The sequence below is a fragment of the Anarhichas minor genome, unplaced genomic scaffold, assembly GCF_050575085.1.
Source record: "Anarhichas minor isolate MPS153535 unplaced genomic scaffold, ASM5057508v1 ptg000074l, whole genome shotgun sequence".
Lineage (NCBI taxonomy): Eukaryota > Metazoa > Chordata > Actinopteri > Perciformes > Anarhichadidae > Anarhichas > Anarhichas minor.
In genome coordinates, this window is record NW_027466520.1 from 9,113,445 (window position 1) to 9,223,762 (window position 110,318).

At 42.4% G+C, this 110,318-nt stretch overlaps 1 protein-coding gene across 2 annotated transcripts; it reads left to right on the forward strand.

Moving 5' to 3' along the window:
- Positions 1-22,310: 22,310 nt before the first annotated feature.
- sema5a (sema domain, seven thrombospondin repeats (type 1 and type 1-like), transmembrane domain (TM) and short cytoplasmic domain, (semaphorin) 5A) lies at positions 22,311-100,918 on the forward strand. 2 transcript variants are annotated; one of them, XM_076080743.1, is made up of 22 exons: positions 22,311-22,458; positions 30,976-31,075; positions 31,384-31,437; positions 33,133-33,178; positions 41,299-41,361; positions 44,092-44,190; positions 49,039-49,252; positions 50,517-50,802; positions 52,097-52,232; positions 56,806-57,010; positions 60,146-60,353; positions 61,999-62,116; positions 65,050-65,231; positions 65,936-66,079; positions 69,621-69,768; positions 78,641-78,866; positions 89,462-89,671; positions 91,770-91,940; positions 92,155-92,310; positions 94,358-94,402; positions 94,841-95,052; positions 99,464-100,918. In XM_076080743.1, exons 1-22 carry the CDS (start codon positions 22,311-22,313, stop codon positions 99,581-99,583), a joined length of 3,291 nt encoding a protein of 1,096 aa, XP_075936858.1. In that variant the 3' UTR covers positions 99,584-100,918. The 2 variants fall into 2 exon arrangements, with proteins under 2 accessions (XP_075936858.1, XP_075936859.1); XM_076080744.1 differs by lacking the exon at positions 31,384-31,437.
- Positions 100,919-110,318: the final 9,400 nt, after the last annotated feature.

Here is a 110,318-nt window from a genome sequence, read left to right on the forward strand (position 1 = left end):
AGTGAGGAAACACATTCGCGTGGTTTCTCCTCCACGCACACCTACTGTATCGTTTCCAAAAAAACACTCCACACACTCCAGACATGAGACCCTCATGAGTCACGATGTGATGAGTGTGAATGTGTAGTCGACCCTGTTTCGTAGACACAATGCTGCCTCAGTTCTGACGCCGAAGCCGCACAGAGGACGTGTGGTCGGATCTAAACCACCAGCTGTGAATAGCAGACCACGCATTATTCCTCCCGAATAACATCTCGTTCTTTCTTGAATAAACTGTCAGGGAGAATGAGCCCTCAGTTAAAAAAAAACCTGCCTGGCGGTCTTCCAAGCGGTGCACACCTTATTTTTGTTTATTGCACACTGACAGTAGCACTCTAAGCTGACTTGACTTTGACTTTATTTAAGCTCTTTGCACAAGAGGAAGTGGTCATTTGGAGTTGAATACTATTACACACAAGTGGGAGTTTGGTTTCAAGGGATATTTTGTTGTGGAATATTAAGTCTGTTAAAAGTCTAGCAAGGTACTGGGTCTCAGTGATAAGGATATTAGTTGCTGTAAAAGACAATGGGGTAATTCTAGCTGTATTGCCAGGAGTGTACTTTTCTTGAGTCGGTTGGCTCGTACAGTGGTCTGATTATGCGTTTCATGAAACAAGAGATTGTTTCTTTTCTCCCGCTCTGCCTATTGTGTTCCCCCCCCCCCGAAAAGTGAGTTACGTTCATGAGTTGTGCTGACTCTCTTCTTCTGCGCTGTTGGGACTCAAGTGGATTGTTTAAAGATTCTCTGGGATGAGATGTTGTTGTTGTTTTTTTACCGCGTCCTTTGTCTGGCATAGAAAACAGGAAAATAGGAGAATCAAATACAAACAGACACCAAAGTGTCTGAAAACACACATCCCAGTGTACACACACGTTAAGGTATAGTACGCTGTGTGCCGCCGTGTTGCCTTAACAGAAGAGACAAGCTTTAAACCTTGCAGCATCATAGAATGTAGACCGAGACCCCGAGAGAGGAAGAGGTGGTCAGATAGACAAAAAGATGATATCAATAAATAAACCGCCAAGAATAAGCAAACCAGAGCCAAGTCAAGGCAGTAACAGAAATATCCCTGTGTGCAAAGGAATATTAATAGTTCTGCTGCTTATTTCACATGCAGCCCTGCTCTCACGTGCGTGAGGTCAGCGGGGTTGACTGAAAGGAAAAGCCTCCAGTTTCACTTTCTCAGAGATGGGACTGCCTCCCACCGGTTGACCTTTAGCCTGAGCAGACCTGACCTTCCAACTCCACTGATGCCCTTTTCAAAGAGACACACATGCAGGTGTGCGAGAAAGATGCGCAGTTGCATGGAAAAACACTCTCACCGTCGGCAGCAGACTTAAAAAAAGAAAAGAAAAGACAATTGTCTTAATGAGGCTAAGCCGAGATCAGCTCAGTCAAATCAGTATAAATGACGGAGAAAATGGATTTTGTTGCAGGAAAGCTTCACGGTTGTTTTGGACTCAAGCTGTTCCAGAACAGGCGCACTAAGGGAGGACCTCCTACGCAGAGGATACATTTCCTCTGGACTTGCCCGTCCACAACACTTTGTTTGAGTGCAGTTCTTGTCATTAAAATCGGACCTCTGCCCTTCCAAAGCATGAGCCCTGTAGCATCCTGATTTATTTTGTGCACCACGCTGTTCCCCGAAGGCTTTCTTGGTCGAAAAAGCACTCCCTTCTCTGCAGCGGTTCAGGGCAAAAGGGGGATTCTATCCTGCAGGGTCAACGTCTTTTTATTGACTTAAGAAAAGCACACAAAAAGGGAGTTGTGTCTCACACTGCGAAGAGGAAACTGTTGCTTGAGCCCGTCAAGCAGCTGATACTCAGGAGGTAATTGTGCGAGTAAAGATAGTTGATTTATTTTTTTGGGGGTTTCTTTTAATGCCTCTGCTGGTGTTACAAAACCCTGGAATGAGCTCCACAAACCATTCCAAATAGTTTTTAGACAAAAGAAGATGTTTTCCCTCCTTTTCCTCAACCCCATTACAGCTCCCACCCACCTTCTCACTCTGCGCTGAATACCATAATATTAATACAATACTTAATTCATCCCCAGAGGGCAATAGTCCTTTCGCTCGCCCTCCCTCTTGATGTGGGAAGGTCAGAGTTGCCTGGCAGCTGGATCTGTGAGGGAGGCAGTAACTTACCTCAAGGATACTAGAAACCCCCGTGTTCAGTTGTGTGGCCAGTGTTGCTTCTTAGTAGGCATGAAACAACAGCACTTTCTGCTTCCTGGAACTGGTTCAGTCCCACAGGTGCTGGCAGGTCTATCTGAACACGATGAGACGCAATGTAACCCATCATTGTCCTCAGCGGAGCTCCACAGCCACAGCGCCTCCTTCTCTCACCCTTTGGGCCCCGTAGATCATAATTAACACTTTCTCATTGCAAATATATGTCTCGTCTTGGCTTAGTCTCTTGTTTTATAATTGTATGTGAGCACATGTGTGATTTCTCACCCTCTCAGATGCCTAGAGTTAATCGGTTCTAGCTGAAGCAATTATAGTAATTGTCAGGTTACATAAGTCCCTCTGTTTTCAGCTTTGATTTTCACTCTTTAGCGCTTCTTAGTCGTCTTTTTCCTCTCTCTCTCTCTCTCAGTGTGAGTCGATGATAGTCAGACTCCTCCCTGAACTCCTTCGGCGAAATTATGCTTTTCTGAAGCTGCAAAGGACGGTTAGGTCAGGTGTTGGAAAAATGATTTTAAAAGCAGCAAAGGCGGAAATATTTCTAACACAAGTGATCTAGATGAAATTATCATATTTAGCCACAGAGCATGATTACTGTGAAGAAAGGAAAGGATGTTAATTGCAGTGTACAGTCACATGATTTACTGCTATTGTCGTGTAGCAGTGGTAGCAGAACCCACTTAAAGAAACAATTACGCAGATCGCATTGTTATTTCTGCCTCAGCAGCTGGACTGCAATTTAGCCGCACGTCTGACTCTGTCACTCAAAATGACCGATTCCTCTCCTTTATTCTCTCTCTATTCTGCTTCTAACACACAGCTGCCATTTTCGCACACTCTCTGTATACACAAGAATGCAACATGTCGGGTTGATTAACGCAGATCATCCGGCTGTATCACTCCCTTGAGAGCAGAAAGCTTTCACACACATATTCCTACACTTGCAGCAAGATGAATACATTTTTAGATGGATATACAGTGATGGTGGGATACTAAAAGATGGACGAACATAAAAGACGGATGTCCATGGCGAGTTGGGAGGTTAACAAGTAACAGAGATGGAGTCTAGCACACCTGGAAGCCACATGTGGATTACCCCCGCCTGCCCCCACCGGCGTCCCGGCTTGGAAAACGCCATTGTCATCATTACAGCAAAGGGTGGAGGGGATCATTAAGTCATTATTTATGTGCTTTCTGCTGTTTTATCACCTCCAGACACAGTCTCACAATGCAGACACCCACACTCACAGCCCCAGAAGAATAACATAATTGTATGAGGCAGCCAGGGGGTCCCGTCTAATAGAAAAAGTGCAGACATTAATAGTCTGGGCCAGCTGTACAAGCGACCAACCCAACTTTTTTTTATTTCCCTGTTAGGCTCATTTACACCTAGTGTTGTTTATGTACACGCCGCTCACACAATGAACCGCCACTTCCAGATTTCTCCGGTTTGAGGCATGAGGTAGCAGAGTGTAAGTCTTTACAAGCAATTTCCCCTTTTTTTTTTGCAATAGCAGTAGTTTGCTTGATTAAAAAAACACATCACAAACAGAGCGCTTTCAACTGCCTCTCACCCAATTTTGGCTCCTTCGCCTGCAACATTTTCCAGCCTGGAAAAGCAGCGAGGTTGTTATAGGTATTTTTCTGCTAGTTTGAATCAATTTTCACCCGTCCTGTCATCATCTCACACCGTGATGGACGATAACAGTCACAGTTTACATAAAACAAAACCCCCCAAAAAAAGCCTGGTGTGATGGTGGAAACACAGACATATGGGCAAAGATAAAAAAGACATGGGTATTTGTAATAGAATAGGATGTTAAAGAGACCTGTGTTGTGTTGCACCTGGAGCTTTGGCGTCTGTGAGAGGCCATGTAGAGTCAGCTCTCTGGACATCGTCGTCCCAGATACTCCCCCGGTGTTTCCTTTCCCTTTAGTTTAAAAGGGGGGGGGACTGTTGCTTTTCCAGCTGTGCCTGACCACCTCAGCCTGAGTCTGTTCCCCTGTTGTTTTCATGTCCTTATTCAATTACCTCAGTGGGACCACTCTCCTGACACATGGCATACACACACACACACCGGACTGGAGATGTGAGGAATTACAGTTTTGTGGCATGTGTTATTCATGGAGATCCCTTCCACTCTTTCATAGCCAAGCCACACTTTCCAACCTCCTTTCTCTGAAGTGCCTCTAAATTCCTCTCTCCTTTTCCTTCCTTCCATCTAAACTCATCTTCCATTAATCCTATCCATTCTACTCCTCACTCAGCGCTCCTTTTGTTTCCGCCTAACCTCTTTAACGCCCCTCTCCTCTTCCCTCGAACCTCCTCTATCCAAGCCTGTCCCTTAATTTCATCTCATCCAACCTCTTACTCTTCATCCTCGACTGCATCTCCTCCATCCTTTGTTCCTCTATTCCTCTCATTATTACCGGCCTCTCTCCAGTAATCGACCTCAAGTGACCCTAAACGACTTTCTTGACGCCTCTTCCTCTCAAGTCTTTTGCAACTCTCCATGTTTCTGAGGAGCGGGTCAGTGCGAGTCTGAAAGCCATTACCTCGCAGTCTTTCGGTCTTCCCAGACAGCCAAGCAATGCATTTGCTCACATGTATGTTCTCATTTTCTCTTGTTCACACGTACGCACTTGAACAAAAATGATATACATGGCAAATATAATATATGCAGCCATCCAGACGGACTTGCTGGAGCGTACTTCGCAGCACATCTATAATGCGTCGTCACGCACATCTACACTTACATTTCTTCTGACTCTGCCCGCTGACTGCACGCATGCTGAACAATACAAATCAATGTGATAATGCATTTTGGGATTTCTGAAAGCTATAATACTACAGAGCATCCTAATAACACAGGACAGAAAATAAGAAGAGCACAACATTTCTACCATTTTATAAGCTTATATTTTGATATGCAACATTATTTGACCATTTACAGCTTTGCGTATATGGTGCAGATTACAGTATTATATGAGAGTAATCTCAGATAGCAGCATATCTGTCTTTCATGCTTAATTGCTGCTAACCTGCAACACATGTTGACATTGGAAGAGGGATTTTGTTAGATTCAAATGTTTTAAGAAAGAGAAAAAAAGGAATTAGGCGCACAAGATGCAAAAAAAAAAGCTTGATTATAATACCTCCGGTTGGGAAGTTGTCGCCGTATAATCAATTGAGCTTGAAACAAATGTTATTTTGTTTTAGATTAACGGAGAAATGATGCAGTCAAATCCAAATTATCACAAAACCCTACTGAGAAATCTTCAGACTTAAGCTGTTATCCCTCTGTGGGGATATATGTGAAGCCAGAAGGGTGTTATGGGTTGCTGAGGAGATGATGTGCACACACACCTCAAAAACCTCAACATTGTACAGCACAGATTAGTTGGTCCAACATCCTGTCGGGAAGTTATTAAAAAATGCTCACAAAAATGTCCAAGATCCCAAAGTAATGTCTTCCAATACCCTTACTTTATCTATCAGTCCAAAAGATATTTTGTTAACTTTGATATAGAACAGAAAAAGCAGCTATTCGTCACACTTAAGGAGCTGGGTTCAGAGAATGAGACTAATCACAAACACACACACACTTTCCTCAGGGTAAAGATACATTTTTACAAACATAAAAAAATAAGAAATGGCATTCTGTGGCACATACCATGACCACACATGAAAGAAGAGACATGCAAATATCAATAGATAAGATCAGATGAGCAGCTGTTCACACTGTTATATAATGTAAAACTAAATATAAGGAGGCACAGATACAAACACGCACTCACAGAGCAACATGCAAGTAAACACACACTGATACAAGTGGGTCAGGCACACTCACACTAAAGAGGAGGTATTTCAGCAGTAATAGATACATTTTGGTCAGGTAGACAGCTGTGCGCGCACATTCTATACACACATGCTTTAAGGTATAGGAGAGAAAACATGTACACCCACACAAACACACACACATGAGGAACATCTGTTTTTGGCCTACAATCAAGCCCAGATGGACCCCAAGGCTGGTGCGTCAACACCAGCGCAGACCACACGTTATATACGCCCAGTATTCTTTGCGACTGACTCCGGGGGGATTTAGAGCAGTAAAGGGGTATTAACCAGGACCACAACCTGTAATTGTTATCATAATGACACAGGAAGTTATTTCCAAATGCATGCCATAATTTCTAGGAAATGTAGGTCAGTCGACGAGCTTTGGTGTCTTTTGTGACTTGAGACTCTTAACGTGCGGCGTACGCTGCATTAATATGCATTGTGAGGACACGTTTTTTCTTTCTTTTTTTCAAATCTCTGCAGCAATACCAGGCAGAACCTAAACATAGAAAGTGAATTAATATATTGGAGTTAAAACTAGTGATATTCAGCTTTGATGTTGAGCCATCAAAGGCGTCATGAAACTTGGTTCAGAAGGGCAGCCACAGCGTTTGCGCTGTACTGTATTTAGCCGTGAGCTTAAATTAGACCGGTATAGACACATGCCATACCGACTTGTGTTTTCTCTTCATCTCCGGGAGGTTGATGTAGCTGTTCCTGCTGATTAGATGGGATTGTGTTTGCTCCCAGGTGGCATTTTGGGTGGGGTTGTGGCGGCATGTATGTATTAAAAGACAGAAAAGAAAACAACAAAGAAAGATGGTGTCTGTGTATGTGTGTGTGTCCCTTTGAGTAACTAATGTGTGTGTGATTGTGTCAGCTTGCCCTTGTGCGAGCCTTCATTTCAGTGAAGTGAGGGCACAAAGCAGCTGGCCCATACCTGCCTCATCAAGTTAGTAGAGGAGCCTGCAGCAGTGGAGAGTTAATACTGGCCCAAATAGAGACTACAGAGGCTTACTTTTATCCCGGAAACCTTGGAGTTTCCCCCACAAAACTCATTAAACACCAACATGAAGCCCTAAGCAGCTCAGTGCATTTACACACACACACACACACACACACACACACACACACACACACACACACATCTGCTCTCCCACTGTATACCTGCTTTGCTGACACACGCATTATAACAATTATAGAGCATCCACACCAACCTCCCAGCGAGACGGAGGGGTGATTTTTTTATAATTCTATCTTTGTAGTTTTACCCAAACGAAAAAATGTTAAAGACCTACTGCATGTGTGATATGTTGCAATTTGCAGCTTTATAAGTCTGTTTGATATGTGATTTGTCGCGTCGTCAAACACACACTCACACGCTCGCAGACAGACAGGATGTGTTTTCTCACTCTTTGGAGCCTCTAATCCCTGTCGCTCTCTCAGTGTTTCTGAAGGAAGTGATGACACATTATCAGAGTGATTTCTACTTGTTATATGGCTCATTCAGGTCAATTAGAGGAAACGTGTGCTGTGTTGTCTGTGTTTTGGGGGCAACGGTGGCAACGTACCTCAAAGATGTGCAATTAGTTGTCTGACTGTGACGTCTTCAAATATGCACAAATATTTTGTCATGTGGAGTTTTAAAAGGCTGCGTTGTTGCTGCGAGGCAGTTATGACATGAGCTGAAGAGAGACTTGACTGTGTGTGTGTGTGTGTGTGTGTGTGTGTGTGTGTGTGTGTGTAGCTGTGTGTCTGTGCATGCTTGTATGCAAGCTCTTGTACAAATGTGCAAAAGTATTTTATAATATCAGCCACGGTGGCATAATTAAAATTGGCAAGAACACTGCTCGAATATTTGCTTTCAAAGTGAATTTTGCAGTTCTGTTTTTTTTAATTTAGGCAAAAAAAAGGAAGAACATCCTCTGTGTCAAGGTTTGTGAATCGGTGTTACTGACATTCTTCTTGATAACAGCATAATTGGATATAAAGTAATGAATAATGTCAAGTGATAGCGATTTATTTGTTCTACGGTTCTATGTAGCACCTTTCTTTGTTGGTGAAATATGGCAAATTGTGCCACACTTGTGTGTGCGTGCGCGCGCGTGTGTCTTTACTTGTGCACACACCTGTGACTTGTATCTTTACATTCCCTCCGCCCCTCTTTCCATCTAACGTGGCATGTTGATGATTTAGTAGCTGTCGGAGGCGATTAACTGTGCAGGTCACGCTTTCTGTCTGAAGCTTCCTGCTTTTTAAAGGAGGGCAGAGTGTCATTGATCAGAGAAAGAGACAGTGTGGAAACATTACAGTGAGACCTGATTAGTAAGAGTGTAGCGTGACGCGCGGAGGGATCAGCATCAATAATGTCACCAGCGGAAAATCTGCCTGAGCCTCAGTTTTCTATTTCCCTCAGAAGTTTGATGTCTCCCCTCCTGTCCTTGTCTACAAAGTGGGGCCGCACCTCAAATGCAACCCCCCCCCCCCTCACACACACCTCCGTGCTGTTATGAAAGTGTGCCACATCCTGTGTAAATTCTACGAAGAGAAATTTCAATTTTACAGTCTTACGCTGACAATAGTAGTTAACCATTTAATCTGGTCAACATATGATGCCATTTTCTATCACCACGAGCAACTCCTTATATAACACCAAAACCCGTATTTAACTATTGTGTCTTACTTGGCACTCAAACTGTGCTTAAATTTACTGCTTCTTCTGACCTTCCAATTGGCATTTACAGAGGGAATCTACCTGTACAAAAGGCTTTGTCACAGTGGTTAATGAGCAGATAGTGAACGACAACCTGATCATTAAGCCTTTGGACCTAAGCATGAAGATAATGGCTCCCATTGATTGTGTGTGTGTGTGTGTGTGTGTGTGTGTGTGTGTGTGTCGGGTTAAAGAGAGAGAGGCTAGTGATCCTGTTGCAGGGCATAGTTGTTGCGTGGTTGTGTAGTTGTGCGAGCGGCCTCATTGTTAACAATAATTGCGCTGGTGACGTGTTTGCAAAGCCGGTATAGTTGTTGCCTTTGGTTTGCATCCTTTAAAACGTGTATATTGCTTATTGAGTCTGTGTAAGACTTTATCTGGCGTAACACTGGAGCGCTAGACACAGTAGGTGGGACCCCCAGGTTACCTCTGGGTATTTTTTGCACATTGTTTTTACCTGACAGCAGCACAATTGTTTTGGGGGGTAAAATATGGGTTGTTTATGGCATTAAGGTCAATGTGTTATTTTTGAACAAAGAAAATAAAAAAAGAGAAGAGAGCTGAAACCACAAGGCAGTTTGTATTGCATACTGCCGAGGTAGTGATGAATATAATGTGTTGTTTGATTGACGTTTTGTGGGCTATCATCGGGGACATAGTTGAAGTAGACTACAGTTATCATCCTCAAGTGAAAAAAAACCGCTACACCAGACATCATGAAGCAGCTCTGTAATGATGGACGTCTCCTCATCTATTAATATTTGTGATTGTTGCCCCTGCTCTTCCTCGCTTTCGCGGTTTTACCCCTCAGAGAGTGTGTTGCAGGATGTGTACGTTGTTGTGCTTCTTCAAAAACAGCCTGGCCTCTCTCATGGGGAAAATACACGCAGAAAAGGAAATGCAATTACCGCCTCCCAGCAGAATCTTAATCACTGAGCCCTGATGTTAAAAGTTAGCCTCTTTTAATGCATTGAATTTCAAAGACACAGCACAAACCATTTGATTTAGTCGCTCCCATCTTCACAGGATGTAAATAAGCTTATTAACCATTTTTAATGTGAGCATTCCATGACCTCAAGAGGAGCCAATGACTTCATTCAAATAGAATCTCTAAAGATACACCAGTGGAATAATTATATTTACACTGTTTATCTAAAACCTGAAGATTTCTGTTAGTGTAGAAAATCTGGACAAAAATATGAATCATCTTTGAACAAAGCACTTAGAAGTAGTTAACTTTCGGTTCAATGTTGTCACGACACATATTTCTTAATGTGCAGTTGCTTGCAATAAGTCATATCTGTTGCTGTGCACGATGTATGCACAGTGCATTTAACGTACGGTGTATATGAATGCAGAATCAATATGTTTCAAATCCAGTGCATCCTAATTGCACCACTGACTAATTAAGTCTTCTTCTGGACTCCAACTGGGAATCAAATGCCCAATTAAAGCCTTTCCCCTTAGGCCCTGCTCCAGTAGAAGTGAGCAGAAATGAGGAGGTAGAAGAAGAATCACTGAACTAATAAACTCCGTATTTGAAGTTTTGGGCCGTTTCGTGGCCTTAATAGATCCAGAGACACAAGTTGCCTGGGGCTAAGGTGTGTAGGTTAGATCTGAGAGTGACTTCAAGTCTCAGGTGTCTCTATTTTTGAGGACGCTAACCGTCAGAGTGGACTAGTCCATTCAACTCTCGCTGAAACGCAATCCTTCAGACTCCACACTAGCACACGGAAAAAGAAAAGAGAGGCAGAGACAAAGATGGAGGCCAGACAGAGAGAGAGAGATCATCCTACATCTGTTTGCTTGGTCTAGCAGAGACACGATCACATCGGATTGCCTGAGGGCTCCGTCTCCGACGGTGCTCCTCCGTTGTTCCAGTTTACCCTTGGGAGATATGTTCGGGGAGACAGAGACTTCAGGCAGGCACGCACATGCACACAAACACGCAAAGACCTCTTCTGCAGCATCCTTTCTGGTGTTAAAACAGCTGCTGTTAACCAAACCCATTTCTCCCTCTCATTAAAGCTATAGCTTTCTGCTATTGTGCCTGTCTCATGGCGTTAACGGGGCAAATTAACAACTTAGGCCAGGCACTCAACAGACACACACAGACACGCACACATGCCCACACTCGGGTAATTAATTGGTTCCAGTGGAGCCAAGAGCTAATTTACTATCCCTCCTGCCACATTTCTTCAGATACTGTAAGACGACTCATCTCAAGGCAGCTTCCTTATGGCCCCCTCCCCATCTGTAGGTCCTTTATGTGTGTTGAAGTATAAGTGTCGATGTTTTTTTCTTTCTTTTGCCAACGAGGTGGTTGTTGTTGTTTTTAAGGCATATAATTACTGAGCTGTAGGAGTTGGCAGCCTGTTAGGCTTGTTATCTTGGTTATGTTGATTGCAAAGAACATGTGGAAAGATTGATTGAAGTCCACTGTCTCCCTTCGGGTTTGACCAATCGGGACTCATGACAGTGACGGACCAGATTTAAAAGGAAGAAGATGAGGCCCTAAAGTTCACTTGAAGATCTAGCCAAGCAGCTGAAACAGTAAAGTTAAAGATAGATCATATTGCAGCTGACCTAATTTCTCCATAAAGTATAATCCGCTAGTGTTACACACTTAAGAATGGGAAAGAAATAGACACGACGTGTACAAAACACACAAAATTGAAGTTAGCATTAGATAATGCCTCATTTGCAGATATTAGCGTAACATTTCAGAAAACTTGAAGAATTCTCTTCAAATAAGTAATCAGAGAGGGACGTTACATGGTGATATCTCACCCATTTCCCCTGTAGTGTCTTGCAAAATTTTTCTATAAAGGCCGTTTTGTCGAAATGAGGTTACTCCCAGACTCTGAATTAGAAATCTCCACTTCACTAGCACTTACCACACTTTCTAGTTTCATTCCTATCTACAGTATATTGCGAAGTTTCATTGTTATTATAAAATGATAGCTGCATCAAAGTGACATGTCTGTATTACAAACGAGTAACAAGTACAATACCTCTGATATGTGGCGGAGTGCAAATATAAAGCCTCACATTGAGTACATGTACTGTTAAACCCTCCACCTCTGCTATAGAACACCCACCAACAGTACACACAGTTCAATGCTTTGTACATTTACAGCAAATATAACCGAAGAGACTCGACCTCCCTTGCAGCGGAATCTATCCGTATGAGATTTCATCCATCATTCCCTCAGTCATATCCTGTCACCGCTAAAGCTGATATGATTGATTATCATATTAGTAATGGTATGATTCAAAACTGCAGTAGTCTGTGCAGAACCCCCCCCCCCCCCCAAAAGTCTCCCACCACTGATTTCACATTCTCAACTGAATGAGAGCAATTTACCCTTGGATGAGTGTAATATTCTTTTCATTTAGAGTGTGGTTAGCATCAAGGTAGCATTCCGTTGTTGTGTGAGGCGCGTCTGTGCCCTTTTGAAAGGACAGATCTATGAGCTGGTCCTGTAGTTAGTCATCGCCCTTGATATTGGCAGAGCAGCGAGTGCAATCACTTTGCTTCTTCACCTCAGAGGTGCAGAGGGCAGGTGTGTTTGTGTGAATGGCAAGTCTGTGCCCAGCTGTAGACTGTGATAGCGTAATTTTGTGCCCGGTGAGACAGTCGACTACCCGTTAACCAAGCATGTAATTAAAGCTTTAAAAAAATGTCACCATCCCTCAGTGGTGGGCTTTATGCCCCCCCCCCCTTCGCCGCATGAGTTTAATGTTTGTATTTCCTGCATGTGTGGCGAGTTGTTTTTGTTGAACGTCTTCAGGTGTTGTGGCCATTCTCGCACCGCTGCCTTGATCAGGCGGCAGATGACACCGCTCCTCTCATGTGCATCGGCGCTGCTAATGCACCGCACCGAGAACAAAGGCTTTGAAGTGGAGGACATCTTTGATGCCAATGCATTACTCAAGCAGTTAAACATTGAGAAAATGACATGAAATTCTTCAAAACAGCCACGAGAGGGATTGGTTTGATCATCTCCAGGGTGAAAAAAGAACCTGTTATTGTGCTTGCAAATCAGTTGAGGGATTTGGGGGTCTGTGTTAGTCTCCAGTGCGAGCAGTCAAAGTCATCGATGACATTAGCATCGAAGACGTACCCTGAATCTTTGTAAAAGGGAGCTGGCAACCTAACACTTGCTTTCCTGTCAGAGAGGTGCATTTTTAGTACATGAGGTCATGGAAATATCAACTCTCAGTTGAGATGTAGTTTTGGGACAGGGGTGACAAACTCTCGGTTTCGTCTCTGACATTTAATCCTCTCCAGAGCTGCAAGGTTGTTGTGACAATTTGCTCCCTGTGAACAGCGCTTTCTTGACACTGAGAGCGGCTCAGACAGTAGCCGGAGGGTCTGGGCTGTGTGTCAGAGCCGCTGTCTCAACAGTCGATCGGTGCCTGCGTCCGCTCCTGGATTTCTTCACAAGTTGTCACTGTGTTATGCAGAAATCTCTCAGAACAGCAGCGGCGGCAGCAGCCTGGCTGTAGAGGTAGAAAGAGGGCTTGTGCCATGCTGTTCAGGGTGCGTGCCGTCCGCAGATCCCGATGAAGCTGATAGATGCATTCCTCGGTCTATGCTGCATGTGGCCTTATTTCATTTTTCAGCTTCTTCAGGGTCTTTTTCTCGTGAGGAAGGTTTGACATTTTGGAAACTCGAAACAAAGCTACGGCCTGAAGTGGGCTAACTTAGCCCAGCATAAAGACTAACAATGAACAGCAATTAACATGTTGCATTGCGTTTGTTTTATTGCTAAAAACCACAATTCACAGTTTTACAGGGTGTTATGTGTCAGGCTTTTTCTTGGCTCTGAACAGGAACCAGGCAACCAGCCAGGACACCAGAGAGTTACGCGATTTGTTGCTTTCACACTTCCGTTTTTTGTACTAATGAAACAAATGATCTATTATGTGTTGATTGGTGAGCTTTAGCATCCCAGTCTGACAATTTGTAAGACATTCATATTGCGCCATGTATTGACTGCAATGTAAACGCATACGCGTGAATATGCTTCACTCAAAGGAAAGAAAGACTTCGTATGGTGGGCGGGTGTTAGGGGAGGTGGATGGGTCAAACAAACACTTTAAACCAGGAGACTGGTGTTAGAGACCGGTGTTCATGTCACAAAGTGTAGTTGGGTTATGTTTTCTTTTGATGCGTTGTTTACGTTTTACGTGTTTACGAACTTATTTTAAGCCCATCCATGAGGTTTTTTCTAAACCTAGCAGTTTTTTTTCTTACCAGATCCTAGCTGCAGCTATTTCATGTTAACCATGTGGTGTAAAATGACCTGCAAAAAGCCTAAAGCACATAATTATGACACGCGGGATGTCCTTTAAATGTCGTGCTATTTATTTGCTTCCCATCAGGTTAGCTTTAAAAGTGCTGTTGGGTTTTGTTTCCTTTGGACAGAGCCTGGCTCGCTCTTTCTCCCTGTTAATAACTCTCGGCATGTATAGTTTCATGAGTACGTAAATTTCCCAAAATGTCAAACTTTTCCTTGAAGAAGAGCTTGGCACAGTTCCTAAGAAAAATGAATACAAATGAAAACCCAGTTATCTATTTTCATAGTACCCATGTCCGAAGCAGAGAAGAAACCAACTGACCTCAGAAATGATTAATTCTCTGTAATTATGAAGTCGGCCGTGTCGGCCACAAGTCCCGACTCTGCCTTACCTTGACCTAAATTTTAAAGCGAACAGTTTTAAAAGCCATGCTCTCTTTTCAAAGGCCATTCAGCCGAGAGCTCTGCAAAGGTTTTAAGTCACAGGTCAAATTGAACTACAGTACCTCCAGCAATCAAAGAGGCAGCAACGATTGGGCCACGTCATGACGGTAATCTAGTGCCTAGTGGCGCGTGAGAGCTCTTTCACACGGATGTTTGTCTCTTTTCAGGCATGATGTCACTATTCTTGCCACATATTGCATGTTGTTTAAAGCCTTTTCCTCGTCTGGAGATGTGTTGCGTAGAAACGCGCACCACATTCAGGCGAGTGGTAATGCATCAGCATGAGTGCTAGAGGGTTAAGCCAGTTGAGTAAAAATAACAACAGGATTTGGGAAGCTCTGGAGAGTTTGGGTGGGACTCGGGAAGAAATTGCTGGGTGTGTTTTTGAACAAGTCAGAGGATAGTCAGTGTGTGTGTGTGTGTAAATGTCAGTGATATACATCCCAGATTTAGCTGGACCAAAACTATGGTTGTGGTCAGGCCAGTCATCAGGGCTGGTCAAAAAGGCCTTTCACCTCAGTACAGTACACAGACTTGTGTGTTTAAGTTTCATTGTGTTTTTCAGCATGAACCAAAAATAAAAAAACAAAAAAATAGCAGAGAGGTGTGTGCAACCATTAATCAGGAGCAGAGGAGGTGACATTTTTTTAAAGGCTGTTTAGTACTGTGAAAAAGTTTAAGCAGAAGTTTTGCGTAAGACACTTTGAAGTTAGCTGAGTACCTGTGATGTTTCAGTCCAACACCAGAGAAGCTCTCTGCTGTTCTGCCCCAGCGCCTGTGTTTCATCAGCTGTATCACGTCCAAGTCATCGCTCTGTTTTCCAGATCATCTGCAGCAATTAAACTAACAACAGATTTCAATCTCGGAGCATCATTGTGACAGTTATTTGTGGAACATATCTGACTCATATCTGATGATGCCCAATGAGTGAATTTTTCAAAGACTAAGGAAATCTTTCTTGGTCACATAGTGTAGATCCCACTGGGCTTTAAAGTTGAACTGGAGTTTGAAATCTCACTTTGTGTGCAAGAAAATATAAACTGCAATTATTCTGCTGCATTTAAAGCAGATGACATATCTGTGGAAACTCAGCTTCAAGCCTCTTTGTGGGCGTTTCCAAAGCAGCGGCCACAAACAGACGTTCTATCAACTTCTGCTCTGTGGTGCACTACTGAGATATGTACAAAATATGTACTATATATATTCATTTTAACGCAAAAAGGATTCATAACACCTCGAGACCATTTTGCGATCGGAGCGCACCAGCCACGAAGCCAAATCGGGCCTGGGGCGTAAAGTGTGGGGACCACACCCACCTTCGATGGCGTTAACAAAATCTATCCACAAACATACAAACACTTGGCAAAGTACACAAAACTGCTTTTGTGGTAGTTCTCACTACAGTAGGTGTCTCCAGAACCATATTTTGCCATGATGACACACACACACACACTTACAATTGAAAACAATACCAGCTACACACTGTCGCAGCTGGCAATAGCATGCTCTCACACACACACACACACACACACGCAAGCAGAATTACTTATTTGATCCAAATGCAGAGAAATATTGGTTCGAAGTAGGAAGCTGAAGTGTGAAATGCATTCTGAGCTGGAGAGAAAACTGGGAGAGCTTTCTACTCAGGTGTGTGTGTGTGTGTGCGTGTCTGTGTGTGTGTGTGTGTGTGTGTGTGTGTGTGTGTTTTACAGAGAAAGACAATGAATGTGAAAGACTGAAAAGATAAAATGCACATGTGCACATTTGATTTTGCGCATCAAAAGCAATACTGTGCACCACAGATAAGCTTTTGAAACAAACAAGCCATCTGATCCAAGTGAGCTTTTCAATCTCACTCTTGGAGAGACACAAGCATTTCTTCGCACAGAATTAACCTGCCCCCTGATCCGGGGGTCGCGAAGCGGAAAGGGCCCTGCTGTGCGGCAATGAGCCTTTGATGGCGATATCATCACTCCGTCATTCTCTCTGTCATCCTCCGCCGAGCCCGCGAGACACCCGGTGGACTGAGAGCATAAATAGTGAGGGAAAAGGTCAATGACAGGTACAAACAGAAAAGGGGGGGGGGGGGGGGGGGGGGGGTCATGGGATTGATAATGATAGAAGAAATCCGAGAGATGTCAGTGAAAGAAAATCCTCCATGAAAAGAAGAAAAGTCAGTCGTCTACTTGGTCTGTCAATCATGTTGTGTTTTGCGCCTCATCAGTCTCTCCGTCACTTTGTCAGATCGTTTGTCAGTCAGTCCCCCAGCCTGACAATCAGTCAGTCGGTCGGTCATCTAGTTTGTCAGGTTACTCAGTCAGCCAGTTGGTAAGTTGTGGGTAGACTTCATGGCCATCATTTTATTCTTTTATCAATCCATAACGTAGTTCAATCATAAACTAATCAGCTGTCCTTTTCAACCAGACAGACAGCAAAGTAAAGAGCAAACATCGTCGTCATTTCTGTGCGTGCTTTGTGATTTTGGTGTCTTGTGTTTTAGACCAGATACCGATTGGCAGACAAAGACTCAGAACAACAAACAAAAACTGGCAATAACTCGTTTGATAGACAGAGTGATAAACAGACAAACACCCAGTCAATCACATCCAAGCACACACACACACACACACACACACACACACACATATAAGTGCTCTGTCTGACAAACATAGAGCTTTATGAAGCAGCTCTGTGGTGTCTTTGTGTGCTCTGGTCTAAAGCAAAGTCTGGGTTGATTCTTACTGATGTGCCCTGTTTGTGAGAGAGAGAGAGAGAGAGAGAGAGAGAGAGAGAGAGAGAGAGAGAGCGAGAGAGAGATATGCATATATCAGCACTGTGTTGTGACCCCAAACTCACCCTCCTCTGACTGTGTTTGGACAGATGAATCATCACTGCACCACTCACATTTGACAAACATGCTTGTATGTGAGCCTGTGTGTGTGTGTGTGTGTGTGTGTGTGTGTGTGTGTGTGTCAGTGTGATGGATCTATAGCCAGCGTTTATTAGGGAGTGTATTCATTATGTATAGTGTAATTTGACTATCATGAAGTCCCCTTCAGACAAAATCAATAGTGGTGTTAATATGATCCTCTCTCCACTTGTTACCGCAGGAAGACTTCAATTGATTAGTTAGCTGACACTTCAACTTCTATAATGCAAAAATGCAGAGGTATGGCTGTGTGTGCGTGTGTGTGCGTGTGTGTGTGTGTGTGTGTGTGTGCGTGTGCATGTGTGTGTGTAATACTGTCCATACGCAGGTGAACGTGCTATTTTATAACTTTCCAAAACTATGCAGCAAACAGCTATTGATTATCTGAGCCAATCCATTATTCAGCTCAAAAACATTTCACTGCAAGTAGACTTCACATCTGCATTATTCTTCGTCTACTTTTTTGTGAGTTGGACATATACTATGCTGTCTTTAATTGTGAGTTTTGACATTACACCACCATAATTGAACAAGCCACACAATTATTCAGTGGATTTTAATTGCCGTAAAAACAAGAATAATAACAATCGTAATAATTTCATCATTTGTGATAAAAAATGTGTGGATGCTAATATTATGCAAGAATCATTTGTCACTCGTTCGTCAATTATTTTTGAATTACTGAAACTCATAAAAAGATTTCTGCTTGACAGGTTTGGCAGTTGTCTCAAGCAATTTGCACGTGAGGATTTACACAATGAGCATTTTTAATGAACGGGTCTGAGAGTTAGTGTATAGATCATATAGATCATATAGATCATTAGCAGCGCAGTCACCAAAAAGAAAATGCTGCCATTTCGGATGGGTGAGACCGCTATTTGTGTCCCATGTGAAACCAAAAGTGACTGTTGACTGACTTTACATTACATTGACTTTACACTCGTTAAGTGACGCTGCGCAAGAAAGACTGGTAAGGACGGTTGTTATTTATTTGCGCTAGTTACGTCACGGTGTCACATTATTATTTTATCACAAACTATGATCTTCTTTCTAGCCGTAACCAATCGCAGAAATCTGTTGAGGTTGTAGATTTTCTAGGGTTATCATAAAGATTTTATGGATACTGTATTTTGTACTGAAAAATTGAGATTAAACCATTTTGACCTGCTAATTATGACTTTTGATGTTTTGTCAGTCTTCTATTTGTGGCAATGTAGTGTATGGTTCTAAGAGTCAAATGAATAACTAATATCTCGGATGTCACCCCGATGAAGCCAATAAACGAGGGTATTAAAGCATGCACTTTAGATGGTGGACGTGTGTTGCAGCTCACACTGTTTCTGTGTCTTCTCGTCTTCTCTTTACACTATCCTGGCAGGAATACTGTATTGTCTTATTTGTCCTCCACATGCGTTTCAAATGACAACATCGTTTACAACATGTTTCATCTTTTTGTATGGCTAGGAATCTCTCTGCTAAGTGCACCGGTGTGTTATCCATCACCGGGTCCCAGGGTGATTTCAGAGTGTGTGCATGTGTCTAAATGCACTGGCACTGTACGTGTGTTTTTGTGTGTCCTTATTTGTAGAGGTGTGAAAGAGAGAGAAAGAAGTAGGAAAAGGAGGAGGAGGAGGAGGCGATGGTGGAGGCTTGTACTAATGCCCTGGAGACGATTTAGAGTTTAGACCACCGAACAGCACAGAAAGCCCTTCCAGTTTTCTCCCACAGGACCAGTCGGTGGCTTGTGGTGAGTTAAAGACAAAATAGGATCCACCTGAGATCACTTTAGGGGGAATGAAACAATAAAATAGTTTGGTATTAAATCAAGTTACGGCTGTCTGTCTGTGCTCTGGTACTTAAAAGACATGATGCAAATGCACGTGTGGGCATAAATCAGGTCTTTAAAGTGACATATGCATATTTTTTCCATTTATAGCTAATGAATATTGACAGTATCTTAGATTTCACAGCTCCTAATTGTTTCACCATGCAATGCCAATACAGAGATGGGAGTAAGATTCATTGAATCCAGATGTAAGAAGGGAGGTAAAAACAACAAGGGTTTACTGACATTCTGAGTCTGATATTAATCATGCAACAGAAAAAAAAACTATTGGACATACTTTGGATCCTCATTGGAATATATCATAAATTATTATCATATTTCTTGATTTTTTTTGCATGTTTATTCATTAATTAAATGCAGGTACTGTTCTACTACTCTGGAGCAATGTCGTTATGATTGGGTCGCCACACACGTTCCTGTTGCCGTTTTCAAGCTATTCCTTCTATGCACGAAGAGGTGCAGCAATGCGCCAGCAAAGGTTAGGAAGAAGAAAACAATCTGGCAAGCATTGACGGAAACACTGCACGATTTATAATATTCAAAGATTTGCTTTGCAAGTGTTTTGTACGGAGGTAAATGTATTAATATGCATTTGTTTGACCTCAAGGTGCTTTGGTGGCGCTTTTGTTTTTATTTTATTTTTTGCTTTAAATCTCAGAGCACATTTTAATATTAAATTTAACAACTACAACTGAAAGGGTTTGAAAACACCCCATGAATCAGTCAAACCAGGAGAAAGCATGAGTGATAAAGAGACTGATAATACAAAATGGTTAGCTAAATGCTTGTTCTTGCAATAGCGTTACAAACTGTGCATATACGAGACGGTGGAACTTTGTTTTCTGAACATGCGCACGTGTTGTGTTGTATGTACTTGTGGTGCAGACATGATATGAGGATGCGTGTGCACGGCTGTTGCAGAGGTAACTCAGCTCCTGCTTCTGTCGTCCAGCCCTCTGCTGTACGTCTGCGTGTGTTTGTGTGTTGGGGACAGACACATATGTACAATACTTTTAACGACAGCCCTTTATAAACATGCAAGCACACACACGACTGTAAAATCATCAATAATCGAATTTCTTACGTCAAGTCCCCCCTCTTTGCCAAGCGGATCAGGTATATATTTCTCCATAGTGAATGCAGACATAAACGTTTATAAGACTGAATTAAAAATGACAAGAGTAATGTCCCAGCCACAGACTACCTGGGGGAAATGACTTGCTCGCTTTCGGTTGCAACAGTTAAAATGGCTTTTTGGTGAAGGGAAAAAAATGAGTCAGACTGTCAAGGAGACTGGCAGACAAAGAAAAGTGACATTCAAAACGACAGGTTGACTAAAACAAAGCTGCAAAAGAGCACAGAAGTTGACGTGTGAACCGTCAAGACGAAAGGGAATCGGAACAGAGAGAGGAAACTGGCACTGGCTATCACTGACTGGCCCCCGCCATGGATGACAGGTGTTTTACATTACTTCTGTGGGTGAAGGCAAACCGCATCTCCCCCGCTACCTGTGCATTTATACACTGGACTTTGAATGAATTCTATATTGGCCCGCAAGGTCATGGATCCTATTCATGAACACTGAAGGCAGAGTTAACTTTCCATCCATGGGGAAAATGAAATAAAACCACCACACTCACAGCATGAGGGTTTTCATGTGCAGGCAGGTGTAGAGAAGGTGCCTTACTGTATGTTTTACCCAATAGCCACTCAAAGCTTCCCTGCACTAAGGGCCATTCATACTTCAGAGGGAGAGGTTTGCCTTTTTTGGCTCAGTTAAATTTTTTTCTTTTATGTTTTATCTTCCTATTACATGTTGCCTTCTCAAAACAAACAGGGTATTAATAGTTTTTGCTTATTTGCAACCCACCATTCACACTAAATCCACTCTGTCATGGAGGGAGGATTCTTCTGTTCTTGCTCTACAAAGCACAATTTTTTTTTTCCCGCTGACTGGACAACAGATGAAAATCCACAGGTTCGACTGCAGAATACATTTTTCTGTTATGAAAACTGAAGCAAAGCAAAGGCTTGCCATTGCACTTTACAGCTGAGATCCTCAGCTCCTTCACTCGCTCCACCACACACGCTGCTCAAACCGGGGTATACAGTCAGGCGGGGAGGGGGGCTTATTCCTTTCTTGCGCACGGCATGAATCATTTCTGGTAACAGCATCACATAAATGATTAACAAGTAATGATGTAGACGGTCTAGAACGCTCATTAATTCACCCCCACATAGAAAAGAAATCAGGAACAATTGAGTTGTGGAAACGGCTTTGTTGTTCTTGCAGGGAATGACTTTTCTGGGAAACACAAATCTGCAGCAAGCATTATATAATAATCACATCCAGCAATTTGAGTGCTTGGTTGTGAATACAAACATCAGATTTACAGCAGCTATAGGAGTCAATTGACCCGCAAGGAGTGCTGCGCACTGCAGCTCCGTGCATGTATCCTTCACACATATTCACACAAACAGACTCTTAATAATGAAAAACTCATGCATGCACACAGACATGAACATTGAACCATTGCTGCCATTCACTATTACATGCAAACAGCTCCTCTGCAGTGGAAACAAAGACATGCACACAAATGGCACACATCATTTCAGCACACGGACGCACACACATGAGGTGTTTGAGGTAACGCAGAGCCATGTCTGATTCATGCACTGCGTGTCAGAGGTGTGAAGCACACTGGCTGGTTTTACTCAGGAACCCCCCCCATCAGTCACACTTTCTCCTCTTTGCACCTCCCTCCCTTGTTCCCCTCTTGTCAGAATTTATTTATTATGCTTTTCATCTCACGGACTGAATCCACTGTGCTTGTAGCGAAGTGCTATACCGTATCAAGCTTTTCAGCGCTTTGATTCAAGCGAATGTGAAATAAGTCTTTGTTTAAACCTAAATCTGTCCCTTTCTGTCCTTTCAGGTGTGTCTCTCCAATGCTCTTGGCCCCTGAGGCCTGAGGAAAAGTGAGCCAAGCCCAGGCCCCCATGGGACCTCCTGTTACCCAGCATGCACTGCTACTGCTGCAGTGCATGCTGGTCCTGTGGCCCGCAGGCGTGGCCAGTAGGAGAGGGCCGGTGCTGCTGCCTGAATCTCCCTGTCACAAGACAGAGCACCCACTCATCCCACACTCAGGTAAACATGCACACACACACACAGCAGGGAGACACCATAATTATGTGAACTGTATGCAATTAAACTGTTATAATGTTCTAATTATGCTTTCTCCCTACTTTTGTTTCTCACTGTCGAAGACACATATATATTCTGTTCATGTTTTCAGTTCACTGCGGAGCAACGACAAACGCATTCAGCCGAGGGTCACTCGTTAACATGGTCACTCGTTAAACCAAAACATTGTCAGCGTCTATGGCTGCAATAGACATGTTGACTAGTGTTGGACTGATCAAAAATGCAGATAAACTTTTAGTCACGGTGTTTGACGTTCTTTACATGACCACAGATAACGTAGTTGTAAGGATCTAGTAACTTGTACTCTTGTAATGTCTCGCCGGTGCAACGCTGGTACAGTTTGCTCCACCAAATAAATGTATCTCAACTCATCAACTGCCCCGACAAAGGGCTCTTATTTACAGTCTCTAAAATTCCCCTCCTCCCTTCCCCCGCCCTGGATGGCACATTAGACTGCCCAAAAAAAATAGAAAAGTAAGCCGGAGACTGTGTTTTCAAACCACTTTACGTTAGCTTACTTTGCCAACTAACTACATCTGATGCCTCCCTTTCCTCTTTGCTCCTTCCCTCGAGACACGAAAGCAGACACAACCTTCCTCGTATGCCTCGACTACATGGCTCTGCAGTTTTTAGGTACAGCATGTTCCGCATCAGCTTTCATCGTCCTCCCCCCTTTATCTCACATTGCTATTGAGCAACTAAACTGTAATGAAATGATGTGAAACGTGGTCAAAAGAAAGCATCGGAAGCGATCAATGCAGTTCTGCCTGCCCTGTGCGAAGCAGCAGAATGTCATTGAGCTGTTTTCAAATTGAAATGAACTAGCAGACCAAGGTCACTGAGTGTGTCCAAAGACCCACATGCCTGCCTCATGTTATGCCTCATAACGCCGCTCAGCACAGACGCGAGGACTCTTCCTCTGCGACCCTTTCGCTCTCTCTCAGCGTCTTTCTTCTCTGTCTTTGTCCGTTCATTGTTAGCTGAGGTGGCACTCTTCCCTCTGCGCCAATTGAGTGCAATGATGATGACTAACTGCCCAGCTAACATAATACGTTCCTGCCTTGTGCTTTTTGCATTAAGGGGGGTCACGCAGCAGCCAGCGGGTCAGCTGTGGTCGACGCGTTTGTGTTCTCTAATGTACAAGAATGGCCCATTAAGCTCCGGTGGCCTAATGCTATGGTTAAAATATAAGAGCGTTAATGAAAAGGGTTTACATTTCAGCTAGTAATCAGACATGGTTCACTAAGACAAAGCCGACTGTACAGAAGAAGAGAATAGAAAGTGAGAGTAACTCAGAGTCTTCACCGTCTATGGGTCAGTGTCTGAATGATCAGCTGTGATGATACAGTGGTTTCCTACTGCAGGAACGATCTGAGGCTTCATTGGAGACATACAGTAAGGTCGACTGTGGCTAAGTGGATAGCAGGGCCGTCTTTCAATCAGAGGGTCGGCGGTTCAATCCCTGGCTCCGGCTCTGCTAGTCGCATGTCGATGTGTCCTTGAGCAAGACACGTAACCCCAAAATTGCTTCCGTAGTTGTGTCTACGGTGTAGAAATGTGATAGACTCTGAATTGTAAGTCGCTTTGGATAAAAGCGTCTGCTAAATGACTGTAATGTAATGTAATGTATTATATCATGGTAAATATAGTACTGTGAAATATAGTACCGCTTAGCTTCTTTTTCCAATAAGGCTATATGGGAAACCTGAGGCAGTCTACTCAGTCCCACACATGCATTCAGAAGGTTAGTGAAAAGGTGGAACTATTGTTCAAATAATTAAATTGCATGCATACACATGCACAGTGTGCATGTACATTTCATTGGCTTGTTAATGTGGTTGACCCCTAAAAGTTCAGCCGAAGTTTCTGAGCTCACAAGCTTGTTGACTTGCCTACACATCAGCTTTGTTGCCCTGGTTTCAAAGCTCGAAAGCTCCACAGACTTTCCATGTGTAGGGTATTTTTTTTCTTCTTTTTTTTATGCTTTCATGACGGGGACAAAGAACAAAAAGTTTCCCTTTTAATGCTGGTTTTATCTTTATGCTTTGTTTACTTGCATTCCAATCTTATTTATTCCCACTATATGGTAAGAATCAGCACCTTTTGCAGAGCAGCTGCTTATTCCCATAGTCTCATGAAGGTATCCATTCATCTTTGCACTTCTCAGTTATATTGAAGCTCAGGTTTTTTTAATGACTTTCATTTCATGGCCTGATGACAGTCTTTTGTGCCGTTCAAACACATCTCATTGTTCTAAATCAGTATCCACACCGCCAAACTCCAGCCCTAGCTATGAGTCATTGCAGAATATGCAGACACATATGCACGCATACGTACAGACATAAACAGACAGTGTGTGAGGGAAAAGAACCCTCTCGTTAAACCTATGATCCTTCTATCCTTTGTGTGTCATTGTGCTCCGTGTAATGCAGTGTAATCCCAGGTTGTTGAGAATGTGTAGAGCGAGTCTGCCGTGGATCCTCTTCAGCCAAGTTGGGAGGACTACAAACACATTACATATGCCCCTGTGGATCACAACACGCCGGCTCTGCTCAGGCGATACTTTTCCTCTGAGACATACATTTAGAGATCTGTTTTGAGTCTTATAGCTAAGGACATGCAGTTGATGAAAGAAATGTTGGTTTCATATTTTGGTGAATACACTTTGCTTTCTAGTCTAAAGTTAAATGACTTGCTGGGGAGAGAGCGGTATCAATCTTCTCATCATATTCTCACCAGGAAACCATATTATTCCTTTGAAAGGAAAACGTTTTTTTGGACAGTTGGTGGGACAAAACAAGCAATTTGACAACGTCACGTTGGGCTCGCATATTTTCACAATCTTCCTGACATTTTAGAGGTCAAACAATTACTTGAAAGAAATGGATTAATCAACTACAATCAGATGAATCTCTTCTGGCATGTGATAGAAAAGCAGTCTTTTTATATTCAAGGTTTGGCTGACAGTAGAGTAGGTGATGGAGATATAAGAGTGATATTCTGCTTTTGGTTTTTTTTAGCTCTTGGACTGGGTCTGCTGTTTGTTCACCTTGCTGGTAAAAAAAAAAAGATTTAACAATATCTCCAAACGTATGTCCAATATACTTTTTGTGGTTGTGACCAGAGAAGCCAAGTTCAAGGATCGTCTGAATGTGTTCCAGTGACAGCATTTCTTTCTCTCAGTGTGATTGCGGCCTGACTGTGGAAGGGCGTGCCTCACATGGGTTTTTGACCCCACTGGAGAATGGTGGTTTTCTGACTTGGCACAACACTTGGCTGACAGACCTGCTACTGTAAAGTGGACACTATAGTCTAAAAAAACACTTTCTGCTTCGTATGGCGGTTTTAGAAATGTGGGGTTTCAGAAGGAAAGTACACCGTACAGCTCAGCAGCTACGTTCAGGAGGTTTATACAACATGTACACTCGCTACGCCTTCGTGAAAACGGGTCTGAATATAGCTTCAACAGAGGTCCAATGTAAATGTGTGTCATTTATAGAATTATTTTAGGAGGGGTGTTGAAAGATGGCGGTGCACAGTGTGCATGTACATCTATCCCTATATTCTTGGTAAAGAACAGGGTGTTTTTTTTGCGAGGTTTTTTTCTGACCTAACATTTGTAGTGTTGTTGTAGCTCAAGGCCCCTGAGATACGTATGCTGTATTAATAAAGTGTTGCATTTAAGAAGTGCTCCTGGGTGAAGGCTTGAAGGCTTTTAAAGGTTATAAACTGTGATGTAAACAATGCCAAGTCCAAGTGGACTTGGCCTGTCTCTGAGGAGTGGAACCGGCAGACTTGTTTTACAGCCACAGACTGAGCTCAGCTTTTATCATCCCTGAACGGCTAACACATCGTTATAGAGAGGGGAGTGAAAGCAGGGAAATAAACAAATGGCTTCATAGCATTCATAAACGCAACAGGCTACAACTAGTTTCAGAGATCTTTTGGGTCATTTGGGGGGGGGATTCTTTTAAACTGAAAGCCCTCCAAGGTCTTGGGCGCTTGAATTCCAAAACATTAAGTCTGCTTTATTTTTTTCCGAGGTCAGCTATGTTCTAGCCATGTTTTATTTCAATGGATGACAGGCTGTCAATGGCATGAAGAAGGGCCTGTCCATATTTTTGGATTTGTATGTCTTTCATTTACCCGCTGCAATAAAAGTCCCGCATGTCCTTTCCCTACATATATATTTTCATCCCTTTTTTATTTTTAAGTGGCCTAAAGATATTTGGTCATCTTCTTCAATAGTTGTCTCTTCTCCCGCGACCCCTAGAACCAAACGACTCCTAAATACACATTAAGATTTAAATATTTTATTGCACACTTGCTTGTGGCTTCACATGCATGTTTTGCATGATTCACTCGTGGTCCCGGGGCCACAGCACAGCCACAGTAGTATACGTTTTTAGGACTTTTAGCTGTAAAATGTGCTTGTTTTTCTTGCTCTAAATCACATAAAAATAAAACAACCTTCGAGGAAAGAGCAGCGTGCGAAGGTTTTAACTTACCTCGCCTTTTGCTTTGGATTTTGTCAAACTGAGCAGGTGTTTGTTTTTTCGACAGCTCGGCCAAATCGTTTCCTCAAATCAACTTGACGGAATAGTTGCCATTCATTTTGCCGCCCATCACCACACTGCTGCATTTAGAGTGAATTGGCTCTTCATGTACGCGAGCGCGCTCGCTGCCACACTCTATTTACACCACTCACAGACAAGCCATTCATATTTCAGAATTGGTTCCACATGTTGCCATTGTTGCTGGCCTTGCAGTACTGAAGAGCACTAACTTTGAGCAGCGGCAGACTGAAGACTGGCGTGGCCACCGATGCTGGGTGTAAATATTTATACATCCTGTCATTTTGTCTTTGTGTCAACTGCTCCGTGTCAAAGCGGGGGATAACAAACGGGCTGTGAGTGATGGGCTGTTCTATTCTGAGGAGGAGGGAGACAGGGGTTAAAGGCATAAGATGGGACCGAGAAAGGGGGGCTGGGGTGTGTAAGTGTGTGTGTGTGTGTTTGTCGGTTTTGTGTCGGCTGAGAGCCCTGGCTTCTGAATTCTCATCCCAGTCCCGTGAGTGTGAGTCTGAACGCGTGTGTGCGATTACGCATTTGTCTCATCGGCATCCAATCCCCTGATTCAGGCAGCTGCTGCACAACAAGCATGGCTGTGATGTGATTACATTATCACATGCATTTAGAGTGGAGCGCATATGAACCCATGTAACATGCAAAGCAGGCCGGAAATCTTTTTTTTGGTGATAATTAATAGCTGGGGTTCGTCCTACTGTTTCGTTTTCTATTGGATTAACAACAAGGTTTATTTTATGGGATCATTAAAACCCTAAAATGAGCTATTACAGCCCATCCAAAAACAAATGTATATCACAAGATAGATCAGAGTTCACATAAGTGGGCTACGTCTCTGGTGAAGCTAACCAAATATCCTGCAGTGTGGTTTTTAAAAATCTTTCCAAGTGTGCCACAGTATTATATCCACATGTAGTAAACCCAAACAATAAGCTGCTAAACCCCCACGAGTTTGAGTTTGTGAAGCGTATATTTAGTTCCACAGCTTTGGGAGGGCCCATGCTGGATGTTATGAATGTTTATGAATGGTCCTTGGCCCCGTCACAAAAGGCCATAAATCCTTTGAGTGCTGTTATGTTCAATTAGAACCTTTTGCCCCCTTCTTCACACAACAAAAATATCCTCTCTTCTCTGCTTCTGTCTCTCACACACGCACGCACACACACCCAGGCACACACACTCACACACTCCATCACCCCGTTAGCGAGCCTCCCCTGGTGAGTCAGGGAGATTTATGGGGAGAAGCTGGGTTCGTTGAGCGGCGTCTTCCCCCGGGGGGTGTCACTGCCACATCGGTATGCCAGGGATCCTCTCGATGGCGTGAAAAACAAGCCCAGTGGAGCCAAAGGATTGGCACATCCCAAACTTTGTGTCTCCCTCCAGAATGAGCAGAGCAGCCGCCATTAACCAAAATAAACTCTTCGGGGTGAAGTTGTTCGTGATCTCCCAGATATTTATTTCACCTCTGCTAATGAAAATGTATTGGAGCTATAAAACCTGGAGCCAGTCGCGGGATGCTTTTTCCGCTCGCAGTTCCCTGGTACCCGTCGCTGGAGACTTGAAAGAGAACAAGGGAACATGTCTTTGCATACAGCGGTGCTGTCTCGCAGCAGATGATATTGTTTTGTTCGGAGACTTGGAGTTTGGTCCCACTACGTGAGCTGGAGGAGGCAGATGTTCCTTGGAAGCTCCCAGTTTTCTTGTTCTGTTTGTCTTCGTTCTGAATCACCAAAAACCCCAAAAGTACCTGCTTTTGATGCAGTCAAGGGAGAGCGGGCTTTCATTTGAAACGCTTGTCTGACAGGTGTGCCTGAAGATAATGTGTTGCAGGGACGATATTCAAGCTGTCCTCTCCCTCTGTACTGGCCCTGATGGAGAGCTCCCTGGTAAATTAAAAAAGTCCCTTTGAAATTTTTAGTCTGGAAATAAATCACAAATGGAGTGATGAATGATTTTACAGTAAATCACTGTAGCAACTGTAGCACTGCTAAAAACTCTGCAGGAGCTCTGGCACCTTACTCAAAACTACTAATTTCTAGCTATCTGGAGGAAATGTCCTGTATGTGGGGATGGTCTTTGGAAGTGTAACCCGAGAGTATGAGAAGAATACGGTATTATGACTGCAGATTAAGCATGTGACGAGTAATGGGGATAACGCGTCACTGTAATGACTGATTGACCACCCTAGACTAGACCTATCGGGTAACCAGGCGGTAGACAGGCCGGCCTCATCGCTCGGCAACCATACGAGGCCTGTGATTCGATTGGTCAGGGGTTAATGGGATGGGCGCCATGAGCACAGACAGGCATGTTGTGGATAAGATGTCAGTGTCTGTCTGGGATATCTCTCTCTCTCTCTCTCTCTGTATGTATTCACCATACCAAGGTCAATTTCCATAAAAAGTCTGACTCTCATCGGCCCCCATCCTTCATCCGCAGTATACATTTACATGAAAGCGGTCACTCAACAGTATAGCGATGGTTTACAAAAATCAAAGGACTGCCCACTGAGTCGCAAGAAGCTAGATTTCAGTATTTTGAACATATTCACTTATGAATGGAGGTTTCAGGCGTCAGGTTTGTTTTTTCGAGGCTGAGAAGCACTAATGTAAGAGTGCTTTGATCCGTGGAAAACTATCTTTTGAATGAATGGATTTCTTCTTCCAATGACAGCTCTACGATATTTTGTTATTTATTCAATCTCCTCTACATTTTCTTTAGTCGGAGAGACAATATTTGCATCATGGCTGATCGTTTTGTTAAAGAATAGTAATTACACAATGCTAAACTTTGTCATTGTACCACAATGAAAAATGCTCCTCCTGCCGTGTTCATAACACAGAAATATGATGATCTATCACTGTGTCTTAATTGTGCAAAAGGAAAAACTAAATCACCCAAAATTGTCTAGAGGACTTTGCAATGTGTAACAAAGAAGACTATTAAAAGGGATGGAGACACGTTTTATTACTTTAAAGATCATTTTGGTCCCCAGATATTTCACTTAAGTAAGAGCACCGATACCACAATTACTCCATCAAGTAAAAGTCCTGCATTCAAAATCTCACTTTAATAACCGAACATTACCATCAGCTGAAAGTACTTAAAGTATTGAAAGTAGATGTACTCATTATGCTTGCTCCTGTGAGTGTATTACTATCATATATTGGATTATTAGATTGTCACTGATGCAGTAATGTACAAGCAGCATCTTATAATTGTAGTTGGTTTGACATGGAGCTCATACTCTATATACTTTTAGGTCGTTTAAACTATAACAAAGCATTGTATTTCACCAACTGATTTTATGTTTTGTATGTCAAATCTGACAAGTAACTAATAACTACAATTATTGAATAAATGCAGAGGAGTGGAAGTATGTCAGCATGAAATGGCAATGCTTTGTTTAACTTTGACAAAGGTTTTGACATCATTGACATGCTGTATGTAGCAGGTACACCGACACCCCACGCAGTCCATTATATTAAACCAGCCCCACCTCTTCAGACTGTAACATGCCGGCTTTCCAGAAGTGTTTTCACCTGCCAATAATGCAGCATTACCGCCCTATAACTAAAGGCCAGAAAATGTTTTGTCCATGTAAACTAGTTGTAATGCAAGATACAAGTGCGATTGCTCAAGTGTTTACATCACAGATGTTTCACAACATCACAAGGTAGGAGGAATGGTAAAAGTCAGAACAAAGGCAGTCATGGACGGACTTGCTGCTGTTGTGAACTTGGCCTTTAAGGATTAGTCAAGTGGCAGCAGCCCTTTGCACGCACCTCATTCATCGGTACAGCTGTCGTCGGCAGTCATAAACTCTCCGCTCTGATTGGCTCACTCTTTTTTTGTCTTGTGATGTCGTTGGCAGAGATGGAGCCGTGGATCTTCAGGTTCAAAGCAGAGGGCACGGTGGATTACTCACAGCTGATCTTCGACCCGGGCCAGAACGAACTGATCGTCGGTGCCAGGTAACCCATATATGAGTGTGTTTTTTTGGCTCTTTCTTTTTTTTTGTCTCCCGTCTCTTTCTTTTGTTCTCTGTCGTTTTAGTGTCTTTTCTTGATCAGTGATGATCAGTCAATAATAAGTTTCTCTTGATGTCTTCAAAGGACAGAGAACATTGGCTTTGGAGTTGTTTCCAAGCCCATTGTCTTTGTCATGCCCAGCCAAGTGTGTGTGTGTGTGTGTGTGTCTATACGTTCACACTGTGTGAGTCTCTGGCTGATTCCAGATGAAGTGCGGTCTGCACTTTTCTTAATGGCTTGGTTGTCAATAGAAAGAAACACTCACCACAACGTGAACAACAGACAACAAGGGAGCCAGCAGGAAGGTGAGCAGCAAAACAAACAGAATCAAAGTGAGCCCAGGGAATTTACTAATGCACCCCAGGACCTTAGATGGAATCAGCTAATCAGGGAGAGTGTGTATGTGTGCACAGATGAAGAGCAAAGGTTGAGGAGGCGAGTGGATTCTCACTGAAACTGCTGACAAAACTGTGCTAATATAATATAAAACACATGTGAAATGTCTTTTTTTTTTTTGCTGCCAATCTTTTCATCTTAGCTACAATTCAGCCAGTTCTATTAACACATGGTATTTGGAGCACTCAAAAAAAGAAAATCTAATAGGAGATTTAGTTATATTCTCGGTGCCAACTCGCCAACCAACTGTGAAAGGCGTTGTGGCTGGATGGATGGCTGCAGGCTGGGTTAGAAGTATGAGTGATAATGGAAGGAAAGAGGGATCGATGCAAATATCAATAGAGTAAAACAGGGGGCCGCTGCCACGCTGAGACCTGGCTGATAGCCACTCTTCAGGAGATTGATAGATCTCGCTGAAAGTGTTGTATGTGTGTGCAAGAGCGTGCATGAACATGCTCAAAGATATGGAATTAGTTATCTACTTTATGAAAAAACAATTCTTGCTCTTTAAAAACGATTGCTGAAATAACAACACATTATGGGTTGTTGTTAAAGCTATTCCAAAATCTCTGCCTGCAAAATAGATTTTTAAGCGATGCAAAGAAAAAAGATCTTTCAGGTCGATTTCTAAAAAGGGTTTTTGCTGTGATATGCACCAAACTTACCAAATGCTTCAGACAATTTTCTTTTGCCGGCATGGACTGACAAGACAGGAGTCTCAAAGGGGGAAGGAAATCACGATAAATTATGCTTTTAGTCCAAATTGTCAGGTTTCATGTGATCTCATCCGGGTAATGTTTTATAATGGTTTTAGTAGACAGCCCGAGACATTGTTAGTCAGTATACAGAATATTCCTCTTGAGAGGGCATTCATTAGAACCTAATGTTTCTTGAAAAGTTGTAAATGCGAAAGGCTTCAGGTAAAGCAGGATAGACACTTATTAGTGAGGTTTCACCGCCAGGCTTTTGATTTTTCAATCTCTTTCTTTGTCTCTCTGTTTCTCATACACACAAAACTCAAGTAGAGCATTCTGTAAAACGTTTTAGCACTCCTTCATCCAGTCTTTTTTGCCTCCTAATTATGTGTTGAAGAAACCTAGATGTCCATTGTTTGCTGCAGTGGTTGAATCCAGCCATCCACTGCATTCGGTCCCAATGAGAACCCTGATGAAACCCATACAGCTTTTGACACGAAAGAAGAATGTGTGGAATAAAAAAGACAATATATCCGGTTCTGCTGCACCAATTTTGATCATTTTTCAAACTGTCCCTCGTCACTCCGGCAAGGTTATAGGAGTGCAATGCTAAATCAGTGGAAAAAAACTCTGTTCAGTGTATCGACATCCTCTGAACTGTTTCACCCCCAACTTGCTGTTTAAGCAGTTTAAGTCTGTCTGCTCCCTTTTGGGAGGTGGAAATCCCTTAGTGCTGGTGGCACCATGGGTAGGGGGGTGAAAATGAAGGAAATAGAGAGATAACACAGATTAAAAACGGCACAGAGCTTTGGCCTTACAGCAGTGATGCCGTAACATCCACACATCCTGGTTTATTTGAAGAAAATGGCTCCATCAACTCACATGCTCCTTTTTTTTTTTTTTTTACAGAAATCACCTCTTCAGGCTCAATCTGGAAGACCTGACACTGATCCAGGTGAGGGCTAATTCTCTCTTGCTCTGTCTCTCTGATTCTCCCTCAGTCTGACTCACCGAAATTTTCTGAGCGAGTATGTGCTCACTCTGTCTGCTCTTATACAGTCACGCTGGCGCAGGTATCCAGAGCGCTGCCTGCCTTCCAACAAGCGCCGCGCTATAGTCGTAGCGTGCTGCCAGCTCCCACAACTTTAACGCTGTTACAGTAAAATGGTTTAGCATTTCACATGTCACAACAAGTTCCCATCCAGTGGAGTGACAGTGGGTTCGGGGGCGACAGCGCTGTGGGTTGATACACAGACCGAAGCGAAGAGTGATGATATAAAGAGCAGACAGCATAAATACCCTGCGTGTTTAAATCCAGTTTACAACCGTATATGACACATACTCTGCAGCTGTACTTCCACACATTTTCTAGGGCATTAACATCTTTTGCAATGTCTTTAATACAATTCTACCATTTTGGTTAAACTCTCCTGCTGGTGAATCAAAGGGTCTGAAATATTAAACAGTAATAAAAGAATGCCAACTTCAGGGCTAGAGCCCTGCCTTTGGTGACATGTTGTAAAATGTGGACAAAAATGCTTAAATACAAGTATGCTTAAGGTAGCAATTATTCTTTTTTTCCTCTTCTCCCACATGTTGTCATTCTCATTTTTTTCTGCATCCTCTCATTTTTTTTTTTTTTTTTACTTCACTTGTATGAGCCCACATCCCCCCCTGTGGCGCTAAGCATTTTGTGACCCACTGAGTTACCATACAAACATTGACAGATTGAGGGGTTTATTGCTTGACGGTAGCAACCAGGCTTCTTTAAATGCTTTGACAACTCATGATGTTTGCCATTTACACCCTGGAAAACCAGGGGAGAGGATGAAGAGAGGAGAGAAAAGAGTATAGCTGGATGGAACAAAAGGGAGACTGGAGGGGGGAGCGCTGGTGATATAAATCCGCCTGGAAAGGGACAATGAGAAAAAAACGGTCCGACGAAATAAGAGGCAAGACTGAATTTGCCGGATAGGAAGGAGTGAAGGTTCAGCACGAACAAAGGAATCAGGGAGCAGTGAGACAGCACACAGACAGAGGGAAGCAACCCCTGATGATTCATGTGGTCTTTTGTGGTCGCTCGCTGGGACACAAATGCTTTTTAAACAAGCTCCGTGCCAGCCGTGCATCCAATCATCCCTCCTTCCTTATTTCATCCTGCGCTCGGCTCGCACTGCAGAATCAGAGAGGAGATTCCACCGACCCAATCAACCCCTCATCTCCAAGACATCTTCTCTTAAGAGAACAGGAACCTGGTAATCCCTGCCAAGCCCTGGCGCCAATTTAAGGTGACCTGTGCCCTCGTGCCTGCTTTGCATTTGATTGGACCGGGGGCTGCAGAGTCAAGAGGAAGGCTAAGTTCAACTGCTGGAGTGATATTCTTCTATTCGCCTCCCTCTGAAATCCTTTTCTCTTCTTCCTTCTTTTTCACCCTGGCATAAAGCAGGAGATTAATTGCAAAGAGATTTGGTTGCCTCTGTTGCTCGGTTGTTGGATATGAAAGACTTGAATGAATTTCCCCTTTGGCACCCGTTGCTCCACTCACATTATGCATTGCTGGTTGATCAAATATATTTGCAAGGGACCATGCTGCTGAGCGAACAAAAGAAAGTTTGAGCACAAACAGTCGTTAGTAGCCCAGCGCATTTTCTTGTGGTTGCACTGCTGTTCCAAAGAGTTGCATGAGGCTCTTGTTTTTTTCTTCCTTTCCCGCAGAAGGAAAACAAGCTAAAAGCTACACCTACGCTTTCCTTTGTGATTTCACCCCATCCCCATGCATCAGCCATGTCAGATAATGCCCAGTGGCGGTGATTTGTTCTTGCATGGCTGGCAGCGTGAAGAGGGGAGGCTGTGTGTGTGTGGTTTGACAGAGCACAAGGCTTAGAGCCGGTGTAATACAAACAGCCTATAATACGCTAAAGAGGTGGATATAATTACCATATGATCGATGACGGGCTGATCCCATTCTGTATGTGCATGCATGAAACATTTATGAACACAACAGTCAAGGACTTCTGCTACATGGAGGCAAAATGAATCCCACCCACTTTTCTTGCCCTTGGTTGCAGTATGATGAGTTGTTTTCAAGCATTGTGCAAGGCGGACAATAAACACTGAATGCTTGGTAGGCTTACCATAGTGGTATGGAGGGTTTAGAGTGTAGTGACAGTTAGGGTGGTAGCTAAACACTGCTGGTCTAACCCGCTCTATTGCACATATCGAGTTGAGACTCACGGATCGATAGGCCTGAGCCCAGCAACCATAATCTCTTCAGTAAATGCCCTCCTAGCTTGGAGGTAATAAAAGAATGAACAACAACATCAGATGTCGGAGAGAGTAGGGAACTGGGAACTTTGTTAAAAGAGTTGACGTGAAGCCATCTGAGAACGTTTACGCTTTCATTGCCCAATTTTAAGGCTACCCCTCTAATTTTTCCTTCAGTGAATCCTGGAAGTGGAAAGGGTTCAGTCACTTATAAAAGAAGTCACTTTACACGTCTGTCTGTCTGCGGAACTATAGACATGTCAGGAAGACACTTTAAGAATCACAAAGAGAAAATCGTCCACATTACGCGAACTTGCTAGCATGTACTCGAACTGCATGGCAATCAGTTTGAAGTGGGAAGAATCAGACGGTGAAACATACCCAAGCCCTTTTGGTCTTGATTGGAGTTAATATCTGACACTTGAAGTTTATTTTCTGCAGTGTCTCAACAGTCTGGAGAGGCCTTCCTCTCCCTGTCATCCTCTACCCTCATCCTCACTGATCTGGAAAACAATGTCAGGAACAAAAGGTGGATCGTTTTGTCCTTGCTCCCCTTTCAAACCTGTGCAGCTGAAGTGAAAAAAAAAAAGGACTTAACTCTCTGCAGAATGCACAGTGCACAAGACTTTTAGAGCTAACTCAGTCAAAGAATAAGTAATAAAAACGGCAACCGCAAAGCACAATATCCTTCCTCCATCTAGAGGTGAATCCCACTTTATACCTCACATCTGTTTGGTATTGTCCTTCTTCCCCTTCTGTCCGTCATTCAGCTCCCTGCCCTTGTCTGCTGCCATCTTTGGGCAGGAGAATCCTCACTGTCATAGCCCTTATCCACCTCCCATTGCCCACTGCAGAGAGGGGACAAACACTGATGAACTGGCCCTTCTGCATTTGCATTGTGTTCAATTTCCCATTATGCTGCCAGGGCTGATGAATAGCCAAACCGGCTCGATGTACCACTCAGCGTTGTGTTTCCCGTCTGCCCATGTGTTCCCCAAATAATGTCCTTTTGACGTTGTTGAATACCCTAATGCAGTGATTCCCGTCACCTGCTTTTAGCTCCATCTTTACACGTTCACACCTGGTATTACAACAGGCTACACACTTTCATGCTGTTCCGGAAAGCTAAAGTATCTAATTTGCAGGCACAATAAGAGCTTGTTGAATTCACAATATCCGCAGCAAACGGTGCTAATGTTAAGAAGACATTAAATGAAGAAGATGTAAGAATCCAATATTAGCGCGCTGTTTCCCTGCTAAATCGAAACAGGATGCGGACACTGCGGCCCGAGTTTCAACAGAAACACTGTGGCACAGCCTTAGTCAATATGCACTAGGATGAGGAGGATCAGTGGCATTGTTCGCCATTCGATACAGCACCAGAGGAGAAAAGTAGTGGATATTCACTCCAGCCTCTCTCTGTTGTCACGAAAACTCTGTCCATAAAAGCTCCTCTTGGCAACAGTCACTGTATGGGGTTGAGATGTATATCGTGGCTCCATTTTTCTTCACTGCCCCTCGTATAGTGTGGTTACGACGGAGAGGGGACTCCAAAGCAAACAAAAGGCTCCCCTCCAGTCACACATGTTGTATTTCATGGGCATGCCTCTTGCAATTGTAATTCGTCAGACAGGCAATTATCCCTGCTAATCAGCAGCTTACAGAAACTTTCCTCCGTAGCTCTGGCAGCATAGCTAATTCAATTGCTAGACCCAGTGACTCGGCCATTTACATGCATGGAGTGAAACGCATCAGTGGGATTGGAGATACAAATACCAGCACATTCAGTGGAGATGTTTAATCAAAGTAGTAAGCGGCCGAGCAGGGGGTCATTACAACTCTGACTTGTCTTTTTATGGTGTTATGATGATACGTGTAGTGACGCAGACCTACACATTCGCTGAGACATGACATCAAGACCGATTTCGTGTGTAAATCTTTCAGCGGCTTACATCAGCAGACATCAGTGTGAATAGTATAGTGAATAATATTGTGCCATGCACATCAAAAGGCAATATCAGCTATTCATAAGACAGATTCCATTTCCCCGGCAGGATTTGTCCAGCTCTCACTCTCAAATCGCGGTCCCCTTGTAATGAGGCACACGGCCAGTCGTTTCATAGAGCTAGACAGCTGTCAGCAGCGAGTGTGTTCTCCGGACCCTCTTTATGCAAAATATATTCAGTATCATGTCTGGAAACAGCGCTGTTTTGAAATTCAGCTCCTCACTCCCTCCTCTGTCTCACTGACTACTTCGCTCTGCCCACACTGTCTCCCTTGTTCTGGCTGACTCCTAAGTTGGACTCTGTTTTGTCTTTGTTGGGTTTCTTTTTATTTTTTGGTCTGTTATTTTCTGTTATTTTCCGTTTTTTTTTCTTCTCCTCTGTCTCCTTCTATCTCCCTCCCTGCCCACTCTCTCCCTTGGTATCTGTCCTGAACGCACCTCGACCACAATAGCCTCTCAGTGTGAGCGCTGACGAGAGCACAATGGTTCATCTCTGAGGATTACAGGGGACAGTAGCGAGGGCGGACACTCGCAACATAACATCGTAGAAATCTTATTTGTTATCGTCCCTGAAGCAACAAAGTACTGCTACCAACTGGGCCAAATTCTCTCCGCCTCTCTCTGAATTTACACATCTTAATCACATTCCATTTATGTTTACTTTATTCTTGACTGTAAACCTTTTGTTAATAAAAAAAAAGTACTCACCAAGGGATTGCGGAGATATGACAACACGTTCTAACTCCCAACTTCTTGAATACCAACGCTTGGTCAGTGGCCTGAACTTCAAACTATGACGCTCTAAGGAACCCGTCTAACGTCAGTTCTGGATGTGTCAGGGACAATGTGTCAGTTTCGCATTCAGTGTCTTTTCAAAGTAAACTTTTCAAGAAAGCTGGACACTATTTTCTAAGATGGCACTAAAGATTGCAGCCACTACATCAAAATTGATTCACAGTCCGTTATAATATCTGGGGGCTTGCAGTTAACAGACTTTATGGTTCAACTTTGATCTACTGTACTTCTCGTTGTCACTCTCAGTTTTACATCCAGATGAAATAGGTTTAGACAAGCTGGATAAACTTTTGGCTTGTTTACAGCGAGTCTCATAATCATCCATGGTTTCTTTTTGTTTTTTGCCCTGGCTGTTGTAGTGATGTCAGTTGTTCCCAAATGTTTCCCTTTTACATACTGAGTGAACGAGTATTATGTTATCATACCCAATGAAATTAATGAAAATAGATGGTTGTAATAAACCATAATTATCCTCTAGCTGCTGTATAGCTCTTCTTTTTCCTCAATATCCGATGGTTGCTTCTCTCCAGAGATGATTACAGTGCCATGATGGATATTTCATTTTCTTTTGGGCCAATTCGCCACCATGCTCAACTCACTAAATTTAATCCTGGTCCTCTCTTATTCTCTCATCTTCTTTTGTTTCCCCTCTAAGTCTCCATTTCCGTTTCTTATAGGTGACAAAGGCACAAAAAACTGTCTTTGTAATGCAGCTTTCTAGTTATTATTTAACGACAGCGTATTCCAGACATATTTCTGTTCAAGACATATTCATCTCAGGAGCACAGTGGCTGAACAAAAGCATGTTAATGAGATTTTAATGTTTCCTAATGGTACTGGCATTTGTGATTCTGTTCTTTAGTCTGGACCATTTGAGGCAGGGCAGTGAGATAGGGGGGCTGTAGTGGTCAATGATGCCAGCATATCCCCCACTTACAGACCTACGGACATCACCCCTTTCAGCAGTCGTAAAGCTGATTTCTTAAAGTCAAGATGAAATGAAAAATGCCTTTTTAACCCTTTTAAATCATTTAACATATACTGTATAGCCTCTGCCGTCAGTGTATGAATGTGTGTGTGATTGGGTGAATGTTGACATGTAGTGTAAAGCACTTTAAGACGAGAAAGGCACTATTAAATACCGTTTCACAGGGGAATATGTCACAGTACAGTAGCAGAAGACACTCTACTTTCCATTCCACTGGGACTAGAAGATGTAATACTGTATACTACCTGCTTTAAACTAATTCAGGTGACGATAAATCACATCTTCGCCCCGTAATGATAAAAGCAACCACTTTACCCCCATTAATGTAATCTCAAGTTTTAATTTCGCATTGTATTATGATTGATTTTTACCCTGAACATGACTGAGTAAGATTTCGGGCCATTAACAGGTCCCCCCCCCCATCTCCTGCAATTAGTGAAAGCGCTTTTCAGCCCCTACATTCAATTCAGCTGGGACACGCTGTGTGTGCAGGCTGTGCTGCTTGTGCTGATGTGTGTGTTTTGTGTCTGTGTTGTCTGCGCCGGCAACCGGAATAGCCAGCTTTGGCCTGGAATGTGACCCGACACACGCATACACACAGAGAAGAGCGAGAGAGAAGCCAGCTCACGTTAATGCTCCATATCTTATCCTCCCTGAATAGCACCCCTCACCCTGAGCTCTCTTCGCTCTCTAAGCTCCCTCCTGTTACTGCCTATGTGTGCATTTATGTATCAGCGTGTACATACGGGTCGGGTGGCTCTACTCCTCCCAAAGGCCAGTGGGGCGGAAAGCAAAAGCCTTGTCATAAAACACACACAGGAAACTCAGAGCCTGCTGAAAGAGGAAATTAAATAAGTTTTCCTCAGTGCTGAGGGGGGCTCAGCTTTTGTTTTCCCTCTTTTCCTGGCATAAAACAGTCCTGATACCAAGGTGAAATCTAATATTCTCTTTCAGTTCGCGATATTTACTATATTCCCACAGGGAGTGAGTTCCTGAGCCTCTGGCCACTAGCCAGGTTATTACTGCAGGAAACTCTTGTCTATGTGGCCAAGAAAGAAGTTCAATAGTTTCACTTTTAGAGATTTTTCGTGACTTGGCGTTAAGTGTATTGTTGCAGCGGCCAATTTTTCTGTTAAGTATTCCTCTGTCTGCCAGTCGGAGCTGGTGACAGTGATGGCTAATTCTGCGAGCGTGAGTGTCTTAGTGGCCCGGTGCTGTCCCGAGGCCAACACTCATGAATAGAGAACTTTTGTCGATGAGAAAGGCCCCCCCCCTAGAGGTCACGCTGAAATTAAACGGTAGAAATTGGAGCACGCTGGTGTCTTCACCCCGGGGGAGACGAGTCAACGTTTTATCTTCTTATTCCTCTCCCTCCTGTAGTAAAATGTAAAAGGCGGCCCGCTGTTTCTTCCTCACATTTAAATCACGTTGACATCCTACTCCAGGGAACTCACGTGTTACGCCTTCAAGATGCTCCTTTTTTTCCCTCAACCATAAATCAAATCGGGCATCCGGCTCTGCGCAAACTTGTCACTCGTGTCTTGAGCTCTCTGCTTGGTATGCGCCTTAATTGGATTTTGCGTCTGTATTTAACCTGGCTTATAAACTTATACCGTATACCGTAGTTGGGTATTTGTGAGTGCCTATATGTGGGATTGAGACCGCAGTGAAGCAGTAATGTCAAATTCATTTCCTGTTAGTTTCTGCTTTAATCCATTCCTCCTACTCAAGTCACAGAATAATCAGCACCCAGAAATCAATGCTTCACCAGCATATCTGACTTTTCGCAGTATGTGGTTTTCTATTACACTTGTGACCGTGTTTCATGTTTTCTCTGGCATATTTATTGCCCCTGCTATCTCAGACAAAGTCACCAAACATTACACTTACTTCAAAAAGGTGGGAATTGTGCGAGTTGAGAGCCAGACATTGTTTTCTTTTGGTACCCTGAGTGGTTTCTGATGTTTGCTTCTTCTTGATGGTTTATTGGGAGCCTTATGCTGTATTTTCTTTCTCTCCGCAGGAGGCTGAGTGGCGTTGCGATGAGTTCACCAAAGGAGCCTGCTTCAGCCGTGGCAAGTCTGAGGTGAGTTTAAGTGATGCCTGAGCTGTTCAAACGTCACACTTTTATATTGCCTTATCTGACACTTTGCCCCATGTTGAGAAAAACAAGTTAGTGTTAAAGTGATGAAAAAAAAAAAAAGAATGTCTGTAAAAGTACACTTCATGAATTTGGTTCATGTTTGCGACTTTGCGGCTCACTCGACCTATTGGTTTTAATAAAGGCGATTAAGGGGGTATTCAAGCAATTTATTATCCCCTTAAGTTTGTTGGTGTGTGAAGGACACAAAGCCTAGATCCTACACTTCCCATTATACAACTCAATAACATCTCTTTGTTTTGCTGCTCCCTATATGTCTGACAACATGGCTAACAAACTTCAAACTCCACACTGGTGGTATAGTGCAAGAGTCCACAAACATGTTCGTGGCTCTGTCAGGCTGTACTTGAGCTTAATGCCAACATCAACATGTTACTATTGACAGAAATACCACATGAATGAATGCTGTCTCCCAGTGGAACTGAATGCCCTTGATGTCAAACTTTCCCACCAGCGAATCAATGCTACATAACAGCTGCAGAAAATAGATCTTCAAGAGAGAAATCACAGATCCCACCTTCATTTTTACAGGCAGTGTTGATCAACTCCAGAGAGCACATCAAATAGCTCACTAAAATGTAAAAGAAATGTCACGTTATGATGAAACATATTGAAGACTGAAAGCAATGTGGAGCGCTTTATTCAGCTTTAAAATAGACTCTGTGGGAATTCCTGCTTTGTATGAGAGATCATCCTCAAAAAGGATCTAAATCAACTTGTTCCAACTTCCAAAACCTCCGCCACACTCCTATTTATAGGCCTTTTAAAGGGAGTTCCTATTGTTTTTGTAGTTTCGTTTTACGCAGAACTGTATGTTTTTGTATGTGGTTAGCTGGCAAACCCCTGTCTACCAAACAGCTGGTTTAGAGCTGAACTTGATTTGTAGGTGAACTGCCCAGCCCTGATCCCTGTATGTGTGTGCACCGCTGTGTATTTATCCTCCTGTGAAAGGTGGTTAGGGACCCATAATAGGCATTCTCGGGCTGGCCAGCATAAGATAGCTGTTGTGAATTACAGACCGAAGCTACCTCAGTCCCTGAGAGTCACTGCTGTTGCCCAGAGTCAAATTGTTTTGCTCACTGAGGATCAGATCCTGTGATGTACACTAAGAACAGCATTAAAAGACTTCATTCTCCGGCAGTTGACAGGGCCGCCGATGGTTTATTACCTAGCTCAGCGGGCAGCAATATACCATCGCTTAGGCTATTATACAGATACCGTGCCTGTGCATTGAGTGAATTTACAAGTGATTGTTTTTGTTTTTTCCCCTAATGCACGCATCCGCTCTTCTCTTGTGTATTTGATTTATTTCAACCGGGAGAAGAAAGGAGAGTTAAATTGACTTGACAGGACTTGATTGCAGACTCTGTTTTGTTTTATAATGCGAGAGCCAAGCATAACAGCCTCTGTATTATAGTACAGACGTGGAACATTTGTCACGAAGTTTTTGTAAACAAGTCAAGACCGTTAAGCTGGGCAAATATTAAATATGCCGTTGTTTACCGCAGAAACAAACTGCAGTGGAAGAATTTAATTATGCAGACCCCTCACAAGCCACCCTCACTCCTGCATCAACGCGCACACATTTACACAAGCATACAGTGCACGATGAACTGCACAATCAGCACAGATATATAGGCGCACCTAACACGTTTTACGACCCACACAGTGTTTTGAAGAGGCACACACATGAACGCACATACTTAGGCTGTGCTTAGCACCGGGGAAGAGAGTTGTTTTATGAGTCAACCTTCATCTTGATAGGGGGAGATAAAAGCCCTTCCCCTCATTTCTCCCTCCACCTCTCCAATGGGTGCCCTCTACTTCTAATGCAGACCCTTGAGAGAGGGGGGAGGTGGTGCTGCCCTGGGCACCTCCAGTGGCTCAGACACTAGCAGATTTACAGGGTTTTAAATTTCTACGAGGGTCCCAACCCTGCCGTGGCCCCTTTCAGATGGAGCAGACCCAATGAGTTTATCACCTCGTCCTAGGACTAAAAAAAACAAACGCCGCTCTCCGACATGACTACTGACTGCTGTTGTTTTGTTGATGGAAATCCCTAGTAAACCTGCATGAAAGCCCTACGGCGACGTTGCAAGTTCACGGCGTTCAGCAGCAATCAATCATTCAGTCAATCAATCATTCACCGCGTCTGCACCGCTTTATTTGTCGCGTGCTTTAAAACCAAGCGCTGAGTGGTTTGCTAGAAACCCCGGCCAAAACCTCAGAGGAGGAGCGAGCCAGCAAGAGAGTGGTTAACGTGTAGCCTACTTCACCGTGATTTAGAGAAATCTTGTTTTGAATTGGTGAATGTCAAGAGCATGCCCAAAATGCTACAAAGCTGTGGCAATTTTCTAAACTGACCCCGAGTGGTCCTTTCTCACGTTTGCTGCATTTATCTGTTCTCTACCTCAATCAGATCCCTCTCCAAATCTGGTCCCTGTTGAATTAAGATGTGACGTGGCTAAGCCGTGTGGGCATTAGCCTTGATTTGACTCTGTCAACCTCGGCCACGTTTTAGAGTAGCCCTCCCGCAGTTGCAGGTGTTTGTCTCATTTATTGGCATAAAGTGTAATTTTGTTTCTCTGCCTAATACTGCTGCTTGTCAATGGATAACTAATGGTGCTGTTGCCCTTTGCCGGTGTGTTTCCACAGGAGGAGTGCCAGAACTACATCAGGGTGCTGCTGGTGAATGGGAACAGGCTGTTCACCTGTGGAACCAACGCCTTCACCCCCATCTGCACCAACCGAACGGTATGAACAACAGCAGCGTTTCTTTTTCTTGCTTTTTTTTTCAGACTTTTTTTTACCCTTTTGTTTGAAGGGTTCATGCAAATGCTAATTATTCTTAACCAAATTAAGGCTTCTGATATAATTTAAATTACTGTGTTGTTTTATTTCTTTTTTTTGGGCAACGATTATAGTTCAGTTGGAATTTGGCAAGTCTCGTCTTTCTTCTTCATTGTGCTGTTTCCTCCTAAGTATTTGAGCTTTTTCCAACCCAACACTTAATCTGGTCAGTTAATCAAACAGTGCTAGACCGTTATTTTTTCAAAGAAGACAACACATTCTTTCCACTTACAAATGAAAAGGAAAATTCATGAGCAATAAAAGGTTTTATTTCTCTGTTCAACACAATCATAGATTTTGCCAATACAGCCTCACTTGGTGTGGTGGGGCTAATATAACCAATAACTTATGGTAGCTAATGTTAGCTAGACATATAATAAATATTTCATTTTACTGACTTGATTACTCATGTCTTCTGTTGCTCCTGTTATACAAACCATCACCACTATCCCATTATTCTCACATTATGTGGCCTCAATGGTGGCTATTTAGCAAAAGTGGAATTTGAGGGAATGAGGGAAAATTTGGAGATAATAGAATTGTAGAAAGATTTAGGCATTGATTTCTATTAAAACACAGTGATAAGTGACAGTGCTGTGGCCAAACTAAATAGCAGTGATAAAGAAGCAAGCAGACACGCTAACAAGGCTATAACCGAAAACCAAAGATAAAGATTTGCAACAAAAGATTTATCTAACAAGTTTAAAACATGTTGTCGGGTTTAATACAGTGCAGGATGGAAGTTGACAGCAGCCGTAGTTGCTCAGTTTTCTTTCTTTATTTCTATTATATGCCACGTTCGTTTGTCAGTCACACCTAATACCCCAGGAACACATCTTGATAAGTCATTATCCTTCAACAGGAGTGATATTTCAACCTGGGTAAGCTTGATAACTTCGCAAATATAAATTGAAGTGTTCTCGATCAAACTGACAATGTCAGATAGAAAAGGCCAAGGTTGATCAATAGATTTAATCAAGACGTGACGGAATTGTGATCTTGATATCACAGGATTTAATGCAGTGTGGCTGTTCTCGCTTCCTCTAGTGTGCTGTCAGGTATGTAGACTAATTATAAGATGAATCTTATTTAGCTCGGTTATTTAAGAAGTCGTGTTTCTTCAAAATTGTTAAACATCATAATCAAAATATTGTCTGAAGCTCATTACTCCTGATAATATATCCTGGTCTCATCTGTGCTGCTTTGCCCTTCTTCATGAGTCATTGCCGTTAATTAATTTGTTTATTTTTTTTTGTATCAAATCATGTTGTCTTTTCTTCTTCTATATCTAATTATTGTAAGGTACCACGATTTCAATCCTCTCCCTCTCATGGTTCTACAAATACAAGTATCAATACAAGTAACTAAAGTGTTTTCTTTTTTTCCAAGTGCCCACTGAAGTTCAGTAGAGACCAACATTAAAAATGTCAGACTATTGCTCACCTCAGAACATATCAAATACCTATGTTTTCTGTGTGGTTTCAGAAGGGGAGGCTGCAGGAGTTTACCATTATGATGACATTTGTTTTGGTCCAAAAGCATTGCACCCAAAGGTCACGGGCTCATAATTACTGTTTACCGCTGTGAAAATACATATAGTTGAAATGTCATGACATTATTATAGCAGTATTTCATCGGGGGCTGTCATATTTACTAACTGAGTGTCGTTAATGTGAAACACAGGTCGAGCACAGCAACAGCAATGGAATCATGCTCAGACAGATTTACTATCGGCTGTGATGGATGGACAGATGAGGAGCAGAATATTGTATTAGTTTAATAAGTGCTGGGAGGTTACAGATTAAACAGCTGTTCGTTTCTCTGACTTTTCGCCATGCTGCCACGGATGATGGCGATGAGAAGAATAGCAGCCTGGAGGATGTCTTTTAATAAAAACATTAAAAATAGCACATTTCCGGCATTTTAGCTTCTTATTATTGAAGGAGTAGTTTGGGTCAGTGGACTCTTTGGTTTCATCACGGAGTACTAGATTTATGAGGTTTGCAGGAAGAGTTATTTTTGCCAATTCAAATATCACATGAATTCAATACATTTATTTTTGCTTATTTGTACATTTGTACGTTTGTATGTTATGTGAGGAATCATTTAATGTCTTTCAGAATAATAAGACAAAAATGTTTCATCGATGCCACTTAAAAAAACTGCAGTCTTAACATAATTACACTTAAGATATCTTATCAGTCAACTGCAACTGTATAGTATTTCAAAAAGCACCATCAATTGGAATTGACTTTCATAATAGTTTGTCATTTTGGGAAATACGCTTCATTTCAATTCACTTTTTTTATTCATGTTTTGAATGAGCAGAAATCTCAATCTCTAAACTCCAGCGGTTTATAAATAATTCAAATTAATTTATGGATCACTGACGTATATATAATTGAAAGAGATTACATCCCCAAACAAAGGACGCAAAAGAGGAGGGAAGAGTCAACCATGTCTACATACGTGTTTGCTCAGCAGAGATTGCAATTGAGAGAAGTTGGATCTCCAGGAGAATAAATATTTGAAAGCAATACAGAATATCTAAACGCCTTACTGCATTATATTCCATTATATTTTTATATTTTCACTTGTCATCTGCCGCCTGGATTTTGTGTTTTCCTCTTCATAAATACAGACATTTCCATCATAAATTGGGACATAAAAATAACCACAATGCAGGAAATAGTGTTTGACACTCAAATCCCCCCCATTAATGAAACAAAAGCTTGGGTCGTACCACTGACGGGAGGCAGTGGTTGTGGAGCTTGTGCCAAAAAAAACTCAATGACAGTGATAATATTTCAACTTATGCTTAGTGATAAGTACGTCAGTATGACAAAACAGTTTCGTACAGCGACAGAATTGATTGTTTATTCAAAGTTCAGAGTTTATTTAACTCGTTCATTCTTTTCACAATCACTTGGCAGATAGCTGCTATAGGATGTGTGTGTTGCATCAACGGTGGGATATCAACGATAATCCTGTTGCAGCAGGTCCGAGGGAAAAAAGCTTGTGGCGGGATTTCCTGTCATAGTGTGTAGTTAAAAATTCTCTCAACTACCGCAATAGCCTCTCAGGAGCACCACACATAGCACCCGACTGGCTCTCACAGCAGCCTCTGTAAGCTCTGAGTTGTCTCCTTCTAGAAAGTCTCTATTGGAGGGATTCAAAGTCGCTTCAGTGTTCTACCCACACAGCTGCTGGGTGCACTATAGAGACGACTTTCACTCCACTTCCTCAAAATGCAAAGGGCACACTGCAGTCTTTCCATTTATCACTCCTCCTCTTGTTTTTCTAAATGACCCAATTGACCTAAAAGTATCTATTCCGACCCACAGAATTAGCCCGTCAATACCAGGCTTTCATCTCAGGCTGGCAGAGCTCAGACAGGGCTGCTCTGTTTTGCTGTGGTTTGGGTGGAGTAGAGGTGGCAGAGCAGTTAACAGAACCCTCGATCCAAATTGACCGGCTCCAGGAAATTGGCTAAAGAAGTCCCCCCCCCCCCCCAACACTTGCGTCGAATGGCATCTGGCCTCCTGTGTAGAAGTGTTGTCTACCAGTGAATCAGTCGAAATGTGTGACAAGAGACTGAGCTGTGAATCTTTCGATGCGCTGCCACTTGAGGTCCTCCGCAACCACGGAGGAGTCAAAAATGTAGAGCCCTGATTGATAGAAAAGTAATCGGAGATAGAATAATTATAATGATCATTTTGCGGATTTTAAAACCTGAGATTAGTGCAATCTTTTCACTCATGCATTTGCCCTCAGAACTTAGATGAACTTGGATGGAAGCACAAACCATGAGCTAATCCTCGTATACGGTGTTTACTTTTGCACCATAAAATATAATTGCAGCTTGGATTTAAAAAATGCATTACTTCGTTTTGGTATTCAAGGCTGAGTCACTGAGCTATGGCCTGTTTTTTTTAGTTGTTATTTTTTTTTAACTAGGAACCAGTGCAGTGTGTCAGGGCTAAGCCGAGGTCATGCAGTAAAGTATTTTTAAAAAGCGGGGAGTTGGATTTGGCCTCATATTCAAATGCAGAATGCCGGGGAAGGCATCTCACATCAAGCCACGTTTGGACTCAGAGAGGCTTCTCAAAGATGTGGTGCAATAATGTTATAAACAGACAAACAGCTGGTTGTCCTGTAGAGACACCAACCACACCAAGAAAAACTACTCTTGCAGCCAGCCAAGAGTAACTGGATATAAGAAGCCTGTTTTAATAATTGTATTGCTTTCTGGACAGGCTGCCTCGTAACATTTTGACTTAAGGCAGCTGCTCTGTTTGTGTGCTTTATATATATGCTGCTAATGATTCTAAATGCGTTCTCTGATTATGTTTGCTGCTTCTGAAGGTTTTCCTCACACATATATATATATTGTTGTGTGTGTTTTGCAGTAGATGTAAACTAAACAAGACATAATGAGAAGTATTTTAGTCTGTATGCACCATTTGCATATTGGCAGGAACAAACAACATTACCAGACCTCTCCGGTTTGTTTTTTAATTTTGCACTTTGATACTCTGTCCTATATTTTTATGCAGTACTTTTTCTGCAATGATCAATTATTTAGAAATAAGGAAAATATACATCTTTGTTTATTAACTCAAAGGATACTCCTGTTACAATCAAAATAATGTTCTCTTAGTGATATCTAGGCATCGCCTGCGTCGATGCTCTTTCCAGTGTAAACACTTTCGCCCCCCCTACCTCAACCTCTTCTTTTTTCTTATGTTGCAGCTGACAAATTTGACAGAGATTCACGATCAGATCAGCGGGATGGCTCGGTGTCCTTACAACCCCCTCCACAACTCCACTGCCCTCATCACCTCCAGCGGGGAGCTTTACGCTGCCACGGCCATGGACTTCTCTGGGCGGGACCCCGCCATCTACCGCAGCCTGGGCGGCCTGCCACCTCTGCGCACGGCCCAATACAACTCCAAGTGGCTGAACGGTATACGGGGGCTGCTAAAGTTTCGGGTCCAGATATAGATGGAGATGTTACTGTTTATGTAAATGTATGTAAACATTGCATTTTATATAGAAAGAAACAGTAAAGGAGAAAATAGCTTTTTAGCTTTTCCCACGTCAGCTATTGAAAACCAGCCCTGCAGCTTGTGGAGATTCAGTGTTTTGCTCAAGGGTACTTAAGCATGGTTGATGGTTGAAGGATCGTATTCCTCCTCAAATCACCACTGTGTGGCCAAAGCAGTGTAGCAAATGCTGGAAAATTGATCAATTGATAATTGATCTGTTGCATTTTATCAGTAAAAACAATTATTTCTAAAGTTACGAAGCAACTAGAACATCTTTATATTTATCTCACCCTGTCTTTGAGGAGCATGAAATTGTTAAATTGTCAGGAATCGATGTATTTTTCCCAAAAAGTTCAGACGCGCTTCAAGCACAAACCTCCTCAGTGCAGATTGAAGAACTTCAGACGGCTTAAGGTGTCCAGCCTACAGAGGAGCGGGTCAATCGGTATCTTGTCAGCAAGTGACTTTTATCTGATTCACATTTAAGCTGAATTGAAAAAAATTAATTAAAAGCCACCACATACATTGCTTTGCAGCAACCTTCTGGGAAAAAAGGTTTAATTACTAATTTTATGGCGAATTGATTTTTTTTTCCCCCCTCCGTCTCCCCCTGCACTACCCTCCAAAGGTGCAGCGAAGAGGAGGGTTGAAATGAGGAGGAGGGGGGGTGGGGGGGGGGGGGGGACACTTTAATTTAAGGGTGAATTAAATCACTGTCAGTGAGAATAAAGTATGCGGTTCAGATCAAACAATGTCATACATAAAAATGAACGCCTTAGCTGTGACAGTGTCGTGGAGGTCGCGTGCTTCAGATGGGGTGAAAGCTATTACGCTACACCTGTTTTGGTCATTTCTCATCCTAACCTTTAGGTTTAGGGAGTGAAAAATGAGTTTTCTTATTACAGCACAACGCCATTAATAACATGGCCTGTCGTTATTAATCCTGATCACCTGCTGTTGTGTGGGCCTCACAAACCCCGCAAGTCAATCAGTCATAACACATACCCATTCGCTCTCCCACTCACTCTTCCTCCCACCGCCTTAAATATTATTCTTTCGGTATTTCTTCTTCCTCTCTCTCTGCACTGCATCTTTCTTTCAAAGCTCGCTTCATTTATTTTTTTTCTGTGTCTTCTTTCTCCCACTCATTTTTCCCGTCTCTTGCCACCTCTCCTTCAACAGAACCGAACTTCGTCTCCTCCTACGATATCGGCAACTTCACCTACTTCTTCTTCCGGGAGAATGCAGTGGAGCATGACTGTGGCCGAACAGTGTTTTCCCGCGCGGGGCGTGTTTGCAAGAACGACATCGGTGGCCGCTTTCTCCTGGAGGACACGTGGACCACCTTCATGAAGGCCAGGCTGAACTGCTCCCGACCGGGCGAAATACCCTTCAACTACAACGAGTTGCAGGGAACGTTTTACCTGCCTGAGCTGGAGCTGCTCTATGGTATTTTCACGACCAACGTGTGAGTAAAATGAGATTTTACAATAACCATAATTACCAACTTTTAAAACTTTAAATCTATTTTCCACAGTCACCCCAGTTCCATCGGTATATTTGACATCTGTATTGTTTGCGTTGTAAAGAATGAACCAAAGTGAGATCCAGCTCGCAGCATCATGATAACAGATTTAAAAAAACGCCAATTTATATCATTTTATTTTTCCCTCATTTGTTCTTTTTAATGCATCCGCGGAATAGCTTCATGTATAATTCACAGTGATTTTGGCATCACATTATCAGTTTTGTAAACAAACACACTTTCACTGCATTAGCTTGGCATGTGACCTTTTTGTAGCATGCTCACTGAGCATATCAAATTGAGTGATATGACAGTGAAGTTTACATGGCCAAGTGCATCTTAAATTGAATTTCCAGTAGAAATATCCACCTATAAACACTCAAACCAGTTATTGCAGTACCATCTGACATTTAAATCCCATGGAAAAAGCTTATCGTCACTTATTAGAGCGTACACTGTATCATGCACATGGGGGATGTAAGAGATGGCATGCATCCATGGATGAAAAGTATAATTTTCTATTTTTGCAAACATTCTTTCCTCTTTTTGTCTCTCCATCTTTATTTCTTATTTTTTTTACTTTCCCATACTCACACACACACACACACACACACACACGCACAGACCATTATTACTGTAAAAGCTGAGTAATCTATTCTTTATGGTCAATGCCTTCACATTGCTGAAAAAGAAGTCTTTTGAAGGGTATTGGAAACATTTCCCCCTGCAGGCACAGAGTCTAATGAACAGCCGCATAGGATTATAATTCACATCGCCCAAGTCTCTCAGTTTAAGTTGAGAGTTAATACTCTCATTCTTTACTCTCTCTTCGGAGAGCAGAGACTGGTACTTGTTGAAACTGACAGCTTAAAAAGTCAAAGCTGTATTTCAGGCCCGAGATCTGAACAGTTAATCAGACAGGCTGAACATCTTAATTGTGTCCTGTGGCTGGATTTATAATCCAATAATGACGATCACTTACGCCAGCGTCTGCGTCTGTCTGTCCGGTGTTTGATTTGTATTGTTGGCTAAGAGCAATACAAACACACAGAGGTCAGATTCACAAATACTGCACCAACAACATCCGTACAGAGTTGTGCTATGGTGTCCTTTTTAAAATGCCTTTAATCCAATACTTTCCTCTGTTTCTCCCTCACTCATCCATCATTCCCTCTATCCTCTCACCCCCTTTGTTGGGTCTCTCTTCCCTTTTTTTTTTTCTGTTGCTGACATTCAGAAACAGCATTGCTGCATCTGCGGTGTGTGCCTTCAATCTCAGTGCCATATCACAGGTTTTCAACGGGCCCTTCAAGTACCAGGAGAACTCACGGTCAGCGTGGCTGCCCTACCCCAACCCCAACCCGGACTTTCAGGTAACAAAGCCATACAGAGGATCCCTGTTTGTTATTTGTTTGACCAGCAGAGAGACTACGCAATTTATTTGTATTAAAAAGATATTTTAATACAGCCCAAAATTGGCAACACAGCAGTCGCGCCGCCAGCATGGCGAAGGCAGTTTATGAAGTGTGAGTTAAAGTTCAAAGCTGATCTTTAACGATCATTTGTTCATGCTTGAGGTGATTTAGACCCAACACACTGCTAAACAAGCCAAAATAGTACGTGTGCATGGGTGCATGCCTAAGGAAATGTATGCATGTGGTGTGTATGTGTGTTCGCCCTGATGAGCCTGCCTCAGATCTCCAGAAAGCTCTTGACTCTCATTAATTTCCTCTCGTATTGAATCATCTCTCTCTCTATTCATGGACAGACACATTACGACCGCTCGTTTTACAATCCAGTGGTTTTTACAATGGCACAATCATTCCTTTAAGGTGTTTCATAGCCTCGTTTTGTGAACTGTATTCCCTTTCTATAAATATACTGTCCTTGTTTTGCACAAGTGGCACTTTATGTTTATACTCCGTCCTGAAACTCGGAGGGGCAACCAAGCAGTGCCAGGGCGCCTTATCCCGATTTTAGGCGCTGCTGTATACCGATGATACAGAGGGAATCTTGTATTAGCCGAAGTGCCTCTCAGTTGCAGCGGGTTCAGCAGATAGTGAGGGAGCTAATCCACGCGGCTCTCCGTGAGGGATTGAATTCCCTCTGAGGTCTGGCTGCCAATGTGTGACACACGCCTCACTTCCACACGTTTCCCCATCACAGGCCCTCGATCATGTTTTCCGTCAAGCCAGCAGCTACATGAGCATTCGCGATGGCTGCTATCGAGAAGTCACACACACACATTATCTATAATGACTCATGCGGGGAAAAAAGCGGACGAAATGTCCGTGCAGAAAAAAAGTGCTAGCTGTGGCAGTTTACTAAAAAAAAATACATACCCATCTGTAACTTACAATATGTCTCACCGCCGTCATGCGTTCATATATCTACACGTCTGAAATTCACTTACCGTCAAGAAAACCAATTTCTTCTATCTGTTGATATATTTGTTTCTGCTCAGAATACTGTAGTACATCACCAAGATGTTTCTATATACCATAGGCTTTTATGAGGCTGTTTTCCTCAATGATAAACCGGGATCAGTTCTTCCGCTCCATCCGCATCTCTCCATTTAAGCTCGGGCACAATAGCTGCTCCTCACCGCTGGACCGATGCACACTTTATCTAGGTTTCAGTGACATCTTCATCAGCATTTGTCAATGTTGGAGGATTAGATTTACGAGCGCAGGATTTATGGCCTGCCCATTTTTTTTCCCCCAGCCCTTTGTACGCACACACACACACACGCGCACACACACACTTACAGTCATGCAACATACACCTCGAGACCAGCACCTATAAAAGCCACCAACCAAAATACACATGTATTGTACACAAATACGCCCACAAAAATAGAGGGTTGTTGATTGCTGCCAAATAGGGATAATTATCACAGTGAACTCATCACTCAACACACACGCAGACACAGACACTGGTCATTGATTGAGAGCTTAATTCCCCATCTGTCTGCAGAGAAAATCCTCCCATTTATTTGCGGAGTGATCCTGCTGGGTTTATTCAGTCATGTTCGACGGGCGTTTGGAGCTAATACTGTCTCTGTGTTGTATAGGTTTTCTGTCACACTGCAATTGCTTACTGTACAAACACATTCATTGTCAAGCTCCATGCGCAGAAAAATATGGAAAACGCAGCACCATTTATGTGGCTGTCCAATCAGTGTTGATGGTCAATGTAGTCAATTGAAGCAATACATTCTTCAGGGTGTGCTATATTGACAGGGTAAGCTGATTTCTCCTGCTTGCGGTACCAGGATGCATTGCACGCAAGCTTCTGTTCGACGTCGCCTCTACGCGCACGATGAGCTGCTTAATTTGTGCACACACTTTAAACTCTACTGTACATTCACTTAATGTCATCGCTAAACTGAAACTCTTCTCTGCTCCGATCGCGCTCTCTTGTCCGCTCACACCGCATCACTCTCTCTCTCTCTCGCTCCACCACACACACACACACACACACACACACTACAGTTCTGGCTCCGCTCTTCTCCAAATGAGCTACGTTACTCTAACAACAACCAGTCGGTGTTTGCTCTCTGTGGCAGAGGTTCTGGAGGGTCTCTGCCAGCCATTAAATCCCCGCTGCAGCGTCGGCCTTTCTACGCTGCAGTTCTTTGTACTTATACTCTGACTTGAATAAATGCGGCTGATTATCCAAGTCAGGCAAAACACTGTCGAATGTATTCTCGTCCATAACACCCTCTGCACTCATATTGAATCGAACAAGGTAGTTCTGTTTTAGAGCGGCATGGAGCACACCCATGGGCTACCCTGAGAAATCCAAGCTGAAATAGCAGCCTGTAATTCTTACTTGCACCACGTCATACACCTACGCTGGATGCAGGAACAGAACAACAGATTTTTGCAGCCGCAAACTCAGCTTTCTGGGTCAATACGGCACACACTGAGGAATTTATTGATTAAATAGACTACTTTTACCGTCAACACTAAAATACACATAAAAGGTGCCAAATGTCCCGATTATCTGGAGCCAAAACTGATGAACTTTTATAACCAGATCGAGGGTGATGGAATATTTAACGACCTAGGGAGGATTTTCAACAAAAGCCCATTTTGGCAAAAACATGCTGTAATACAACCATATTTCTCAGAGGCACTTATCACCCTGGCAGAGCACAGTGCGCTGACGATGATCACGACAGCTGAGTGTCGGATGGGTCCTCAGCCAAATGATGGTTCTGTCCCTCACCTTGACTGTACCGAGGGAATCACCACATCCGTCTCTCTGTACATTCACAGATGTCATAGACCCTCGCTGGTCACATGCAAGGACAAACCACAGAAGGAAACCTTAGACATATGTTATTATATAGCCCTCAGCACACACACACACACACACACTACACATTTTGGCACACAACCCTGTCCTTCAGGGTTTTAATTTCCCGACTCCTGATGTGTCGAGGGCACTGATCCGTTGCCTATCCCGGGGAAGCCCACCTCGATTCTCATCCGTCAGCCCACGGAAGGCCAGGGATTGATCTGTATAAAGTGCCCATACTGTTGCTACCGTAGCTAGTCAGCAGGAACTAATCGCCACCCAAGGTCCAGTCTCAGCTTAGTACAACGAGGCTGCGTACGGTTAGCCTGGAGCAAATCCGTGCAGTGCATCTGCAAATCTATGTTCAAAACAAAAACCGTACCAGTCATTTGGGTCAGCGTAATTGTAGAGCGTGGCTTATTTTTGTTTTCTCTTCTCTGTATCGTGGAGTAGGCCATATTCTTTGAGGATTGAGCTTTAATCCACAATCCTCCTGTCCCCAGTCAGGGACCTCTTTCCCTGAGAAGGACATGCATGGTTAGCTTAACTGATCCAGCTCTGCCTCAGCTGGACTGGCTTTGTGCCTTGGCTGGCTTTGTCCCTTTCTGCCTTTTTGGGGGGGAAAAGGCACTACATTCCCACCCTTAAAAGCATGAATATTGTCACTGGACAGCAACAACGTGCTTCAGAATGTATACTGTATGTATCTTGCAGTTCGATTTTAGTATCATATTTGCGATACATAGGTCATGATAATACATTACGCTTCTAATGGCAGTATATGCTGTATAATGAGCAATATTAAAAAACGCCAACGATCCCTTCATATTAAGTTTCCTAGAAGAAAAGAAAAACACCTAAAAATATGAACACATTATATTGTTAAAACACATTTATAAACCTGCAGTATCACAATAATTGAAGATCTATATTGGACTGTGTAATATTTCCCTCTTTTAACTCCCATTTGGAGACAGTTCATTTTATTGAGCTCGTTTTCATATATAAAGTCGGGGAAATGTCTAACATATTAGATATTTCACATTATAACAGAGTGCTGCGGCACTGCCTCTGCTTCAGTAGAAAAACTCTGCTGGGACACAGAACAAGGACTAACAGTCAACAGTACCTGATAAAACCAAATTAATTTGTAACGATGAAATCTCTCTATTTATATGAGATACTTCTGTTTTCTTCTCCCTCTGTTACTGGACTCTGGCTCTGAAGATAATAAAACACTTTTAAGATATCAGCTTATTTTTGGGGTAAAAAAGAGCAATCAGAGACATTACTATTGGTGCCAACAAAACTCACCAGCAATATATATGCATATGAGGAAAAATCTAATAAAAGAGCTACCTGCCCAGTCAAACATTCATTCAGTCGTCTTCCATCAGCCGTAGTGTATTGACTACAAAGCCTTGAGGTCGTGAGGATAGCAAACCATCACAACGAGGCTGCAATCGACTTTAAAGCCTTGTTCATTTAATCATTCAATCCCTCTCTTTTATCATCTCTGGTGGTACTTCTGGACAAAAAAAAATGAACCATATTTACGTGGCTTTTCATCCCAAAGAGCTTGGAGCTTGTATTAATGTAGTCAGTCCATCATTTCCTGCTCTGTCTTCCCCACCTCCACAGTGCGGCACCATTGACTCTGGCTCCTACGTGAACCTGACTGAAAGAAACTTGCAGGACGCTCAGAAGTTTTTGCTGATGCATGAGGTGGCCCAACCCGTGGTTCCCGTGCCCTACTTCATGGAGGACAACGTGCGCTTCACTCATGTTGCGGTGGATGTGGTGCAGGGGAAAGACATGCTTTTTCACATCATATACTTGGCTACGGGTGAGTTCTTCTTAATATGTGTATGCATTGTGTTTGACTTTAAAGACCTTGAGACAGTATTTGTGTCTTTATTCTGTACACATTATTTTCTCTTTTTTTATTCATTGTTGGGTGCTTGCATGTGCCGTCTGAGATTTTGTGACTTCTTAATGATCATGAAAACGTATATATCAATCCCCTCCTTAATATTCACGATCAGGTCCTACATAACCACATCATTTCTTTATTTGGTTATCTCACAAATAAGATTTCTGTATTTGTTTCAAAGGTTTGATATGGGGGGGGGGGGGGTTGGGGGGCTGATGTGATATACTTCAGGGCACCAATCAAGATCGGTGGATGTGAGTGGAGCAGTGAGAGTTTCTGCTCCTCGCTCGCGGAGCTGTTCATACCCACCTATCCCCCCGTTGAAAGCCGCTCCAGGCCGCTCCGCTCAATAACGCTCCGCGCTCAACTCCGATTTCACCCCGCTCCACTCAAATTGCTCACCGCTCGCTTCTCAGCTTCCTTTTGAAATTACTTTGTGAACTCCATTGTCGAGGTTGCAACAGCCGATTTCTGTCAGAAAATAGTGTGGGTGCGCCGATGCATTCTGGGTCAGGCACGGGCATGCTTCGGGCTCATGGTGTGAGTGGTAGGTGCTCCAACTTCTCAGAAAATCTGCTCCGTGCTCCGAACGGTTGTGCTCCCCGCTTGTTCGTGCTCCGCTCTCATGCTCTGATCAGGATTCAAACCTACACAATCTTGGAGCAGCAAATTAGCATAGATTAGCATTTCAGGAGAGTTAAACTCTTAATAAGTAATATCTAACACAGCTTTGTAAATTGAAGCCTGAATTCTTACTTATATTGTCATGAATATTTATTGTTTTTTTATAGAATACTTTTTTTTAAAATCTAAAATACGTTTAATCTAAGCCGTTTGAAGTTCATGCATTGGAAATAAGAAAAACCTGTAAGAATAATGACACCAATAGATCTGTACTTCTGAGGGGGCTTCAAAGCTTTGTCTTCTGACCCAAGTTTGATCACTTATTCCTTCCATATGTTCTTCATATGCACTGACAGAACACGTGCACGTCACATCGCACATCACTCCCATGCAATCCCTCAGTAAAATATCGAAACAGCCAACAGCCATGTGACAAAATAAAACAGACGGTTAATTAATAACACACACGTACAGCTCTCACTTTACCCTTACTCGTCTTCCCTGTCTAAACTGCATGGCACCACCTGCTTATCAGTAGACTGTTTGATCGCGCCGGTGTGACAATATGTGATGTTAGACTTGGCAAAGTGCTAAAAACAGTATCAGCTAGACACCAGATACACACCCGCCTTTAGTGTCTGTATTATGATATAACACACAATATGGATTATATTCTGGTGTACTGAACAGAATCTGAACGTAGCGACCCACTTCACTGTGCTAATATACCATAGCTCCCCTGGGAAATGTCAACATGATCTTCCTGTTGTTAGTCAGTGTTATTTTAGGATATCACACATGCAAGCACCCATACACAACCTGTTCCAGATCACTGGCTCTATGCTTGGCATCTCCCTCAAAAACTCCCCTCTCATTGTTTGCCTGGTGCTGTGATCAATGTAGCGTCGGACCAGAGCTGCCCACACTGCAAGTTCCCCAGACACTAACCAGACGCTAATGAAAACATCTGAAACCCTGCCAAGGCCATTGGGTAGCGCACATACTGTACCTAATCACATGCTATTATTAACGCTTAAAAGCACCCTGCTCATTGGGGCCATTGTGGAAAACCTAATAGCTCCAACTGTGGGTCCAAAGATGTCAAGGTGTAGGGTTATTTTTTTCAAACATGTGGCTTGCAGCAAATTTACCCTTCCTCGTTATTCAACCCTCATTAGTAATTTCAGCCCTGCGGCAACATTTTCTCTTGCAGTTAACATGAACAGATTCCAAATAAATGTAAAAGATTTCCTTGAAGTTCCTGGTTTCTAACCAATTTTGTGAAACTCTACGTTGGTGAAGGTACCTGCCTTGGGAGAAAAAAATAATTATTACTTACTCATTAGGTATCACTCATTAAAAAAAAGTAATTCCATCAACACATGAAGGATTCGAAAGGGAGACATTATAAGATAAGAAGAGACTTATTTTGTTGCAGAAGCACAAAGACAGAAAGGTACAAATTAATTGAGAAAAACGTATAGAATAAATGTTGTATGTACAGTATAATTGTATGTAAGTATTTAGTGAGCATCAACATAGCTTATCCTTAGCCACCGTTGGCACACAGCTCTTCAGAAGTCCCGTCCTCACAGTGAAGCTTCAGGGCTCTCACACTGTCCAACTGTGAACAAAACCAGGTGATTTCAGGCTAGCTAAGAAGCTAGCACTCCCGGACCGGAGACCAAACTGATATCCACCCTCCATTAAATTAGCAAACAGGTAAAATCTCCAATTGTCAAAATAGTAATACTTGAAATGGTAATCGCATTTCTTTAACGTGCCACTAAGTAATGTGTTCCCGTCCTACGCTGCTTAGGGCAATACTTAACTTTCACATTCCTGACTTTGAAACGATGTATTAGCAATTCACCCTTATTTCCTTGGCATAACTGTGCACCTAATTACTTTTTCTTCACCCAGCGAATTGCATGTATAAGAGAGTATGTTGGTTTTTGCTCTCCCAAAAGAAATTGCCCCCAACTTCGTCTCACAGGGCCTACCTTACATAAAATAAGGGTCAGGACGCATTCGCAATGGCATGGGTTTCCACACTTTTCTCTCTCAGAACTACAAGGTGGTTTCTTCCCCTGGAATATCATATATTCATGTGCCATACATTACCAGTTCCCTGGTTGCATATACAGCACTGCATTTTGACGGCATAATCAAGCTTGACAAGCCAGCCACCACCAGTCTTTTTGACAGTCTTATTTCAGAACTTCTGTTAGGATGATTGTTGTGTGGTTCACACTGAGTTCACATTGGCTTATGCGCAGTTTTGCTCATCCGAGATATATTTTTTGTTGTTTTTCTCATATCAAACTCTCTGCTCTTGTTACCCTCCTTTTCTCTCTACTACTCTTGACCAGATCAACAACCGCCTTCCTCTTTGTGACTCTTCCTCCCCTCTTTCTCTTCCAGATTACGGTACTATCAGGAAAGTTCTTTCCCCTCTCAATCAGTCCACGGGGAGCTGCCTGTTGGAAGAGATCGAGTTGTTCCCGCCCAGGAAGAGACAGCCGATCCGCAGCCTGCTGATCCTGCACAGCCGCAGTGAGCTTTATGTGGGTGTAAGAGACCAGGTCATCAAGATCCCGCTTAAGAGATGCAGCTACCACAAGAGCAGAGAGTGAGTACATGCACAAACCAGCACCGTTAATCTCAATGGAAACTGTCAAAAATGTGCAAATTTGTACACAACAAAGTTTCAAAGCTCCCCTCTTTCCATAAGATGCTCTTTATCTTAGAGGGCCAGGCCTGTGTGTTGGTCGGGGGCCTTTGCTGATATTTAAAACCCTGTAAATCAGCTTTTGTCTGAGCCACTTGAGGTGCCCACGGCTGCCCTCCATCCGTCTGTCTCACTGTTTTTCCCTCGTCGTCATCGAACCGTGCGTTTTCTGCCTCGCGAACACAGTTCTCTTGCCGCTGTGTGTGTGTGTTTAGCAGATATATTGACTTTCTGTCCGTCTTGCGAGACGCTCTGCCAAGGCATAAATATCAGCGAACAAAAACCCGAGACAGAGGCTGGGGTGTCGAGACTCACCACGAGATTGGGATCCCATCCATCATCGCACGCAGAAAAGGAATCACACCTGCATTCCTTATCTCTCGCGCAATGAGCTGTTATTGGAATGCACAGAAGGGTTAGGCTTCATATTACAGCTGTGGCACTTCATTATCTTTTTCCTTTTTTTCCTTTTTAAGAAAGTGGGAGAGAGTTAAAGAGAGTCCGAAAACAAACAAAGCGGACAAAATAAATTAAACCATGCACACAGACTGGCAGCTACAACACTGGGGGAGTTACTCGCTTCGTCACTGATAGGTCTTTGAGGTTTACCTGCTTGTGTGCTGCGTGGCTCACTGAAGGGTGGTGTACAATCTGCAAGGCCCGTAAGGCCCCCTGAAAGACAAGTATTATCTTGTGCTTTCTCCCTTTCATTTTTTGCTGCTGTCGTCACCCCTGATATCCTTGTCGGTGAAGATATATAATGTTCTGCTTTTCGTTAGTCACCCAGACGCTATGTCAGCCACCTTGTGTGTTCGCTAGAGTGTGTGCCGACAAGCTGTTTGCCTTTCTGCATTTTCACAAGGATGGATGCATATGATCTTGTGCCTCGTGTTTGTGTCTGCGCTCAGCTCATTGTTATGAAACCCACAGACAACTTTAGTTACATATCACTAGGGGCATGTCGGGCTCCGTCGATGCTTGTGGCTCAGAGATATGTCATTGTGCCGTCACCGCAGACTCCTATTTGCATGAAAAGAGTAACATCAGGCTTTTTATTGCACTCCGTAAACCACCTGAAGCAGATGCGGCAAAGACAGAACCCACTATCTTTGCTACGGTATCCTCGCAGTGAATCTTTGTTGAGCTGATAAGGCATTTGAGTCAGAAATGTATGTGTGTGTATGCGGGCTCGAAACTATAATCCTGGTGCTTGGCTGCAGATTACCTGAGAAATCAGTCAGCACATTGTGTTAAGACATGATTTTAGGACGCTGATCCAATGTAAGCATTGTAGAGAATTGCAAGACGCTTATTACAATTTTTCTCCTGCCTTGCTTATCTCTCTCCTCTTCTCTGTCACTTGAGGAGCTTCTCTCCTCCCTCTCTTTTATGTTCATTTGCTTTGTGCTCACCTCTTTTTCTACACCTCTTCTCCTCCTCTCTTTTGCCACTCTCTTCATGGTGTCCTGTCACAATACAGAGCTATCTCTTTTCACATGACTGGTTAATAAAAGCCCATTAAAAGTGAACTTTATTGTCCTTCCAGAGCCTGCGTCGGAGCCAGGGACCCATACTGTGGTTGGGACCTGTTGTTGAAGAAATGCACCACGCTGGAGGAAAGCGTCAGGATGAGCCAATGGGAGCAGAGCATCACGAAATGCCCTGTGAGTGTCCCTGAGCTTGCTGCCTGACCTGTACTCATTGTAGTTCACTTTGCTGTCTCTACTTTGAAACTTTAAAGTTGGTAGAATACTCAATTATCCTTACTCTGCCTTCATGGTCGCTCTCCCCTCCACATGAATTTAACACTCGCATTCATCGTTGTTCCTCGCCTTTGAAAGCTGCAGCCTGCTCTGTATTCTTTCCATGCGCTCACTTAGAAGCAACATCCCCTAAAACCAACCTGAGAAACATATCTTCGCTGAAGAAAGGCATCTTGGGACTGAACAACTTGACTTTAGGGGAGCGACGTGTACCCCGGGAGTGATCCAGAGCGCTGCCTCAATCACTCACCTCTGACTGCTTGTTCATTAGCAAAACAGCTCTTCCTTTTATTTTAACACGCACCAAATTTTGGAGCGGTATGAGGGGGCCGGCAGCTCTGCTCCTTTTCCGACATTTTCAAGCCAGTCACAGCGGAGAGTGCCGTGTGCCTACATGCCCTTTTATGTGGCTTCGTGTTCAGAAGAATATTTTGGCAGTCAAGCCACTGAGCAGCACCCAGTGGCATCTGTCAGCAGAGCTCCGGCAGAAACACTGCATTCTCATATGCATTCAGATATATAAATGAACACACATAATTGTACATGCATATGCGGATACACAGACACACACATATTCTAATTTTGCAAAGTCACAACTGGTTGCAGCTGAAAGAAAAATTCTTATGTCAGAGGCTCCCTCAGCCAATCAGAGTATTTCTGTAGTCATTACTACATCAAACATAGTCATACTTTCATGTAAGCAATTTCAATTTGAAACTAGTCAGCCTATAGTACACATTTTATAGTGATAGTTAAACATCTCGCCTAAAGTTAGATGAGGCAGATACCACTCGCATGTCTGTATGATGACTTATGAAGCTGGAGCAAGGAGACAGTAGCTTAGCTTAGCATAAAGACTGGAAACAGGGGGGAAACACCTCTATCCAAAGATTAAGACATCTGTGTACCAGCACTTATAAAGCTCACTTAATAGCAGCTTCCTGGCAAATGCTCTTCCCATAAAACATCATTCTTACGACCACAGTTTTTGTACGGAGTAAATAGACCATATATTAAGCAATGCGTTAACTGAGCTCCAGAGGTGCTGGTAGATGTTTCTTCATGCTAAGCTAACTTGTCTCTAAACTATTACTTTAAATGCAGGCTTTGATTAAAGATAATGTCAATGTTTCCAGCAGCAGTGTAGCCACCAATCCTTTAGTTCTGATGTATTTTCATGCGGCCACATACCACTACCCACACTAGTAATGGAATATGTATTTACCCACTTAAACCTTGGTCTAAGCAGATCCAATCCATTTTGAGTGAACATGAATTAACTTTGGCGGTAATCACTTTGTATTCTGACAGAGATAAATGGCTTTTACAATAGGGCTCGTGAAGCCGGACCAGAATGGGAAAATTGTCTGCTTGCGTCATTTCGATGCCAAGACGTGAAAACTGAAAAACAAGAAGTTTCCTTTCATCACAGTTGGTGTTTCACTCCCTATGAGTCCATTAACAGTTTTGAAAACAGCTAAATTGGCTGAATGTCTGCTCTGTTACTTTCTCCTGCAAAGTGGAAGTATTGAGCTGGAGGCCAGTCAAGGTTTTTCACACACACACACACACACACACACACACGTAGTGTAGGCAGAGACAGGAGATATGCTTTACCAACTTATTCACAAACGCCATCTGGCATCACAGATTCACGTCTATGTGGAAACAAGCAGAAATGAGTTTCTCTGTAGTTTTCGGGAAGGTACAAGTCTTACTCGCTTTTCTGTATGTTTCCACTCAAGAAAAATGGAAATGTTTACTCAATAAATGTTTTGTTCAAGGAACCCACTAAAAGTCATTTTAACCAAGCCCCACTCTAAAAAAAACATTATGTTACAGTATTATTTAGAATAAGAAAGAGACAACTGTTATAATTTCAGCCTGGGAAAAATAAATTACTTTTACTCTTATAAGCTGCATAAAACATGAGTGCTTTTTCCCTTTAGTTTCTGTTTTCCCATTTTGATGAAATGTTCTTTTCACACCAGTAGAAATACTTATCTATCTGTTTAATTATTTTTAGAGGCAAATAGGACATAGATACAGACACACGTATCATAACATTTATAGTCTCGGCTGTAAATTATTAGTAAAAGATGTCGGATGTCTTTTTCTAGGCAGCCCATTGATGCAAATGTTGTCTGTCTTAGCCAAGCATCCTCCATTTAGGCACACGGCAGAGTACAATTACCAAAGAAGAGCGCAGGGCAGACGTTAGTTCTGCTTCTGCCAAAGCAGTTGATGATCACGCTCTCTTTTCTCCCCGTATGAAATTGTTCTTTGCATTTGTAAATCACCCTGAAATGTAGCGGCGACATGGCTCATATCATCTGCAGCTCTGAATCTCTCACCGGTACGTTTTTTTGTATTTAGCTCGTGTGCCCTGGACATCACTCGTAATTCATAGCTCCTGTAATATCTGAGCCTTCCTGTTTCATTCTGTTTTGCTTCAGATATCTATTTATGCTGCCACGTTTATTTCCCCGTATTTCTTTCCTTTGAATCTGGCCATTCACAGCTTTCATTTGCCTTTCTGAATCTCTCTTTGGAATATCATCGTATCCTGAGACAATTTTCATATAGCTTCCTCATGTTTTCAGCACATTTTCTCCATATGACTGCACAATTTTAGATGTGCTGTAGTTGATGTCATGCAGTTATTTTTGCATCTATTTGAGGAAAATGGATTTCTGTTTCCATCCACACCAGCCGTGGGCTGCTGCGTCTCCCAGAGCAATACATTCCTGAGAGTTTCAGTCTAATGCAATGACCGGTTTCTGAGAAAAGCCATTACTATCAACTGTTTTATTTGTGTCCCCTTTTCATCACAGATCCGTAATGTGACGGTTGATGGAGGCTTTGGCGCCTGGGCAGGCTGGTCCACATGTAGTCATAATGATGGAGGCAGCGCGGGGTCCTGCCTGTGTCGGACACGAGCCTGCGATAACCCCGCCCCTCAGTGTGGAGGCCAGCATTGCTATGGCATCAGTGTAGAGGTCGCAAACTGCTCCAGGTACGTTCTTCGTTGATACACATCTATAAATCCTCCTTCTTTTTCTCAACACACTCTATGAATATCAATGTACCTATTTATATACTACAGAGGATGATTGCGAGCTAAGGGGATAGGTGTAAAAAATGTTAATTCATTAGCTGCATCCACACACCCACTCCATCTGAGTGGGTGTGCGAATACAAGACGTTTGACTCCGTTTTTTCGCATCTCTCTCAATGTACTTACACAGAAGTAGAAATCACAACAAGACAACAAAGCTTGACAAATAAAGGTAAAGGATAGACAGGACTGTCTATTTGATCCGTACACAGTAAGTTGTTCCATGTTGCAGTAATATGGGAGTTGATCGGATGTTCTGATTTTCAACACTTTCAGAGTTGAATTTACTGAGAGGCTGCTGTGCGTCAAACACTCCCTTGCATGAAAGACACAATGTGTTTGTTGTTGATGACGGAAGCACCTTTGGATCATATTCATTATCAATCAATTAATCTTCGAGTCTTCATTTATTTCTAAAAAGTAGTTACCAGAGCCCAAATGAAATACTTATATTATCTGACTGAATTTACAGTGTAACAGAAACAGAAGAATACACCTATATGAAAGCCGTAACACAGAATTGCTTGCTGATTGTGTTCGTCCTGCTACCATCACCGCTCCATCAGTAGCTTGGACTGATGTTGCTCTGTGTGTCTCTATAGAAACGGAGCGTGGACTCCCTGGACCTCCTGGTCTCCCTGCAGCACGAGCTGCGGCATCGGCTTCCAGGTCCGTCAACGCTCCTGCAGTAACCCGACCCCTCGCCACGGCGGACGAGTATGTGTGGGCCAGAACCGTGAGGAGAGGTATAACACACACATGCACACACAGGTCTATACATTCATTCACACGTACTAATTAAAGCAAATAAATGCTGTACATGTGTGTTTGTATTTCTGTGCATGTTGTAAAAAATAGAAAGCTATTAGCCATCAGTTAGGAAGCCATGCCTTCCACTGTGACTTTTTTTTCTCAATTCTGTCCAACTTTGAGACAGCCAATTAAGGAATGAGTGGGATGGGCTTAGGCTTGGGTAATTATCTGGCTTTCACACACAGGCCGAGTCTACGTTTTGAAGCTTTGGAGGCTTTGCAGTAGAAATAATCGCCTTTTTATAGATGTGTTTGTGTGGTTTCTAAGCAACCTTCTAGGCCTGGAAAAAAAGATCTCTATTTTTCCGGGAGAAAGAATGTGAAGAAGCACAAAGAGCTACACAAAGCAGCCCAGGTAGATCAGGTCAAGATATGCATATTCTTAAAGTTAAAGTTTTGTTCGTCTCTCAATTTCTTCTGGCATCTCAAACTTTATTTCATTGTCTGCCGAATCAGTAAGTGACTGAGGAAAGCTGTGACAGCTTCCATGGTGTTTTAAAATTAGACGACAGTGGCTATATTACATTTTTTCAATTCCATCTTAATAGACGCTGGTGTTTCTTAATAAGATGAGGCAATCCACTTCTATATATATATGACGCCTCTGCGTCACCAAGCAAGACATCCTGATGATGTTTTTCATCCAACTCCTGCAGTTAACCAGAGGTGCAAATGCATACAGTTCAGAGAGTACAGGAAAGCAAAAAGTAGAAATGAATTGTTACCGAGTGTTGCCACGGCAACAGAAAAAGCATTGTGATGGACGTGTAATTGGATATGGCCTTAAAAGGATGAACCTTATATTACATCCTTTTTTCTTTGCTCCTTTCTTTGCACTTTTTCATTTCTGACCTCCCACTTTTCTTTTTCTATCTCACTGATGCTCCTTGTGGAGCAGTCCTTTTCTCAAGGACTGCTCCGCCAGAGGCTCTGAGGGAAATAAATGGAGTAACCGGCACATCCCTGTTACTCACAAACCACACCAGAAAAACGCTGGCTGGCACTAAAGACCACGGGAAGCCAGAAGCAGGTTTTGCCACCCCCTCCCTTTCCTTCTCCGGGCTTTAATCTCCTTTGTTTCATCTCCCCTTCCTGCTCTCAGTACTTGCTCTGTTCAGCTCTTTAAAACACCGTAGGCCAGTTAGGGGCCAGCTGTGAGGGCTGGCCAGGGATCTTTGTGAGGGAGGAGTGAGAGGAGAGGAGTCTTTGTGTGTTTTAGTGTGTGTGTGTGTGTGTGTGTGTGTGTGTGTGTTTGTGTGTCACTGAGAGACAGAGGGATCAAGAAAATGTGTTAACAGATGAATTATACTGTGTCAGTTTAAGTCTGCCTGAGGAATAGATAGGGGTGCTAGAAATGGTTTGTGTGTGTTCAATATGAGCATATACCGGTGTATCAGGCATGTATATCAACAGTGCTTGCAGAAAACGAGGACATCTTCTCATTAAATGTTCAACCCGTGTAATGGTGTCCAAAAAACTTCCACCACATCTGTTGTTTATCGTTGCCCATGTGTGAAATAGCTCTTCTGTACAAGCTTTAATCCGCATGGCATGAAAAAGGACTGGCACTTTATCAGCTTTTGCGTACCGAACGATTCTTTTAATGCTGTGAAAGACTTTTATTTGATGGGGCACGGGCCCCCCCTTTTAGGCGTCTCCAATAAGCCTCACTACTCACTTTGTTCTTCCCATGTTGCCTCGAGTACCCTGTTCGGATTATTGCGCAAGACTTATGTTCAAACATGCATGCATATGGTGTGAGCTCATAAGTACACATGTTTACAAAAAAGAAAAAAAGCTGATAAACTAAACCTCTTCTCTCACCTCTTCCTTTTTTTTAGCCAACAGGCTTCCAATAAGTTTGGCCCTGATTGTTTGCAGCAGGCAGAGCCTTTAAAAATAAGGCAAATGTTCTGAAACCGGCCATGCACGGCAGCGCTATGGGCTTAAATCTGGCTGGTTAGTGCCTGCATTTATGAACCGTCTGTTGGTATTTCCCTCAGCACACACGGACATCGTCCACACTGCTTACTCAGCCTACAGCGAGCAATTAGAAGCGTTTTAGTCCGATCAGCTGTGTGTTTTAGAGTTAAGGGAAAAGGGGGAGATGGACCAAAGCTATGACTTGTCTGAAATGATTAACGTGTGTATGATGATGATGATGATGATGATGAAGATGATTTTGAAGCTGTAAAACTGCTTGATCACAGCAGTTTTTCATTGTGCTGTGGTGCAGTAGGGGTATTTCGGGTGTGTGTGTGTGTGTGTGTGTGTGTTTGTGCTTGTGCGTCTTTCTCCTTCTCCCAGGCTTCTGCAAGATTGTAATCCCCACTCTTCCTGACTTCTCCACACTCCTCTTTCCCCACTGTATCATCCCACTACAAGCGTGCAGATTAGTAAAGTGGAGAAAGAACACACTGCTCTGAGGATCTTTACAACCAGAAGTATACAGAATGTAGCTTTTGATTTACCATGAACAATAGCAGAGTGTTTGGGAATAGTACAATAGAAATACCCAGCCTGAGCCTCTGGAGGAAGGATATAAAGTTAAAGCTAGCACAAGAAGACTTGGTTTTCCTCAAAAGGCACCCGTGTGCCAAAACACAGCAAAATAGCAATAAAAGCAATTTTATAGTATGTGTTAAAGTTATAAAAATAAATTATATGGCTCTAATAAGGCTGGCAATTGTCTGTCGTTATTGTATAATGAGGACTGAGTTATTAAGTATTTTAGATTTTGCTGTAATCCTGTCTTGTAAAAACAATGTAATTAGAGATGATGCATACATCTTCCTGGCTTTTTCAGTCGACTGTATCATGAATTATGCAGAATGTAAATGCACGTTCATTGAGATCTGAGATGGAATTTTATATGTACTTTTATGCAACACTTGCCATTACACCATGCACAGAAATCTACCACAGACCCGTCTCTGGTGGCATGATTCAATCAGATGTTCTAGTTCTCAGTGCATCGTGTTCTCTCTGCTCCATGGCCACATCAAAGCTTATATATTGGGTTGGTTTGAGTTTCCTTTTCTTCTTCTTTTAAGTGAAGTTTACATGCCTTTTCAAACATCCCTGCCTGTGCAATGAACTCTTTGTAGCTATTTTGATTCAATTCAGGGGCAAGGTTTCAAAAGTGTGGTGACGTCTCCAGTGCCCTTCACTTATAATTCCAGTGCCCTGTCGGATAAAGTTGCTTTTCCATTTTCCACAGACCACTCAAATGACACAGTACATTAGCCAGTTTTATGTACCCAGTATAAGTGAAGCTCTGTTGTCAAAGTTTGCTCACTACCTCATATATCCTCTGTCATGTAAATCAGGTAACTACAATACACAATCCAGTAACTGAATTAAAGATGCACTAATCTTTATTTTAACTTTCCAATGTATCAAAAAGAGTTCCCGATTCATCTCATTGAACGAAGTTATGTGCTGATCCCACGTGGTCGTTCCTCTCGCCTCCCAGGTACTGTAATGAACACCTGCCCTGCCCACCGCACGTCTACTGGTCGGCCTGGACGGCATGGGAACGCTGCACCGTGCCCTGTGGCGGAGGCGTCCAGTCACGACGCAGAACCTGTGAGAACGGCAACGACTGTCCCGGGTGTGGCCAGGTATGTCACACAAAACAATAAGCTCTCACATGCACCGTCTTTAAATCCGTCTTTGTCTCTTGTCTATTCATTGTTTAGGAACTCAGACGAAACCATTTGTCAGTGGTGATGAAATTGGAACATCTTACACGACCAAATCCCCCGGCTATATTTATACAGTGGCAGCAGCCATCAGATTTATTACCAAGGCATATTTAATACCACACAGTCAGTAATCACTCCGCATATGAATAGGCTTATTTTCTGCCACAAAGCTTTCTCCAAAGCACGGATGATGCAAGGAAGTGGTGAAATATGAGTGTTCCCCCTTGTTGACAGAATTATGTGAATTATGCTTGTGTTATTTCTGGTGCTATTTTCACACACACGCACACAAACGCATTCCCTCATCCACAGTCCTGGTGAAAACAAGCGGTAATGGCCATGATAGCTGTAGCTCCTCCTGTCCCTCTTGCAAATGGCTTGTTTGTTTGTGGGCTTTCTTTACTGTTTTGGTATAAAAAAAAAATTGGTTTTGGATGGTTAAAGGAAAATGTCTGATCCTGGTTTAGAATTAAGATTAACATCTGGATTGCGCTCATTCACTCTGTGAAATTAAAAGGATGAAAGATGATTTTTTTTTTTATCTGCAAAATGCTAAAAAAGCATTCAGCAACCACATCACATTCAGACAAAAAAAGACATCCAGCGATCGCACCCTCAAGAGCATATAGTATTTGATAACTACCCATGACACATTAGTAGCTGCAGAAAACCCAAATGAAAAGACTGACTGTCATTGACCCGTTATCTTCACAGTGGCATCCTGGGAATGCAGTAGCGATCCTAGAGTAACTCAGTCCAGAAAAGGAAACCGATGACGAGCACGAGGAGATCTCTGTGCCTCGTCGCTGCTGTCACCAAAAGGGAAAGCCTGTCTTTGTCTGTCTGTAGTTGTGAGTATTTCTGATGTGTGAAGATGAGCTCAGGCTCACTCAGCAGGAGATATTTGAAGTAGTTTTTAGTGGTGTCGAGGGGAGAGGAGAGTTTCATACTGATTACAGACAAGTTACATTCACTTACTTTCACCTTTTTGTTTTGTTTTGTTACCTCGTCGACTCCCTGTCTTCAGGCATTGCAAAATAGACTTAATTGGGGCCGCCTCACCACCGGAGTTGTAATTATGCAGATTTCAGAGACACTTTCTCTTTTTCTCTGAGAACTTTATTTGGACAGCTTGGCTAACTTGTATTATAGCTGCATATTTACTCAGATTGAAGAAACACTTGCTACCTTTCATTTACAACTGTGATAAGGGTCTTAAATGGCACAGCTGTCGATGTTTAACAATCGCTTCAATGCACTTTAAACCCCGAAGAAGTAAAAGCTCAAGTGTTCAAGACAGGAAACAGTTTTTGAAGCGACATGCACCTTTCCAACAAAGTTTGATTTTTAAATTTGCATTTAGCACTTGAAGATCAAGTAGGAGGGAATACATTCTTTTGATATCTTCAAGGACCGCCCCCCAAAAGAAGTGAAAAGTGTGATGGAGATTTATTTATTTTTTTATGCGCCATCTGTCGGTGTTCTCTTCCCCCGGACAGATCCATGTTTAATTAAACAGAAGGAGACCACGCACACATAATCGCTCACACACACATACATACACACAGGTTGCAGCTTCTGTCATCACAGCTACTTTATTTTAGACCGACCCCCTACTGAGACCTGAAAAGATGAACACTGTGTTTTTTCGTGGACGTTGTAGCGCAAAGGTACGTGTGTGCATTAATGTTTAGCTGTCAGGATTGATATCGCCGCAGCAGCCACCTGTGATCAGCTCCTGGCGTTTGCCAGACATTAATCGACAGCGATGAGCTAACATCTGTTTGGTGTTTTACAAGGATCTCATGCAGAGACTTTGTGAGAAACACAAACCTTTGTAACTTATTTCTGAAAAGCATCAAAAATGGACTGAAGTTGGTGAGAACAATCTGGTCAACACTCCCAACATGTTGTAAGTGAGTTGCTGAGAAAAAAAAAAAATCGATTCAGTTGTTGCTTTTTTTGTTTCTCTATTGATCCCTGAAGCAAAACCGTCTGTGCTTACACCCTCTCCACAGGGAGCTCTCAGTGCACAGTCACACACAGAGTAGCTCAAGTGAAGCAAGTAGGGACTCAGGTCAAGGGCACTTTCGTTGAAACAAAAGTGTTTATACTCACTATGCAACACTGAAATCCTAAAAACAAAATGTTGCTCCATGCATGATTAAAAGAGCAAGCTCTCGAGCTGCTTCATTTCCATGAAACCTGCCGCAAGTTTGCCCTGCGTGTCATTGACTTAAGCCTCAGCAGTCTTATCATCGTGGAAGTATTTAGTCCTGAGGGTGCCTTATTTTGCTGATGCAAAAGGCCACCTGACTGCAACTTCATCAGTCTGAGCCCTCCTCCATGCAGCGCTGCTCCGTCTCTCTCTCTCGTTTCACTGTATCTGCATTACAGGTTTGCATCCCCATAGGAGCAAGCTAAATCTGGGCTGGAAATAAACAAGCAAGGCTCTGGTGGCCCAGCAGCGAAGTACTGTACCACGAGTGCTGTGCCCCATCTTCTCCTGAAAAATCTGCTAAAAAAACAACAAAATACAAAACAACATTTTAGTTGATAAACTTTATTGCAAGGCTCACTAATAGGCAGACTGCGGTCCGGACCCAGACGCTGTTGTATCTGGACCCTGGACCTAAAACCGATAGATAATTGAGAATTATTCAATTTTGACGGATAGCTTCTATTTTAACCAGCGCAGCTTTTCCAGCCTTTACGGCACTCGTACAGCGGTCCAGGAAACACAACAACCAATTACATGAGTTGTAAATCACATCACGTGATACTGCTCAGCCAATCAATTATGCGTATTCTGATAAACTTCCTGACTCAAGTGAGATTTACACACACAGGGGAGACGGGGAGAGAGACCGAGTAGTCGGAGAATAATAAGTGAGTCAGAAGTTATTTCACACGGCGTTCTCCAAAAAGAGAAAAGTGGACAGAGAGATCGGAGCCTTTAACCATGAATAGACAGACTCTTATATGTTCATTCTTCCCACGTCAGATCAAAACTAGTATGTCTCATATGTTCAGAGGCTGTGACGATTATTAAAAGCAGCAATATGAAGCGCCACTACGAGACAAAGCACAACTCTTTTGAGCAGACGTACCCACTAACATCCGAAATGAAAATAAAATAAACAATCTAAGAGCCCAATATGATCAGAAACCTAATTTATTTCACTGCCCAACAATGATGTTAACAGAGAGGGAATAGAGCTGAAACAAGAGGTTTCAATAACCACAGATAAAGTCCCTGCACACAGTTGTCTCTTACTAGAAGATGAGAATATAATATCGTAACTTTTTTGGTTGACATCACTTCACCCTGAATGAAGTGAATTTAAAGCTGCAGGGCAAAGGCAATTCAGTTAAAAGTAATTTATTTTAAGTCACATTTTTCAAAAGCTTAAATGCATCCCTTATTTTACTGTAAAATAGAGAAGAACATGTATTTATTAATATCGTATGTATTATTTAAAACAGTCAGTTGTTGACATACAGACGTTAATACAACTGTAGGCTACTTTAATATACATGGGACTAGATCAGTTAGACATTATTGTGATGTTCTGGACCTTTGCGTGAGCGAATTCTCTCGAAATAGACCTCGTTGAATTTGAATTGAATAGCCCTGCTGCATTGTTTCATACGAACCCTTTTGATGATGATCACACCACGTATTTTCACAAGTAGTTTACAAGCTAAACCCCCCCCCCCCCCCCCAAAATAAATATCTTAGTAATCATCAGACAACATTCCAAGATTGGATTTCCGCCAGTGCGTCCCTCCTCATTTGCTCTCCACGAGGACTGTTAACCACCAAAGCCTGTTTGAACATGATCGGTCAATAGATCTCAGGCTACAAACGGACCCCAGAACATTTCCGATACCAAAATATTGTCCCTTTCCCTGCAGATTCAAATGCAAAATCTGTTTATATGGTATTAAGTTGAACTCTGTCATCACAGTATTGGCGCTAGCGCTTGAAAGTGCAACACATAAATCAGTTGCTGATTCATCGATATAGTGCGATGTGACATTCACATCGCTCACATACTTAATTTAATAGTATTAGAGGAAAGAAGAGCTGCTTCAGGGGTATTCACCGTGGTATTTCCTACTTTATACAGTAAAAGTACATCAAATATCTCTCACATCCAAGGATCAAAAAGCACCATTATTCTCAGCTGAACAGCACATTTTGACTCTGCCTCTCAGAGTTATATAAATCAAATGAGGGCCATGCAGAACTGGCGATGCACAGAGCTGCTTAATGACACCAAGAGCTGTTCTATTTACCTGCCAGTCGTGCAGCCAGACTGCAAAATGAAAGTTAAGTACCCAGTGTTTGTGTAGGCACTGGCAGAATGACGTGTGAACACACTCGTGTGTTTTTGTATTGTTCAGTTTTAGTCATTGTGTGTGTGCGTGCGTGCGTGCGTGCGTGTGTGTGTGCACTGGTGTGTAGCCAGGAGACCTGCTCCTGGCCGACGGCAAGCTTCATTTTGGAGTCAGACTGGTGGGGAGACGGAGAGCGAGAGAGAAGTCAGAGTTTGACAAAGTGTGCTTTGGTCGGCGCTGCTAATTGAAGCGATGTCTCATGGAGACTTGAGGAACATTAGGCCTCCATTTCTGTGGACTCGACCGCACTAGATAAAGATGTAGGCACTTGAGAGGATTAGTCGCTTTCAAATCTCACATCTGGACCATTCACTTAAATGTTAGGGTACAAATGTGTATATGTAGGCTTACGCCGACACACATACTCTCACTTTCTCTCTCTTTCTCTCTCACACACACTCTCATCTCTCCCAGTCCAACAAGATGTATAATGAGCATAATGATGCTCGGAGGCTGGAGAGGCACGATTCCGTATTATTCACCTCCTACCGCTGAGAGCCTACAGAGAGCCTTTTATACCTATACACACCTACACACACTCTATTCTCTCCACACATACACATGCAGAAGTAAATATATACAATGTATTTTACCCTCCACTCCACATCCATACATTTTCCAATAAAAATAAGGAGAGGCTGAGGGCTTATACTTCCACAGCACTCAGACACTATTATGACACACACACTCTATCTCGCTCCATTTATTTTTTGCGCTTCTTCTTCCTCAATTTGTATCCCCCTAGCCTATAACACCTAACAAAAATAAGCAGAAAGGTCTGCGGATGGAGACAGAATGAGATAGGAGCTGCCTGAATCCATAACTCAGCCGTGCATAAAGTTATAAACATGCACGCATATCGCACACACACACACACACACACACATACACGCACGCAAATCAGTGCCAAAGTGCAAGTAAAGTCAAACTTTCATTCTACAGTCAACTTGACACATTCATACACAGTCCTGCAGATACACACACACACACACACACAAACAGCCCAACCACCACTTCCGTACTGACCAACCAGGCAGCTTGTTTGTGTGAGGCAGTAAAATGCTATCAGGCGTCCTCCTACCCAGCTCTCCTGGGCTCCAGCTAGAAACACATTACAGTGCTGCCCATCTGTGAGCAGCTGCCTGTTAAAGGTGTTGCACAGCATAAAATCGTTGCTCTCCATTTGCCCACAATGCTCACTGCTTTTGCCAGAGGGGGGGTGGGGCACAGATATGAGTAGAAATCAGCGGACTAATTTAATCCAATTTTGTGTTCCACATGCCACTTGTCACATTCGACTGCTTTCCGCCATGTTTTCACTTTCGGTTAATTTCCCGAAAAATTGGACTGTGAGTGTGGCTGAAGAGTACAGGAAATGTTTCCTGTTTTTTTGTTGTTTTCTTGTAGTTTTATTCCTTTGTTTTATAAGCTCACAATATCAAATGGAAAGACTGCGATGAAACATTTAAATAGCTCATTTTGATCAGCTTTTTTTTTTTTTTTACCCTAACAGTGAATCAAAGTTGAATTCCAGTGTAGCGCCTTTGTTTTGTTCAGAGGCACATTTCCCTAGCCAACACGTAATATATGCCTAAGATGACCTATTCACTGCTCTGGCTCAGTAAATGTCATTTTAATGGAGTTATTTTATTAGCTTGTGGGTGTATGTGTGTGTTGGCTTTATGGGTTTCCATGGGCAGGGCTATACTGATGTTTATTTCACATCCTCGGGTCCATTTTTAATGCATTATTCAAAACGCGTTATAAAAATTGCCACTAAAAAAACCAAAGGGACTGTTTTTGTTTTTGTTATTATTCCAGATTTTGTATTCACGTGCACACTCACATGGCTCTTTTATTGCAGGAAAAGACAATAAGCTGTCCGCTGTCCTTCAGCATTTGTTATTGGATGAAATAGTCCGCAGCAGGGATCTTCAATGTTTTCTTTATATCATGGACGCTCAGATTGTACCGCTGCGACATCGGGGACCGCCATCTTCTTCATGGCATTATGTCATATTCTCACCATCCTAGTTTATTAGCTTTGTTACCAACCTACTACTACTACTACTACTATTACTACTACTACTACTTCTTCTTCTTCTCCTTCCTCTTCTCATTATTATCATTGTTCAACTTACATTGACTTTTCTAAATACAACTCAGCGAACGGGCCACTACACAAAGCCTTAAGCAAATGCCTATTCCCTTCCACATATATAAGTAAGTAAGGTGTAATACCTGACATGTTGTACGTTATTATATATATATATATTATATTACATTATTATATTATATTTTATATTAAAAAAATGGTGAATTGGGACTCCACATTTGAAAACTCAGGGTCTACTTTGACAATATATGTATTCAAAGTTGCAGCACATTAATTGTTTGTCCTCTCAAGCAGCCACAGAGCTTTGTGTTCAATCAGTGCGACTCTATCTTTGTGACATAAACACTGACCACCTTGCTGTAAACTGCGTATACTTTAGCTGTACTTGATGTGGACACCTTCTGAGACCTTGAATGAGGTTTAGCTTTAAACCCACTAATTATCTCCTTAGCCCTCTGCATCGACACTAATCCTCAGAGAGTGCAGGAAGAAACGCTTACCAGACAAGCCTCATTAAATATTTACTGTGTTTGGCCACCATCAACAACTCACACAACAAACACCGACATATCGTTTGCCTTTTTCCCCTCATTCATGCGACGTGTTGCATTTTTTTGCGCCGTAGGCAGCGGCGAGACGCTGAGGTCGACTCTTTTTTTTTTTTTGCTTCCTTTTTGTTATTGGCTGATAATCACAGTGGGCTGGTCTGTGATGCGTGATGATGTTAAATATTAATGTCTGGAGATGATTACTGCGCTAGATGGAGAGAGGCAGGAAGTGCGGTGGAGGTGACACCCTCATTCATCACGGGGCCTGAACAGAATCTAAATCCTTCCTGTGTTTTTAACCTTGGTACCCCGGGGAAGAGAGGTGGGGGGGGGGGGAGCGACGGAGAGGAGGAGGCAGAAACGAGGGTGGATAGGGAGAGACAGGGAGATATGAAGCAGAGGCACAGAGGGAAAAAGAAACACGGAGAGAGAGAGAAAGAGAGCTGACACAAAAGCAGGTTATGAACAGTGTGTGAAGAAGAGGGTGAAGGAAATATAAAGATAGATAGATGGATGGAAAGTGAGACCAAGAGAGAGCATTAAAGAGGAGGCGAGATGGTGAAAGATAGCCCTGCATACTGTATAATGTATAGTGGTCCTCTCCTCCGCTGACCTGTCAGCCGGTCCTATGTGACAGGCTGACGGATTGCAGAAAGGAACTCTTATCTTATTTTGTCAAGGTCTGGCAGTCACTCAAGGCCTATTCAGCATAAATAAACAAGCAGTGAGGAAAGGAAAATGGCAGCCATCTCACCTTCACTTCTGTCCTTTCATCCTCTCCAGACGTATCACTACCTCCACCCCCTTATTTATTTAGTTGGGCACTAAAGGGGTCTGAACTGCCTATTACCCACCTATTATTATCCTGTATCGTATCATCAAATATAGCACCACAGAAGAAGAAAATTTTTTTTTTTAACCACTAGTCCAAATAAAATTTGGTTGAGAGAAGTAGAGGCAAGATATATACTTATGGTACTCCTGAATGAGACTCACATATCATACTGTTGGTGCGTCAGTGTTGCGTTTTTCATTTTTATTGCCCGGCTCTCAAAGCCAGATGCAGAGGGGGGGGGGGGGGGGGGGGGGGAGAGTTGCCATTATTGCCTTCATTTTGCTCCTTCTCTATCAACTTCTCTATCACCCCTCCTCCTCTTTACCCCTCCTCTCCTCCATCCTTTCCCGTTGGTTATGAATTAACTTGATGAATGACCTTTTATGCCTGGCATGTTTGCCTCTTGCCATGTTCAGCAAGTGGCCTAAAGAGAATGTATCTTTAGTAAGTCCATGCAGGCAGAATGACAGGTGTGTTGGAGCCAGGCAAACATTGCTCGGTTGGTTTGTGAGGGGTATTTTGGGGGATGAGCCGTACTGGATCTGGCAGCATACAGTACAGTAAACCAGCCAGAACTGGAATCAAGAGGCTTTTAAGGATGAATGATGATGAAAGCTTTGAAATGGCTGTTTATTTCCTCATAAAAAAAAGCTGTTTAATTTCATATTAGTCACTGCTGAGAATTTCAAAAGCCATTGTCCTGTCCATTATTATGCTTGGGTAATACACCACATATTTCTGTCTGAGCTTGTCATGTTTAATTATTGCTTTAATGATTTGCGATTATCTCTTCCTGCGCGGAACGTGTCATATTCACCTGCCTGTAAACGTGCTTGCCATGAAATAAGTCTGCCTTAAATGCAGCTTAATGTTTTCCGTCTGCAGGAGTACCAGTCATGCAACACCCTGCCATGTCCCGACCTAAAGAAGACCACTCCCTGGACTCCCTGGACACCTGTCAACATCTCGGACAACGGCGGGCACTATGAGCAGCGTTTCCGCTACACTTGCAAAGCTCGCATCCCAGATCCCGGCCTGCTGGAAGTGGGCAGGCAGAGGATCGAGATGCGCTACTGCTCCAGCGACGGCTCCACCGGCTGCTCCACTGACGGTGAGTGCAGAGTGGAGGAGACAGATGGTCTCTTTCCAGCTATCTCAGCCTCTGGATGGTTCTGTTATCTCACTCCAACTGGCTTTCTGTGTCTCTGCAGGCTAGTTATTGGCCTACTCGCCCAAAGCCATTTCTTCTTTCTGTCTGTGTCGGTTGTTCATTAGATCTTTCTTTCCTCTTCAAACGTTCCCCCTCTCTGTCCTGCAAAAGTCGAACGAGCGCTATCTTAATCAGCTCGCGTGTTTAGTGTCCTGTCTTCCTCGACTTTATCAGAGTATCAAAGCGTCAGACGTGTTAATTAACTTCCAGTCCACAAAACCGATCAGCAGTTTACGAGTAATTTTAGCTCTCTTTCACACTCACACACACACAGAAACAAACACACACCAATGCATTCACATAGTTCAATTATAATCCTGCGAAGAAGCACAAACACATACTCTTTATCCATCATCCCATCTATTCCCTTCTGGCTGTATGTGCACCACACAGTCTCAGTCAGCCACACCCCGAGTGAATTAAACGCTGTAAACGTTTGTACAAGCAGGCTGCTAATTGACAACTTGTTTATGTTGTCAAGTGGAAGGATCCATATTAGAGGGGAGAGAGGCGGGCTGGCATCACACCACAGCAAAGAGGCTTCAGATGCATCAGTTAAAGTTTGTTTATAGCGCTTTGCCTCAGAGGGAAAAGCTGATTTTTTTTTTTTTGAAGGCATAAGAATTAGTACTTAGCTACCATGTGCCGGCCTCCCATAACTTTGACTTCTTCCATGTCTCTGGGTGGTCTGCCGCTACACCACTCTCATGCCACATGCTGCGGTAATCACAGAGGATAGCCCTGACGTACAATATCAGTGGGGTTTCCTCTCTTTTGATCTGTCTCTTCTTCCTCACTTCTGATTATTAATCACTGTCTTTCCTCCAGCGCTGTCGCTGGTACAAGTTGTTCTCTTCACACTTAGAAGCCAACGCTTACATGTGTCTGAAGGGTTTTAAATGAGCGCTGGCAGGAACAGAGAAAACCTGACTGCAGCCTCAAAGCCGTAAGAGGACTGACAGCCACACATCCAAGACGTTACAAGTGAACAAAGATTTGAGCTTTAATAGGTCTCTCTTAGCGGGACGAAGTAACAGACACAATGTGTTGCATTAGAGGTTGTCACCAGAGGCCTGACATCAGATTAGCTTTAGTCTTAATTACACCAATTTAAAAGGCATAGGCGGAAGGTTCAGCAGTCGCTGTTGGCTGTGAGTCAGGCTGTGTTGTAGGATGTAAGCAGCCTATAGGCAACAGCAGGCAGATGGGGATGTATGAGCTGCACAGTACGAGTGTCAAATCCTGTCAACAACCGGAATACAAACATAGCTCTTGTTTTTACGACTCTGCCATCAGGAAACATGGGAGACACTGTTAACTCCGCTTATTCAGGTGCAAATCATATACCAGCAGTGCTGCAGGCTATTCAATTATTGTTTTCTTGCAGAGGAGGATATAATTTGTCTGTTAATAGATACAAACTTCATTTTACACTAAGATTAACAACAGCAGAGATTAGTAATGTTGCTGTTGCACTTCATATTCCACCAACGTATTGGCATTTTATCTCAATAACATCCCTGCAGCAATATTGCAAAAGCGCATGGCCTTGAGAATAAAAAAGTGATTTTTGTATGAACTCTGAAATGTATTCACTTTTTGTAAATGTTCAGTCAAACAAAATTCTTTTCAACGTTAAAACGGGTTTACCCAAAGTCATGGTTCTTCTTTTAATTAAATGTTCAACTGTGTAAGTCTGAGGGGAAGAAAACTTCAACGTAGAATAATGAATCAATGTCAGATTCCTTCGTTTTGCGATTCGAGCTCCACACAGAACCTGGGCTTTTCCTGCCAGAGCCGTCGTAAAACGATGTAAGCCGTGGAGGGCAAGTTACTTGTATTCAATTAGTCATTGCATATTACTTCTTGAAAAGTAAATGCATTACTTTACAACACTCAAAAGTAATTAATTACACTACTCATTGATTTCATTACTCAGCCCAGCTTCGTGACGTGTGCCTGTAAACAGCTCTAAGTCCTCTACACCCAGACACCCTCTACATTCTGTATTTAACATGTGTAGATAAAGAAAGAAAGACATTATGGGTTTAACCCCTGTGACTGATCACATGAGCACTCCAGAGAAGTCCCGTCCTCAACTATAGACTGACAAACTGAATTTCAGCAAAGACAACTTTTAAGTTACAGCTGCCAGTAGCTCCTCACATGACGCCGATTGGTCCGAGTTCTGGCTTACCGGACACAAGCGCATTACTTGACGCCTGAGGAGATGGATTTTCCTGTGATATGTGATCTTGCGTGATCTTGTGTCATCGCGAGAATCCAGCTGCCGTGCTTGGTATATCCCACAGCAGTCTATCTGTTGTACGCGCAGAGCAGAAATGTATTCAACCCTTCATTAAACTCCCATTAAGAAGGCAGACTAGTTGATACCCCAAATTGTGGAAGAAATGAGGATCACAGGGATTTGCAACTGTAATGCTGAATGTCAGTATGTAATCCCTTACCCGACTTAATACTGATTAAATGAATCTCGTTATTGTAAAAATCATGTGTTTCCGCCAACACTATATGAATGTATTATATGCATGTGTATGTGCATTCTCAGGTCATCACAAAATGTAATAAATCAGCGATGTAAAATATGTGTGAAGATTGTATATGCAAAAAGAAGACTTTTTACCAAACATCTTAAAGCAAACGAGTAGAGACTTTACACTCTCCCTACAGACAGCGCTGTCCTTTTTGTTTTGAAGCCGATGCATGAACTTTAAAAGACTATTTCGCTGTCTCGCCATCGCACTGATGTCGCTCCCCCGCCACTCAATAAAAAGCCCCCTCTGCCATGTTGTCTTAAATCTTCTTCATCGCTCCCTGCTCAGGCAGAATGTCACCATGTTCTGTAGCTATCAGATATACCTGACATTTGACGAATCCGATTGTATTCGGAGACACGGTGCATGTTATTGACAAACACCTGGAAGTTTCATCTGTGAAGCAGAGATATGGGGAGTTAATCCCCCTGTCAATGGAGAGGATAAATCGATGTTCGAGATATGTTCGCAACTTTCTCGATCTCCACCCAGTGTCTCTTTTCCTTTGTGTCTCCCGTATTAAGTTCTCTATCTGTCTTTATTATGAGAGATAAATTATGAATATAGGGTTCAACCAAGCATTTAAAGCTTTGATATAACATACTGACTTGTTTCATATCAGTGATCATAGCTTAATGATAGCGATGAGTTAATTACTTAAGATCTGTAGTGATTTAAAGACCTCTCTTGTCTTGCACACCCAGTGATTAGTCTTAGAGCATTTGGAGCCAATTTTCCTTTTTATCACTTTTTAAATGCCTGAATGAAAACAACAACATTTGATCATTTATATTATTGCCTGGATAGACGTGTGTTTTTGAACGTCCGTGAAGCAAAATCCAGGCAATTTATAAAACATGGCTTTTCTTTTTCTGCCCATTTTGTGCCTCTTCTCTTCACTAAACAACACAGTATTAATAAGCACAATTTGTATTACTAGGTGGCTTAGACAAGACAGTTGCATTTTTCTCTCATTCTCCATCTTGCACACTGCCCTAATGAAGTTTGTTTCTCTATTAGATTGCTCAAAAGACCTCTGCAGAATAAATGTTAATAGGGCAGTGCCCGTTCCGGATGTGAGGCTGCTTTCGGAGCATGTGGCTGTTTGGAGCGGGCCGACTGCTTATCCCTGGAAAGTGCTGCTTAGAGCGTTTTCAGAAGCGATCATTGCTGGTTGACTCCATCGAACAATGGAGTGAAGAAGAGTTTGGCTGTAAAGTTAGTATATCCATCATCCAGCCGCAAAAGTGAACTGCGGTTAATGAGCCGCGGCCCTCTAAAAACCCGCTGTGGACGACATGCTCAACTCAGTCAAGGCTTTATTTATTAGATTATTAATATTGAACGTGTCGAAATTGCACCAAATTCAACACTCGTGTCCTTGTATCCTCAGCAATACAGGTGGCAAGTGTGAAGTAGATCAGTTTATGAGATATGCAAAGGACACACATATATATATATATATATATATATATATATACAGTATATACACAGACAGACAGGAATTCCTTGCTTTATAGTAAGACTCTTTGCTCTTGTGTTTCTAGTTTTTACCACTCTCCCAAATCTTTGAATGCAGAGTATAAAAGTGCAGTCAGCTGGTCTTATGATGCAGCAGCAGCAGTAATATCTGACTTACAAAATACTTTTTTCCCATTTGCATCTCACAAAGACAGAAGCAGACACATTGAGGGAAAAGAAAGCACTGGAAAGATAAGAGATTTCTCCAGAAGACTGCGAGTTTGTAATTTTGCCGGCTTGTGTCGGTGAGTGATGGCTTCATCTTTTTCCCAGGGAGAAACGGTGGAGTGTCAGCAGCTTGATGTGTTTCACTTCAGCTGATCTGGTATCAAGGCCAGAGCCTTCTCATGGGCGACAGATTAGTTTCTCCTGCACGGATGTCACGAGCAGACACTGAGTAGGCACAGGACAGTGCTGAGGGACGCCTCTGACAGATGACAACCGTTCTAGTATCCTTATTGTTTCTCTGTTTCTCTGTTCCGCTCTCTCCCTACAGTCAGGGCTCTCTTTCTTTTTTCTGTGGACTTCTCTCTGTTCATCAAGAAAGAAACAGAACTAACTGTGGTAATAAGTAAACTCACAGTTGAGTATAGCTATACAACCAATGTCTGGTCCCTGAGGTATGTGTTTTAATAAGGAGATATTATACAGAAATGTCATACAATATATACAAAATATGACAAAATATTTCTTCAAACTGTTGTTTTTGTCATACTTTCACACAAAACACTAATATTACATGGTGAAAAAAACGGACCGAGGTTGAATAGTTCTGTGCTTTCACAACGCGAATACAGGCATCAACCAATTAGGCTACTTTTTGCGGAACGGTTTTAGTTGCGCCTATTTTTAAAGTTATTTATAAAAACAATAACTTTGAGCTCCGTAGTCCGAAACAGTGATGGCAAACTTTATTACTCCTTTCAACCTTGACAAAGACAGTGTTTACCAGATCCACTTCTTCTGTGTTCTTTCCCAATAAAAGCCCTTAACATATAATATTCACATTTTCGTGTCATTTCGTTGCCCCAGTGTGTAAAGGCCTTTAAAATGAAGAAAAAGAAAATATAATCCTTGTCGAACTGCCAATTCTTCATTCAAAGTGGGAATGGGTTTGGCTTTATTGTGTCAAACAATGTACACAATAACCATATGTGCGATTACATTTAGATTATATTGCAATAAATCAGTCAATGTTACTCTTCCTTTTTCATTCCGTCTGTCCCTCTCACCCAATCACTCGTCCCCACCTGGTTACTCAGTCTCTAAGATGTTGTGGAACTACTGCATCTCTTATAATACAGTAGCTCTTATTAGGCTGATGTTGACAGGCTCTCTTCCTACGTGGTCTCTCTCTGTCTGTTATGCTTTAGTTAAGTACGTAACCCATGTCCTCTCCCGGATTACTGGGAGAGGACATAATCAGATGGAGTTCACAACCGTATTGCAATTATCCTTGACACCAAATTAGGAGAGTACCATTGGAGTGCCGATGACATTTGTCCTCGATGTGGCTCTCGTAGAGGGGCACAGTTGTTGGTGACATAGAGTCAACAAATTAGCAAACCAGTGAAGGAGATGTAAAAAACATAACTGCATGTCAGACAGAATCTTCTTTGTTGGCATGAAGCCACTCCTCGCTGAACATGCCTGCATGTGATTAAGCTCTGAGCTCTTGAAAACATCATAACAGCAGGTTTTGAGAGATTAACAACACCCAAAAATAGTTTCTCACACATTCTGAGTTAGTCATGAGATGTCTCCGCCTGTCGTCCCTGACGCTGGTTCACTTTTGCTTTTTTTTATCAGACTGTATGCTACCGCAGAGAGGAGAGCAGTGCTGTGGTACTTACAATTGCCAGGGAGAAAGGAAAGGGATGTTTCTTTGATGGAAGCAAGTTTCCCTCGCGAGAAAAAAACCAAATGTGTGTCTTGTTTGTTGGCAGATTGTTGACATTGTCTCATTCTTTTGAAAGAACCTACAATTAAGACAAACATGCACTTGAAGTCTGCCACCACAACCAGCAGTACCAGCTGGAATTGTTGTATTACCTGTTATTGGAGTGGCAAGAGGGATAAATGGTCTTGAATATTCCCATCTTATTTGCTTTTTCTGCTTTGTTCACAACAACAGCCAACTCATTCTGAAGAATTTTGAATAGAAAATGTACTTAAACAAAAATGCTATGAATGAGTTTTACATTCAAACTATTTTCTTAAACATACCATAAAGTTTTAGGCTTATTCCCACCTTCGAATCAGTTCATTTCACCACAGTCTAAAAATCATCCTGTTGTGACTTGAAACCTGCATGTGGAAGGTGATCCATCACAGTAAACATTTAGTCGCCTTATTTTCTTGTCAAATTTGTATTATGGTCGCAGTTTGGAGCCATGGGGAACATTTTTAACACTCTCCGTGCTGGCGCGCATTCAAGGGTAAATTGTGAGTCAGAAGCTGAAAATGATATCATGCAATGCTAAATTACATTGTCAGAAAAATCAAACTCGCCAAATAAACAACATCCATAGATGATGTGAAAACAATAACATGTGATTGGTTGTTTGTTGCATTGAAAGGTTGCCGTTTGGCAGCTGACTAAATAAATCTTTGGATGTCCGTCGGCAGTGGTGGAGACAGTATGTGAGTTGAAGTTATTACCCTAGAATTACAACCCTGCACTGGAGTTTTTAACTTATTGCAAATCCTTTTTATAACAGTAAGCCCTGCAAACGCCACAAAGCAAAAGAAATATGGCTCATGGTGACAGTAAGTCTAATATTGTGCTCTGCAATCAAACCTGTAAGTGGGGAAAGATGCTTTGGCAGAGGACACTGAAGGTGCAGGTTGGGCCTTTAATCCTCCTTTTAAAAATGTGTCACACTCGCAAGCATTACCTCGAGTGAATTAATGAAACATCCCACAACACCCATAACTCCCTGGGCTCATATCAGGTTAGCATGAACATCCTTGTTCTATTTGCGCGTTGGTGTTTCTGTGCATGTGCACTGATCCCTCTACAGGGTTTGGGTTTTAATTGCACCCTTACAAAGTTTAAATTAGCTCTTCCGTGAGAATATCCCTCTGGTGAGTTTTAGGGTCGACCATCGCTTGGAAGACCTTTGGACAGCTCAGGGAGGACTGTCAAATTGTGCCAATGTAGGAGAGCAGAAAGCAGGGCATGACTTGTGCAAAAACAGCCATACATTTTTAAGATGTTAATAATGAAGTGTATGTACAAACACACAAATTCACAGACAGACGTTGCTGATCTGACAGGGAAAGTAGAGGAGGAGGAGGAGGAGGAAGGGAAGAAGAGTAATGGGGAGTAAATGTGCTGGAAAGGCTGGAAAAAGCACTTCTCCACTTTTTCTCTCTCAGTGTGGTCCAGTGTTACTTTGATGTCGAAAAAACTCTGTTCACACATGACAGTGCATCTCTTCACCGCTGAAGGTTAGCGATTTTTCCACCTCTTCGTCTCTCACATCTGTCCGTCTCAAAGCGGAGTTGTCTCGCTTGCAGATGTCATCTCGTCTCCATCTCTGTCTATCTTTTTTTCTCACTTCCTTTCTTCTCACATATGTTTGAGTGCCTTTACAGTTGCCTCTAGTGTACATTAGATTCCTCAGAATTGCATATCTGTGTGGCCTCACAGGATCCCCATTCCTCTTTTTTCCACACATGCATACGTCTGTTTTTTTCTCTCTCACACACACAGAAGTTCATACGTTTGTTTACAGTGTGTTTTGCCTTCAAGCAGGGTGTGAGGTTGAGCGAGGAAAGGGAGGGGGGAACTATTTTCATGTCCTAGTTTCTTTGCAGCGGGGACTATTGGATGTTGCGCCGTGTCCTTCTTAGTTTTGGCTCGGCCAAGCTCGTCGGGAGAGCGAGGATTAATTCTCTCCGGCTGTGTGTGGTTCTTGTGCCGATCGATAGATCCAGTCGCTTCCTGTTTGAAAAGGAGGGCACCATGTTGTTTGTTTTGGCGACGGGAGGGCAGTCCCTGTGAAGTAGCATTAACAGAGCAGTCTCAGGCCAAAGCTTGAGCAAGCAATGTGGGCAAAGTACTGTGTGTGTATTGTGGGCACTAGTGTAAGTAAGTGTTTGCATTTGTAGCTGGATTGGTATGTGCATGAAAGTGTGTATGTCCAGATTTCGCTCTTTTAATGCGTTTGTTTGCATGTATGAGGGGTAGGCACTCCATTGCCATTAGAGAAGAGGAGCAGTCCAGTCTCTTGGGCTACAGAGGGCTTGATAAAGACTACGGGTCACAGTAGCAGGGGGAGCTGTCCGTGCCACTGCCTGCTCAGAATCGATAAAGAGCGGGAGCCTCGAAGGGCCTGTCAACACTCACGGCAGCTTGATGCCGGGGCGAGTCAGCCAGTTCACTACCAAGGTCGGCCGTAGTTATGAAGAGGTTGAGGATTGGGGTTAGGTAAACACACTGTCCTCTCCGTGAGAATACAAAGCAGCCGTGCCACGCTAACTGTCAGTGAATAGAACACGCTGACAAAACAACGAGGCCAGGTTGGGGGACAGAGGGAGGGGGGGTGAGCGACAAAAAGTGAGAGAAGGTTAATGGGAAAGATAGACAGAGAGGCAGAGAAGGATAAAGAGAGGCTGTGAGCATAATAGATGGGCTAGTGATATAACAAAAAAGAAATCAGAGATTATAGAACCAGACAAAATGGAAGGTTGCTGTGGCATGGTCAAGTGGTTTACACTATAGGATCCAGATCCAGGTGTGATTCTGCTGTCTGTTTCAACAACACGAAAATGCTCTTCCCTCTTTCCTTAAAAGGCAAAGAGATATAGATCGAAATAGCGAAATGAGACAAATTAAAGACCTCCACACTGCCATCTGAAAAAGTAGATAAAAGTCCAGTTTGTTGAATGAGTGAATCATCCGAGGAGTGCTTGGACAGTGACTGTAATTTCATCGGAGGCGATTATCATTCACTCAAACAGATTAGTTCACTCTCTTCATTCAAAATGGCCGAAAGCTTTCTCTCCTCACTCATTCTGCTCATTTTCACAGCGTTGATTAATGCATGCAGTAATTATAGTGTAATAGAAATGACGGCTTCATATTTCATTAGGAATCCTCTATTCGACTCATTCCAGATGAGTGTACACAGATTAGTCGACTGATTTTGTTTGATGGGGGGCGAGCGTTTGTGTGTTGACAGGACACACTCGGCTCTCACTGAATCCATCTTTAGAGACTGACAAGAAGTCTGTGAAGAATTAAATGATGGATAACTTCTGTACAGGTGTTATGTCTGACACCATCAATGTGGTATCTCTCTTTCTGTCTTTCTGTCTATGTACTGGTTTTATCTATCTTCTGCATTCTCACTCAATATTGCTACTAGTACAATATTTGAAATAAAAAAATAGCAAAGCCTGAATACAGTAATTTTGCTTACCACTACTACGTTCCTTTACAAACAAGCAAACAAGACTACAGCCATGCTCGCAGCTCTGTGAGTCTGTACTTAGACACAGTGTGCTAAATGCTAACATCAACATGCTCACAGTGACAATGCTAATATGCTGATCCTTGGCATGTATGACCTTTCCTATGTTTAACATCGTGCCAACAGTTGCTATTTAGCACGAAACACAAAGTACAGCGGAATGTCATTTTACAGGTATTTGGTCATAAACCAATGCTTTGGACAAATTGAAACTTTGGCCTGATGATGGCGTTAAAGTTATTGCAGTTAATCCTGAAGGAATCCATCCAATAGTTGTCGGGTTTTCACTCAAAACCACAAATGTGACCCTGGCGCTGGAGGAAAAGTCATTAAGCTTCATCTACTTGGGACCATGAATGTGCAAAACGGATCAATCACTAGAGCCATGCCACTACCATGGCTACTAAAAATTATAAATGAATGATTTTCTCTTTGTGTCTTTGTTTCTATCTGCTGAAAGACATCAGTATCATTTAAAACATGATTTAATAAACAGACACATCTTAAGATTAACAGCGTCTATGAGCCTCTACGCTTTATGCGCATAATGTTCCACCAGGGGATTTTTAATTAAATCTGTTGAATCGCTTTACAGCATAAGATGACTTAACCACACAAAACATGTAGTGGGCTCTGCTCTTGTCGCAAAAATCAAGTTAAAGCTTTTGGAGTATCTGTAAAAGCTTTAGAGTAACTGTTATCACAAGCTGCTATTGACTCTCTGCCCTCTCCTTGCTCTTCAAAACAAATGTGAACAGTGATGCTAGGAATGGAGGACACGTAGTATCCGCTTTCTTGCACAAATACAGCAGGATTTCATAGGAAGTGATGTCTTATTGCTGACAAAAGCTAGCAATACCACAAGCGTGACATCCAGTCGAAATTGTTTTGGCAAGAAGTCCAAAAAAAATTTGTCTTGTCCCCAATCTATTCCCAACAGGAGAGGTGCTTCACCTTGGGAGGATCTCAGGCCACACGGTGAGCGGTGGCTGGTCGTCCTGGAGTTCCTGGTGCCAGTGCAGCAGAGACTGCAGCCGGGGAATCCGTAGCCGGAAGAGGACCTGCAGTAACCCGGAGCCCAAATACGGAGGTCAAACCTGCTTGGGACCACCACAGGAGTATCAGGAGTGTAACATCGCACCTTGTCCAGGTACGAAATGCACACATATATACACGTTACAAGTCAGTTTTAGTTGCAGAGACTTACACAACAGAGGACACCGAGATAAGAACATTCACAAGACCAGAAGTCATTTACATGGCCAGCTGTCTTTGTCACTCTCACACAGATAAATACATACTCCTCCTCACCATACTCAAGCTATGGTTTGCCATGATTAATGGATAAAGGGTTACAGTGACAAAATTACTTCAAATTGTCGGGAACCACAAAAGAATTCAGTTGCAGATAAGAGGTGTAACAAAGACCCCAATTTACACCAGGAATCGAAGAGAGACAATCCCTGTGGCGATCCAGTATGTAATTACATTGCAGGGTGATTATGCTGCCAGCTATGGGAGGCCTTGTTCTGTTGTGAAAAGCCCTTAGACAATGCATTTTCACCACTCCTCTAGCGAAACGCTGAGGGAGGAAGGTTTCCAATTAAAAGAATACCCTGTCTGACTAAGGAAGTAAGCTGTCTAAATGGAAATCCAGTGCTTGGCATAAAGAACACCTGGTATCCTGCACAGGCGCCAGGCAGACGAGCAGGAATGTTGTCTTAGATGATTATTAATCAATCGTCCTGGAGGAGGGCTTAGGTATATCACAAAAAGCCTGGATCTGCGCGTCATCTTCAGCAGCCGCGATTTGTCTTCATAACTGCTGCCACGGCAAATGAGTGCGCGGCCATCGATACTATTTTTTACAGCCGGCTAATTCGTTCCGTGAAAGTTCACGGCATTCAGCTTCCCAACAGTTTGAGCTCGGTCACTTACAGGGTAACGCTGTTATCGGCTACGAGCTCAGACCAAGACTTTGGATCTAAGAGCATCACAATTGCTTTGTTCAGGAAGGCTCTGCCTGTGTGGTTGCCACTAATGTTCCCCTTGAGGATAATGTAGAGTGAATGCGCTTTGATTTTCTTGCCCTGTATCACTATGCTAATACATGTAGTACACCTATTCTGGGATGTTGACTGTAATGATACCATAGCTACAGTATGTTGATGAACAACTCCGCAATCCCATCCCCCAAAGGAATCGACTTAACCCAGTCTGAGTAGTTATGAATACTAATGCATTCTCAATTAGCACCCCTCTGAAAGTGAGATATTACTTTGAGACTGTGCTGGTAGACCAATTGTACTCCTCCTTTATGGCTAATCCAGTGCTGTATGTATGTATGGAGGAGAAGGTGTTATGCCGCCATCCGTCTGTTTTGGAAACAAATGAATCCGTGTTTTTTTTCTTGCGCCTGCGCCCGAGATGAGACGATCCGTCATCGAGGGCCAGGAATCGACTTATGTGTCGCTTTGTGATAGAGAAATTACACTGAGATGAGAAAAAGCATCGGCAACTTCAATTACCTGCACTGTGCTGCCAGCCATCATCAGGTCTTTAAAAGCAATTCTCAAGTGGTTCCCGAAAAGGTAATATCTCTCTGCCACAATGAAGTAAGGTTTCATCGACATGATTGGCAAAGGATATTTCCCTCTGTTGTTATTCACGGCCAAAGATTGCCCCCATTTTATTGCTCTTTTCCCCCTATCTCCCTCTTTTCATGTATTTATGTCTATCTTCTTTGTGTGCCGATGCTGTCGTGAATTTTCACACGTTTGCCACTTGGCACCACGTACAGTTACGAACAACAACAAAGGCATATTGTGATGCTTCATTTATCTTTATTAATCAGAGGAGTATTCGGGGGGGGGGGGGGGGGGGGGGGGGTCAGGCGTTTGCTGTAACAGCTGGATGAAGCACACTTCCTGTCATTTCAAAACACACACACACACACACACATCTCCAAATTGCTTCATATTTCTGCGTCACGCATCACTGTTTGAAATGGCTTGGAATGACTTCCAATCACTTGATGTTCAGAGGAAATTGTCTTTTCAAATGACCTGGAACCCAAATCCTTGAGAACACGAAAGCACACATTTTAGGGAATATTCTCCCAGAAAAACGAGAAACTGTGAAATTTAGTGACTGTTTCCTGCATCAATAACAGAAGAAAAAAGTGTTTGTAATCATTCAGTTTTGTCAGCATTAACATAAACAATATGACACTGATGTCCTCGGTTTAGTGGACGGCAGCTGGTCGTGCTGGTCTTCATGGTCCAAGTGCTCCGTGACGTGTGGAGGGGGACACTACATGAGGACGCGCACCTGCAGCAACCCCCCGCCAGCTTATGGAGGGGACATCTGCCTCGGCCTGCACACTGAAGAGGCACTGTGCAACACACAATCCTGTCCAGGTACACACACACGCACACCTACACACACCTCAATGATAAGCAGCTTAGGGCCTTGACTCGGCCACCAATCCATCACAGGTTCATTGCTTATTTTCTTTAGTCTCATGCATGACTAAAATGCAGCTGAGGGGGTCACGCGACTCATCTAAACACACTCACACATATGGACGCATACTTCATAGGCTGTAAGATATACTGTCAATGCCATTCCCAGAGAGCTGGTCCAGCTGGTCGGAGTGGTCCCACTGTGACTCCAACGGGGCCCAGATGCGTGTGCGTCACTGTGATGTCCTGTTTCCCACTGGTAACCAGTGCTCGGGAAACAGCAGCGAGAACAGGCCTTGCTCCCCTGACTCCAATTTTATACCAGGTGATCTCACACACACACACACACACACACACACACACACACACACACACTCACTCACTCTGCTGTCTACGTGTCCACACAAAAACTGCTTCTCTTCTGGAATGTCTTGGCCACTCATGCGTGACTTAATACACAACTTTGAGCGCACACACACACACATTCATTCTCCATCACCCACCACCATATGCCCTCAGCGGTAATTCAGTTCATTTCCAAGAATCCTGTGATAATGAAATACGTTAGTGATCCCTCTAAGGGACTCGTATCAGGTCGGAGGTCAGGTTCAGCGGCAGGGCAGCACTTTTCGGGCAAGGTAGGGATAGTTGCTTGCTCAAGGACTCCCGAGTGCGGCAGGTGATTACACGGAGGCGTGAACCCGGGAGTTACACTTAAGGGCAGTCTGCCTACTCATTCCAACAACCCTGCTGCTATATTAGTTTCATTACGAGTCTAGGGGTCTTGTCAGGCCATGTAAAAAGCACTTACACCAGCAGTTTTACTTTTTTTTTATGTTGGAAGGAACGGGGGAAATGGCTCTTGTGTGCTGTTTTCTGTACCGAGTCTTTCAAGCATTTTTATTTTTTCTATACTATTTTCTGGCATCCATGTTTTTGTGATAATAATGCAACATTTTTCCTAATGAGTCATTGTAGAGTTAAATAGACAGCTTCTCTGTTTGTTTGTTAACAATATAAGTGCAGTGACAGTGTAAGATACTTTTTTTTAACTGGTAAGACAAGATGAGATGAGATCAACTTGATTCCACCCTGTGAAATTGACTCTTAAGTTCTCTAACCCCTTCCTCCCTTGCTCTGCATTTCAAGATGTCCGTATTAACTGGAGACATTTAATCAGCAGTACCTAATAAGATTCTCTTGTATTGTGTTTTTCGAAATGGACATCAGCTGCTTATTTGATGGTGATGAGAATATAAAACTCTGATACAGAGATGATTCTTTGCATGTAAAGTGCACCTTTTTGACCCGTTGCCCACATGAAAGACATCTTTTTAACTATTTAATCTTTTTTTTTTTTTATATATATATAATGAATCTCGCAAGGTAAGGCTGAAATAAAAAAGACTTATGGAAAATAAAAGACCCTCCCCTGCCCTGTTCTCCCAAAAAAAAGTAATAAAAAAAAGAAACTGCCTTCAGAACAAATATAAATCTAAAACTAAATCTAAAAACTTTTTAAATGCCAAAATCACTTGTGTGCTGTCTGTGGTATGTCTAGTTACAGTTCCTAAGCTAGAATAAGTCAATCGATGTGGGGACGGGTGTAGCAAACAGTTGTTTAAATAAACTCTTTCTGAAAGACTGAAAGTTCAGAAAGTCACTCTAGAACATAAAAATACATAAACACACATATCTCACAGAAAGCATTAGTATTGATATATTGTTAGACAGGCATCTCCGTATTGACAGCCAGTGAGAGAACCCTAGAGCACTGATCTGTGCTGCACAGAGATCATTAAAACCTCTTCCTTTAACAAAGGATGCGTATGGGATTAACATTGAATCAATGCAAACACTAAAACTGCTATAAAATGTTTGTAAATATTTTGGAAAAAAAAGCGTTTCATGGCTAGAGTCCTGGAGTTCTTAAACTTCAGGAATCATTAATTGTGGCTTTAGAATAAACATTTGATTGAAACAAAAATGTGTAACCTTTCTGTATTAATTAGCAGGGACATAATAATTATGAAAGCCTTCACAGGTCTTTATAGAATTACCCATTTGCCTTTATACCTTATCATCCATCCCCTTTAATGGGAAAGGTAGTCCATTAAGGTTCATTAGATACGTCTTGTACTTCATTTCCTTTAATGAGAGCTGATACTTTTCATAAACCACTCCAGGTGCCACAGTCGTGATTAGCTTGTGGTTCTTTTTACGATAATCTGTTCCATATTGGGTACAGCTTTCATTTCCACACTCCACCTTCGAGGGTACAATTTGTCATGCTAACAGGAGTGTATGTGTAAATGTACATTGTTTTTTAACCCTATTTCTGCCGCCCTTTGCTGTTTCTTTGCCTTTGTCAGAAGTCTCGATTGCACGCTCCAGTCAGGAGGAGAGGCGCTGTGGAGGTAATTTGTGTGAGTGTGTGTGTGTGACACTTGCAGAAAAACATATGCAGCATATCAGTTATTATATTAGACTCCCATTTTACTGGCAGAATCATTGCTTAATTGCTTAATATAGCAGTATAAATATGTATATATATTTATATTTATTATATATATTTAACTATTCTAAATATATAAATATATTCTCTTTTTCTTCTTTTCATTTTTGGCTGGCAACAGACACTTTTATAAATTACACAACAAGAAGTAACACAGAAGAATTAAACTATAAATTACTTTACTTAGAAAGAGAAAAAGAGAAGAGAAGTGTCTTTTTATTATTGCAGAACACTCCATCATTACCATATGAATTGCAGCTTCAATTACCACTTTCACCATGTGAACTGATCGGGAATTACCTCCATCCATACTTCTCCGCCCTTCTTTCCCTTCTTCCAGACTTTAACCTCTTCCACATGATCGCCGTGGGGCTCAGCAGCTCGATCCTCGGCTGTCTGGTTACCCTGCTGGTCTACTCGTACTGCCAGCGCTACCAGCAGCAGTCCCACGATGCCACCGTCATCCACCCCATTTCAGCCGCACCGCTCAACACCAGCATCACCAACCACATCAACAAACTGGACAAATACGACTCGGTGGAAGCCATCAAGGTCTGTGGACAGGTTTGCACTGGGGTTGACTGCGGGCCACACTTGACTGATGTCCAGATGTGTAGAAGCAAAGCAGCAGTTTGTAACATTTCCTTACTGTTTGACCTAATCAATTGATGTCGCACTCCCACTCCCCGTCGTTGAGGAACGGTTTGCCTCTTCCTCCAGTGTCAGTTGTGATTAAATGCAGTTCTTACTGCATGACTCTCACTGTCACGCCACCTCCTGTCGTGCACTGACACTCTCTAGTTGTGTAACAGATAGACAGGTGTGCGTACATCTTCTCTCCGTGTGCTCCTCTGCTGTGTGTCTCAGTGTGTGACTTTGTTCTGTGTCAGTGGTCATACACTGCTTTCTCATAACATACTAATGCAATTACTAATCGGTGCGTGGGAAATTAATTGGCGAAGATGCTCTGCATCTGCACATTTCCCTGCTTAGACAGGTTTTTTATCGTGTAATTATTGCATCCAAAATTGCAGACAGTCGGATGCACCAGAACCAGGGACAGAGATCCAGCAACTCTCATGGTACAAACAGCCTCTCATCCACTGATACATCAGGCTTTTAGTGCCAGTCTGAGCCGGGTGATTAGTGCCTGTCCACAGCTACACTGTGCCACAGCTGGGCTTTTTTTTAAAGGTTCCCAGTGATATGTAATATAGAGCAATTCAGTAACTTCTACTCCCTGTGCATTGTTTACCCTAAAAAGAAGCTTCAGAAGTAATGAATCTGGTTGCATTATTTAATACCAATCAAATTATTTGCCTCAAAATAATCTTGGCGATTACATTTGTAAGACAGTCTGGCACTAGCAGGCCCCTTAAAGGCTTTTGAACCTGTTGATCTTCCTGCTGATGAGCAGCTATAGGGCATAGATATGCCTGTGTGCTTTCCAATTCCGCGGTTGCATGTATGCAGTTTACAATAATAATAGTCGCAAATTTACTTTTTGACATTTTTTTTAAATAGTGGATTTTATTAGCTGTTACAGTATCTAGTATCTTATTAAACGAATGTCAGCTTCATGTGTTTCTTTCCCTCTGTGGCTGACTTTTTATAGCATTTCCCAGCTGACTCGTTTTACAACAAGTCCTTAAATATACACTTGATAGCTATATATGTGATATTACACTGACAGACTGAGGATAAAGCATGTCTAGGCAAAAAGTCAAAGAATAAGACATGTTACGAAGTAGCATTGCTTTTAGTTACTCCTAGTATTATAAATATGATCCAAACACTCCCTGCTGCTTCGCTCACTTGTTCACTTTTAATATGACAAAAAAGGCTTTAGGACGAGAAAAATTACTATTTTTTGTATTAATTTTGTTTTTTTATTAGGATCTCTTTAAGCCCAGCTTGTTGTTGAATAGGGTTGCTGGTGTGTAAACTTCCCTAAATCCACTGAAGAGCACATCAGTGCCGCTAATCTTAGCCTAATGGCATCCAGGGCCTTGGTGGCCTTGGAAGTAACACCCAGTTACTGATGTAGGCAGCAGTGTTGTAGCACTTGAGATCATTCTTGGTTTCAAGACAACTTTTTGAACGTTCGTCTCGGAATCAATTGCGTTTTTACTCCGTCTCGTCTCAGACAAAGAGGACTCCGAATTTTATTTCAAGACTGGTCTGGACCACAACTGCTGGGATATCCCTGGATTGCCTGTGCATTGCCAGATTTATTTGTTAACATGATTAATGTGATTACTTATAGAGACCAAAAGACAATGTCCACACATATATTTCACCTCTGCAATGCCTTTTGATTCTTTTATCAAGACATTTCTCATGGTACACTTTTACATACACACATGTAAAATCAGCATGCCAATAAAAGAGGTAAATGAAGAGGATTTTTTTTTTTTTTTGCATGGTAATGTGGATCTTTCAGATCAATTTGAGGAGTGTCTATGGCTTGCATGTTCCACATTTTATCCTAAGTCTTTCATGGCAGTGTGGGACTCGCCCCGCCTTGATCTTGATCTTGTCTCTTGGTCTCAGTTTCGGTGGTTTTGGCTACAACACTGGTAGGCAGTAAGCTAAAAGACGAACATGCTAACACTTACAGCTACGTTAGAGGAGAGAAACACAGCGTTTCCTCAAACTTTTGCTCTTGTGTTTTGGGTTTTGGACAGCGTTTGAAACATCACCCTCCAAGCTTTTTCCCTTTGCTACGCACCCCTTCAAAATGAAGGGAAATGCAAAGCTTTACAGACTCGTTCAAGGGAGGGGTTTAGCGCACAGTCTATTGGTATTCTTTAAAGTTTTACACTGAAACTCAACTTGGTATTATAACTTGTTTTTATTACAGTGCTGATAAATCAGCAATTTTTGGCAGATTTTCTATTTGTGTTTGATATCCTGTCAGAGGAAGTCTTCAAAATCAGACATATATTATAAACTAAATGAATACCTGGAACTCTGTTTGCAGAAACTACTTATCAGATATGAAAGTGCCACAGAGCGAGAACAGATCCTTTGGCTCCGAGCAAACATCTCTGAATGTAATTTCATTGCAGAATAAAGGTGCGAGGAGCGTTCATCTGTCATGCAATTAGAGTCAGACGCATAGAGCATAATTCAGTTTGTCCAATTGCAGATAGAGGCGGATATGAATATAGACAGACCATGAGGAAATACAAAAGGATCTGCATGAAAAATGGTCACTGTCTAATTTTCCAAAAAGCACATTCTGTCTCCAACCCTCACTCACAGAGCCTAAACCGTTTGGGTGTTGCAGTGAATATTCAACCATTAAGTGAACCAACACTGAATATGCCTCCTTTGTGCGTTTATAGGGAGGAATGATGAACACTTGATGCCAAATTTGAGAGTTTTTGGCTCAAATCTTTTATGTTTATCAGTCATTACGTTTGTTATGTATTTCCAGCTGTCTAGTTCATGATCACAAACCCAAGTCACCATGTAGCTGCAGTTTTATGCACAGCTACATGGTGACTGTTTAGGCTAAAACAGAATACGGCCTTCGGGTTTCTTTGAGGATGATTCTTGCCCATTCCTCTCCTTGCAGCCAGATGTATCGGTACTCTTGCCGTTGGACGACCCAGCCATGCACCAGCCTCACTCTGCTAACATGGGGGTGTCAATGCGTGGCCTGGAGCTTTTCTACTAACCTCTACGACATCACGCCTCTCGATCCCCCCCAACAACTCTTTGACCCCAACCACCACTACTTCCTCTTCCCCACTGTGCCCTGCCCTTCCACTTCCTGTGGCACTTCCTGTGTTTGGCAGGTTGGAGTACAGACTCTAGTTTCTCTTTCTCTGCTCGGACCCCTTCATCCCTCCATCACCTCCCCCCTCTCCCTCCCGGCTTGTGAGAAGGCAGTGTATCCCTCCTTTGTTTTTTCTCTTTCAATAAGTGCCTTCATTTGCATGTTTTTTTTCATGTTCGTCTTTCTTGTTTTGTTTTGTTACTTGATAGTTTATCTGATGGGTTGAGAAAGAAAATCCATTGTTATGCTGTTTATTATGCACCTCTGTTACCTCTCTATCACTAATGCCACTTCCTAGATTAAGCACATTTTGTTTACTGCACCACAAACTCAAATGTAATCATTCTTCCACCAATTAAAGAGGTTTGAGGCGGGAAGACAAAGTAGATCATGCTAATAAGCGTTGTAGCACAGCTGTTTTAAAAGCAGCCATGGGGCCACCTGCAGAGACGCATAACCGTCGCCGGGGCTGCAGTGGTGTTGATTACATTCCCTTTGTGTGCAAATCACATAATGGGAAAGAAGCAAAATATGAGTTGTCTTTTTTTGGTCCAGGACACTCGTTCGCTATCAGTGTCAGTTGGAAACATCCATCAACAGCAAATGCAGCATCATCAAGTGTTCAATTACACTGCCCCAAGGGACTCCCAGCACACACACACACACACACACACTCTCCAACAGACTGCATATGAACGGATCCATTTGGCAAATTGCTGATGCTGTATTGAGCACCACATCAGAAGCTCCTTCCATGTTTACTCTGTCACGCGGGGAGAGAGAAGATGCCCCCATGGCTCTTCCTTATTGTTTAACTGAAAAGAGACTCACTCTTGATCAATTTTTATGGCTTAGATTGTCCTAGAGGACCAACAATTGGAGGGCCATAAAAACTGCTGATGCCGGGTATTAGAGATGACAGAGGTGGACATACGGACATGCATCAAAATAATTTAGCCCTGTGGTGGCTTATCATTTTTCCAGCCTGTTTGCAAACGCTTTGACCTTGCTCTGTGAAATGTATGTTTCATTCACTGAGCGACCTCTCATTGATTTGTGTTGCTCCTTTTTTTTTCTTTTGTGGCCTAGATGGATTTGCTTTTACCTTGCCGTCTGGGCTAAACAACCCCTTGATGCGTACTGACTCCCCTCCATTTCTTCTTTTGTTATCCACAGGCCTTCAACAAAAACAATCTGATTCTGGAGGAAAGAAATAAGTACTTCAACCCACAGCTTGCCGGGAAGACCTATACAAACGCATACTTCACCGACCTCAACACCTATGATGACTATTAAGCCTATATTTGGCAGTTCAGACTCCATTCCATAGCTGGGACACCAACCCTTGTCATCCATTTTGACTGTATTCTTTTCTTTGTGCTTTGTATTGAGATTCGTGACACCATGCGGGGGATAGTCCCACTCTCAGACTCGATGGCAGCTGGTATGTAATGAAAACACAGACACGCGGTGTTGCCAACAGAGTGAAATGCCCACTTTCTCTCAGGTGCCTTGGGGTACACTCTGAAAGTTCAATTTTTGTGGGCAAACTTGCCTTGCCTCTCATTGAGAAACTGACAACTGGAATTCCCAATGTGGACAAAAAAGGGAAAAATATAACTCAACTCAAAGAGACTGGGAAATGATGATCCGCTTCTAACTTTCCTGTGACGCCTCTAAAACAGACCTGTATTTGTAATGATGGGAAGTAACCACAAAACCGCTTTGCATGACTTCATCTGACGTGTTTTCTCTGATGTTCTGTTTCGTTTTTTTGCATGGTTTGATCGCATTCCAGGGTTGGGGACTCGCAAGCAGCGTTTTTTTTTTTTTTGCTGGTCTTTGATTCAGGACTGGTTTTGTAAGTCATAAAAACAAAGACTGTGGTGATGCCTGATGGCTATTACCATTCACTGCTGCAGCGATCTCCAGATGGATCAATATCCACCCCCAGTCCTAAAATCAGGATGTAGATATTTGAAGTCTGTGGTCAAGTTTGTCCACTTTGTTTTCTGTTACAAGCTCTAGCAGCTAGCAGTGATTAGTGTACCATTTATTTTTATTTTTTATTTTATACATTTTTTGCTTTTAACGGTAAATATGTTTTGTACAGAATGTTAAGTTTGAAGCCTATGTCTGTAGTTTTTCTAAATACATGTATTCAATGTCTCAAGTGTTTAAAGAATAAAACATTTCCTTTTGAAAAGAAAGAAGTTCATGTGCATTCTGACAAGTAATCAGTAGTATTCATATCAGCCTACATCAAGTTAAGTCTTTGTCATCGTACTTTTTATATTTTTTGTAAAACAAAAAAATAATGTTTTTGAATTTTGATAGTGTTCGCTATTCCTTTGGCCTCTGAGTTAAATACGTAATTTGTGAGAGCAGGATGTTTATGGCGTTTACTGTACAGATGGAGCGTAGCAACGGCTTCTCTCCTCAACCCCAGCTGGAGTGCCACCCATGTACTACGAGATGAAATCCATTCATCAAGTTGAGATATTTCTGTTCAGAGTGTACAACCAAAATATAAGGTTGTTCAGTTGAAACTAACTCTTTTTAAGTTTGCTTGTGTTACTGTGCATAAATTAAAATCTGCTTCGTACACAACAGACTTGTCAGAGTGTGAGTTGTACAGATTCATTTTTAGAATATCTCATTTGTAGAGCTTTGGTGCCCTCGATCTCGTAAAATTTGACTTTCTCTGCCGCTCTTATAAATGACCTGAAGATGGCTTCAACCCGAGTGAAAGCAGTTACAAGTGTGGGACACTTCTGTCCTGTGTGGTTTACTCTGACAACTTTGAAGACTTTGATGTTCCTCGAGGAAAGTACTGTTATACGACAGCACGGTGAGCACGCACCAGCACTTCATAAATCACTCAAAACCGGAGTAGAAGAGTCCTACACCCGACTTTTAAAGGAGACTTCAGCACAGCCCTGCAGTGACAAATGGCATCAGCAGCAGAAGAAGGATAGCTGAAGGATACAAATCGCGCAAGGCAGCAGGGTAAAGGTGGAGCAGGGCTGAAGACCAAACTCTAATCTGTATGGTGGCGTGTAACACCACACACAGTGCTGTTCTCCATCAACCTTCAACTTGACATCCCGTCTGTGTGCTGAGGGTAATGGAGGGGGTGTTATTAATCACCCCACCATTTGGTCGGTTTGAGCTAGGGGGGGGGGGGGGCCTGATCCAGCCCAATGTACAGCCCAGCGCCGTGTGACTCCAGAGAATCAATCTGTCTACCTTGAGTTCACTCTTACTACCTGGAAAAGCGATGCAGACACACAGATTGCACATATGCACATAGTTTATAGGGGCTGGAGGACAGTGGGTGTATGTGCAAGTGTGTGCACACGCAGGGCTCAACAATGAGGTTTGTCCGAAATAAGATTTGGCTGCAGAAATTAAACGCATTGTTTTTTTCCGGAGCTGATGATGAATGTTTGTTCCTTCGCATCTATGAGACACGTTTTCCTAGTTCTGATTAATTTACTTAAATAAAGATGAAACGTGACGGTTAACTTTAGTCTTTGTTGTTATTTGATAACCGCTAATGAATAAAACCATTTGTATACGAGCAGGTAAAAAAATGTACCTTGGGCATAGCTACTTGAAATAAAATTTAAATAACGTTGAACCCTGACATGTACATGTTTGTCAAAGGTTGGAAAGTGGTGTGGTTTCTCCCTCATTGGTTATCCCTAAAAGAATTGACCTACCAAGCCTTTATTGATGAATAATTACTGAATGCACACATAATGTATATTTCCTACACGCACACACTCAAATCTACAGCCAGCCAAGTGAAGCTCCTTCAGCACCATCCTAGCAACATGAGCTATACAGCTCGTAGTCAGACACACGTGACATTCCTCTTTGACAGCAGAGCTGGGTACAATAAATTGCTTTCCCAAAGTAGCATTTTGGGACTGCTAAAGGTCACAAGAGCAGGGCTTGTGCCTGTCAGAGAAATTGACATTTACATGCTTGCATGTATAAAGATGTCAAAGTGTTATGTGACCCGCAGCGAGAGATGGACTACCATCAGCTTATTTTTTCTGTATGTGTATGTAAACGGTGGTTCAGAAATTCATGGTTCCCAGATGATGTATCCTACTGACTGTGGCAACCCTCTAACTTTTCATCTATTCTTTGCTTTGTGACTAAATGCTTGCAAAACTAATGGCATTCCCCTAAGTTGTAGTTTGTGAGTTAGCAAATCTAAGCATGCTGACACACTGAACCAATTTGGTGAATATGGTAAACGTTATACTTGCTAAACATCAACACTGATATCAGCATTTACCTCACAGCATCCGCACTGCCAGCTGAGCTCCTGTTTCTTTTGGAGCATTAACTACACATATTTTATGTACTGAGGTTGGCAGCTTTTTTTACATCATTATCTCTTTCAGTCTCACAAAATGTTGTGAGTTAAGCATGAGCAAATATGTAATAACAAATACAAATTATATAAATCTACTATTAAAGGTGCTCCATATAATATTCAACCGCTCAACGGCCTAGTCCCCATCAGCTAAACACTGTTAGCTCTTAATTCTGCCAGCACCTTTGATGTTGTTTACACTGTTAGCGCTGCTAGCACAGTTAGCTGCTATCCGCCGACTTATCCGTCGCCATGATTAGAGCCGTTGAGAAGCAGTAGAAATGCTCAAAATCTCATTTTTAACACCTTTATAAGGACACTACTATATGTTTTTTACTTTAGGCTTCTAAAAAGGTCAATTCAGATCATGACAAAATGTTGGTCATGGATTTACAAGAACAAAATAATTTTTTAAAGTATATAAAAACGTCAGTAACATTGAAATAATTATATTTGTATTACTGTGGTGTCCAAATATCTCTATTTGACCTAAAACAAAGACCAATAAACATCTCATCTAGAGTATCAAAGCTCTGCTACCATGGCCAATTTCTGAAAACTTGTTTGACTGATACCTTTGTGATGTGATTTGAATATAAAATGCATTTACTATAAATAGCTTTCTCCAAATGAGCCAGGTTTCTCTGCGCATGTAACCATTCTGCTCATGCAGCATTCAGGAGCTCTGTTAATTAGCAGCCTGTATACAGAGGCCACTGAGTGGCAAACAAGGTGAGTGAGGGAGATTGTTCCTGTCAGGCAGGTAACAGAGCGTGAACGTGCCATTAAACACTTCTTTTTGCCTCTCGAGACCAGAGTTTCTCCCATTCACATGAATCACTGTTCTTTAGCTGGCCTTTCAGCAACTCCTGTGCATATGTGCCGCCTTGTCGGTAATATAGCAAAATTAACCATAAAAATACCCCCAAAATGATGTACCCTGACTACAAATGCATCGGCTGTTGTTATTCAACGCAAATGGTTAATCCCGCGGAAAAAAAATTCTGTCATTGTGGGGAGAATCAGAAGAGAACTAATAGCTGAGTGTGGGACGAGACCCCATGCAGGCAACACAGTGAACTTTGAAAAATGCTTTCAGGGGGAAAACCCAGTGATGAATGTATGCTGTTGCGTTATGTTTGTATGAGCTTTGAGAAGTGATGGAAGTAGATGTTGACTAAACAACCCCAGGGAAGACTGAAGACTGCTCAACAATTTATGAGCTGTCATGAAATGTTGTGTTTTTTGCAGCAGGAAAATAACAGTGATTACCGACGCCTGTCATGCAGTGGAATCCTTGAACAGCGGGGTTTACAGTTAGTGCACGGTCATCTGTGCACACACAGACACACAGATCCTTTAAATGAGATACTCTCTCACAGCATTGCACCACGGTGGTGTAGTTTACCTTACTCTAACTCTCTATCTGTTTCCACCTGAGGCCAAGGTGAAGCCCTGTGGGTTTGCCACTTAATTAGTTGTTACTTTGAGGCTGTAAATAGGCCGACTCAGACAGAAGATTCTTTAACTATCCCCCAAAGCATTAGCTCGTCCTCCGAAGAATATTTTTCTCCGTACTTGTATGTTTTGAAGCAAACATTCCTTAATGCAGCTTTAGTCCAGATTAGCATTGCTACGTATTCAAAGCAAACAGATGAGAGAGATTTTTCAAAGCAGCTCTAATCTCCATAATGCCCTGGCTGCATGCTTAAAGATAAATATTTTTCATTTCAGTGACATTTTCCAGGAAAATGTGTTTTTACTGCTCATGTTTGGAATCTATACGCATTTCATTAGCATCTGTATGAATTCCATGTTTCCAGATAGCGCGGCAGTCCTAGTTTCCTGCACAAACTCTTGCTTTCTCTTCATCCCAGACAGAAGTACAACATTCAGCTGTGCTCACTCAGACAGATATGTGTGGCTCGGAAGCTGGCTCGATGCTGCCAGTTCCATCATGCCAGACTGAAGGATGAATGTCACCATAGGCACTAATGCCAGTTGAGAGATGCCACCATAGATTCCACCCCAAGACATCTGGAATCCCAGGTGCCCCTCTCGCCGATCCAGGTCTCAGCTGCAGGAAGCCAAGAGCCCTCATGGATGCCAAGAGCCTCGCGACACTAGCCAAGCCACACTGAAGCTTATCAGCTCCACCACAACCCTTTATGGGCCTATTCACCTCTATCAAATCTGTTATTTAGGTAACGAGCCAAAATGGCGGATATCGCTGCGCTTCAATTACCCACTATGTCTCCTCCATCTTCCCCTGCCAGCTTCCCCACAAGTCCTGATTCTCCTCAGCGTGCCCAGCTGCTCTGGCGCTGCTCAGCTTCCTCCGTATCTGTGCAGAAGGAGACCTTTCAGAACAGAAGGGCTCTGTCGGGGCTAGATTCACTCACAGGGGCCGTTGATGACAGCTATGGTGTTTGGTACAGCGGGTCTTATCAACGGTGTCTCTAAAAGTGCAATGTCAGTGGCCAATACTGATGTCCCAAGTCAGAGCTGTACTCCATTGTTTTAAATAACATGTTAATTAAAATAATTATAGAAGTTTGAAAACAGAGCTACAGAGCTTCTTTTCATATTTAGTTAATTAGATTATATCCAAAGATGCAGAAACGAGAAAACGACTTGTATTTTGGTTGTGTCCTCTCCCCCCCCCCCCCCCCCCCCCCCCCACCAGCAGACTACTGCTGGGTGGAGGGTGTTTTTAACATAGTGGGGTAGTTGGTTGAAGTGGAGCTAATACTAACTATTTCAATAAATATAGTCTGGTTCATTCATCTTTAGTAATCTATCATATTTTATAAACTGATGTTTTAGGTGAATTTATCTGAAATCTGACTCAGCTGTACTTTGTGTTTGGCTTAGCAAATGTTACCAAGCTAGCAAACTAAAAGATGGTAATCATGCATGTTAGCGTTGCCATTGTGAGTGCGTTAGCATGTAGCTCATTAGCTTTTAGCTGGTTAGCATTTAGCTCAATGTACAGCCTCACAGGATAGTTAGTGTGTGCTCATGTATAAACCTGAAATGTTTTTCTATTTTATTCTTTTTTTTACTACATTTGTATTTCCAGTATACGGAGCATATCTGGCACATTTTTTTTTGTTTTCTTTCGGCAAATGCAATGAAGCATTTCTCCCTAAGCTCACCTTTGATCAAGTGTGCCAACAAATGTGTTTTTCATCTTGAGATGGCGACATAGAAGTAATTAACGATTTAATCCAAACAAAGCAATCCACCTTGTGGCCCTGTTCTCTTCATTAACAGAAACAACAGAATATGTCTCTAAATTGACTTGCAGTTCATACAACTCAGATTCAATCTTAACAGCAGGTCATTTAGGGCTTTTTCATCAGAATAAAATGTCAAAAAACAGTTAAATTCTTCGGGATGACTAGTCAAAAGCTGATTATTTAGTATTTACTCATGTCTTTGGTTCACCATAAACAAGCATGACCATGACCATCACTTACATACTGAAAAGTAAGAAGCCACTGAAAGTGATTATTTTGATTATCAGCAAGACCGTATCCAGCGGAAAGCTGCACGTACACCACATCTCCTTCATCTAATTGAAGATTTAATGCATTGGACAGGCACAAATGACCTTCATTATTGCTGTGTTTTCTGGTTATTGCGGTATAAGTATAGTCCAAAATTTCCCAATTGCAGCCGTCAAATGCAGTAAATCTGAAGAAGTAGACTCCTCTGACTGGTGCAACAAACCTGCCTGAATAAGAACGTAAGTGAAAATAACTTAGTGACAATTAGGAATGTGAACAGCTTGGATCTGTTTGTTACTTGTGCCTGATGTGGGATTATAAGCATTGCCAATGTTGGTTAGAAAACGTTAAGCTAAATGTTTTTAGTCCAAATTCTCCAACTTTTCTTCAAGACAGCTGTAAACATATTTCAGTTATGGAACTCGGACTGAAAGTATGTTAGACTCAGAGCCTACAGGTGGATTCTGGGTTGGAGGTGGAGCTGTGGAAGGTGATATGAATAGCAGCAGCGTCAGCAGCTGCAGCACCAAGTGGTAGGAGCAGATAGCCTAGCTTTCAGGCGAGCAGGACAAACATTGATGTGTAGAATCGGTGCAGTTCCCCTTCAAGTACACTTCCATTTTCGAAGTGTGAATTGGATTCATGTTGCAATGAGAAGAGTAAGTCATGTCACAGTAGCAGCGGTCTCAAGCTGCCAGCCTGAATTATCTTCTTCAGTGGCTGTATCTCAATGTGTCGCATGAGTGCACCCACTGCAAAAAATGACAGCACGTTCTGTAAAGTTGGTAGATTTGTTTGTGTGTGGTGTTGATGGTCCCATGATGCAAATTACAATGGAAAATGAGGATACTCACGTCTCGAAAAATGTGCTAGATTAGGGATAAATAGTGGTCAATGCTCAGAAAATGTCATTGTTGTGCGCACTGACAACATTGTTATATACTGTAAGGAACTGGAAACAAAAGCACTTCAATAAAACTGAATTCTATATCTACATATCTTTCACCTGAGATATCCAGACTAAGTATAACAAGTAAAATGGAAAACCTATTGTTTTGTTTTTTTAATTAGACTTCAAATAGTTGTGCTACAGACATTAATAGTTCAATTTACATTATGTGACTTTCTCAGGCTTTAAATAAAAATAAATTGATTTTTAACCTTTTAGCTTCAAGTCATTCATCTAATTCACCTGCAGACTCTTTCTGCAGTAGATGTATTTCATTGTTCTGGAGCTGCAGCTAAGTCGTGGTGCTGTCACTACTTCCACCTTCTGCTCTTCTGCTTCTTTTTATGGGCTGCCAATTGATTTCTTGCTCTGATAGTGCAGACAGAAGAGCGAGGACGTTTTTTATTATCTTTTTAATAATAAATATAAGTACAGTGAATATTAGTAATAGTGGAGGTCATCATTTGTGAAGATTTGTAAAAAAGATTTTTTTTTAAAACAAGGTTAGCTGGTTCTAGTAACTGATGCTACTTCCTTGTTATGTGTGAGGGAGTTTGTATGTTTCAGAAAACTTTCTCAACTAACTAATAATTAGTAATATGTGAGTAGTATGAAAAAAATCAGATGCTCTTTTATAATTATTTAACCTGAAACTGCCTCATTGATCATTCAGACACAAGCCACGCTAGAATAAAGGCTTGGTCTTTATATCATTGTTGGTATCCAACATGTTTTTGTTTTGTCCAGGACGGTCCTCTACAATTCTCTTAATGCTCCTTTAATAGTGGCAACTCTCCTGACCTGATTGTCGAGGTCTTTCCCACTGGCTGCCACTCTCTGTCCAAAACCCGACAGTTCTGCTGATTGCACTACAATTGTATTTGTTAAGGGGAAAAGAATAAGCGGCTAATATACATTCAACACATCTATTCAAAAACAATCTCCAACCTGTTGTAAAAACTTTCATTAGAAATCAAATAAAAATATTCAGCATAGCCTTGAGCAAAACTAATTTATTCCTGAAAGTAACATAACATTTGAATCAATATTTGAATGAATAAACAGTGATAGAAGTCATAATGAAGTCCTTTAAACCAAACTTCAAACAAACCAAAATATTGACTCTGTGGAAACTTTTCCAACTAAAGGACTTGTATTTCACAGCAGAGCTGACAGTTATGAAGCAAGAAAATGTGCACATATGCCTGTGAATCATCGTGGATATTATTTCTGCATCCATAGAATCAGGATCCCATTTATTTGAATCCTCAGAATAAGGAGCAATTCTTCAACGCTGTTGTGAATCATCTGTTTACTGTTTGTTGCAGAGTGTGTGAGATGTACCTGCTTTCCCTCAACCTTCCTTATGTACTTTTACTTTTGATAGTCATACATCAGAAAAAAAAACATATTATTGTAAAATATAATCTGTCTCTTGTCTAGGAGTTGTTAGCAGTTCTACTAGAGATATTTCTATATGTAAATACATTAATATAAAATATTTCTACCTGCATTTTTCTTCCCCAGCTCAGTCATCTTGTGCTTAACAACCAACAGCTCTGCACTCTGCTCCTCCACCTCTTTCGACGTGTTACCCAGTTCAGTTGTCAGAAGCAAAACTTCACTTGTATTTTCCTTTGCCCGAAAGCTCACTGTCTCTCATTCGGGTCTCCAGTCTCCTCAGCTCTACCCTCTGCTCCACCACCATGGTGCCGAGGTCACGCAACATGTCTCTCAGCATTTTCAGTTTAATTCCAGATAGCAGCAGCAATGGATGGATCGGACGTATGAGCCATCACTGTTGAAAACTAAAACAATAGCTCTATCTGAACGACCCAAAACCCTCTTTCTGAACAAATTTGAGAGATGATTAAATGTCATCTGGGCAGCTCACTCGCCTTATATACAATCAGTATGTTGTAATCCATTGGATGGGAATGTAGCAACTATAACTTTGCAATCACAAATGAATAGTAAAGCCTGTAAATGTCTTTGTTAAGGTGTAGGAATGTGTACGCTGACCTGCCAGCTCATTTAAAACAAAGTTTATTATAACCTATGCATATCGTGCACTGCTGTAACTAAATCCTGCTTAATGCCAGTGGTGAAAGATGGCTGATTACATACTTCAGGCTCTTTGTTTGTTTGAGCCTTCAACTATGATGTCATTTGATGTTTCAGAAGTCATCTAACCTGAACCAACTCCTCCTCTCAATCCCAGACCCAGTTTGAAACTAGTTGGTTGAACAGAGTGGATGATATATCAACATTTTGTTTACAACTTGTTTCCAGTGCCCTTAAATGGCCCACAAATGTAGTTATTGCAAGTTTAAGTAAAAAAGTATTAGATACAAATTCTACTATACAAGTATCTCAAGATTTTTCTTGTACAGTACTTGCATTTACAGTAGGCTGCTTGAGTAAATGCATTATTGTCCACCCCTGCAGACATGTGATATGTTATACAGATATGTTTTCATGACATCATTCCTCTTATAGCTTTCCTGTTTCAGGGAAGACTGGATTTCAACCCTAGAAAGGTCAATTGTTACTGTTTTGGTCTTTGTTATATGGAGGTTGGGTTTTATCTCACATTTTCCCATAATCCGCTATCACAAACCTACGTTACATTTTCGGTAAAGACTTTTTCCATCAGAGTTTATTTGCACTGGTTAAAAAAGCCTTTTCACAAGTTCTATAAAAGGACGTGGACGACCTTGTTGTAGCTCGTAGTTCTTTTTAGAAAGTGCTTTTGCTGTGACTAAAACCATGACGAATGACTGTGACAGGTTAGCTAAGATTTGAACAGAAGACATGACATGTATCATGTTGATAGGCTAAAGCCTTTGTTTGTGAAGGCTTACGGTGAAAGATGACATTTTTTCAACCGAGACACACATTTACAGAAACAGATGGTAGGGGAAACTATATGTAATGTGTGAAAAGAGTAGGTGGTAAATATTTATGTTCTCAGACTGATTTAGTTTTTTGTAATTTTACTTAAAATGCTTTATTACCTGGGTACAGGCTCACATGTTTACCTGTAATTGCAGTTTCCCATGTGGAAAATTCATCACATCTGGCACCTTTGAAGGCTAAGAATATTGGAAAAGTTTTTACTTCCCAGGTCTCAGTCTTCTTGCGGGAGCATGAAGCGGCATAGCTGATACCTCATTA

Coding starts and splice junctions, on each gene's coding strand:
- sema5a (XM_076080743.1), top strand. CDS start 22,311: ATGGGACCTCCTGTTACCCAGCATGCACTGCTACTGCTGCAGTGCATG. Junction 22,459..30,975: donor CCCACTCATCCCACACTCAG/GTAAACATGCAC, acceptor TGTCGTTGGCAG/AGATGGAGCCGTGGATCTTC. Junction 44,191..49,038: donor CCATCTGCACCAACCGAACG/GTATGAACAACA, acceptor CTTATGTTGCAG/CTGACAAATTTGACAGAGAT.